At 42.1% G+C, this 144179-nt stretch overlaps 1 protein-coding gene and 3 long non-coding RNA genes across 5 annotated transcripts; all 4 read left to right on the top strand.

Moving 5' to 3' along the window:
- The first annotated feature begins 28181 nt into the window (after positions 1 to 28181).
- On the top strand, positions 28182 to 100575 carry erlin2 (ER lipid raft associated 2). 2 transcript variants are annotated; one of them, XM_034171228.1, is made up of 12 exons: positions 28182 to 28276; positions 34923 to 35041; positions 38805 to 38886; positions 57320 to 57366; positions 60416 to 60477; positions 65649 to 65774; positions 71276 to 71349; positions 86874 to 86932; positions 90637 to 90728; positions 90820 to 90909; positions 97541 to 97620; positions 100388 to 100575. In XM_034171228.1, the coding sequence occupies exons 2-12, from the start codon at positions 34923 to 34925 to the stop codon at positions 100565 to 100567; spliced, it is 1011 nt and encodes a 336-aa protein (XP_034027119.1). In that variant the 5' UTR covers positions 28182 to 28276; the 3' UTR covers positions 100568 to 100575. The 2 variants fall into 2 exon arrangements, with proteins under 2 accessions (XP_034027119.1, XP_034027120.1); XM_034171229.1 differs by having other exon boundaries at positions 28201 to 28275; positions 34934 to 35041.
- Positions 66348 to 67685, top strand: LOC117511227. Its single transcript, XR_004560914.1, has 3 exons — positions 66348 to 66527; positions 66815 to 66817; positions 67653 to 67685. It is a non-coding gene; the product is annotated as an uncharacterized LOC117511227 (long non-coding RNA).
- Positions 100576 to 103314: 2739 nt separating the features above from the next.
- On the top strand, positions 103315 to 109595 carry LOC117509891. Its single transcript, XR_004560585.1, has 3 exons — positions 103315 to 103457; positions 104945 to 104949; positions 109584 to 109595. It is a non-coding gene; the product is annotated as an uncharacterized LOC117509891 (long non-coding RNA).
- An 11206-nt stretch (positions 109596 to 120801) lies between these two features.
- LOC117509892 lies at positions 120802 to 123520 on the top strand. Its single transcript, XR_004560586.1, has 3 exons — positions 120802 to 120812; positions 121626 to 121630; positions 123299 to 123520. It is a non-coding gene; the product is annotated as an uncharacterized LOC117509892 (long non-coding RNA).
- Positions 123521 to 144179: the final 20659 nt, after the last annotated feature.

Raw genomic sequence — 144179 nt, forward strand, 5'->3', positions numbered from 1 at the left:
TGATGGCACCATCAATGCTGAAAGATACATCCAGGTTTTGGAGCAACACATGCTGCCATCCAAGCAACGTCTTTTTCAGGAACGTCCCTGTTTATTTCAGCAAGACAATGCCAAGTCACGTTCTGCACGTGTTACAACAGTGTGGCTTTGTAGTAAAAGAGTGCAGGTACTAGACTGGCCTGCCTGCAGTCCAGACCTGTCGCCCATTGAAAATATGTGGCACATTATGAAGCACAAAATACGACAACAGAGACCCCTGACTGTTGAACAACTGAAGTCGTACATCAAGCAAGAATGAGAAAGAATTCCACCTACAAAGCTTCAACACTTAGTGTCCTCAGTTCCCAAACGCTTATTGAGTGTTGTTAGAAGGAAAGGTGATGTAAGACAGTGGTAAACATACCACTGTCCCAGCTTTTTTGAAACGGGTTGCAGGCATCCATTTCAAAATGAGTGAATATTTGCACAAAGACAATAACGTTTATCAGTTTGAACATTAAATATCTTGTCTTTGTGGGGTATTCGATTGAATATAGGTTGAAGAGGATTTGCAAATCACTGTATTCTGTTTTTATTTACATTTTACTCAACGTCCCAACTTCATTAGAATTGGGGTTGTAGTTCTCATATATTTTGCACAAGTTACTGAGAAATAAACACTTCTAAATCTAAAAACACCATTTTTATAACCAGATAAAACTTCTGAAGTGATTTACAAGGCATCTTATGGATGTTACCGTGCACCCCTCGAGAACAGCCATCAAGCAAGTGGGTGAGGTCACAGGTAATCTCAAAACCTCACAAGCGCTTGTATATGGCGTTAGAAGGAAAAGACAATATTTGCCATTGAGCTCCCCTCAGATAAATACGTTCTCTTCATTAAAATGAGCTGTAATTTTGCATTATGTTACAATAATGCTTGGATTTCAGTAGAAACTAAATTTTGTCAGTTTTGTGAAATTTGAAAGGCCGTACAGCTTTAATGAGCACCGCTGGGGTTGATGAGGGTAGACCTTACCCATGTGAAGTACCTTGGGGCGGCTTATGCTGTGATCTGGCGCTATATAAATAAACTGGATTAAACTGAATTGACAGTAAACACAACCCTTTTGTGCACAGCGCCGGGCTTTGCGCCTGTACTTCCCACTGCTTAAATAGTAAAGTGCGCTTGGATACAGCCAAAATGGACTTGCGGCTGCTGTGTAAGTCCTTTTTGCATCGGATGTCAAACTCAGGCACAGTTATTTGAGTCTAAATTGTAACCATTTACAAACACTACCAGCAGGCATTTTCATATTGGGGTCAACAGGTCATGTTTTTAATGTCCTGGCAGCTTTTTATCAAGAAGGTCGTGTGGCTCACGTCACCCATCCAAGAGTTTTTGGTTTAATTTAGCAAAACTGTGAGATTGGGAGACTGTGCCCTCACATAAAAAAAGTTTATATTAGCAGAGGCCTTGTGGTTTGTTGAATCTAAATAAAAACTTTCCACAGGCAGCGTGATTATTTTTATTTTTCGTAGAACTCTTTTGGAAGCTGTGAGGCCCTTCCCTCACCTCTGCAGTCGCTCCCCATCCCAGTCAGTTACCCACATGCCTCTGCTGTTTGGGGTGGAAAAACTGGGAGGGAACAGGGGGGAGAGCCAGGGAGAGGGCGGGAAGGGAAACAGAGCTGATTATCCAAATACAGTCATTAAAGGGGAAATGTGTTTTTCAAGCTGTCAAGATGATTAATGAGCGAGAGCAAATCCTCACAAATGCTCTTGTTTAGTCTAACTGGCAGACACGATCCTGCCCATTGATTTATGGCAGGCCTGCTGTGTGAGCCATAGTGAGGCTACAGAGTGTGCATGTGAGCGTGCATGTGAGCGTGCATGCGCATGAATGCATGTGCACGCATGTGTGCGTGAGCGTGTACAAGGCGGGGCGGGTAGAGGGGAGTAAAGGGTTTAGGAGGCATCAAGAGAGCAGGAGTAAATTCGCCTCATCAGCTTTCACCCTCTGCTCTCAGAGCAGGAACACGGCGTGCAGCCCGTGTACGGCACCGCCACTGACCAGCAACACCGTGATTAATGCTGCAGCCAGAGCAGATCCAATAGCTGTCCAGACGTACTTAGACTTTAATCTGTCACTTCTTAATATCCCACATCATATTGCAACAGAATAAGCAATATTTCTGTCATTGCTCAACAATAAGTGAGATGAATCACAACCAGAACAGATTTTTTTTTTTTGAAGACATAATCTTTATTCAAGCTGTATGAGACATAACACCATAGCATTTAAATAAATAAATATGAAGGGATTAAAATGATTTTTCAAAGTAAAAAGTTCCAAGAAAAAAAAATCATCCTAAACACAGTGGTGCTTTTACAGCTAAAGAAACTCGAACACTAATGAAATTAAATTAGAATATTTGCTGAAAATATATTCATATTTTTTTTTTCTTTTAATAAAATATGACTCCCTGCTGTGGGTTCACCACCTGCAGAGGGGGCCATGGGGGTCAGGTGCAGAGAGGATTGGGTGGCGGTCGAGGGCGGGTGGCAGCAGGAGCTTGGTTCGCATTGCCGGTAGAAAGTCAAACCTGTTTCCAGTGCACGTTGGCCTCCGCCAGGGCTGCCCTCTGTCACCGGTTCTGTCATTATTTTTATGGACAGAATTTCTAGGCGCAGCCAGGGTGTAGAGGGGGTCTGGTTTGGGAACCACAGAAACTCTTCTCTGCTGTTTGCGGACGATGTGGTTCTGTTGGCTTCGTCAAATTAGGACCTTCAGCATGCACTGGGGTGGTTTGCAGCCGAGTGTGAAGCGTTCGGGATGAAAATCAGCACCTCCAAATCCGAGGCCATGGTTTTCGACCGGAAAAAGGTGCTTTGTCCTCTTCAGGTCGGTGGAGTGTCCTTGCCTCAAGTGGAGGAGTTTAAGTATCTCGGGGTCTTGTTCACGAGTGAGGGACGGATGGAGCGTGAGATCAATAGATGGATCAGTGCAGCATCTGCAGTGATGCGGTCGCTATATCAGACCGTCGTGGTGAAGAGAGAGCTGAGTGGGGGGGCAAAGCTCTCGATTTACCGATCGATCTACGTTCCGATCCTCACCTATGGTCATGAGATTTGGCTCCTGACCGAAAGACCGAGATTGCGAGTACAAGCAGCCGAGATGAGTTTCCTCCGCAGGGTGGCTGGGCGCTCCCTTAGAGATAGGGTGAGGAGCTCAGTCACTCGGGAGGAGCTCGGAGTCGAGCCGCTGCTCCTCCACGTCGAAAGGAGTCAGTTGAGGTGGCTCGGGCATCTTTTCCGGATGCCCCCTGGACGCCTCGCTGGAGAGGTGTTCCGGGCACGTCCCACTGGGAGGACGCCCCTGGGGAAGACCCAGGACACGCTGGAGGGACTACATCTCTCGGCTGGCTTGGGAACGCCTTGGGGTTCCCCCAGAGGAGCTGGGGGAGGTGTGTGTGGATCGGGAGGTCTGGGCGGCTTTGCTTGAGCTGCTGCCCCCGTGACCTGACTCCGGATAAAGCGGAAGAAAATGGATGGATGGATGGATGACTAAAAATTGATTTATTGAAAAATTTACATTACATTTTGATAAGAGGTTTCGACTTGAAAAACAACTTGAACCTGATCTGATCCATATTGTATGCTCCATTGGGTTGTCTCAACTCAACCATCAAGGGCTGCTAAAAGCAGTGCCCTTCAAACAACCAACAACCAAGACAGGGCAACAAATGTCCACATCAAATTTTACAGTATGAAATTTCAATATTTTGCGCTCATAAATTGGGAATGTGACCACTTTCAAAATACTGGTATAACTATAAGATATGTTTGTTTGTTTGTTTTAAATAAATCTGATAAAAACTGGGCCATCTTATACAACCCCAATTCCAATGAAGTTGGGACGCTGTGTAAAATGTAAATAAAATCAGAATACAATGATTTGCAAATCCTCTTCAACCTATATTCAATTGAATACACCACAAAGACAAGATATTTAAAATTCAAATTGTTTAACTTTATTGTTTTTTTGCAAATATTTGCTCATTTTCAAATGGATGTCTGCAACGCATTTCAAAAAAGTTGGGACAATGGCAACAAAGGACTGGGAAAGTTGATTAAAGGTGTTAGTTTTGGGGATGATTCCATAATTTTTTCCTCAGAATTGAGTGATTCCATATTTTTTTCCTCTGCTTGGTCTAAAAAAGTAACCGTTACTGACTGCCACAATCTTTTTTTCTTGATTTCTTATAGTGTTTCTTAAAGCCAGAAAGTTGCCATTTGAAATGACTTTAGTTTTGTGTCATGTCTGTGATCTGCTTTTTTCTACAAAATTAAACAACTGAATGAACATCCTCCGAGGCCGGTGATTCCATAATTTTTGCCAGGGGTTGTACAAAGGCTGCATTTGTCGACCACGTGTCATAGTGATGCATGACGAATGCAGCCTTATTTCCCCAGAAAATGAAAGACACAAAAAGTGTACTCTTGTGACCCAAACAACCCCAAGACTCACTGCACAGCATTTTTTCCAAGACAACATGACAGATAAAACTTAAAATAAAAAAGATTACTAAAGCATGGACCACGCCCACTTATTCTAGCTTGTGGCATGCAGTTGCCAAGGTTGCTTGGTGACCTGGGTTGGGGAGGGTTAAGCTAACAATGGCATCACAAAATGTCCTGTGGGCTAAACCCTCATGTCAGAATAGTAGATCTGGCCTGGTCTCAGGAGGCCAGACCTTCAAAGGATGGAGCCCGTGGATAAAGACACAGCTCAAGTGTCTTATTATTGGATTCAAGCATATTTGTGTCACTTCAGCAGACATCTATGCTATTTCAGGAATTATCATATGAAAACCTGAACGATTGGCCCCTAAATTTGCACGTTAATTGTCCATGTTGGCAACTGTGCCGCATCAGCATCCATCTGAAGGTCACACTGGTCAAGATAAAGTAAAGAATTTTTTGTTAACTCCATGCAGCTGTGCTGTCTTCTGATGAATTCTGCATCATTCTTTCTCCAGGTTCCTTATTGATCCTCTTGTTATTTTTCACAGCAAAACAATGCAGACATTTAAGACTATAAATGTGATTTAAATGAATTCCATCTGTAGCAATAACTGATAATGTGCTAATAAATTGGACTTAATTTATGAATTCAGACATTCATCACTTCAGGCTTATCTTCAGTACAAAATAAATTTAATATAACTAGCCAACATACTGATTCGACTCTGGTGGAAAGTCCCAGTGAGCTCGTCTCCACAGTGGTCTGGTCCACTCGAGCCCTCCAGGCTGGTCCAGATGGATGGCCAGCAGCTGTTGGCCCTCTAACCCCCTCCCTCGGTGCAACCATTAAGCCTATCTGCCTGCAATTTCCTCTTTCTTCCAACGTTCCCTCTGAAGTCCACACTGATGGTTTTCCCACACCCCCACAGCTCAGCACTGTACGTACACTGCAGCTTCATTCGGCCCCTTCACAGGACCAATTACCCTGTCCGCCCACATGTGCACACACATGCAAGCACACACACAATCGCATAACAACACACAGCAAACACAGGCAGACACCCACGAGGAAGATGCTGAAGAGAAAATTCTGCAACCGTGGTGAGATTAATGCAGTGCCACAGAGAGACATCCAGTGGGACTCTGCAGTGCTGAGAACATCTGAAAACCTCAAACATTAATGCTAACAGATCATACCAAGAGCCATCAGATAAGAGCGAAAATCTAAAGCTCTCAAGCTCCATTATGACTTGTTGGTGTCATGTTAATTTCTGTAACTGGAAGCAACATGACACAATGTGCTTGAAGAATTTTTATTTAGTCTCTTTGGAGAATCTTTGGGTGCCGTTGGAAAGGTTTTGTGTTACTGAGGGAGACCCAAGTGAGGTCCAGTAGTTGTACTGTAAGGGGAACATCGGCTCGGACCCCGTGTCTCCCTGAGCACCATCCAACAGATGCCCCAAAGTCAAGGCTCCCAGCAACTGGATGAGACAAAGGATCACCCACCTATCAGCTGGCTGTGGCAGATACTCTCAGGAAGTAGGTCGGACTGTCGTCTGCCTGGATGCTTCCATCAAGACCCAAGATGTGCCCAGAGCCAGTGTTATCAATTTAGTGACTTTATTGTTAGATTTAGCTACTTTTTGACCTTCTTTGACCTAAAAATCCTATTTAGCAACTAGCGACAAATCTGATGACTTTTATTTCAAATAATGTAGTGAGTTTGCAAATAGTCAGTTGAATGTAATAAAATTACAAAAACAGAAATATAAAATAAAATGTAATTTAAATTTAAAAACATTAAAATATACAGTATATACAGTATTCCCCACCACGACTCCACCGAAAACAAAGCAACCAACATGTCCAACCTTCAACAGAACAGAATGCTCCTCACATTCCCACCATAGGCAAATTAGATGTGATTACATAATTTACATAATTACATAATTTAGTGACATTTTAGAGAACCAATAGCAACTTTGTGGCCCCACTGTCCACCAACATACAGCACATTCAAAGTACAAAACATTCAAAGCAAATCTGCATTTGTTTTCTTGGTTTGTTGATAGCAATATGAATGCAGGACCAAAAAAACATGTTTGGATTACTGAACAAAATTCAGTTCAATTAATTTTATTTATACAGCACCAAATCACAACACAAGTCACCCCAAGGCGCTTCACAAGGTGTAATCTTACTCACCCCCTGAACAAGCACACTGGCAACAGTGGGAAGGAAGAACTGTCTCTGGCATTCTGAAGAAGAAAAAGGTTATTCCGTGTCATTGTGCATGGATTGTGGATGGAGTAGCTGTGTCACTCAGCTGAACAGTTTTACCAGGAGTGGGGTTCGAACCCACACGGACATAACATCCACTGGCTCTTACATCCAACACCTTAAACACTCGGCCATCCTGGCTGGAATGGAAAAAACCTCAAGCAGACCAAACTGAGTCAGGTGCATAGCTGCTTTGGCCATACTAACAATCTACAAATAATGAATGTTTATGAGTGCAGTGACAATGGTAAGAATACAAGAGTTCAACTCAAGGTGAAGCTGAGGTGAATGTTATGATCCATCTTTCAACAAAAGAAAATATTCTTTCCATTGCAGAATGGAAAATTCTCATTATTTGTTTTATATTACACCTAAATACATCCGCATCATTTGATATTTTACATAGGCGTTTGTTCTTGGAGTCGGACGTGTAGAGCTCAGTGACACAGAGCTGTCTTTAACCACCCAGCAGTTCAGTCCGTCCTGTAGGTGACTCACCAACACACCGCTGAGTTTGACAAGAGCAATGACAATGAAATGGCACCATCTACAAGGATATGTATTTACTGTAGGTGTCATATAGTAACAAATTAGCAAGTAAACAAAGCAAATAAGGATAAGGAGTTGGCCTGCCAATATTTCATCAATGACAAAAAAAAAAAAAGTCAAATGGCTCACAGCAATAATAAATACACAAATAAATTAATAAATATTTAAATACAGAAAAAGCCTAAATAATAATTGTGGAAATGTAAAAAATAAATTAAAGACATCAGTTTAATTTGGCACCTTTTCATGATGAAAATGTATTTATTTATACTTATGGTGTAATTTTTTTCCTCCATTGAGTTTTACTTTGTGTTTCTGGTGTTTGGATTTCTGTTTTATCAGGTTAAAGTAAAAGTAAGTCCTTTCAGCTGCTCCCTGGTTTTCACTCAGGGTCACCACAGAAAATCCAAGGTGGATCTGCATATCGAATTGGCACAAGTTCTACACCAGATGCCCTTCCTGACACAACTCCACATTACATGGTGAAATGTGGCAGGGGTGGGATTTGAACCTAGAAGCTTCCACACTGAAGCCAAGTGCATTAACCACTTGGCCACCACCTCCTGCTGGGTCTGTAATCAGGAATTAGGAGTTAGTTTTTGTTTTTTAGTCTGTTAATTTTCTTCCCATCTGAAAGATATGAGTTGGGCTCACGACCCGACCTGTGACAGGTGGTCATCTCATGTGGCGCCATTGTACTACAACTTGAGTAAAGTTTGTCTTTGTTTGTTCCTGTACGCCTCCCAGGCCCTCTGGCGGATTCTCACCAAATTTGACATGTGGTTGAAGAGCAACCCTCAAATTCTCTATGAAAGGTTTGTTTTAGCAAAAGAACAAGTAAATAAAAAAGTTAATTTGCCAAAGGTCAAACTTTGGAGTTAAGGTAATTGGGTCAAATGACAAAACTAATATTCTTCACAGTGATGGAGGCTTGTTCTGGAATTGTCCTGGTGATGTCAAATTTGCCAAAGGTCAATCTTTGGAGTCAAGGTCATTTGGGTTTTGCACTCAGATTTGCACAAAACCTGGCACATACATATGGAGATGGTTTCCTCAATTCCACAAGGTCAAATTTGCCAAAGGTCGATCACTGGGGTGAAGGTCAAGGTCATACCTGACTGCTTGTTTGCTGGCCAGGTCTGTTTGCTGATTTCTTCCAAACTCGATATGTCAATGAAAGTTGGGACCCAAATCTGCTGGAGTATCTTAGATAGATTCCAGAATTGCACTGGGTCAGCCAGATGTCAATCATTTGGGTGAAAGTCAAGGTCACTGGGGACAAATATCCGATTGCCATAGCCCGTCCTGCCGCCATGTCCACAGGGACCATGACCCAGTGAAATGAAGTGAAACTGGGAACAAACTGACTGTTTATTATGGAAATGCTTCCAGTGTAAACTCACCTGAAGCTTCACTTGTGTGTTTGTCAGTGAGTCATGACTCTCAGTTTGGTTTTCAGCAGGTTCCGTCCGCAAGTCGTGAAGCCACTGCATACTGTCATTACACTGAAATAAAAAAATAAAGGAAAATAAAACACACGTTTACATTTAAAGTCACAAAGAATACATTTTGACTCAGTCGGTGGATTGTACTGCTGCCCAGTGTATGCTTTAAAAGACTTATAAATCAAGTTAAGACACATCACTTCTTGCAGACATATTAATGTTTTTGTTAACTGACAGTCCTTGATTTTAAGTTGTTTCAGTTATTTCTGTATTTATGCTGAATCATAAGCATACTGTTATTTATGAATGTTATTTAGAACTGTAAAAGCACTTTGAAATATATAATCTGCACCACAAATTGATATAGAAATAAATTATTATTAGTGATGTGCATTTGTGCATGTGACCCTGAACCATCCCTTAGTTATGCTGCTATAGACGTAGACTGCTGGGGGGTTCCCATGATGCACTGTTTCTTTCTCTTTTTGCTCTGTATGCACCAATCTGCATTTAATCATTAGTGATCGATCTCTGCTCCCCTCCACAGCATGTCTTTTTCCTGGTTCTCTCCCTCAGCCCCAACCAGTCCCAGCAGAAGACTGCCCCTCCCTGAGCCTGGTTCTGCTGGAGGTTTCTTCCTGTTAAAAGGGAGTTTTTCCTTCCCACTGTAGCCAAGTGCTTGCTCACAGGGGGTCGTTTTGACCGTTGGGGTTTTACATAATTATTGTATGGCCTTGCCTTACAATATAAAGCGCCTTGGGGCAACTGTTTGTTGTGATTTGGCGCTATATAAAAAAATTGATTGATTGATTGATTGATTTGCATGTCCATTCTTTCCTTCCTGAAAGCCTTAGTTTTGTTCAGTCATCATTAACAGTTTCATCTGTGTTGTGTGGGCCGCTGAAGAGGAGGTACTGCTGGCCCACCACCACCAGAGGGCACCCTGCCTGGAGTGCGGGCTCCAGGCACCAGAGGGCGCTGCCACCTCACAGGAGCAGCCGGGGTGACAGCTGTCACCTACGACAGCTGTTACCAATCATCTCCACCAGTCATCTCCACTTCTTTGCAGAGATATCGCTCTACCGAGGAGGTAACGTATCCAGCCAATCATATTGTCTTTTGACCAAAAATACTTTTTTGCCTTCACGCAGAGAGTGAGTAGAACAGCAGGAGACTGTATTGGACCCCTTTTGGATAAGTACTCACATTCCTGCACTAACAGTGTTTTCTTGACGAGAGGTGGAGGTGGTTTTTCCACCATACGTGTTGCTGGGTGCAGGCGCACCCACATCTGACTGTTTCTGTTCCTCGCCAGCAGTACCAGATCCGACAAGCGGAGGTAGTGGCCACCTGGGAGTTCGGGACTTGGCGGCTCCAGTATTCCCGGGGTTCGGTGGCGGAGGAAATCGTGTGGTTCCGGTTCTGCTTGGGACAGACATCTCCTATCTTCGAGCCTGCCCACATGACACCTTTGTGATTCGACTTTATTGTCTATTGTTGTAATCGGTTGTGTTTGTTGTGCTTATTTCACAACAGTAAAAGTGCTATTTGACTTCCTCCATTGTCCGTTCATTTGCGCCCCCTGTTGTGGGTCCGTGTACCTACACTTTCCCAACAGGATATCTCGGCCACGTCATGGATCCCGAGGGGCGTCAACCGGCTGTTGAACGGCCAATGGAAGAACAGGGCGCACAGGCGTCCGCAGGAGGAATGATCGGTGAGTTGCAGCGAATCCTCACCGCTTTCACGGCTCGGTTGGATCTAATGACCGAGCAGAACGTCCTCCTTAACCGCAGGGTGGAGGCTCTCGCCGCGCAGGTGGAAGCGCGCCCTCTTATGCAGTGTTCGCTCGTCTTCGCACAACGTCCCGTCATGTACGCGACTGATGCCAGCAAAATAGCTTATGTGATAAATCTGCTTCGCGGTGAGGCACGCGCTTGGGCTACAGCGCTCTGGGAGCAAAATTCACGGCTCCTTCAGACATATGATGGGTTTGTGAGGGAGTTCAGAACAGTGTTCGATCACCCAAATAGAGGAGAGACCGCTTCAGCCGTGCTGCTGTCAATGAGACAGGGGCGCCGGAGCGCAGCTGCTTATGCAGTCGACTTCCGCATCGCGGCTGCGAGGTCCGGCTGGAATAGCACTGCCCTCCGCGCCGCCTTCGTAAACGGACTGTTGTTGGTCCTAAAGGAGCACCTGGTGGCTAAGGACGAACCGCGGGATTTAGATGGGCTTATTGATCTCGTTATACGATTAGACAATCGGTTAGAAGAACGCCGTCGGGAACGAGACGAAGGGCGTGGCCGGGCACGCGCCGTCCCTCTCCCTTCCAGCTCCGACCGAGCTCCGCCCTCCCCACGCTCCACGGCCCCTACGCTCCGTGTGGTTACAGCTCCCCCTGCTGATGAAGCTATGGACACGAGCAGGGCCACATTTAGACCCCCGGATAGACAGAGGAGGCTGGTCCACGGAGCGTGCTTTGTTTGTGGCTCGATAGAGCATCAGGTGAGGGACTGCCCCAAGCGGTTAAACACCAACGCCCGCCCCTAGAAACTGGGCTAGGGGTGGGCCAAGACATTCACGTGGGACACACCCATATTGCCACACGACTCCCGGTTACAATCCTTTATGAGGATTTAACCCTTCAGGCCCCAGCACTGGTGGACACGGGCTCTGAAGGGAATTTGCTAGACAGCAAATGGGCCAGGGAGGCAGGGCTCCCTCTGGTGGCACTTACTTCTCCTGTGCAAGTACGGGCACTAGATGGCTCCCTACTCCCTTTAATCACACATAAGACACCTCCAGTAACTCTGGTGGTGTCAGGGAACCACCGGGAGGAGATCGAGTTTTTTGTGACTCCTGCCACCTCCCGCGTGATTCTCGGGTTCCCCTGGATGTTAAAACACAATCCCCGGATCGATTGGCCGTCCGGGGTAGTGGTTCAGTGGAGCGAGACCTGCCATCGGGTATGTTTAGGTTCCTCGGTTCCTCCCGGTTCCCAGGCTAAGGAGGAGGTCAGAGTCCCGCCCAATCTCGGGACAGTGCCGGTGGAGTACCATGACCTTGTGGACGTGTTCAGCAAGGATCTGGCGCTCACCCTTCCCCCGCACCGCCCGTACGATTGTGCCATTGATTTGGTTCCAGGCGTTGAGTTTCCGTCCAGCAGGCTGTACAACCTCTCACGACCTGAGCGCGAATCAATGGAGACCTACATCCGGGACTCATTAGCTGCCGGGTTGATCCGGAATTCCACCTCCCCGATGGGTGCAGGTTTCTTTTTTGTGGGGAAAAAGGATGGCGGACTACGTCCATGCATTGATTACAGGGGGCTGAACGAAATCACGGTTCGTAACCGATACCCATTGCCCTTGTTGGATTCAGTGTTCACGCCCCTGCATGGAGCCCAAATGTTCACTAAGCTAGATCTTAGAAATGCGTATCACCTGGTTCGGATCCGGAAGGGAGACGAGTGGAAGACGGCATTTAACACCCCCTTAGGTCACTTTGAGTACCTGGTCATGCCGTTCGGTCTTACAAACGCCCCCACGACGTTCCAAGCATTGGTTAATGATGTCTTGCGGGATTTCCTGCACCGATTCATCTTCGTATATCTGGACGATATACTCATCTTTTCTCCGGATCCTGAGACCCATGTCCGGCATGTACGTCAGGTCCTGCAGCGGTTGTTGGAGAACCGGCTGTTTGTGAAGGGCGAGAAGTGCGAGTTCCACCGCACTTCTTTGTCCTTCCTGGGGTTTATCATCTCCCCTAACTCTGTCGCTCCTGATCCGGCCAAGGTCGCGGCGGTGAGAGACTGGCCCCAACCCACCAGCCGTAGGAAGCTGCAACAGTTCCTCGGCTTTGCTAATTTCTACAGGAGGTTCATTAAGGGCTACAGTCAGGTAGTTAGCCCCCTGACAGCCCTGACCTCACCAAACGTCCCCTTCACCTGGTCGGATCATTGCGATGCCGCGTTCAAGGAGTTGAAACGGCGCTTCTCGTCTGCACCCGTTCTGGTGCAGCCCGATCCTAGTCGCCAGTTAGTGGTTGAAGTGGACGCCTCGGACTCAGGGATAGGAGCTGTGCTTTCCCAGAGCGGGAAGACCGATAAGGTCCTTCACCCGTGTGCCTATTTTTCCCGCAGGTTGACCCCGGCCGAACGGAACTATGACGTCGGCAATCGAGAACTCCTTGCGGTGAAAGAGGCTCTTGAAGAGTGGAGACATCTGTTGGAAGGAACGTCCGTGCCATTCACGGTTTTCACTGACCACCGGAACCTGGAGTATATCAGGACCGCCAAGCGGCTGAACCCCAGGCAAGCCCGCTGGTCACTGTTCTTCGGCCGTTTTGACTTCCGGATCACCTACCGTCCCGGGACCAAAAACCAGAGATCGGATGCCTTGTCCCGGGTACATGAAGATGAAGTCAAAGCGGAGTTGTCGGATCCACCGGAACCCATCATCCCGGAGTCCACTATCGTGGCCACCCTCACCTGGGACGTAGAGAGAACCGTCCGGGAGGCCCTGGCACGAAGCCCGGACCCCGGAACTGGGCCGAAGAACAGACTCTACGTCCCACCAGAGGCTAGGGCTGCAGTCCTGGACTTCTGTCACGGCTCCAAGCTCTCCTGTCATCCAGGGGTGCGAAGAACCGTGGCAGTTGTCCGGCAGCGCTTCTGGTGGGCGTCCCTAGAGGCCGACGTCCAGGATTATATCCAGGCCTGCACCACCTGCGCCATGGGCAAGGCTGATCATCGCAGGGCTTCGGGACTGCTCCAGCCGCTGCCCGTGCCTCATCGCCCCTGGTCCCACATCAGCCTGGATTTTGTCACGGGCCTCCCACCGTCCCAGGGCAACACCACCATCCTCACGATAGTGGACCGATTCTCCAAGGCGGCCCACTTCGTGGCCCTCCCGAAGCTCCCGACGGCCCAGGAGACAGCAGACCTCCTGGTCCACCACGTCGTCCGGCTGCATGGGATTCCAACAGACATCGTCTCCGATCGCGGTCCCCAGTTCTCCTCGCAAGTCTGGAGGAGCTTCTGCTGGGAACTGGGGCCACGGTGAGTCTCTCATCCGGGTATCATCCCCAGACCAACGGGCAAGCAGAACGGGCCAATCAGGAGGTGGAACAGGCCCTGCGTTGCGTGACGGCCGCGCACCCGGCGGCCTGGAGTACCCATTTGGCCTGGATCGAGTATGCCCATAACAGCCAGGTGTCGTCAGCCACCGGCCTCTCCCCTTTTGAGGTGTGTCTGGGGTACCAGCCTCCTTTGTTTCCGGTGGTTGAGGGAGAGGTCGGTGTGCCCTCGGTCCAGGCCCACCTGCGGAAGTGCCGTTGGGTGTGGCGTGCCGCCCGTTCTGCTTTGCTGAGGGCCCGGATGAGGACGAAAGCCCATGCAGACCGTCGGCGGACCCCGGCTCCTACGTATCGGCCAGGGCAGGAGGTGTGGTTGTCAACAAAGGACATTCCCCTCCAAGTGGTCTCACCTAAACTGCAGCATCGGTACATCGGTCCATTTAAAATCCTCAAGGTCATCAGTCCAGCCGCGGTGAGGCTTCAGCTTCCGGCCTCACTGTGGATCCATCCCGTTTTCCATGTGTCCCGGATTAAGCCACATCACACCTCACCCCTCTGTACTCCGGGTCCGGCACCACCTCCTGCCCGGATCATCGATGGCGAGCCGGCTTGGACTGTGCGCCGGCTCTTGGATGTCCGTAGGATGGGCCGGGGCTTCCAGTATTTGGTGGACTGGGAGGGGTACGGCCCCGAAGAACGCTCCTGGGTGAAGAGGAGCTTCATCCTGGACCCGGCCCTCCTGGCCGATTTCTACCGCCGCCACCCGGACAAGCCTGGTCGGGCACCAGGAGGCGCCCGTTGAGGGGGGGGGTCCTGTTGTGTGGGCCGCTGAAGAGGAGGTACTGCTGGCACACCACCACCAGAGGGCACCCTGCCTGGAGTGCGGGCTCCAGGCACCAGAGGGCGCAGCCACCTCACAGGAGCAGCCGGGGTGACAGCTGTCACCTACGACAGCTGTTACCAATCATCCGATCCGCAGCGGTATATCTGCAAGACGTCATCTCCACTTCTTTGCCGAGATATCGCTCTACCGAGGAGGTAACGTATCCAGCCAATCATATTGTCTTTTGACCATAAATACTTTTTTGCCTTCACGTGGAGAGTGAGTAGAACAGCAGGAGACTGTATTGGACCCCTTTTGGATAAGTACTCACATTCCTGCACTAACAGTGTTTTCTTGACGAGAGGTGGAGGTGGTTTTTCCACCATACGTGTTGCTGGGTGCAGGCGCACCCACATCTGACTGTTTCTGTTCCTCGCCAGCAGTACCAGATCCGACAAGCGGAGGCAGTGGCCACCTGGGAGTTCGGGACTTGGCGGCTCCAGTATTCCCGGGGTTCGGTGGCGGAGGAAATCGTGTGGTTCCGGTTCTGCTTGGGACAGACGTCTCCTATCTTCGAGCCTGCCCACATGACACCTTTGTGATACGACTTTATTGTCTATTGTTGTAATCGGTTGTGTTTGTTGTGCTTATTTCACAACAGTAAAAGTGCTATTTGACTTCCTCCATTGTCCGTTCATTTGCGCCCCCTGTTGTGTGTCTGTGTACCTACACTTTCCCAACAATCTGGTTTGGATAACTTGCTGAACTGTAATACATTTCCACTGTATAAATCTGAGCACAGATTAAAAAACAACAAATAACCTGTGATCCATGTTGTATTTTCTTGCTTTAATTATTCAACTGTCAAAACCATTTTAAAATTTTAAATGACTTTGATTTTAAACACCTGAATCCTGCAGGTCGTACTTCACTCATATCTGTAAATCTTAATTTGTCAGTTTGTTTTTTTGTTTGTTTATTTTGCCTTTATTTTGTTTTGTTTTTTAGCATTACTCTTTTTCTGCTCTGCATTTTCCAAGTTTGTGTTATTTTTCATCTTCTAACTTGCTTAAAGATGAAGTTTGACATTTTTCAACCTATACTCTACATTTCACTCAGGGCAAATATGATTTTAATCACACATTGTTTATTTAGATTGCAAACACTGCCACAGGCTAACCAGCTAATTAAAGTTATTGGATGGGCAAAAAGACCTCAGAGTAAACCACTTCCTGTTGCCACTGATTAGGCAAAAACATCACTAAAATTGTCTGATTGCATGAACCTTTTCCCTGAGAAGGAAACAAATCAATAATTATAGAGTTAGTCGCTTACCTTAGTCTAGCCATCATCCCCCAGTGCTACTGATTGTTCAGCAATATCACATCCTTAAGTAACAAGTCAGCCTGACAGCTGGCAGCCATTTCTTAGTATCTTCAGTTGAAATAAATTTGGGCAGCCATCAGCTCATCTGTACATTCAGCCATGAATTTAAAGCTAGACTCTGCTTCTTCTTTGCTGGTTTAAAACACAAACGTGCTGTCACTGCTGCTGTGGACATTGTGGACTCTAACATGCTGCAACAGAGGTAAGGGACTGCTTCCAATTCATTTATTTACATTTATTGAGGTAAATATCCACATGTGCACCTTGGTACCTAAACACTACATGCTTCCCAGCATATCTAATGATGTTTTAGCGTATTCTATGGAGAAGAATTTTACAACAGTTAACACCTCCTCCATTTTAATGCTCTTAATGCACTGATTAAAATATTTTAATTCCCAGTCCTGAAATGTTTAACTCAAAACAGTCTAAAAGAAAAATAATAATAATAGTAATTAAAAAAATTGCCAAGGTTCAGAAAAGGTGAAATTCTGCTTTAACTGTGTTTTTCAGTCCCCTCTCATTTTGAACCTTCTGGCTCAAAGGTTGCACCTATCAGCATGGAAAACAGAACAATATTTCTTTCTATGTGTTTCCGTCAGATCAAGAAAGGTGAGCTAAATGATTAGCAGCCACATAGCAAGAGTCAGGAACCGCTGTTTTAGAATATTTTTCAAACAGCTCCATAATGATAAGTTGTTCTGAAGGTGTCCCAGGCTTCTGTGGCTATAAAACTTCACTTTGTTACAAGAAAACTATTTAATCTAGGCTCAGACCTTTGCATGTGCCTTTTGGCAAACTGTAGATGAAATTTCATGTCCTCTGTTTTTGAAGAAAATCTTCTATGTTCCATTGGTTCTACAATCACAGCCACAGAAGTCTATAATTCCTTCAAAGCTGTCATGGTGTCTTGGTGGCTTCCCTCACTAGTTCACTAGTGTCTTTCTTGCATGCTTACTCCAGACAGAATTGCCAGACTGTCCACAACAAGTCCACAACATATTCAGTGACTTGGGAATGTTCATGTATCCATCCCCTGACTCGTCGAAGGAAAGCTGGTTGTAAAAGTGATGATTTACTGGAAATTCATTAACTATCTGCCAGTGTCTGTATTTTTTTTTTTTTTATTTCACCATAAAGACATTTTCTTGTTATTCAAAAAATTTGGATTTATATTCCATCTTTCTTCTTCTCATGGCTGCTCCTGTTAGGGGTCATCACAGCAGATCATTTGTCTCCATCTCACCCTGTCCTCTGTGTCTTCCGCTGCCAGACCTGCATGTGCTCCATCACCCCATCCATAATCAATCAATTCAATTTTTTTTATATATAGCGCCAAATCACAACAAACAGTTGCCCCAAGGCGCTTTATATTGTAAGGCAAGGCCATACAATAATTATGTAAAACCCCAACGGTCAAAACGACCCCCTGTGAGCAAGCACTTGGCTACAGTGGGAAGGAAAAACTCCCTTTTAACAGGAAGAAACCTCCAGCAGAACCAGGCTCAGGGAGGGGCAGTCTTCTGCTGGGACTGGTTGGGGCTGAGGGAGAGAACCAGGAAAAAGACATGCTGTGGAGGGGAGCAGAGATCGATCACTAATGATTAAATGCAGAGTGGTGCATACAGAGCAAAAAGAGAAAGAAACAGTGCATCATGGGAACCCCCCAGCAGTCTACATCTATAGCAGCATAACTAAGGGATGGTTCAGGGTCACCTGATCCAGCCCTAACTATAAGCTTTAGCAAAAAGGAAAGTTTTAAGCCTAATCTTAAAAGTAGAGAGGGTGTCTGTCTCCCTGATCTGAATTGGGAGCTGGTTCCACAGGAGAGGAGCCTGAAAGCTGAAGGCTCTGCCTCCCATTCTGCTCTTACAAACCCTAGGAACTACAAGTAAGCCTGCAGTCTGAGAGCGAAGCGCTCTATTGGGGTGATATGGTACTACGAGGTCCCTAAGATAAGATGGGACCTGATTATTCAAAACCTTATAAGTAAGAAGAAGAATTTTAAATTCTATTCTAGAATTAACAGGAAGCCAATGAAGAGAGGCCAATATGGGTGAGCTATGCTCTCTCCTTCTAGTCCCCGTCAGTACTCTAGCTGCAGCATTTTGAATTAACTGAAGGCTTTTTAGGGAACTTTTAGGACAACCTGATAATAATGAATTACAATAGTCCAGCCTAGAGGAAATAAATGCATGAATTAGTTTTTCAGCATCACTCTGAGACAAGACCTTTCTAATTTTAGAGATATTGCGTAAATGCAAAAAAGCAGTCCTACATATTTGTTTAATATGCGCTTTGAATGACATATCCTGATCAAAAATGACTCCAAGATTTCTCACAGTATTACTAGAGGTCAGGGTAATGCCATCCAGAGTAAGGATCTGGTTAGACACCATGTTTCTAAGATTTGTGGGGCCAAGTACAATAACTTCAGTTTTATCTGAGTTTAAAAGCAGGAAATTAGAGGTCATCCATGTCTTTATGTCTGTAAGACAATCCTGCAGTTTAGCTAATTGGTGTGTGTCCTCTGGCTTCATGGATAGATAAAGCTGGGTATCATCTGCGTAACAATGAAAATTTAAGCAATACCGTCTAATAATACTGCCTAAGGGAGCATATATAAAGTGAATAAAATTGGTCCTAGCACAGAACCTTGTGGAACTCCATAATTAACTTTAGTCTGTGAAGAAGATTCCCCATTTACATGAACAAATTGTAATCTATTAGACAAATATGATTCAAACCACCGCAGCGCAGTGCCTTTAATACCTATGGCATGCTCTAATCTCTGTAATAAAATTTTATGGTCAACAGTATCAAAAGCAGCACTGAGGTCTAACAGAACAAGCACAGAGATAAGTCCACTGTCCGAGGCCATAAGAAGATCATTTGTAACCTTCACTAATGCTGTTTCTGTACTATGATGAATTCTAAAACCTGACTGAAACTCTTCAAATAGACCATTCCTCTGCAGATGATCATAAACCTCCTCTCCTCCTGCCTGGTGGCTCCATCCTCAGCATCCTTCTCCCTATATATCCTGCAACCCTCCTCTGCACATGTCCAAACCATCTCAGTATTGCCTGTCTGACTCTGTCTCTAAACAGTGGTACCTGTCTGCGCTGTCCCTCATCATGTCCATCCTTGTCACTCCCAAAGAAAACGGCAGCATCTTCAGCCCCGCCTCCTGTCTTTTTGTTAGCACCACTGCCTCTAATCCATAAACCAGAGCATGGTCTTACTACTGTCTTGAAAGCGTTTACTTTATAAATATTCTGATGATACAAAACTGATTTGTTTGTATTTATTTCTGAACATTTAGTATTATTTTCTTGCTGCATAAAGTTGTTGGAATAACACAAAGTCTAACTTACTAATGATACTTTCAGACATCAAAATTGAGATCACCAATTTGGAAAGATTTCAGTGAAATAAAATTGGCATTTACATTTCCACATCAAACTTGCTTTCGTGGTTGAATGTCCACATACTGAGTTGCTGACAAATTTCCAAACATCGTACCAGTGATTTGCTTCTCCTTACCCCCTGACCATCCACCGACTCAGTCTCCCCTCGAGTCTGAGGGAGGATTTCGCCCTCAGACTGGATGATGAAGATGGAAGGAAGGAGCGAGTGAGAAAGTGAACAGCGACTCTTGCATGTGTGCTGGTTCCCAGCCCTGTCAGCGTCCTGTCAGCCTGTGATTTATGGCACCAGGACTACGAGCAGTCCTCTCTGCCAGCTCACTATTGTTACAACTGACAGCTAATGAGGCCAGACGGGCTTTCAAGCACAGCACTTAACAGAGGCCTCCATCTTCACGAGTCACAGGATCTCTTCTGTCGTCCCCCCCCTTCTCTCTCTCTCTCTCTCTCTCTCTCTCTCTCTCTCTCCCATTTATTTCTTCTTCCAGGGTGGTGGCTGTGTGGTGAAAGTGAACCACCACCACATTTCTTGGGGTGCGAAGAAAATAAGGCAGGCTGACAGAGACATATGGCTGATGCTGTGTTCCTGCCGTACTTTACTCTCTTACTCCTGCATGTGATCAAGCCAGAGACTCTTAGACGGTGCATTCAGAAAGTATTCACAGCACTTAACTTTTTTCATATTTTATGTTAGCCTTATTCAAAAATAGAGTAAATTAATTTTTCCCCTCAAAATTCTACTCACAACACTCCATAATGACAACATGGAAAACGTTTTTTCAAATTTTTGCAAAGTTATTAAAAATTTAAAAACCCTAAGAAATCAGATGTACATAAATATTCACAACCTTTGCCATGAAGCTCAAAATTGAGCTATATGATGCTACAGGCTTGGTGCACCTATCTTTGGACAGTTTTGTCCATTCCTCTTTGCAGCACCTCTCAAGCTCCATCAGGTTTGATGGGGAGCGTCGGTACACAACCATTTTCAGATCTCTCCAGAGATGTTCAATCAGATTCAGGTCAGTCCTCTGGGACACTCAAGGACATTCACAGAGTTGTCCTGAAGCTACTCCTTTGATATCTTAGCTGTGTGCTTAGGGTCATTGTCCTGCTGAAAGATGAACCATCACCTGAGTCTGAGGTCAAGAGTGCTCTGGAGCAGGTTTTCATCCAGGATGTCTCTGTACATTGCTGCATTCATCTTTCCCTCAATCCTGACTAGTCTCCCAGTTCCTGCTGCTGAAAAACATCCCCACAGCATGATGCTGCCACACCATGCTTCACTGTAGGGATGATGCCTGGTTTCCTCCAAACATGACGCCTGGCATTCACACCAAAGAGTTCAATCTTTGTCTCATCAGACCAGAGAATTTTGTTTCTCATGGTCTGAGAGTCCTTCAGGTGCCTTTTTGCAAACTCAAGACGGGCTGCCATGTGTCTTTTACTAAGGAGTGGCTTCTGTCTGGCCACTCTACCATACAGGCCTGATTGGTGGATTGCTGCAGAGATGGTTGTCCTTCTGGAAGGTTCTCCTCTCTCCACAGAGGAATGCTGGAGCTCTGACAGAGTGACCATCAGGTTGATGGTCCTTTTTTATAAACACTACACAATCTAGAGCCCGTGGATCCTCACAGGCAACATGTTAGTTACACTTATTTTGTTATATTCTCAAAGCTGAGCTGCTGAGTCACATTAAAGTGTGGTGACATAGTGTTGCTATTGTGCTATCATTGTGGAGACACTCCTCAAACACAACTGACATCACGAGGTTCAGTTTTTTGGCAAAATTACAAAGGATCATACTGGCAGTGTGGTGACCAAATGGTTAATGCACTTGCTTTTGAAACAGCAGGTTTCTAGTTCAAGACCACATGTGCAACATAATGTGTTCTAACATTGCTACTCTGTCCCGATTATAAGATGACCCCCCTTTTTCAAAAGATGATTTTAGGAATGAGACTTTCTGAAGACCATGTATTCTTTGAATACAATATTTTTAATCTTAAAATATTGTTAATATAAACTCATTTCATGTACAGCCCTTCATATTATTTTTTTGTTTGTTTTTACTCACCTGTCAATCTCTTGGAAACAACCCTTTTTCAGATCACTGCAAACCTTTCTGACTTATCGATTTTAAGATGATCTTTTTTGTCAAGCCATCTTGTGACATTATGCTCTCACAACACATTCTTGGCTGCTTGAGTGTTGCTTGGTGACTGGTACATTTATTACCATGACTTTAAAGTTTGCATCATAACAGCTTATGTAATGTTCTTTTCGGGATGATCACTGTATCTCCCTGTCATTTAACACTGTTTGTTAGAAGAGTGGGCTGTGTCAGTCCTGAAAGGCAAGCTCATTTTACAGGTATTTGGCACCACCTCTTGTTGCTACTGTAGCTTCTTCTTTCGGCTGCTGCCGTTAGGGGTCGCCACATTAGATCAATCATTTCCATCTCACCCTGTCCTCTGTATCTTCCTCTGTCTCACTAACCACCTACATGTCCTGCCTCAGCACATCCATAATCCTCCTCTTTGGCCTCCCTGCACTGTAAGGTACTGTACATCTGTACTCCAATCACCTGTTTGGCACCCTCTCACTTCCACACTTCTAGTTTTCCTCTTATCCCACTGTCTCTGGACAAGTTTTCCTCCTCTTCTTATTCTTCGTCCAGCAGTAGCCCAGTTTCTGCTGGCACCCTGTTGGGCAACAGCACCGGTGGCGGTTGTTGTTAACTTGGGCCTCGACCAGTACGGTATAGAAATTCAATTGAGGGCAGCTGTGAAGAGGACGAAGAGTGGAAAGGCAGTTAGTGCAGATGACTTTCCAGCAGAGGCATGGAAATGTCTAGGAGAGATAGCAGTGGAGTTTCTAACCAGATTGTGTATTAAAATCTTGGAAAGTGAGAGAATGCCTGAGGAGTGGAGATGAAGTGTGCTGGTTACTATTTTTAAGTACAAGGGTGATGTGCAGAGCTGCAGAAACTACAGAGGTATCAGCCACAGCATGAAGTTATGGGAAAGAGTAGTAGAAGCTAGGCTTAGAAAACAGGTGAAGATCTGTGAGCAGCAATATGGTTTCATGCCAACAAAAAACACTATAGATGCTATGTTTGCTCTGAGAATACTGACAGAGAAGTAAAGAGAAGGTCAGAAGGAATTACATTTTGTGTTTGTGGATTTAGAGTACATTTGTGACAGGGTGCCAAGAGAAGAGCTGTGGTATTGTATGAGGAAATCTAGAGGGGTAGAGAACTATGTAAGGGTAGTGCAGGACATGTACAAGGATAGTGTGGCAGTGGTGAGATGCACATTAGGGATGTGAATCTTACAACAACTCACGATTCAATTCGATTCTGATTCTTTGGGTGATGATTCGATTCAGAATTGATTTTCGATTGAAAGAGCTCTGAGAAATAGTTATATTACTTTAAAAACGTTTATGTTTAAGAAAATGCAGAGTTACAAGGTTAATCAAGTGATTCTAAAGATGCAAATTTACTTATCTGCTTTGCTCGTTCAGAGTTGGCTGGCAGTTTAATGAAGTGATGGAGTGTGCGCTGGTCAGTAGTCGGCAGAGACCGCTGCTCCGCTTCTTTTAGCTCCGGGTGATGGTGTCGCATGTGGGCTTGCGGATTTGAAGTGTGTGAAGTGTCCGAAGTACTTGACTTTCATTTTGCAGATTTTGCACACTGCATAAGTCATGTCAAGGTCCTTCTTACGCAGCAAATAATAAACAAACATTTGCCTTCAGCAAAGACGGTGCTGGCTGAATTAGCTCTTCGTCCGCCATGCTAAGCTGCAGCTCATGAATGTTTGAAGCACGCCGGACCCTCCCCTAGCGGGGACATTGCAGTACGGAGGCCATTGCCTGACAAACAGTACACGCAGTGAGTAAGTAACAAAATGTTTAAAAAATGCTTTTAAAAAATCGATTCTTGGACATTTTGGATCGATTCAGAATCTTAATAAATAAGAATCGTGATTGGGACGTGAATCGTTTTTTTTTTTCCGGCACCCCAATGCACAGTAGGAATGACAGACTCATTGTGGGGGTGGGATTACTCCAAGGATCAGTGCTGAGTTGCTTCTTGTTTGCAATGGTGATGGACAGGTTGACAGATGAGATCAGACAGGAGTCTCCATGGACATTGATATTTGCAGATGACATTTTGATCTGTAGTGAGAGTAGAGAGCAAGTTGAGTCTAGTCTGGAAAATGAAGATATGCTCTGGAGAGCAGGAGAATGAAAGTCAGTAGGAGCAAGACTGAGTACTGAGTGTGTGAATTAGAAGGAGCACAGTGGAATAATGTGGTTACAAGGTGTAGAAATGGTGAAAGTAGATGAAAATAATGGAGAGTGTGTTAGAGAGGTGAAGAGGAGAGTGCAGGCAGGGTGGAGTGGGTGGAGAAAGGTGACAGGAGTGATTTGTCACAGAACAATATCTACAAGAGTGAAGGGAAAAGTCTACAAGACAGTAGTGAGGCCAGCTATGTTGCTAAGAGATGGTGGCACTAACAAAAAGACAGGAGGCATAGCTGAAGATGTTGTGATTCTCTTTGGGAGTGATGAGGATGGACAGGATTAGGAATGAACATATCAGAGGGACAGCTCAGGTGGAACGGTTTGGAGTTAAAGTCAGAGAGGCGAGATTGAGATGGTTTGGACATGTGCAGAGGATGGAATCAGGGTATATAGGGAGAAGGATGCTGAGGATGGAGCCACCTGGCAGGAGGAGAAGAGGGAGGACAAAGAGGAGGTTTATGGATGTGGTGAGGGAGGACATGCAGGTGGTTGGTGTGACAGAGGAAGATACAGAGGACAGGGAGAGATGGAAACAATTGATCTGCTGTGGCGCCCCCTAATGGAAGCAGCCAAAAGAAGAAGAATAAGAAAGAAGAAAAAAGCATTTCTTATATTCAGAACATTATTTTGAAAGTAGGTGCAGGAGTGGTTGCCAAGCAATTCGTGCACTTGTTTCCGGTGTCGCAGGTTGGTGGTGTAAGGCCACCCCTGACCATTCTCCACGTAATGTGGAGTTGCATCAGGACTTGCACCAAATCTCATCGTGGATCCTTACTGGATTTTCTGTGGTGACCCTGAGAAATTGGGAGCAGCCAAAAAGTACAACAAATTACAATTCAGTTCATTGGAAGTGGTAATGTAATACCGGCTGTACTGCCAAGAAGATTGTCCATGTTCTCGTGAGAAAATGCCAGAGAATTCTGCAGAACTCTAGGTTCTGTAGAAGTGACCATACTCTTGTGGTCTGATGATTTATTAAGTCAGTGAGGTCAAAAAGGACTGCATTATCTAAGTTTTATAAAGGTTGTCTTTGTTGTAGATTTAGACGGGGACATAATGAGTTCCTGAAGGAATCGACACAAATATTTGTCATCATTTTCAGTAATGCTGGCACACAGTTTCATGTTTACTCTCAGTCCCAAGTGCTGCTACACTTTGAGGCAAAAAAAGGTAAATGTGTCCAATGTGAAGGTTGTTTTGGTCATTAGTTAAGTCATGTGTGGGACCATGGACTGGTGCCACACGTCATCGCATCCTCAACACCATGGAACTGTCTTGAGTCCTGCATGGCAACTACCCAGAGAGACAACCAGTCCATCCCCACTTGTGGAAAGTAACCAATTATTTTCTGAATCTGGGTGAAACATGGGCATGTCCTTTGTGTTCTCCATACAGTGGATCTTGCAGAGAGAAATGCACCACAATACCAAGATGTCACCATCAACGTTCCCTCGCAATGCAAAGTGATACTGCACATGTGAGCCTCCATAAGTAAATGTTCCTTGTCAAGGATCCTCCAAAGAGACCTAGCACCAAAGGCACCTAGTTGTCACCTTAGTTCACTGGTTAGCATCCAAGTCTCACAACAACAGAGTAAAGGTACCTTGACACTTGCACCAATTTCATCCGCACACTGGTACACAATCTGCCGTGCAGGACAGTAAACTCATTGTAAACTCATTGTAAACTGTTGTAAACTGTGTGCAGCTTCATGCAAGTGCGCAAAGAAAATTTTTAAATGTTCAAAATCTCTGTCATGCATTAATTATGTGAACTTCACCTGAACATTGCGTAGACAATTAAAAACACTGAGTGTCAGTGTGAGTCATTGCATCCACGCAGCGCATCACAGCGCAGCTCATCTGAATGATTATGACGAGATGTTAAATCTATCATAAACATAATTTTACAGATACTCATGAAAATGCAACTAGTATTTTACCAAGCATTACTATTTTATATAAGCATTACAAAAGTTACTTTTTAGACTATTCCAAATGCGTTCTCCACCTCATGAAGCGCACGAGAGAGAAAGAGAGAACGAGAGAGAAAAGCTGCAGCTGAAATGGTCCTCTGTGATTCCAGAAGCGATTAGAGGTGTTTTCAACAGACAAACTCTGAGAGAAATGATTAATCTGCTACAAAGTAATTATTTTATATATGCAGCATCCAGACGAACAAAGTGCAGCATCAATCTGGGAACACAGCAGGTGGCATTGTCATAACGAGTTGCGTGGCAGTGTGGGGGTTAAATGAGTGCAAGTGTCAAGGCAACTTAAGACAGAAAGCACCAGGACCCTAAAGATTTGGATGATCGTTCTCTGGCATTGGTATATCAAACAAAAAAGACCCAGAGACATGAACGTTACTGCCAAGATAAGTGAAACATCAACACTTTCACCGGTACACTACTGCTGGTCAAACCCAGGAAGTCATTGAAAGCCCGGATCTTAGTCTTGGTCGAGAACTTAACCTAGTTACTAAACTCTGGATGAAACACTTTCACTTCATCTAGATACACTTCTGATGGTTGAGTCCAGGAAGCAAACCCAGACACTCAGATTCCTCATTCAGCTTCTGAAGTACGGCGAACAGGGTATCCATTCACTCCACCATTTGGTGAGGTGATGGTCTAGTGGTTAAAGTGTTGGGCTTGAGACTAGAGGATCCTCGGTTCAGATCCCAGCCTGACTGGAAACTCACTAAGGGCCCATGGGCAAGGTCCTTAATCCCCTAGTTGCTCCCGGTGTGTAGTGAGCACCTTGCATGGCAGCAGCCTGACATTGGGGTGAATGTGAGGCATTATTGTAAAGCGGTCCATTTGCTTAGCAAAGATCACAGCATCATCCGTGAAGTCAAGGTCAAAAAACCCTTTTTCCTGCAAGCATTGAACAGAGTAGGAGCCAGAACAGATCCCTGGAATACACCAGAATTCAGAGTTAGCAGGGTAGACCATGTTGGAGACAACAAAGTGCACTGCATAAATCACTCTAAACTTTTCCTCTTGGCTCTCCAGTTAAGATATTTTTGTTGGCAACTTGGTTCTTCTTCTTCTTCTTCACCCTCAGATGTTTGTGTTCTTACACTTTCACACTAGTGGACTCGACTGATAGAAAGTCACGAACATGTCCGCTCACTCCAGACAACAACCTGCGTGGACTTGTACGGACATTATAGGGACAAACGTCCAGTGGATTCACACATAGAACTGCTGTGGGGAGTATCTAGTCAGCTTCAGGGGTTGGAAGCAGTTCCGTTGTGTGTTTTGTGCTGCTTTGACATGAAGGTTCCTGTGTGACAGTTTTGGGGAAAATACCTGAACTCTGCAGCAGTGGTGCGTTCTACCTTCAGTGCTCCTGGACCCGGCTGCTTGGACCTCATTCTATAATCACTACCAGAGTCTTTGGCTGAGCAGCTCTGCCTCCCTGCACCTCCTCCTCCTCCCTCAGCCCCTGGTTTCTTGTCAGTCGTGATTAATGGCACTAGGGCCCCAGTGCGGCTTACGCTGCCAGTTCCAGCGATGTTCCCTTGATACTTAATGAACTCTGACAAACTTCTTTTCCCTTGCTCTGTTGTTCCCTTTCCCCGCCCCTCCCTCTTTAAAATGCACGGCACAGAGCTGCCACTGCAGCACCTAAGGGTGATGAGCTCCAAGAGGCCTTTTCCTAAAAATAAAACACCACAGCCACTTCTGCGTCAAGATTCTTAACTGTGCATTGTGTCACTCACACGGCCTTATATGTCATTTAATTTTTTTTCTTCATGTATTTTGCAATATTTCCACCTCTACAATGATATACTGCAGTTTCTGAAGAATTTTCTTTTGGCTGCTTTAATCAACAACAAACCCTATCCTCTGCAAACTGATGTGTGCTTGTGATTGACATTTTCCACAAAAGCAGTGACATGAAATTGATTCTGGCATGTTGAAATTTTTGCAAACCTGCAGCTTTCTGTAAACTTGGAAGGATTCACCCTCGACTTTCTGCAGGACATCTCGCCTGGTCTTTGTCGCCATCTAGTGTCTACATCTGAGAAATGAATGACGTGAAAGATAAAACATCCATCTAGCTATCTATGTGTAGTGGCGCAACTCACAATTATTTTCATAATTGATTAGTCGATCGATTATTTTTTCTTGATTAGTCAATTACTTGTTTTGATGCATAAAATGCCCCCCCTCCAAAAAAAATATGGTGAAAATGTTAATCATTGTCATCCAGAGCCCAAGATGATGCCCTCAAATGTCTTGTTTTTTCCACAAACCAAATATATTTAGTACTTTGTAAAATAAACCAGAATATATTCACTTAAAAAATATATATTGTTTTACTCCAAACGATGAATTTATTCATGTACCCTGGAGGTGGCAGTAATGAGTTTATAGTGTGTCTTTCCTGCCGTATGCTCTACAGTAGAAGAAGGTAGGCAGTGCACAATTTTGGTGTCATTCAGGACGAAATCACAGGTGAGTTTAAATATAATATTTTAAAATCACTGTACTATATGTTAATAATGACTTTATTGATATGGTCTGTAATATACCCGGATAGTTTTGCTAACCTGGATCCTGTTTTTGTTTGGCGCTAACGAAAGCGTTGTTTTGACAGTAAGCTAAAGCTAGCTATCGGCGCGGTTACACATGTAGAACATTAATGCGGAGAGCTTGAAATTAAATAAATAATGATTGTTGTGACTCTTACCATTAATCTGTAACTGCTGAAACAACAGACATTAGTTTGTAGCTCGTCCATAGTTATTGGTGTCTTCGAATCTTCACTCACTCGTCTGATTGATTACTGTCTCTTTGTGGTGTGTCTGCTTCAAACTTTTTATATTTGTTAGTGACTGATTTTACATCATGATAGATAGTCAGGTCTTGGCAATGTTCTGGTGTCCATTCCCTGACTTTTAAAACAAAATTGTGGCTGTAAAAGTGATGCTTTGTGGGATGATGTGTTATGTTTCTCCTTGTACATCTGGAGTTGTCAGAAAGGACACCAGGTGTTAAACGTGTACAAAATAAACATATGGATACTGTTTAATACTGAGGACCCCCAGTAGCCGAAGAAGGTGAAGGGAATCTATCCATCTACCACCTTGCTGTGGTTGATAGATGGTTACTTTAGAGATGTGGGAATGGACCAGTTGTCTGGCTGGGTGGTTACCATCCAGGACCCAAGTTTCTGTGGTGTGGATGGATGCGGCAAAGTGCAGTACCAGTGCATGCTGCCAGACTTGACGTGGCATTTTCTGAGTGGACACAGGAGTCTGTCAGGTCAGAGTCAACATTGATCCTGCTACTGTTATTGTAACCCAGTGCAGTCGGCTAAATGAATGCGTGGGTGTCATCCGAACTGCTAAATTTTTGTCTACATCATTCCAACCTGGAACAGGTTTAAAATTATACAGTTTTTTGGGGCTGACAAAATATCTGAAGATTCTTTCATGTCAGAAATTATCTGGCAGGTGAGCAGATTGATAGCATTTTTGTGTGAGCAGATTGATAGCATTTTTGTGCAAGGAATCCAGACAGTTTGGGTGTCTGCAAAGAAGTGCATCCACAAGCAAATCAATATTTGATAGATGTTGTTTCAGCATATAGTAATATGTATCTAAATGGTCATGTTTAGCTTTGGACCAGTCAGAGATTCTCTCAGATATGTCAGGAATATGCAAGGTTTGAATCATGGGCATGTCAACACTGAGGGTAACACTTAAGGGATAACATTGGTAATCCGATGTAACAGTCATGTACCACATGAATATCAGTGATATTTTGTTGAACCATGTCGCTGGCCGAGCAGTGATCAAGTCAAGATATGGTGCCGTGCACATCAGTATGATAAGTGTATGGAACCACTCAGGAGCTGCTCGTTTTGACACAAAGTCAATCCAGAGCTATCCTCATAAGAGAGCTACTGCCAAAGACATTGGTCATTACATGGGTAAACTGAAGGCGACAACTGGATGTCCTTGTTATTGAGAAGTGATCAATTTTGAGTCACTTGACATTTAATAAGTGATTTTGTAAAGGTCAAATTCACTTTTGTTGCATAGTATATGATTTAGGAAAAATGATTGATTGTTTGTTTGTTTTAAACACCATGTACTGCTGTCTTTTTTTTTTTTTTTTTTACTTGACAAATTGTAGGCAGTGGTTAGTATGGGTGGGGGGGATTTGATGCATTATGAAGTAGACGAACGATTTTGAATGGATTCACAAATTTCAAATCAGTTTTATAAATGTTAATTGTACGGGTATAAACATGGCTGTTGCCCACCGTTAATGAGCACTTAATTTCATAATTTCTTAATTTCCTCAGTTCCCAAACGCTTATTGAGTGTTGTTAGAAAGAAAGGTGATGTAACAATGGTAAGCATACCACTATCCCAGCTTTTTTGAAACATGTTGCAGGCATCCATTTCAAAATGAGCAAATATTTGCACAAAAACAATAAAGTTTATCAGTTTGAACATTAAATATCTTGTCTTTGTGGTGTATTCAATTGAATATAGTTGTAGAGGATTAGCGCCAAATCACAACAAAGTTGCCTCAAGGCGCTTCACGCAAATAAGGTCTAACGACCTAGAGCAAGAACACAGGCGACAGTGGTAAGGGAAAACTCCCTCTGATGATTTGAGGAAGAAACCTCAAGCAGACTAGACTCAAAGGTGTGACCCTGTGCTTGGGCCATGCTACCGACACAATTGACGATATGAAAATACAGGAAATTTTGGGAGTCCATGCTGGTGCACAGAACAGGAGGCCTGCAGAAGAAGACATCCACTCCCATCTCTGGATGGAGCCACACCTCAAACAGAGAAAAAAACAGAATCAGGCGGCCGGCCACTAGCCCATAGCTTCACTAAAAGACCCAGACTTTAGATAAAGTTGAGGCTGCAGCCTGGTCTGTTTAATAATAAAATTAATTTCAAAGGGTGAAAAGCATAGAAACATACTGTGCCACTATGCTAGCCATACGAAATGGAAAATAAGTACGTCTTAAGTCTGGACTTGAAAGTCTCTACAGAATCTGACTGTTTTTTTTTTTTTGATGCAGGGAGATCATTCCACAGAACAGGGGCACTAAGAAAGCTCTATGACATGCAAACTTTTTATTCACCCTAGGCACACAAAGTATGAGTAGTCCTGCCAGTCCGTGAACAGTTTTTTATAGATTAGTAGCAGAACCTTAAAATCTGATCTCACAGGCACAGGAAGCAATTGAAGAGATGCCAAAATGGGTGTAATATGGTTAAACTTTTCATGTTGCTTATGTAAATCTGTACTTTGACTTACTCAAGTCTTTTTTTTTTAAGCAGTAGTTTCCTTTTTACTTAAATGCATTAGCGATATGGCTTTGTTACAGTTACTCTTCTAAAATTCGGGGTAAACAGACAGCATTCGGTGCCACTGCAGGTGTTGAATTGCAAGCATGATTAAGGAGAAAAAACATCTATTTCTGGACTTTATGTGGCACAACAGATCACCACATTCTGGCTACATCTGAACACAGTTTTTACTTAAAAAGCAAAATCGCACTATCACAGCCTGCTGACTCATAATCAAATTGTGAGGTGCCTGGAGATTCCCCACACCTAGTGGAGCACTGTTAACCTCTCAGTGAGAAGGCGCCAGGTTTACTTCCAACCTGGTCCTTTATGTGTGGAGTTTGCATGTTCTCCCAATGTTTGTGTGTGTTCTCTCCAGCTGCTCCAGCTTCCTCCCACTTCCAAAAACATGCAGGTTACGTGAATTAATGACTCTAAATTGACCATAGTTGTGAGTTAGAGTGTGAATGGTTTTGTCTGTGTGTCAGCTCTGTGATAGACTGGTTGGTTTCCAGGGTGTACGCTGCCTCTTGCTAATTGACCACTGGGATAGCCCCTCCAATAACCCTTAATGGGAATAAGTGGGTCATGGGAAATTAAAGGGGTTAAAGAATACTCAAAGCCTAGAATCACTCAGTTTTAGTATCACTAACCTCCACACTACCAACTGCATGGGTGCAAATATCTATGTTTGGGTATAAGCAAAATTTGATTTACATATTTATTGTCAGAATCATGTCCACACAAAATGATGCTGGTCCAAACATGGCCCAAGGGTTGCAAGTTATCAGCTCTCATTCATGTTAACAAACTGTTGTCTGATGATCAATCATGCACATCACAAAATCGTGTGTGTTTTATGACACTTTGCCTTTAGCAATACAGATGTCTGGTGTGAAACAGGAGTTAATGAGAAGTTTTAAAAGCACCGATGGATCGTGCCAACAATGAGAGAGCATTCCATAAAGAAAATGTGTACAGTGCAAAAATATATTTGGAGGTGGAAGGTCATGTCCAACGTTTATTATGTTGATAAGAGTCACCACAATCAATGCAATGTAAATGTGCTGAAATGATTGACATCCAAATTAATGGATATTTGCCATTATATTTTTTATTAGTATTATTAACAGTATTTCTGTAAAAGTATTTCTGGCCTGGAGAGACCTCTCACTAGCCTGGAGAGAAACACTGTTAAGAATGTTACTGACATTTTAGCTGCACAGTGCCAGAATAAACAGCATGGTTTTTACTACCATTAAAAGATTTGGGTGCAGCATCAAAACTGAGCAAAGTGGCAGCGGTGGGAACTCAAACAGTGGGTGGTTATTCTGTTCAGGGCCAAATTGGATATCTGGATGAGACAACACATGCACCAGCCTATGCTCCCAAACCTGCCCTAACATGTTAGTTTTTTGTTTTTTTTTCCTCCAAGAACAAGAACATCAGCAATGCTTGTGCTCTTTGCAAAGTCTCTTCAAGTGTGGAAAAAGTCCCTCAGTCACTCAAGTGCCTTTGTAAGCCTGCTCTGAGTACAGATAAACCGTTCAACAAGAGTCTGTTGTTACATGAGCTTATATTTACTACACTGTTTCAGCAGTTTCACTGGATGGACAGTCGGGGTCGAACAGTGCGTCATGTGCTGTGAATCTTAATTATGGTGTAATGGACCCTGTACTGAATTATATTTTTTTTTGTTGAAATGAGTATCATAGTACCATGAAAGTCACAGACCGTATGGCAGGAATGATGACCAGAACAATCTTTAATAAGCTCTAATATCAGAAAGAGATAACATCACAGACTGTAATGTATACTTCACCAATGATTTGTTTCGTCATTGATGGGCATTTGCCATTTTCTACAGACTTGGTAGCAATGTAAATACAGTATACGAGGTCTGTTAGAAAAGTATCTGACCTTTTTATTTTTTTCAAAAACCATATGGATTTGAATCACGTGTGATTGCATCAGACAAGCTTGAACCTTCGTGCGCATGCGTGAGTTTTTTCACGCCTGTCGGTTGCGTCATTCGCCTGTGAGCAGGCTTTGTGTGAGCACTGGTCCACCTTCTCGTCATTTTTTTATTGCGAATAAATGTCTGAACGATTTGGAGCTTTGCTGCATCAATTTTTTTCCAGAAACTGTGAAAGACCTCCAGGTGGACACCGTTTGGAAAATTAATATGGCTTTCAGGGACAATTTTATAGGGATTATACAGATTAAGGAGCGTTACTGCCGCTTTAAGGACGGCCACAACTGCTGAGAGCGCGGCGCGCTCCCAGCGTCGATCGACATGCTCAGACCCCACTGAAACAACCACATCATTTCCAACGTGAAGGCTTTGTTGATCTGGGACCTCGTCTGACTTTCACAAAAAGGCAGAAGGCGTGGACATCAGCACTTTTTCTGCACATTCCACTGTTACAGGAGTTTTTTTCATGGAGAGAAAAGCGGAGGGACGTGCCACGGAGCCATTCATTACGCAGGACAAAACCACCTCTGTGTTGGTCTCACAGGACGGCTTTGAGATGGCTTTCAGATGGATTCTGGTTGCTTTTCAGTCATGTGATTATCTGATTGTGATTGTGCATGAGCTGGACATGCCCCAACATGTCCTGGAAGGCTTCATCACGGCGTTGCTTTGCGCCATGCGGTGGAGCCGCTCCTCTTTCCATGACAAAAACTCCTGTAACAGTGGAATGTGCCGTTCATTTCTAAACTGGACGCTGTCTTGATCCGGTATGTCGTCTGACTAGCACAGGAATTGTAAAAAGACGTGGACATCGGCACTTTTTCAGCACATTAAGACAGACGTGCGGAGGAGTTCCACGCGTCGCGGTGGAGCCGCATGGCGCAAAGCAACGCTGTGATGAAGCCTTCCAGGACATGTTGGGGCATGTCCAGCTCATGCACAATCACAGTTGGATAATCACACGACTGAAAAGCAACCGGAATCCATCTGAAAGCCGTCCTGTGAGACCAACACCGAGGTGGTTTTGTCCCACGTAATGAACGGCTCCGTGGCGCGTCCCTCCGCTTTTCTTTCCATGAAAAAAACTCCTGTAACAGTGGAATGTGCCGAAAAAGTGCTGATGTCCACGCCTTCTGCCTTTTTGTGAAAGTCAGACAGGTCCCGGATCAACAAAGCCTTCACATTGGAAATGATCTGGTTGTTTGAGCATGTCGATTGGTGCTCGGAGCGCGGCGCGCTCTCAGCAGTTGTGGGCTGTCCTTAAAGCGGCAGTAACACTCCTTAATCTGTATAATCCCCATAAAATCGTCCCTGAAAGCCATATTAATTTTCTGAACGGTGTCCACCTGGAGGTCTCTCACAGTTTCTGGAAAAAAATTGATGCAGCAAAGCTCCAAATCGTTCAGACATTTATTCGCAATAAAAATCCAACGAGAGGGGTGGACCAGTGCTCACACAAAGCCTGCTCACAGGCGAATGACGCAACCGACAGGCGTGAAAAAACTCACGCATGTGCACGAAGGTTCAAGCTTGGCTGATGCAATCACACGTGATTCAAATCCATATGGTTTTTGAAATAAATAAAAAGGTCCAATACTTTTCTAACAGACCTTGTATATAGTGATGTGTATCAAATCACGATAGGTGTATTGTGACAAGTCCTCTATTGCAGGGCTAGCACACTGCTCCACCCACAACAGACACATGGAAAAATGCTGCTGTGTCCTTCGTGGTTTCAATGTCACTTGCTGTTGAGTCAAAACATGTGATTGTTTTGTGTGAGCGCGCGCTCATTTGCCATTTTCATGTCCATCAGGATGGCACAGTGGGGCTCCATAATCTCCATAATTATGGCTCTTGGAGGAGCAGCTCTGTTGGTCTCTGTGCACAAGATCGATGAGGGGCACATTGGCGTTTACTACAGGTGAGAGTTAAACTGTGCACTGTTGTTTTTAATGTTCTGAACTAGAAAACGGTCATCAATTAACCATTTATTTACCATAATACAGTTGGCACTTTTTTGTCTTGTTTCTACTTCTCAAATGCTAAGATTTGTTGTCTCAGATTTAAACCAATTTTAAACTGTTCTACACTGTGTAGGCAGGTTTAAACTGATTTTGTATGTCAACTCCTTGAACCTGTCGTACTGGTTTTCAACAGTTGTGTAATTGTTTTTTTTTTTTTGATGATTTTACTTAATTAGAGATCATTTTATTTCGTTCTTTGCCTAAGGTCACATTTGTATTATGGACTTTTAAACCAGTGTGTGTGTGTGTGTGTGTGTGTGTGTGTGTGTGTGTGTGTGTGTGTGTGTGTGTGTGTGTGTGTGTGTGTGTGTGTGTGTGTGTTTAATGGTACCTTTCTTTAACCCTCTGGGGTCCGAGGGCATTTTTTGGACAGTTCACTCGCCTGGCATAAATTTTTATTATTGCTGTTAACAGCTCTCCCTGCATCCCACAATCAAGTTTTATGTCTCTTTTTTTTCAGGACAGCCTGTTCTTTCATAATGTATATGTGTTTGTGTAATAAAGGTTTACAATCAGAAATAACAGGAAAAAGTAAAGCGGAAAATAATTTTCCACATACATTTATTCAAAACACACAGCAGACTATAATAAACAACTGTTTTGACACTTTATAAAGGTAATTTGAGGTCTTGTGTGAAAGACTGTACAACACAAAGGTTCAAACAATAAACACAAATGCACATTTTGAACAATCTATACAAAATGGTCTATGCGTTTTGTTGTCCATTGATATGGTAAACACTGCTTTACGATGAGAAAGCAACAGAGTTATCCAGTAACATTCACATGCAAACTAGTGAAGCAATCCTGATAGTTACACACTCTTTGTTTGAGCACGTGAAATTGTCATAAGAGGCTCTCCGACTGCTCCGTCTGCTTTCACTGATCGCTTTGCGTAATGGCGCAGGGCACACTGAGTATGTACTAAAAGTATGTACTCATTGGAGCACCCAGGGGGCTATTCAAACGGGCCAATTAGTAACACATCACTCCTGAAAATGATCTTTGGCTTTTCACGTGAGGTGAATCTGCCCTACGATTGGATTTTGGAAAACCATGTGACGGTGCACCAACTCCGATTGGTTACTCACATTGCGCACATCATCACACAGCTTCTATGAGGAGTACAAAGATGGCCGATGGCTGGCTCGAACGTCCACAGAGTTAACTTTTCAGCAAAAAAAAAGTACGTTTCTATCTCATATCATTAAAAAGTTATTTATAATTTAGTAAAGCTTGGTCTTAGCCGTCGTATACAACGGCGTCGGCCCCAGAGGTTTAAACTCGTTGTCAGCAATCAAATGAATAGCTTTGGAATTTGGACAGTGATTTGAACAAGTAATTTTTGAAGGCTGTTTGGGTGTTGAAAATGTGAAGGTAATTTTAATTTGCTATTATGCTTTTTACATTGTAACAGTGAATCATAAGTGGTCATGATAAAGAGTGTTAAATCATTACCCACCTATTTGACACTAGGGACCTAGTGTCAAATAGTGACCAGAGTGCATGTTCGGCAAAAATTCCAACTAAAGTTTTGTGACCAACATACCCAATCTTTCTTGGTGTGAGGTGGCTTGATAAATCAAATGTCGCAATCAGAACTATTTCATACCATGATGGTTATCAGCTGATTCGTTAAACCTGCCTTTTCACTTGAGGCTTTGTGATCATTTCCACAAAAGAGGGCAGTTAATGTAATTTAACCCTGTTTATGCAAAAATGGACCACTTAAAGGACATGTTGCACATTTATTCACTCCCCACCTAGCAAGACGACATGAAAGTACTCATGATTGTAAGTCTCTCTGCACACATGTACTAATAATTAGTGATTGCTGATATATTTTATTCCTCTAACTCTGAGCGATAGCAGGTGCATTTCCGGAAAACATCTCACTCGACAATTCTCAGCATTTTTCGGCATGTGACGCACATTGTAGAATGAGCAGAAACATCCTGATGATTGACAGACAGGGAAATGAACCTGTTCTGTCCGAAAACTAAGCTTTTGAGCTGCCGTTCGAAACTGATGGCTCGGATTTACAGACAGGACATGACACACTTCACCTTGAAACTCTTAACTTTTTCAGAGTGTCAGATTTTGGAACCTAAAATGTGGTGACGTGCTGTTTGTGTGTATGCTGGTTTGCTGAAGCTGTGGACATGGACGTGGGGACATCTCCATGACACTTTTTAGCAGACTGCCTGGACGCAGAGATGGATTTGTTACATTGGAAAAAGTCAGAATACATTATTTCCAGGAGTTAATGGACGTTACGTGCCACAATCGTGACAGAACTAAAGGCGGAGCAGCAGCCGAAGATCGTGTGCGTGCGTGGGGGCTTTGATCAAGTGGAGTTTCCATTTGCAAATAAATCTACCTCTGGGTGAGTCTGGCGTGTTCGGGATTTTGCCCCTTTTGTGTTTTGTGGCAAGCTTTTCTTTTTTTTCTTTTTTTTACTTTGAGTGTGAATTTGGATCTGGAATGTGTGTGTCTGTGCACTGTGCAGCTGATGAAAGGCTGCTGTGAACATCAATGTCTCCATGATGTTTTTTTCCCCCGGCAGCAGATTTTATTTATTTATTTTTTTTAAAGATTTTATTGCTAACAACACTCATAATTAAATGTGCTCAAAGTTGATCCTCCAGCAGAGATTATTGGCAGGCTGCGTTTGTGACTCATGGCCGCAGACGCACTGAATCTTCTCAGGGTTGCTGCTTTTTCCGTGACTGCATCAAAATGAACAGTTTTTACTTAAAAACAAGTTGTCATAACACGACATCACACTTATGTAAACTTTGGAATTAATCTGTGCCTCAGTTCTTAATGTTAGCAGCTACATTCCATTGAATTGCACGCAGGGACACTTCTAGTAGCTACGTCGTTTGTCAGAAACACCGGAGTATTCACGAGTACTTTGTTTTCAGAAGTCTCTGTAGCTGTTTGCTGCGAATGCTGTATACTTTGAATCCGGTCACGCAAGTGCACAAGGTAACCCCGGTGGATCATCGGATGGACACTAACAGCCTAAATGTAAATTGTTATGATTTCGGTGTGACATGTCCTTTAAGTCCCACAGATTTTTTTTTTTAAATTATGAATTATTTGTTGGTGATCATATAAAAGTGTGCAAAGCAAAATCACTGGTAGTGTGCAGATGCACTGGTATCAGTGATTCCACGTGAGTACAACAAAGATGTTTTAGCACAAGATGCAGTAAGACATATGAGCAAGTAACAAATTGTTTCGGGCTAAAGGTGTTTAGTTCAGGCACTCGCAGTGTCAGATGCATTAACACAGAAACCTCAGATACCCAACATATGACCCCTGCAGTGGGTATGAACCATATTCCCTTGCCTGCATATTTGTACCACTCATAGAGAATATTGCGTCAGAATGTTCTGTCTCTTTGGAGATTCTTGAAGAGTTTGGCGACTTGGCACTTCATATAGCCAATTAAAGGTGAAATTGTGAACATAACCTTCTCGGGACCAGGTTAATTTTGCATCTTATGTTGCCACAGTGATCAAGCCAGGATCAAAACTAATTTTAGTGGAAATATACACTGTGGGGTTCATTCTGGTTTTAAACTGATGCTCTACCTGGAGAGAATTCTACTATGTTCTAATCTCTGTCCTCGTGTCCTCTGTGTGCTTGTAGGGGAGGAGCTCTGTTGACCACCACTAGTGGTCCAGGATTCCATCTCATGCTTCCATTTATCACCACCTATAAGTCTGTTCAGGTGAGACACATGATCTTCAAGAGACTTACATTTGAATGGGTCGGGGGGAACACCTCCGATATGCAGTACACATTTGACACTCTGAGTGTGCTGACATGAAAAAGAACCCAAAACGAGAGAAACACTTTCAGACTGGAAAAAATATGGGCGACCAGCAGAGCCCTGCTGCTTTTTGTTTGCTAAATGCTGCCTGCAGCAGTAAGTGAAGTGTGAAAAGCCACTGTTGATAACATAGTTGTCTCAGTTCTTCTCAATTAAAACATCAACAGTTTTGTTTTTTTGTGCTCACATAAGAGCTTTATTGTGAAATAGTAGCAGTTATTGTGACACTTTATCTAACTTAGACTAAAGACTGTTTCACACACCAGGTGAGCTGTACATACGTCATGCCTGTGAAGCATGTTTTCATTTTAGCATGCATGCTAACAGGTTACAGCTTGTAAAAGATGTGCAGCTTAACTCTGTGGTCACATTAGCTGCAAATGACAGCAACAAGCAGTTGGCTTTGTCGCTTGATGGCCATTCTCGTGGTGTGCACGCTAACATCTCCATAAGATGTCTTGTAAATCGTTCAGAGGTGTTATCTGGTTCCAAAAACAGCGTTGTTAGATTTTGAAGTGTTTATTTCTAAGCTAACATTTACACAATATATGATAAACGTATGAGATTTATACAGAAATACAGCTGTTTTGAAGCGTTTCTGCCATCTTGGATTATTTTGTTCATGCAAACAACCAGCTGAGGTCATGCTGACTATTCACTCGGATTGGCAGTGGATGTGTTGTGTTGCCCAGCATTTAAATAAAATAGACTTGTGGTCTGGTGACCGTTGTCTGTTGTCGCTGCAGTATACCTGCTCTGATTGAAAATAAATGGCAAGGTGTTGGTTGCTGCCTCTGTCTCTTGCTGTAGCTAATGTGCCAGTAAGGTAAGTGTTGCTGTCACAATGAATATAGACATTCAGTGGTGCTTTTTCTTTTTTTCTTTAAATCTATAGGGAGTCATGTTTCCGTCATATCAGCAACATTAATGAAAAACGCTGTAGATTCAGTATCTGCTCGCCAAGTGCAGCGGGTCAACTTTCTGGTCTACACTTTTTACAAACACTCATCAGTGAAACTCAAAAAGAGCTCAGTGACCTCAGGCTGTGTACAAACATAATCTAAAAGGGGAAAAATAACCTTAGTTATATTTGTTCAGGTGGTAAGTCTAGTATATATTTATATATTAGGGTTAGGTTTTATAACACACTAAACTTGGCATGTATTTTCAGGTTAAGTTTACATTTACACCACTGATCTGTATGTAACACTGGATAGGTCATTGGTCAATATTTTTTAAGTAAATCGGTCACCATATTACCACTCGCATGTACTGCTCCTGAACGCTCTTTTCTACCGATCTTTAACCAGGCGTATGCAATTTTATTCTTTGTGATTTTGCCAAAAAATGCCTTCATGTACAGCTATAAACTGCACAAATCGCCAGTTCAAAGGCTGCAGGCGAACATTTCAACTGTGAGTATCATTGAAATGGAAAGAAATGAAGAGTTCTATCCCTTGTTCCAGCATATAGTCATAGATAATAATAATAAGTGGGTTGTGTATAGCCACATGTGAGTGTCAGTACTGGTGAGTCCACGTGCGTTGGACAAGCTATTTTAAGACATTTATTAGGTCTACTTGTGCATAGTTTTGGAGCTTTAGGTGTTGTTGCTACGAGCTTTATTACTAATATTAGGCTGAAGCTCATAGAGCTGTGTGTAATAAATATGGTCATTGCAAAGGGAAAACCACCTGTCCTGTAGCTAGTGGTGTTTTATTAGAGAGTAAGCTGACCCACCTTTTGTCAAAAACTGATTTATGGCCCTGTCAGCCAATCAGAATCGACTACGTCATTAAGCCCCGCCCCCTTATGATGTCACATCCAATCACAATCGATGACGTCGCTATGTCCCGCCCCCTAATCCCCGCCCGGCTCCTCCCCTAATCCCGCCCCTTATGACGTCACAGCCAATCAGAATTGATGACGTCACTGTCCTCCCCTAAGCACCGCCCCTAACCCCTCCCCTAATCCTGCCTCCAAGCCCCGCCCCTAATGACGTCACAGCCAATCAGAATCGATTACGTCACTATGTCCCGCCCCTAAGCCCCGCCCCAGCTCCTCCCCTAGTCCCGCCCCTGGCTCCTCCCCTAGCCCCACCCCTAACCCCACCCCCAAGCTCCTCCCCTAACCCCGCCCCAAGCACCGCCTCCAAGCCCTACCTCCCCTCCCACCCGGGTCTAATATTTTAATGTCATTTTATTTCATGAATTAAAGAACGATTAAAAATACCTAGATCTTTTTAATGTATTAAAGAATTAACTAATTCTGAAATAATTAAACATAAATCAGTGTCTATTATTTAATACCCCTTTAATATTTTTAATTCTTAAATTAAAGCGCCTGCTTTTATGGTTTTTAATGCCTCAATTAAAGAAGGAATAAAAAATACCGTATCTTATGCATAATTATGGGAGGTTTTCTTCAATTTAGTGATTAAACACGAATATTTTAATACGCCTTTAATATGTCTTAATTCTTAAATTATTGCGTTTCCTTTTCTGTTTTTTAATTCGTAAATTAAAGAAGGGAAAAAAATAGTCGTCTCTCTCGGCTGTAAGTCTTTGCAGCAAGACGGTCAAATACCCACGCATAGAGCTGCTCGTGGAAACATGACCCCACGGCTGTAATACCTGTTGCAGACGCTAACTGTGTCTGTGTGTGTGTGTGTGTGGGTGCATGCGTGTGTGCGTGTGTGTGTGTGTGTGTGTGTGTGACCTGCGGAGCGGGGGGTGTCAGGCCGGATGGTCTTTTATAACATAGTAGAGAAGCTTGAATCTTTTGGTTGAAGCTTGAATGTTTTATTACATCCGATTTCCTGAAGATGGGGGGCATTCGTTGCGCTTGTTTGAAGGCAGAAAAAACAAAGCACCTTCTCACTCACGCCAGATGGTGTTTCTTTTAAGATATTAGCCGATCGATCATGGGGCGCGGGACACCCGCTGATCGGAGATGCTGCCCCGAGGTGATGAAGCCGGAAAAAAACAAAGTTTGGTCTCACTCACGCCAAATGGTGTTTTTAGAGCAAAAGGTGATGAATTACGCCCCGCGGACGAAGACGGGTTTAAAAATCCCTTTTCGACGACAGAGTGACATACAGCATTCACCATGGCGAGACGAACTCCAATCCTCCGCTACATCTGCGAGACCCCGGTCAACATCACCATGACGACAGAGGGCTCGCTCGCTCCAAAAAAAGCGAGGATGTACGTCAGCCGCCTGAGCCAGCCGATACCGGAGGAAGATCTGACGTACACCCTGGAGGGGCCCGAACGTTTAACTTACACGTTCGACCCGTATTATGCCCAAGTAAGTTTCTTCACTCTGGCTGAGGGTGAGACCGCCAGTCGAGGAACCCCACGGGTGGCGCTTACTTCCGCCGATTGGGGTGTGTTCTCCGCGGCTGCGGGATCGATGATTCGCGACACGGTCAACCCTGAGCCTCCAGGAGATCGGACGCCGGAAAAGAAGAAAACACGCTTCCAACTCACCTGGCTCAGCACCCAGGGGCCGCGCTATAGGGTGATATTTCAGCGGGGACCTCCTGAAACTGACTCTGAGGGTGAAATTAAGTTGGAGCGACTTAGTGCCAGCGGCCACGTCAGAAGCGTCACAGCTGCGGCTGAGAGCTGGCATGAGTTGTTCAACACCTGCAACGACAGGATTACGGGCCTCTTTACAAGGTGCCTGGTCTGGAGGGACGTTATCGAAGTCCGAAAAAACTTGGCCCCTCTTTTTACTTAAAAAAAAAAAAAAAAAAAAAAAAAAAAAAAAAAAAACTCTGACGTAGCTCCTCCCCCGCATGCACGGGGATTTCTATAAAAAACCAGGGGACCACATCTCATTTAAGCATCGGACGACGAACCAGCATGAGCTCCTCAACCTCTCCCATTGCAGCGGCCGACGACATCGCTTGTGACTGCGCGCTCGACTGTGGAAGAGACCTGGCATCCCTGGGGCAGGCTTCACGGACCCGCGGCGGGTACGAGACCCTGTGGGGAGTTCAGCTCGAGCCGGTCTGGGACGAGTTCCATCCTTCTCACGCGCTTTCCAGCCCGGGAGGCGTGGGGTCTCTTCCCGCTGCCACGGAGGCCGCGAGTCCGCGGGAGGTACAAGACCTCGAGGGGGCTGAGAAATACGCCACATCTTTCGCATCTGACCGGCCTGACGGGTTCCTGTCAGAGGAATTCCTGAAAACGGTGAAAGTTGGCGTGGCACACTTACTTTTGGCTGTGATCAAAAGTTACAGACAAAAACTCTGTTACGGGTGTGAGATCGATCACCCCAGCCAGCGCCAGCACGAGTGCCTGGACCCGTTAAATGAATATTTCTTTACCGGACATTTTGAGAGATTAATGGTGAGACTCTGGAGACCGACCTTCATCCCGGCTGTGGTAAAGCTCCTAGCCCAGCGCTTCCTCAACCCATCGGCTGCGAGGGTCCAGGGGGGTGGTAGAAAACATCCTCACTGAGCTGAAATACACTGATAATTTTGAAGCAAAGATCAACGAACTGTACACATGTTTCGGTGAAGACGCAGATCTCGACCTGGAGGGGATGGTAGCCGTCTATAACCCAGACGACTGAAGAAAAAAACCTGCCTTTTTTTTTTTTTTTAAATATCATTATATTGTTTACAGTCATGGGTAATTGTGTGATGAGTCTCTTTCAAAGCTTGCGGGAAGTTTATATTATACGTGGACTCTCGTATAAGCTGGAGCGGGCAGTCATTCGCAGGCTGGAGACCCCAGACGCCCTGCCTTCATTCGCTTTGGAGAGGGTCTTCGACGTTATCAGACGTCACCCCGGGCCCGGAGTCTGGACAGATCATATCTACAACGCAGCTCTCCATTCATCTGAAAAATCTCTGTACAACGTATTACTGAAAATCTCTGTTTTGACCACTGACGATTTTACACGGTGTAATCCGCTGCTCCTGCTTACATTATACACTCTGTTTGTGGATGTGATAGCGTACCGGGTGAAACAGTTGGAACTGGGCCGAGGGGAGATTGTTCCTACACTTTTACAGCTGAATACTGAAATAAACCGTAAATGCGGGGGAGATGTATTACTGAGAGTTTTCCAGTTTTGTACGTGAACGTATACTTTTTCCTTCCTGTATGCTGTGTTTAATAAACATGAACAATTGTTTTTTCTCTGTGTGTGACTTTAATGAATGTAATAAAGCATACATTCTAAAACTCAGACGGTCAGTGTTCTTTCCAATAAAATTGTTGAAAAAGGGTGAAATGTTTTACAAATCAAATTTATATAGCGCCAAAACCACAACAAAACAGTTGCCCCAAGACGCTTCATATTGCAAGACAGAGTCATACAAACGAGGTTTTGGTGGAAAAAAGGTGCTCGTATGAATTAATGCGGGGTTTTAACACGGTCTTATTAAAAGCTCGAGGCTGCTCTGTGAGCGCTCTCCGCGGTGCTGAATCAGAGTTCAGTTTAACGTCTCCAATAGCGCCTATTTAAAACAAAAGACTAATATTTATGGTCGCTAAAACATAAAAATGCAAAAAGGACTATCCGGTTCATCATTCTGAAGAGATCCGTCTTAAAAGATGGGTGATGAGGGTTTAATGAAGGATATAGGATAAATTCGCATGAAGCATATCAGAGATTTCCTGTCGGGGGAAGATGCATACACATTACACAAACCTGCCAGGACGCATTTTCCAAGAAATAGAGTATTTGTCACAAACCCGCTTAACCAATTTCAGGCGGATTTATGCGACATGCAGGGGTTATCAGATTTTAACGACGGGTACAAGTACCTGCTGACCGTTATCGATATCTTCTCAAAAAAAGCGTATGCCAGACCTCTGAAGTCAAAGCAAGGGCGCGAAGTCTCACAGGCCTTTGCCTCGCTCTTAAAGCACAGCGGGGTGCCTCTGAAGCTACAGACTGATGCCGGGAAAGAGTTTTTTAACAAACCGTTCAAGGATTTAATGAAAAAACACCGGATTCTACATTTTGCCACGGCCAGTGATCTGAAAGCCTCGGTTGTCGAGAGGTTTAATCGCACGCTAAAGACGAGAATGTGGAGATATTTTACTGCTAAAAACACGAGAAGATACATCGACGTCCTACCGTCTTTACTCACGGCTTATAACGAGAGTTGTTATAAAAGCATTAAGATGAGGCCGAATGAGGTTAATGCTCGAAATGTCGATCAAGTGTTTCAAAATTTGTACGGGGCATCCACCCTACGCAGGAGGCCTGCGAAGTTTAAATATAAGGTCGGAGATATAGTCAGGGTCTCCAAGCTCAGGGGAGTTTTTGATAAAAAAATATGAACAAAGTTTTACGGATGAAATGTTCACGGTGTCAGAATGTATACAACGTACGCCGCCCGTTTATAAATTGAAAGATTATGATGGCGAGATCATTGAATTGCAGAAGGTTAAAATAGCAAAAGACAGACCGTATCAGGTTCAAGAAATTATTAGTGAACGTTTTACCAAGGGGAAGAAATTTGTATTTGTCAGATGTGTTATGTGTCGGACGCAGCCCGGAGAACCGACCAGCGTTTGAAGGACCCAGTATAAAATAAGCAGAGCACGGTACAAAGGATAACAGAGTTTAATAAACATAACAGTGATGTGAAAAAATACAAACAAATTAGTGCGCGGTCTGGCGTGGCGGATTTGCGGTGCGCTCCCAGCAGCGCCAACGGTCCGGAGCCAGAACCAATTCGGACCCAAGGACCCCGCCGACACCCCCCAGGTGGCCGCGACAAACCGAGTCTGTGAAAGAAGGAATCATTATGTGAGTCCACACTCAACGCACAGAGAGAACGCTCAAAGGTGCACAAACAGCAAACACTTCCTGGCTTAATTACTAATCAGCTTCCCACCCTGCAGGCATGGAACATCCAGTTCACAAAACTCCACTGCAGTGGAAGCTGATTACACGACCAACATACAGCTCAATATAATAAGGTGTGAGGGACACCACATTTACTGTCTGTATAAATGTTAGTCACAAAATCTAACGTACCTCAGGAAGTGTGCTGACGAGCGTGAGACCTCACCCCCTCCTCTTTCACAGACCATGCATCAAACCTGGACGTTCTCTGCATCCACTGATGATGAGATGGCTCCCGAGACGACGATCTCACCCGTCTGGTCACAAGGTCGAGTCTCTGGCAAATACACACTGTGTACTCCAGTCTTAAATGCCACCATATTCCAATCCATTGTAGATGCACCACAGCTGTGAGTCCTGACGAGCCACAGGTGATCAGCCTCAGGTGATCAGGGTGAGGTCCTGATAAACTCAGCTACACAGCCACTCAGTCCCAAATGCAAGCCACCTGGAAGGAAAAACAAAAGACAGCACAGAAAACAGAAACAAAAGGCAGCCAGGCCCCCCCAGCCACACAACAAGATGGAAAAATTGGCCCGAGAAATTTAACTCCTGGGTTCCCGCGGACCAGCTGATGGCCGTATAAATATGAGAACATCTATCTTCAACCGACATATGAGAAATGGATCGGGATCTGAAACACGGATTTTATATGACTCTGCCTTCAAACGCCAGCCTAAAAGTATTCCCGGACAACACAATTTCATGCTACCAGGTGGACTTGGCTCGACACCTGGATCTAGAGGGTGACTGGGATGTGGCGCTGACGGAAATTTCTTATCCGCACACCTGGTTAAATATCCCGGAAAAGCCTTCCTGTACGTTCCAGGTGATGAAAATTACGGGCAAGAACAAACTCGCCGTTCACTCGTGATATTTTGACATGGGATATTATGATAACTTTGAGGTTATTGCAGCGCTGATAAACCCTCGTTTGAAGACTATAGATCCGAATCTGACTTTAAAATATGACGATATCCAGAAAAAGTTTCTGTGGGAAGGAGACGGTACCAGCCAGGTATATTTTGAAGCCCCGACGGCGTACATGCTCGGGATGCAGCCTAATCAATGGCTGAGATGCGGACCCGGGGTCACGAGCTGTCCCCGCTACCCCGATATAAAAGCGGGCATGTATCACCTGTTCTGTTATACAGACGTTGTACAGCCTCAGGCGGTGGGCGACGCTTTTGCTCCTCTCCTCCGAGCGTTCAAAATTGGAGGTCGTTTCGGGGAAATAATTACAAAGAAATTCAACCCCGCTTATTACATCCCGGTCTCCAAAAGACATATTGAGACAATACGCATCGAAATCAAAAGCGATCAAGATCGATCGATGGATTTCAGATACGGTAAAGTGGTTGTGACATTACATTTTAAACCGGCGGGATAAAAAAATGGCCGGGGCAGCGCACAAAGCCGACATTTATAGATTTGTGCCTTACTATGAAAATCAAGTCGGGAACGGCCTTCACGGCTTCCACGGCGCTCCTGTGATGTACGGGCGCAGGCTCGGGAACATATTTTCAAAGCTGTTCAAATTTGTGTCGCCGCTGATTAAACAAGGATACACGATCGCCAAACCTCACCTGAAAAACGCTGCCCGAAGCATCGCTTCCGACGTAGTGAGCCGCGTTGTTGAGAGGGCCGGACGGAGTCAGGAACCCGAGCAGCAGCGGGGGTCCGGCATCATGGTGCTCTCAAGAAGGCCCCGGAAACGCCGCCCGGGGAAACGGGTCAAAACGGTTAAAAAGCGAAAGACCCCCGGAAAAAGCAGAACAGTTCGAAGGAAGCATAAGAAGAGGAGGTTGTACGGGGATATTTTCTCTTAAACAATGTCTCTTTTGCAAAATAATTCCCCCGAATGCACCATGAGCGAATTGGATTTATTCGCCGTCCCCGGGACCCAGCTGTCCATCGAGCAAAGCCAATATGTTGAAGTCAGCCCGTTATCAGCCCTGACAGACATGGGCCCTATCGAGTTTTTTTATCCCCGGAGACGGTGAGAGGTATTTAGACCTCAATAATACGCTGCTTTATCTGCGAATGAAAATTACAAACGCTGACGGGACTGACCTGGCTAATGACGTCCGCGTGGGCGTCATAAATTATCCTCTCGATACGATTTTCTCGCAAGTCGACGTGACTCTGGGTGACCGGCTGATTTCCCAGTCCAGCGTGACGCACATAAGCCCCTCATAACAGCGTCCAATTCCAGGGTGTTCATCAGTAAAAATCCACAAGGACCTGTCGCTTAGAATTAATCTCCAGGAGAGAATCGTAACACACGTACACTATCAGCGAGGTGGTATGCGGAGTCGCGACTCTGAATCTCATCTCAAGTCGCAGGGTCCCTGTGGAGACGGGGCTCAGAGCGCCGCTGTCCTCCTCCGGGTTTAAATTGAAGACGTACAGCGCGTAGCCGTGCGCAAAATCCTCCCGGTCTATACAGAGAGGCAGGTCCTTCAGGTGTCGTCCGGTCGCGGTGTAGAGATTGTAAAACTCCCTGACAGAGAGTTCGTTGTTAAATTCAGGCTGAAAAGCTTTAGCCGGCAGTTGTCTCCCGTTTTGACTGAGTGCGAGGCACTCCAGGTCATAGTGTGCAAATTCAAACGGGGACAGATCTCTTCTCCCGCTGAATGCATTGTGATTCACCATACCCAGAACCACATATTTGGGCATGGTTCCTAAAAACATGTTCTCCTGGTTGCATATCCTGGAATGGCTGGGAATCACGTAAGTCTTAACGTTGATTCGTGATAACGGGTACACGGCGTTCCCTTTCATGAGAGCTGTGGAGTGACCCAGTCTCACTGCAGGGGATACGGTGACTTTCTTAACGAATAGGGACGCGCCCAGAATTTTCAGCTTGAAAGTGGAGGCCGCCAGCCCCATCAGGCAGAAAGCATCGCTGGCTCGAATTAATTTAACTCTTAGATCAACGTTATTCAGAAGAAGCCTCTCGCAGAAAAATATGTCCGCGTGCAGCGGACCCTGAACTTGAAATTCACGCGATTCGGCGCTAAAGCGCGCTCTGCTCACGAGGCCTTTATTCGGGCCTGCGTCATCCACAGCGGTCGAATTGTGCTGACCCGGGGTGTCCTTGTAAAACAAACCGCCCGTGAACTGCGATTTCAATGAAGCGGGGGAAAAGTTCAGCAGCGTCTCAATCATCGCCCTGTACGGGTGCGTCGCGCTGGACTGGGAAATCAGCCGGTCACCCAGAGTCACGTCGACTTGCGAGAAAATCGTATTGAGAGGATAATTTATGACGCCCACGCGGGCGTCATTAGCCAGGTCAGTCCCGTCGGCGTTTGTAATTTTCATTCGCAGATAAAGCAGCGTATTATTGAGGTCTAAATACCTCTCACAGTCTCCGGGGATAAAAAACTCGATAGGGCCCATGTCCGTCAGGGCTGATAACGGGCTGACTTCAACGTATTGGCTTTGCTCGATGGACAGCTGGGTCCCGGGGACGGCGAATAAATCCAATTCGCTCATGGTGCATTCGGGGGAATTATTTCGCAAAAGAGACATTGTTTAAGAGAAAATATCCCCGTACAACCTCCTCTTCTTATGCTTCCTTCAAACTGTTCTGCTTTTTCCGGGGGTCTTTCGCTTTTTAACCGTTTTGACCCGTTTCCCCGGGGGGCATTTCCGGGGCCTTCTTGAGAGCACCATGATCCTGGACCCCCGCTGCTGCTCGGGTTCCTGACTCCGTCCGGCCCTCTCAACAACGCGGCTCACTACGTTGGAAGCGATGCTTCGGGCAGCGTTTTTCAGGTGAGGTTTGGCGATCGTGTATCCTTGTTTAATCAGCGGCGACACAAATTTGAACAGTTTCGAAAATATGTTCCCGAGCCCGCGCCCGTACATCACAGGAGCGCCGTGGAAGCCGTGAAGGCCGTTCCCGACTTGATTTTCATAGTAAGGCACAAATCTATAAATGTCGGCTTTGTGCGCTGCCCCGGCCATTTTTTTATCCCGCCGGTTTAAAATGTAATGTCACAACCACTTTACCGTATCTGAAATCCACCAATCGATCTTGATCGCTTTTGATTTCGATGCGTATTGTCTCAATATGTCTTTTGGAGACCGGGATGTAATAAGCGGGGTTGAATTTCTTTGTAATTATTTCCCCGAAACGACCTCCAATTTCGAACGCTCGGAGGAGAGGAGCAAAAGCGTCGCGGGAACCCAGGAGTTAAATTTCTCAGGCCAATTTTTCCATCTGACAAATACAAATTTCTTCCCCTTGATAAAACGTTCACGAATAATTTCTTGAACCTGATACGGTCTGTCTTTTGCTATTTTAACCTTCTGCAATTCTGGTTCATAGAATGAACCTTCAATGATCTCGCCGTCATAATCTTTCAATTTATAAACGGGCGGCGTACGTTGTATACATTCTGACACCGTGAACATTTCATCCGTAAAACTTTGTTCATATTTTTTATCAAAAACTCCCCTGAGCTTGGAGACCCTGACTATATCTCCGACCTTATATTTAAACTTCGCAGGCCTCCTGCGTAGGGTGGATGCCCCGTACAAATTTTGAAACACTTGATCGACATTTCGCTCTCAGACTGCAGGCTTACTTGTAGTTCCTAGGGTTTGTAAGAGTAGAATGGGAGGCAGAGCCTTCAGCTTTCAGGCTCCTCTCCTGTGGAACCAGCTCCCAATTCAGATCAGGGAGACAGACACCCTCTCTACTTTTAAGATTAGGCTTAAAACTTTCCTTTTTGCTAAAGCTTATAGTTAGGGCTGGATCAGGTGACCCTGAACCATCCCTTAGTTATGCTGCTATAGACGTAGACTGCTGGGGGGTTCCCATGATGCACTGTTTCTTTCTCTTTTTGCTCTGTATGCACCACTCTGCATTTAATCATTAGTGATCGATCTCTGCTCCCCTCCACAGCATATCTTTTTCCTGGTTCTCTCCCTCAGCCCCAACCAGTCCCAGCAGAAGACTGCCCCTCCCTGAGCCTGGTTCTGCTGGAGGTTTCTTCCTGTTAAAAGGGAGTTTTTCCTTCCCACTGTAGCCAAGTGCTTGCTCACAGGGGGTCGTTTTGACCGTTGGGGTTTTACATAATTATTGTATGGCCTTGCCTTACAATATAAAGCGCCTTGGGGCAACTGTTTGTTGTGATTTGGCGCTATATAAAAAAATTGATTGATTGACATTTCGAGCATTAACCTCATTCGGCCTCATCTTAATGCTTTTATGATAACTCTCGTTATAAGCCGTGAGTAAAGACGGTAGGACGTCGATGTATCTTCTCGTGTTTTTAGCAGTAAAATATCTCCACATTCTCGTCTTTAGCGTGCGATTAAACCTCTCGACAACCGAGGCTTTCAGATCACTGGCCGTGGCAAAATGTAGAATCCGGTGTTTTTTCATTAAATCCTTGAACGGTTTGTTAAAAAACTCTTTCCCGGCATCAGTCTGTAGCTTCAGAGGCACCCCGCTGTGCTTTAAGAGCGAGGCAAAGGCCTGTGAGACTTCGCGCCCTTGCTTTGACTTCAGAGGTCTGGCATACGCTTTTTTTGAGAAGATATCGATAACGGTCAGCAGGTACTTGTACCCGTCGTTAAAATCTGATAACCCCTGCATGTCGCATAAATCCACCTGAAACTGGTTAAGCGGGTTTGTGACAAATACTCTATTTCTTGGAAAATGCGTCCTGGCAGGTTTGTGTAATGTGTATGCATCTTCCCCCGACAGGAAATCTCTGATATGCTTCATGCGAATTTTAGATCCGTGTTGATCGGTCATAGCCCTGCGTAAACGCTCCGGCCCTCCAAAACTCCCCAGATTTACCGGACTATAATATATATCCTTCATTAAACCCTCATCACCCATCTTTTAAGACGGATCTCTTCAGAATGATGAACCGAATAGTCCTTTTTGCATTTTTATATGTTTTAGCGACCATAAATATTAGTCTTTTGTTTTAAATAGGCGCTATTGGAGACGTTAAATTGAACTCTGATTCAGCACCGCGGAGAGCGCTCACAGAGCAGCCTCGAGCTTTTAATAAGACCGTGTTAAAACCCCGCATTAATTCATACGAGCACCTTTTTTCCACCAAAACCTCGTTTGTATGACTCTGTCTTGCAATATGAAGCGCCTTGGGGCAACTGTTTTGTTGTGGTTTTGGCGCTATATAAATTTGATTTGTAAAACATTTCACCCTTTTTCAACAATATTATTGGAAAGAACACTGACCGTCTGAGTTTTAGAATGTATGCTTTATTACATTCATTAAAGTCACACACAGAGAAAAAAACAATTGTTCATGTTTATTAAACACAGCATACAGGAAGGAAAAAGTATACGTTCACGTACAAAACTGGAAAACTCTCAGTAATACATCTCCCCCGCATTTACGGTTTATTTCAGTATTCAGCTATAAAAGTGTAGGAACAATCTCCCCTCGGCCCAGTTCCAACTGTTTCACCCGGTACGCTATCACATCCACAAACAGAGTGTATAATGTAAGCAGGAGCAGCGGATTACACCGTGTAAAATCGTCAGTGGTCAAAACAGAGATTTACAGTAATACGTTGTACAGAGATTTTTCAGATGAATGGAGAGCTGCGTTGTAGATATGATCTGTCCAGACTCCGGGCCCGGGGTGACGTCTGATAACGTCGAAGACCCTCTCCAAAGCGCATGAAGGCGGGGCGTCTGGGGTCTCCAGCCTGCGAATGACTGCCCGCTCCAGCTTATACGAGAGTCCACGTATAATATAAACTTCCCGCAAGCTTTGAAAGAGACTCATCATACAATTACCCATGACTGTAAACAATATAATGATATTTAAAAAAAAAAAAAGGCAGGTTTTTTTTCTTCAGTCGTCTGGGTTATAGACGGCTACCATCCCCTCCAGGTCGAGATCTGCGTCTTCACTGAAACATGTGTACAGTTCCTTGATCTTTGCTTCAAAATTATCAGTGTATTTCAGCTCAGTGAGAATGTTTTCTACCGCCCCCTGGACCCTCGCAGCCGATGGGTTGAGGAAGCGCTGGGCTAGGAGCTTTACCACAGCCGGGATGAAGGTCGGTCTCCAGAGTCTCACCATTAATCTCTCAAAATGTCCGGTAAAGAAATATTCATTTAACGGGTCCAGGCACTCGTGCTGGCGCTGGCTGGGGTGATCGATCTCACACCCGTAACAGAGTTTTTGTCTGTAACTTTTGATCACAGCCAAAAGTAAGTGTGCCACGCCGACTTTCACCGTTTTCAGGAATTCCTCTGACAGGAACCCGTCAGGCCGGTCAGATGCGAAAGATGTGGCGTATTTCTCAGCCCGCTCGAGGTCTTGTACCTCCCGCGGACTCGCGGCCTCCGTGGCAGCGGGAAGAGACCCCACGCCTCCCGGGCTGGAAAGCGCGTGAGAAGGATGGAACTCGTCCCAGACCGGCTCGAGCTGAACTCCCCACAGGGTCTCGTACCCGCCGCGGGTCCGTGAAGCCTGCCCCAGGGATGCCAGGTCTCTTCCACAGTCGAGCGCGCAGTCACAAGCGATGTCGTCGGCCGCTGCAATGGGAGAGGTTGAGGAGCTCATGCTGGTTCGTCGTCCGATGCTTAAATGAGATGTGGTCCCCTGGTTTTTTATAGAAATCCCCGTGCATGCGGGGGAGGAGCTACGTCAGTTTTTTTTTTTTTTAAGTAAAAAGAGGGGCCAAGTTTTTTCAGACTTCGATAACGTCCCTCCAGGCCAGGCACCTTGTAAAGAGGCCCGTAATCCTGTCATTGCAGGTGTTGAACAACTCATGCCAGCTCTCAGCCGCAGCTGTGACGCTTCTGACGTGGCCGCTGGCACTAAGTCGCTCCAACTTAATTTCACCCTCAGAGTCAGTTTCAGGAGGTCCCCGCTGAAATATCACCCTATAGCGCGGCCCCTGGGTGCTGAGCCAGGTGAGTTGGAAGCATGTTTTCTTCTTTTCCGGCGTCCGATCTCCTGGAGGCTCAGGGTTGACCGTGTCGCGAATCATCGATCCCGCAGCCGCGGAGAACACACCCCAATCGGCGGAAGTAAGCGCCACCCGTGGGGTTCCTCGACTGGCGGTCTCACCCTCAGCCAGAGTGAAGAAACTTACTTGGGCATAATACGGGTCGAATGTGTAAGTTAAACGTTCAGGCCCCTCCAGGGTGTACGTCAGATCTTCCTCCGGTATTGGCTGGCTCAGGCGGCTGACGTACATCCTCGCTTTTTTTGGAGCGAGCGAGCCCTCTGTCGTCATGGTGATGTTGACCGGGGTCTCGCAGATGTAGCGGAGGATTGGAGTTCGTCTCGCCATGGTGAATGCTGTATGTCACTCTGTCGTCGAAAAGGGATTTTTAAACCCGTCTTCGTCCGCGGGGCGTAATTCATCACCTTTTGCTCTAAAAACACCATTTGGCGTGAGTGAGACCAAACTTTGTTTTTTTCCGGCTTCATCACCTCGGGGCAGCATCTCCGATCAGCGGGTGTCCCACGCCCCATGATCGATCGGCTAATATCTTAAAAGAAACACCATCTGGCGTGAGTGAGAAGGTGCTTTGTTTTTTCCGCCTTCAAACAAGCGCAACGAACGCCCCCCATCTTCAGGAAATCGGATGTAATAAAACATTCAAGCTTCAACCAAAAGATTCAAGCTTCTCTACTATGTTATAAAAGACCATCCGGCCTGACACCCCCCGCTCCGCAGGTCACACACACACACGCACGCACCCACACACACACACACACACACAGACACAGTTAGCGTCTGCAACAGGTATTACAGCCATGGGGTCATGTTTCCACGAGCAGCTCTATGCGTGGGTATTTGACCGTCTTGCTGCAAAGACTTACAGCCGAGAGAGACAACTATTTTTTTCCCTTCTTTAATTTACGAATTAAAAAACAGAAAAGGAAACGCAATAATTTAAGAATTAAGACATATTAAAGGCGTATTAAAATATTCGTGTTTAATCACTAAATTGAAGAAAACCTCCCATAATTATGCATAAGATACAGTATTTTTTATTCCTTCTTTAATTGAGGCATTAAAAACCATAAAAGGAGGCGCTTTAATTTAAGAATTAAAAATATTAAAGGGGTATTAAATAATAGACACTGATTTATGTTTAATTATTTCAGAATTAGTTAATTCTTTAATACATTAAAAAGATCTAGGTATTTTTAATCGTTCTTTAATTCATGAAATAAAATGACATTAAAATATTAGACCCGGGTGGGAGGGGAGGTAGGGCTTGGAGGCGGTGCTTGGGGCGGGGTTAGGGGAGGAGCTTGGGGGTGGGGGTAGGGGTGGGGCTAGGGGAGGAGCCAGGGGCGGGACTAGGGGAGGAGCTGGGGCGGGGCTTAGGGGCGGGACATAGTGACATAATCGATTCTGATTGGCTGTGACGTCTTTAGGGGCGGGGCTGTGACGTCTTTAGGGGCGGGGCTTGGAGAGGGGTTGGGGCGGGGCTTGGGGGGACAGTGACGTCATCGATTCTGATTGGCTGTGGCGTCATAAGGGGCGGGGTTAGGGGAGGAGCCGGGGCGGGGCTTAGGGGGCGGGATATAGTGACGTCATCGATTCTGATTGGCTGTGATGTCATAAGGGGGCGGGGCTTAGTGACGTAGTCGATTCTGATTGGCTGACAGGGCCATAAATCAGTTTTTGACAAAAGGTGGGTCAGCTTACTCTCTTTAATTCTTTTAGTGCAGCTATTAAAAAAAATCCGCTATTGCTGTATTATCCATCATGACTTTTGTTATCCATCCACTTTGGTTCTTGTTCACTTTTGTTCATGATATGGTACCTGTGTATATATATCTATATCTAAGCTTGATGATGATTACACAAAACATATATGAACTTTGATTAAAGAACCATAGTATTTAGAATTGAGTATTTGTCCCAGTGAGATCTGAGTAATTGAGAATAGAAGGGGAGAAAGTGTCAAAGTAGTAAAAGAAAGAAAGGAAATAAATAACTAATCATGGCAGATATAGAATGGAGGGATGAAGGTTACATTAACTGGAGAACAACAAGGAAATGAGAGAATCATTTGGGTTATTACTCAGATTTGTTGACATTGTAATAAGCCACATAACTTGCGAGTGGAAAGATGTCCGCCACTTTGCTTCAGCGGTTTGGACAGAGTGTGTGGGCCATTGAGCTATCTATCCAGTGTTACATACAGATCAGTGATGTACACAGGGATTTTTGACAATGGGGATTTTCTATCTTTAGTTTTCCAAAAATACTGACAACAAGCACTGTTTTTTTTTTTTTTTTTTTTATATATCCTCGTCCACATAAAAACACATAACATGTTGTAAAGCACTGCCAAAGTAGTAGGTGTCAGTATAACCCCAACTGTTCAGACACGTTGGTTCATCACAAACCAGGAAAAAAAAAAAAACACTGAAATGGCGTTTCACCTGGGAAGGAATTTTGCGAAAACTCCATTTTCCATGACCTAAAATACATGTGGGCGAAAGGCCAAAATGCATAGAAAAGGCTGTGTTTTCCAAAATGCACGTGGGCAAGGCCTCTGCTGACCAGCAGTCAGATGCACATCCTGCACTGCAGCAGGAACATCGTCAGTAGTAAATAGACATACTTATACATACGTCAGCACAGTTCAGCGACGCGGCTGTGATGCAGTGAAGCTGGTGTGAAAGAGGCATAAGATGAGTTTGTTTTCTTCAGCGCTTATCATCACATTCTTTTTTTTTTTTTTTTGTGTGAAGTTGTTTAGATGATCACATTTGACAAAGCATGATAAAGCAGTGCAGCTGAAATTGACAAGGGCCAACAGGAGCAGGTCAGGTGACACATGAATAAGACACGCAAAAGTGAAGTGGTGAAATGAACACAATGCTTTGTTGTGGTGGGGAGCTCAGTGTTTCAGTCACCAACAAAACTTTTGTACATATAGATTGTAAATGTTGCTGTAAGACAAAATGTGTTGAATATTAAACAAAGTTGACGTTCTGAACCATTTATATTTAATCACAACATTAAAAAATGATGGACTTCAGCACTAGAAAAGCTATGTTTGAAGTGGGGTATTGGTTCCTGAACTCCATAGAAGATTTTATTTCTGGGAAATGTTGTGTAATGTTGGCAAGTTATAACAAGTGTCACTCTTACTGTAATGCTTGCATTATTGAGGTTTCAGCTCGATTCCGCTCTGAGATCATCTTTAAAGCTGCAGGTGATGTTTTATTTCATCATACTGAGCAGCACCTCTTTTTATTGTGAACATAAACTGCATGCACAGCTGAAAACCACATTACTGCAGACGAGCATATTGATCTGTTTAGATATTAATGGGTTTGTTTCCAGGTTTTGCTTTCTGTGTGCCTGGAATATTTTTTTGTAAAAACCCAAGAACATATTCCAACCCTTAACATCAAGAAAGTCAAAAGCAGATTAAGTCTGAAACTCAGTGTTTCTCTTGCAGACCACTCTGCAGACTGATGAAGTCAAGAATGTACCATGTGGCACCAGGTAGGTTTGCTGTTTTTGTTGAATTTCGTAGTGTTTTACGCCCAGTCCAGCTGGTGCTGATGTATCTAACTGAGAATACATTTTTGACTTTGGTCAACATTTTCAGCCGTACAGCTGAAAATGTTGAACACTCTCCAGCACCCACAGACTGTTTAAATGTGTAGCAAAGACTGGGCATGGGTAGTATTCTTGTACTAAAGTCAGGCACCATGTAATCATTGTGCAGTACCATTAATATCCTTTAAACATGCTTTAGCATGTGAATTGCTGTGAATACTTTCCGGATGCACTGTACAGCTGGGTGGACTGAGACATGCAGATTAAGTGTCTTTTCCAAAGAAACGTGCAGGTAGCACAAGGGGATACAAACCCAGGTCTACATTTTGGCAGGCCAGCCTCTTATTCACTCAGCTACCTGCTCTGCAACATGTATTGAGACGGCGGGGTAAATTCTGTAACATTTGACACTAACAGAGTAACTTAACAGAAACTGGTACTATATTTAGAACAAGTATTTTCCTTTGTGAGAAATTAAAACAGTGTTCTGTACACATAAGTGTGGCAGTGGCAGTGTTCTGTACACGCAAGATAAACCACAGCACAAAGAATGGCGAGTGGACCAATCAAACATCTGTCTTTCCTTCTCTTAGGGGGCTTTTATGCAGAACTCTGTACTGGATTAGAGTACATTTGACCCCAAATTCCTACAGGTGCATCTCAAAAAATTTGAATATTGTGCAAAAGTGCAAAATTTTATTGTATTTTATTTATTTTTTGCAGGTATTTCAGAGAGTGGAAATTTTACATATTCTAGTTTCAGTGCATAGAAACTAAAATGTTTCATTCTTTTTTTAGTTGTATTTTGATCATTAGGACCAACATCTCCAAAAACTGCATATCTCAAAATATTAGAATATTTCAGAAGATCTGTTTAAAAACCGATTTATAAGACAGAAATATCTTACTTTTGAAAAATATGTTCATTTATATTCTCAGTATTTGTTGTGACCTCTTTTGAATGAATTCCTGTATCAGTGCAGCTTGGAGGCGATCAGCCTCTGGCACTACTAAAGTGTTCTGGAAGTCCAGGTTGCTTTGATATCATACTTAAGCTCAGTTGTGTTCAGAGACAACCAAAAAGGGCCTAGGTAGGTTTTCTAGGGTGCAGGTATTCTTTGCAACAGGTGATTTCGCTGATTAGCATCACTTTTGTGCAGATTGGATGAGGTTGCAAAGAAAACCTGCACCCTCTTGGCCCTTTCTGAAATACTTTGGACACCACTGCTTTAGCTCATCTGAATTGTTGGTTCTGATGTCCCTTATGTTTGTCTTGACAATACCCCTGAAATAATCTATGAAGGATTGTCTGTGGGATCAGTCAAGTACAGTAACACCATGCTCAGCAAACCAGATACTAGTAGTTTTGGTATTGTAGAAAGATGGCCAAGTCCTGCTGGAAGAGAAAATCAGCATCTCCATAAAGCTTATCAGCAGGTGGAAGCATGAAGTGTTCTACAGTCTCCTGGTTGAGCTCTGGTTTGACTTTGCACTTGATAAAACCTAGTTTACCAACACCAGCAGATGACATGGTGCCAAACCACCAGACTCTGGGACCTTGATTTCCAAATGAAATGTAAAATTTACTTTTGTATGAAAAAGAGGACTTTGGACTACTGAGCAGCACTCCAGTTCTTTTTTTCTTAGTCCAGATAAGATGCTTCTGACAGTCTGTGGTTCAGGAGTGTCTTGGCACCACAAATACAACACTTGTAGCCCATTTCCTGGACACAAGGGGTCTACGATATGGCTTTTTAAGGGCTGTTACAGATTGTTGACCAGGTTGGGAGGCCGATATTTGCCTGCAGTAAAAAGTAGGGGTTGACCGATTGGCCTGGACGATTATCTGCGCCGATATTCAGCATTTTTGCGGATATTGGTCTTCTGTCTCCCTCCCCACTCCCCTTTTACCTCGCTCAGCTCCAAAGAAACACAGACTTTCTGCAAAAATATGTAACTTTATGTGAGCACAAAGCCTTTAACCTATAAAATAAACTGTTAATTTCTAAATGTAAACATAAACTAGCATATCGGCTGTTAGAAATGGCTGATAGCTACAACTGCAAAAATGCTGAATGTCGGCATCGATAATCAGTCGACCCCTAGTGAACATTGTGTACCATACTCAAGCACAGATCAGCCAGCAGTGTTTGACACAACTTGTTAAAGACGTATCGAGTATGGTTCATGTGTACTGGGTTACAGCCTAGCCCTACTACTATCATCACCTGTATTGAAAATGTAAATCTAGTGTGACCAATTGGACACTAATATTGATTTTATTATACCTGCTGACTACAATATATTGGAGGATGAGCTCGAAGTGAAGAATTCCACCTAAAAATATCATTATTTTCACCCAGGTCAGGTGATCAGTGTCTGAATTACATCTTGTGGTAAACATGCCTGTATCCAGTAAAGTCTTTTGTCGATTGTCTGCTTTGACAGTGATGTGTGTATTCTTGATTTGGCTGAATGTTGTGAGGCTTTTTGCTCTCCTTGAACTCATTATTGTTTTTTTATAAGAATGGACATAAGTAGACATGCCTGTTTTTTTGCTGTCATGTTTTGGTTTGGCAGCCCAGTGATGTCTTTCTTCACTGGCAGTAACAGGTCCCTGTTGCTATAGTTAGTTAGAATTGTTTCCAAATGTAATGGCAACATTATGAAATTAACTCAACTCACACTATTATTTGGCTGCTTGTGTAATGGTGGACTACACACTATGACATAAACTGCTAAATGGAATGTTTCCCAAATGGCTGTTAATGCTTTAAAATGTTTTGGGATCACTGTAATTGCTACAGTGTTGTTACAAGTCACATGTAAATACCATCCGAATTCTGTGCCTTAAGCTAAAAGTTTGCATTTTGGACTTATTTATATGATTCTTTCAAAATCAGTAGTTTTTGATTTATGGTAAAACTAACAACATAGTCAGTGGAGCAGCTATTGAAGATCCTGATGGGGAAAAACAATGTTCTTCTTGCAGTGGAGGTGTGATGATCTACTTTGACCGCATAGAAGTGGTGAACTACCTTATTCCTTCAGCAGGTAACCTCATTAGTGCATTAATAACCCTGTGTAGGTTCTCAGTCATCCAGGCGAAGATGAGAAGCTTCCTGAAGTTTAGTCGAGCCAACTGGACTCCTTGTATGGAGGGTATGTACATGACATGGCCAACTGAACGGTCCCCTCTAAAAATTGGTCCGCCCTGCCTTCACTGCGCATGCATCATTTTGGACCACAGCAGCATGTCTGAGTCTGACTCTCTACACCCAAAGGGATCAAAGGGAATAATGTGACCATCAGATGACAGTAAAACCTCTGGAACCATTCTAAAGTCACTTTTAAGCAGAAATGAGGCTGTAAATGGTGCAGGGCTGTGAAAACTCCGCAAATCCGTGGGATTCCACGGATTTCATCATGGGGAGGGGGGCGGGGGTGTTAGTGTTGTACTCTTTAATCATGATCGTTACTGAGTTTTTAAAATGCTTAGCGCAAAGCGTTCTTTTTCTTTTTTTTTTAACGACATCATGCAAGTTTTATAAGTCCGCAGACACTGATCTGTGTGTTACAGATAGAAGCCAGTTTCCTCGGACCTGCAGAATTTCGAGGAGAATAAACGCCACTCAAAGCCTGGCTGTTGCGACAGTTGTCGTAAAGCGGGACTGGTTGGTTGCTGCGGTGACACTGTGTAGCTCCTGTGCGAAGCTTAGCTAAATGTAGCATGTGGACATCGCAAACCTTTAGAACTTTCAAGTTTTTAAAAGAAGAATTTTGCAGCATGTCTGTGTCATGGAGCGACATCAGACAGAGTGAAGATGGCGAGAAAGACAGTTTGAAAAAGTGTGATGAGGACAAGAATCCGTGGAATTGTTGCTGGCTTCATCAACACACCTGAAAGATAAACCGGAAAAGCGAACTGTAAGAATTTTTTTTTTCTCTCTCTGGAAAATAAACATTGTGCTGTTCAAACAGAATTTCAGAAAAGATTATGTGCCTATCAGTAGAAGATAATTTTATTTGGTTTCTGGGGCCCCACAAGGTCCTAGACCCCGGCTCCCTGGGGGGTGGGGGTTAGACCCCCTGTGAATTTTCTTCGGATTTCACAATTTTCATTTCACAGCCCTGGTGGTGAGTCGCTACTGACGCTCTGAAATGACGTAGGCGGAGCAGCAGCACATCATACTCAGACGTGCTGTGGTGCTCTGATCACTTCCTCTGTCTTTTATGATGAAATAATGCTGAATTTATGTGGAAATGATTATTGTACAAAAGCTTCAGATATCTGTCACTGAGATAGATGATAACTGGAGTGCAGTTTGAAACAGAATCGGGGAATCACTGAATCACTGTCAGCAGCTCTGAAAACATCCACAAAAAAATACGGGTCCTGAAGGCCAGTCCACATAATGTTCGTCATAAACCTATCCTTCGCTGACTTCACCACCAAAAAGGATTTTGCTCTTAGGTTGCTGAATTTTGGAACATTCGGCTGCTCTAAACAATTGATTTCTTTCCACCATTTCTCATCCAATATGGAGATATACCATCTGAGGGCATGGTTTGATGATGTCACTGCATATTTTCCATAGCTGGGATAACTGGAGCTTTTGGTGCAATTCTGTTATACCTGAGTTAATGGTAAATGCCCACCAGGTGGAGATATTGCTCCATTTCAGGAATCTTGGGACATGACGATGATCAACCTCTTTGCTTATAGTAGTGGATACCAGTATTGTCCCAGATTGATGAAGCCATTTAATGAGTGGCAAAATATTTACAGCTAAACAAGAAGTCCAGTTGCCTCAACTAAACTTCAGGAAGGTTCTAGTGCATTAATAACTCTTAATAACACAAAATCTTAATGAGACAAAATGTCAAAGTGTGTGTGTGTGTGTGTGTGTGTGTGTGTGTGTGTGTGTGTGTGTGTGTGTGTGTGTGTGTGTGTGTGTGTGTGTGTGTGTGTGTGTGTGTGTGTGTGTGTGTGTGTGTGTGTGTGTGTGTGTGTGTGTGTGTGTGTGACGTGGAGATTAATGGATATGAATCGGTATCTCGATACAAACGTGCGCGATGCGAGTGTATCAATTCATTCAGTGTGCATTGATTCAGTTGACGGGTGAAATCGTGACTGCATCGCTCGCTGTGTGCTTGAATGCACACAGCACATTGAATGCACCATCCCTGCTTTGCTTTTTATTTTGAACACAGGCGGAAGCCAGAAAGCACATTTCTACCACAACAAACATGGAGTTCTGCAAGCGGTTGGAGATTTTTGCCGCACCTAAAACATTTAAATCGGGCATTTGGAGATACTTTGCTGTTTTAAAAAAGATGGGAAACTTCACAAGACGCAGGTCGTTAGTAAAGAATGCTGTGCTGCTAAACCATACAGCCACTGTTGCGCTACTCAGATATTCCTCAGATTGTAAACCTCCAGCAAAACTCGGGTGAGAAAAGTATCTCAAATTACTTTTGCGAAGGCAGCACTCGGTATCAAAGAGTGACTCACTTTAAGTCACTCATTGAGAGTGATGTTGTCTTACTGTTTAAGTTCTGATAGTGTGATGAAGCAGTTTCCACATATGAGGGAACCAATTCCTGTTCCATAATGTTGAATCTGTTAAATTTGCTGCTTATAAGGAGTAAAGCAAATCCTCTGCCTCTAGTAGAATCAGAAGAAGAATACCATAGTACCATACTGAATTGCAGCTTCTTATTTTCTATTTAAATTTTTGATATCATTTCTTTGCATCATGTTGAATCGCATCATATCGCACCAAATCGCATTGTGAGGAATTGACTCGCCATCAAATACATATCAAATCGCATCGAATCTGGAACAGAGGTGAATCGTATCGCATGGTATTGTCAGTATGTATCGTATCGCTGGTAGTGTGTCGAGATGCATATCGAATCGTTGTCAGTGATGATTCACATGCCTAAAATATATACAGTGGTCCCTCGTTTATCGCGGGAGTTACATTCTAAAAATAACCCGCAATAGGCGAAATCCGCAAAGTAGTCAGCGTTATTTTTTTTACAATTATTATAGATGTTTTAAGGCTGTAAAACCCCTTACTGCACACTTTATACACTTTTCTCAAACAGGCATTAACATTTTCTCACTTTTCTCTCCTGTGTAAACACACTCTTTTTTCTTCTGGGCGAGAAGATTATAAACGGACACACGCAGAACTCACTCACTGCCTCCGGGGGGTACGGATGCGGGACCCGCAAAGAATCCAAGTCATGGCCACGGAGCTCTGCGGCTGCGGTTACTGAGACCCTACGGTGCTGTGGATTTTTCCGCAAGGAGCGCTCTGCATCAAAACATTGAGCGTAGTCTCTGGACCTGTTGCCAGAGTTGTCCGCAGCGGCGCACAGCAGACCGGGGCGTTGTGAGTGGCCCCCTGCGGTGTTTACCGAGCCCGCAGACTCAGTAAGCACATCAGAGGCAGTGAGAGCAAATGCGGTGATGCCGACCAGTGCCGCGACTGGCCTGCCTGATAAGGATGCAGAACACAATGCGCTGTTAAAAAAAGAGAGAAGAAGCATGCAAAATTGCACAAAAAAAAAAAAAAAAATCTGCGAGGCTGCGAAAGGTGAACCGCGTTATAGCGAGGGACCAGTGTGTGTGTGTGTGTGTGTGTGTGTGTGTGTGTGTGTGTGTGTGTGTGTGTGTGTGTGTGTGTGTGTGTGTGTGTGTGTGTGTGTGTGTGTATATATATACGAGGTCTATTAGAAAAGTATCCGACCTTATTATTTTTTTCAAAAACCATATGGATTTGAATCACGTGTGATTACATCAGACATGCTTGAACCCTCGTGGGCATGCGAGAGTTTTTTCACGCCTGTCGGTTACGTCATTCGCCTGTGGGCAGTCTTTGAGGAGTGAGGAGTCGTCCACCCGCTCGTCGATTTTTTCATTGTTTAGGAATGGCTCAGAGACTGTTGCTTTGTTTGATAAAAATTTTTTCAAAACTGTAAGGCACAACTGAGTGGACACCATTCAATAAATTCAGCTGGTTTTCGGTAAAAGTTTTAACGGCTGATGAGAGATTTTGGTCTGGTAGTGTCGCTTTAAGGACGGTCCACGGCGCCTGACGGCGATCTGCGCTTCGAGGCGGCAGCGTCTCGCCGTTTCAAGTTGAAAACTTCCACATTTCAGGCTGTGTTGACGCAGTAAGTCGTCAGAGAACAGAGAACTTTCAGAAGAAGTCGGCATGAGGAGTTTATTCGGACATTCCATTGTTAATGGTCATTTTGTAATGAAAGAATGTGCGGGCAGAGTCGCATGTCGGGCCGGACCCGACCGCGGGGGGTCGCGGCAGGAAAAACACCTCCGTTGGAAATCTTAACGGGCAAGTTGGAACATGCCCAAGCTGTTAAACAATTTCTCAGTTACTCACTTGTTGAAAGCCATTAAAAGCCGCCTGAATTCTACAAATGGTTTTCAACATGGAGGTGTTTTTCCTGTCGCGGCGCACACAGATTTGCCGAGTCGTCACGGAAACGACTCGGCGAATTTGCGCGTACGTCTTTCATTAAAAAAATGTCCTTAAACAGTGGAATGTCCGCATAAATTCCTCATGCCGCCCTCTTCTGAATCTTCTCTGTTCTCTCACGATGTCCTGGGTGAATTAAGCCTTAAATTAGGATGTTTTCAGCTCGAAACAGGCCGACGACAGCGCCTGGAAGCGCTGCAGGACGTCCCGCTCCGTGGGAAGTCCTTACACCGACAGAAACACCCCATAATCTCTCATCAGCCGTTAAACTTTTCACAGAAAACCAGCTTAATTTCTCAAATAGTGTCCACTCGGATATTCCTCACAGGTCCAGAAAAAATTTTGATAAAGCAACGCGCGCCGTCTCGAGCAGCGTGTGAAACAAAGGAATTCAGCCGAGAGGGCGGGACCACATCTCACTCAAGGCCTGCCCACAGGGAAATGACGTCACCGACACGCGTGAAAAAACTCACGCATGCGCACGAGGGTTCAAGCATGATTGGTGTAATCGCATGTCATTCAAATCCATATAGTTAAAAAAAAAATAAAAGGGTCGGTTTATTATCTAAGAGACCTCGTATATATATAAAATTTCTGCTTAATCCACACAGTACCAATTCACATTTGGTTCTGTTGAAACTGCTGATTGCAGTGAAACCAAATCTGATTTCCATGTGTCCTAACAGTCCTGATTTTGCTCGTTTTACTCTGCAGTGTACGACATAGTGAGGAACTTCACAGCAGACTACGATAAGGCTTTAATATTCAACAAGGTTCACCATGAGCTTAACCAGTTCTGCAGCGTGCACTCACTACAGGAGGTCTACATTGGTTTGTTTGGTAAGTGTGCAAATGGCTTGGGAAAAATAACTCTGAATTTGTTGTGCAGGAAAACCTTTGCTGACAGAAATGCTTCAGTGAATGTCACTAAAACTATACCTACTCATCCTAGCTCTAAAACCAACTGTACACTACATGGTGATGTGATAGAATTGCATGTTATGCTGGGATTGTAGAAAAAACACACACCATATTGCAGCATGTATGTAGTAATTGTGTTAGAATCATATAGTTTGGGGAGATGCTCCTCGGCAAATGAAGTGGCGTTATAGATTCACCGGACTTCCATATTGACTTTATGTGAGGTGAAGATGTTGAAACACTGAAGAAGAGCATCCATATAACAAAAAATAAATAATAAAGCTGGCAACATTGGTAGGAGCTAACTTTCAAGGTGTACATATGAAGGTGCCCACACCCAGGAATCCCTAGAATGGTCATAGAGTGGAAAAAAAACTGGAAAAAAATTCTTCCTATGGTTTGGCTAATTTGTGAGCACAACATAAAAAATAAATCATTTTGGTTGTGCATATGAGCAAGACATTTATTCCTAGATCTGCATGCATATTTGTCTTTGAGCAAAGTATGCACAACGTTTTCAAATCTGGGAACTAATTAATTGTGTGAACAATTTTTTTGTGTGCACACACAGTAGCATTTCAAGTGATTAATGCCTTGTTATAGGGTGCCACAAAAAATGTGCCACAAAAATAAAGCCATAGAAAATCTGTACACTTTTGGATACTGACACCTGTCATATGTCATGTTAACCCTCTGGGGCCGACGCCGTCGTATACGACGGCTAAGACCAAGCTTTACTAAATTATAAATAACTTTTTAATGATATGAGATAGAACTTACTTTTTGCTGAAAAGTTAACTCCACAGACTTTCCAGCCAGCCATCGGCCATCTTTATACTCCTCATAGAAGCTGTGTGATGACGTGGGCAATGTGAGTGTCCAATCAGATTTGGTTCACCGTCACATGGTTTTTCAAAATCCAATCGTAGGGCAGATTTACCTCACGTGAAAAGCCAAAGATCGTTTTCAGGAGTGATATGTTACTAGTTGGCCCGTTTGAATAGCCCCCTGGGTGCTCCAATGAGTACATACTATTGGGCTCCAGTGCGCCCTGTGCCATTACGCACAGCGATCACTGAAAGCAGACGGAAAGCCTATGATGACAATCTCACATGCTCAAACAAAGAGTGTGTAACTATCAGGATTGTTCCACTAGTTTGCATGTGAATGTTACTGGATAACTCTGTTGCTTTCTCTGCATAAAGCACTTGTTTACCATATCAATGGAGCAAGGGTGGGGGAAGGGCACTCCTAAAACTGTAAGGAGCCAAAGTGGGCCAAAGTGTGAATGAAAGCTGCTTTAGAAGCAGCACAGAACACTCCAGAACACAGTAGAAATAGAAGTTTGTGATGTAACCTTTGTGTAATAGCAGACAGAAATTGCTTTGAGATGAAGACAAACAAAACGCATAGACCATTTTGTATATATTGTTCAAAATGTGCATTTGTGTTTATTGTTTGAACCTTTTTGTTGTACAGTCTTTCACACAAGACCTCAAATTACCTTTATAAAGTGTCAAAACAGTTGTTTATTATAGTTTGCTGTGTGTTTTGAATAAATGTGTGTAGAAAATTATTTTCTGCTTTACTTTTTCCTTTCTTATTTCTGATTGTAAACCTTTATTAAACTTATAAAACACAACAAAAGTATATTATGAAAGCACAGGTTGTCCTGAAAAAAAGAGACATAAAACTTGATTGTGGGATGAAGGGAGAGCTGTTAACAGCAATAATAAAACATTTATGCCAGGCGAGTGAACTGTCCAAAAAATGCTCTCGGACCCCGGAGGGTTAAAGCATATCTCAGGGAATTTGATCTCTGGTGTTCATATCTAATTTCCCCTTAGTTTGTAAGAGTTTTGTCATTGACAAAATGTGCTCAATATGTGCACTGCTCCTCTGGTTCGACCAGATCTCCCTTTGTTGGCATTGTGAACAGTTCTATCAGTTTTAAAACTTTGTGTCCCTAGGGTGAATAAAAAGTCTGTGGGTCACAGAGCTTTCTCTTATCATGCCCCTGCTCTGTGGAATGATCTCCCTGCATCAATAAAACAGTCAGATTCTGTAGAGACTTTCAAGTTCAGATTTAAGACACACTTATTTTCCCTTTCGTATGGCTAGCATACTGGCATAGTATGTTACTGTGCTTTCTATCCTTTTAAATTCATTTTATTAGTATACAGAGCGGGCCACGGCCTCAACTTTATCTAAAGTCTGGGTCTTTTAGTGAAACTTAGGGCTAGTGGACGGCGATCACCTTAGTATTTCTTCTGTTTTTGTTGTTTAATGCTGACAAATTATACTGTATTTGATGTCTTTCTGATGCATGATTCTGTTTTTTCCTCTCTGTTTGAGGTGCAGCTCCATCTAGAGATGGGAGATGGTGTCTTCTTCTGCAGGCCTCCCGTCCTGTGCACCAGCACGGACTCTCAAAATTTCCTGTGTATTTGTATTGTCGTGTCTCTGTATCATGGCCCAAGCAGAGGGTTACCCCCTTTGAGTCAGGTCTGCTTGAGGTTTCTTCCTCAAATCATCAGAGGGAGTTTTTCCTTACCACTGTCACCTGTGTTCTTGCTCTGGGGGTTGGTAAGGTTAGACCTTAGTTGTGTGAAGCACTTTGAGGCAGCTTTGTTGTGATTTGGTGCTATATAAATGAAATAAATTGAAATTGGAACTTCTTTACAATCCACCATATTGTCTTTCTGCCTGGAGCTTTTCTAACTGCAAAATGACATTGATATTGTCGTTGGGTTTGCACAATCTATTTGGTCTCAAAGTAGAATTCTACCAGTTTCCCTTTTTATTGATTGTAAGTGGCATCCTCCTTGGATCAGCTTCAAACTACATCAGAAGAAATTCCTCATATATCTTGATGTCTGAAAAAGAAAAAAATCAGATTAGCCATTGCAGAATTAGAGTCACGTGATTTTGTGGTGCTTTTTTTTGCTGGGGGGGCACCAAGTACTGTATATATCTATCTCTCAGAATTCCACGTTATTCAAAGAATGGACAACCTGCTGGTTTGAAATTAGCTGTACGCTGTTATTCTGCAATGCCTGTCTGCATCATGCAACAGTATCATGTCATATCGTGTAGTATATGGCTGCATTAAGTTCCAAAAGTTTTTGCCCCATTGTTGGAATGAGAAGGTGTTGGTTTGACCCACCAGTAATTTATTTAGAAATGGAGCCTTTCTGTAATGACTTGCTGCCTCAGTTTTTCCTCAGTACTTATTAAAATTTTGCTTTTAGTAAAACCGTGCTCACCTTTGATAGCTTTTACTCTTTTAATAAATACCTAATAATTTAATCAGCTAAACTGCCAGTTTGCAATGTCCGTTCACTTCTTATGAACAATTCACCACAGTGACTTGTAAAATTTGGTTTTAGCATTTATTTTACGTGACGAGCATTTAGCTTGTAGATTCTCCAGAGAAAGTATTTAGCTTTTTCATCACAATATTCACACATTAATCTATTATAGTGGGGATTATAGTGATCCTCCTCTGCTGTGGTTTGAGGGTTGTGAAATACCAGCGTGCACTGTGTTTATGAAGGCGTGTGTCACAGATGCTGGTCACTTTGACTCGTACTTTTCTATGTAAATGATTTAAGTTCAAAGTTAAAAGCCTGTCGAGTCTGACATACAATACGGGCAGGGAGCGAGCTTCCTGTTGAACTACAGAAGGAAAGAGAAATACAAAGCTGGTTGAAATCAGAAAATAAAGGAAAAAATAATATTTTATGGGGGCAAGACATCAGTCTACAGATGAGTTTCTGTCACCTTACGATCAGCCATCATAAAATCCATTTTGTGAAGTAATTAATGCATCCCTTGTCGTATCCCACACGACTCGTGCCGTTTTGTTTTGTACAGGCAAGCCATAGCTGCGTTCTCATTGGTCGCAAGTGCAAGTGGGACTTAACACGACACAGTCACTTTGATCTGCGTAGATCATTTGAGACGCTGGGTGGTACAAACTTAGATCTTTCCCAGTTCAGTGTTTTAGATTAAGAAATTCACCACATGTATTATTCTGTCTGTAAATCACTTTTAAACAACCAAAAGGTGGTTAAATATGAAAATAATGGGGACATGGTGGTGAGGATGTGAAACGTCTATGTGAAGACAAAGGAAAACACATCTCTTGTAATTTGTGAGACTATTTTCTTGAATGTGTTGTATGAGCTTTAGACTCATGTTGATACTTTATGGTGTAAATGAGCACATCAGTGGAGGTCTGCAGTATATCCGCCTTAAGGCTTATCGGCTGGCTGGCTGGCTGGCTGGCAAGGGAGATAAAAAGAAAGCTAACTAGCACCATGCTAAAAAGTGCAGGGAAAAACATGCAGGAAATTGGTCTGTGAACCAAGTCTGTGGAGCTTTATGATTTACACCACCAAAGAATGCAAATGACGTGACGCCAAAAAGAGTGTCTCGAGAAATGAGCATCAGTTCACATTCAGGTTAAGATTTGTACAGAAGTGCTCTGTGTTTTTATTTGTAATTCTTAGTAATCTGATGTTGTTTCGGTCAAGTCCTTCATGAAAAGGAGATTGCTCATCACTTCCTGGGTTTTTTCCTCAGCCTTGCTTATTTGCAGTATTTGTCATTCTATGCCGTGTCCTATTTTTGTATTTGCTGAGGATCAGTGATGTTATCAACTGAAGACAGAAACTTGGAAGTTTTTAAACCTCTTCATTGAGTGATGTCTTGACTCTTATGTGAAGGAGAGCTCTTCTGCTACACGTGCAGTTATCTGCGTGAAGTTTGTTCATGCTGTATATGACAGGCCACTTTGTTCTTTAAAATATTAATTTTACTGTAGAGCCCCAAATTTGATGTAAGGGTAGGTTGGAGCCTTTGCCATCTGGATTTGAGATGACAGATTTCTTGATACTTCTCACAAGGTCATAGAATAAAGTAAACAAAATAATTCCTGTTGGGGAGGTGATGAGCTACATGTTGAAGTGGTGGGCTTGAGACCAGAGGAGCCTCTGTTCAAATCCCCAACAGAATTTGGAATTACTAAGGGCACTCGGGTGAGGTCCTTAATTAACCCCAAAGTTGCTCCCGGCGGGTAGTTGTGTGTGCAGTCATGAATAATTTGTGTAGTATTATTAGCTACAGCATTTCTGTCTTTGCATATGTGGCAATTCTTTGTGTTTTATTTATTTTGTTAATGGCTTTGCTGACCTAACCATAGCACCAAGCAAATGGTCACCTCTCAGAGTCTGGTCTGCTTGAGCTTTCTTCCTGTAAACAGAAACTGCCTGAGGGAGTTTTTCCTCTGACCACTGTTGCCAATGTGCTTGCTCAAGGGGTGTGGTGACTTTGGTTGAACCATTGGTTTAACCCATGTAGATGTTTGATGTGAGACCTAGTTTACTTTTTGTCACTCCTCTCCCTTTTACCACCAGACCAAATTGATGAAAACCTGAAGTTAACACTACAGAAGGACCTAACAAGCATGGCACCTGGACTGATAATACAGGTACCGTTCCCACCCCAACCCTAAAAATTTTTTGTCTGCCACCATGTTGAGATTCAAATCTACGTGTATATTAATGTTCAGTCGACTAATTAAAGAGGCGTTACCGCAAATCCTCATCTCTGTTCAAAATACTGATGCTTATTCTCATTGTCAGTAATGACCTCATTTTGACCTTTTCTTTTTTGCCACCTAGGTGGCTTAATGTGACTGATGAGAACCATTTATTGTCAAGTTTGTGTTTTGGCATTATGCAAATATTATTTTACTCAAACATTTGTTGGCAAAATGAGAGAGAGACTGAAAGAAAAGAAGAAGAAGATGGTTACAGTCTGGATGGTGGTTCTGATCAGTGAGTGATCAGGGTCCCTGTTGAACACAGCCGCTGACTGTGGCTCCGGTGAATCAACAGGGAGTCTGGCAGACTGCATCGTGTGTGTGTGTGTGTGTGTGTGTGTGTGTGTGTGTGTGTGTGTGTGTGTGTGTGTGTGTGTGTGTGTGTGTGTGTGTGTGTGTGTGTGTGTGTGTGTGTGTGTGTCACCGGTGAAGCTGTGAAGATTCTTTTATATTTTTACTGTGAAACAAAGTCCGCTGCACAAAAATGTGAAGGCAGCCTGGACTCAGTGCTGCGGCTCCAGTTCACACAGGTTCTGTAATCTGCTGCAACATACTGTGGGTTGTTGTCAGTATAAATTAGTGACAGTTGAGTGATTGTGCTCGTAGCACAAAAGACCTTTTATTGACTGTAACTGTAAACTTCATAACTTCTGCTAAGCCCTCTGCTCAGCAGCGGGACACGTTTTAAAGGATGTGCACCGCTTCCCTCACATGAGCAAGTACTTCTCAAAGAAGATGTAATGTTTATGTCTCACGCACACTTCAGACCAGGTTTGCACCTGGTCTCCATGCAGGAGCCAGGTGTGGGAGAGTAAACTGGAAGCATTAAGTCTTGTTACCTCTGCCAAAGACTTGTTTTCACCGGCAAATGGCTTGAAATTGGGTTTTTAGTTTCTCATCTTTCATATTATAGCCCCCCCCCCTCCCCCTCCCTTTAGGTGTGTTTTAAACTGACTCAGTTTGTTTCTTACTAAACGTGCAAGTTTTCGAATCTGAGTGTTTCCCAGCTAACGTTATCATAACGTTACCCTATGGTGCTCACAAGGTCATAAATGTCACTGGTTTTGTAATTTAAATCGATCCTTAAAAGAATTTTGTCTGAAGTAAATCAAATGGGAAAAGGAACTTAATGATTTAAAAGAACTGTCTGTAATTAGTGCTTCTTTTTATTTTGTAAAATCCAGATAACACTATAAAATTTTGCATTACAAATAAATAAAACATTGCACGGATGTTTTAAATAGTGTGTGTGTATGTATGTATGTGTATATATATATATATATATATATATATATATATATATATATATATATATATATATATATACATACATACATACACTCAACAAAAATATAAACGCAACACTTTTGGTTTTGCTCCCATTTTGTATGAGATGAACTCAAAGATCTAAAACTTTTTCCACATACACAATATCACCATTTCCCTCAAATATTGTTCACAAACCAGTCTAAATCTGTGATAGTGATCACTTCTCCTTTGTTGAGATAATCCATCCCACCTCACAGGTGTGCCATATCATGATGCTGATTAGACACCATGATTAGTGCACAGGTGTGCCTTAGACTGCCCACAATAAAAGGCCACTCTGAAAGGTGCAGTTTTATCACACAGCACAATGCCACAGATGTTGCAAGATTTGAAGGAGCGTGCAATTGGCATGCTGACAGCAGGAATGTCAACCAGAGCTGTATGTATATTAATTTCTCTACCATAAGCCGTCTCCAAAGGCGTTTCAGAGAATTTGGCAGTACATCCAACCAGCCTCACAACCGCAGACCACGTGTAACCACACCAGCCCAGGACCTCCACATCCAGCATGTTCACCTCCAAGATCGTCTGAGACCAACCACTCGGACAGCTGCTGAAACAATCGGTTTGCATAACCAAAGAATTTCTGCACAAACTGTCAGAAACCGTCTCAGGGAAGCTCATCTGCATGCTCGTCGTCCTCATCGGGGTCTCGACCTGACTCCAGTTCATCGTCGTAACCGACTTGAGTGGGCAAATGCTCACATTCACTGGCATTTGGCACGCTGGAGAGGTGTTCTCTTCACGGATGAATCCCGGTTCACACTGTTCAGGGCAGATGGCAGACAGCGTGTGTGGCGTCGTGTGGGTGAGCGGTTTTCTGATGTCAGTGTTGTGGATCGAGTGGCCCATGGTGGCGGTGGGGTTATGGTATGGGCAGGCGTCTGTTATGGACGAAGAACACAGGTGCATTTTATTGATGGCATTTTGAATGCACAGAGATACCGTGACGAGATCCTGAGGCCCATTGTTGTGCCATACATCCAAGAACATCACCTCATGTTGCAGCAGGATAATGCACGGCCCCATGTTGCAAGGATCTGTACACAATTCTTGGAAGCTGAAAATGTCCTAGTTCTTGCATAGCCGGCATACTCACCGGACATGTCACCCATTGAGCATGTTTGGGATGCTCTGGACCGGTGTATACGACAGCGTGTACCAGTTCCTGCCAATATCCAGCAACTTTGCACAGCCATTGAAGAGAAGTGGACCAACATTCCACAGGCCACAATTGACAACCTGATCAACGCTATAAAAGGAGATGTGTTGCACTGCATGAGGCAAATGGTGGTCACACCAGATACTGACTGGTATCCTCCCCAATAAAACAAAACTGCACCTTTCAGAGTGGCCTTTTATTGGGACAGTCTAAGGCACACCTGTGCACTAATCATGGTGTCTAATCAGCATCTTGATATGGCACACCTGTGAGGTGGGATGGATTATCTCAGCAAAGGAAAAGTGCTCACTATCACAGATTTAGACTGGTTTGTGAACAATATTTGAGGGAAATGGTGATATTGTGTATGTGGAAAAAGTTTTAGATCTTTGGGTTCATCTCATACAAAATGGGAGCAAAACTAAAAGTGTTGCGTTTATATTTTTGTTGAGTGTATATGTATATGTGTGTGTATATATTCTAAAAGGAAATAGATTGGCTCTTATTTAAGCATGGAATCCATTATATTGAAAATAGAAGATATGCAGGAACTTATATATATATATATATATATATATATATATATATATATATATATATGTGTGTGTGTGTGTGTCTGTGTTTTCTTTATTCCTTGCTATCTAAATTGCTTGGTTGGTTATGATTTTAAATAAATTCGTAAATTCGTGTTGTTTTATGCATTTCTTAGTAACGTCACAGGAACGTTGTTGGAATGTTTCAGCTCTCTTTACCGTGAAATTATATCTATGTGGGCCTGTGAATTGTTCAAGATTACCCAGTCCTAGAGCAAATCGCTATATACATTTGATTTTATATTCAATATTTTTGTGTTCTCTTGTAATGCACTGGAGTTTTTTTTTTTTTGGGGGGGGGGGGCTTTTAATAAAGGCCTGTAGCAAGTGCACCGCAGCGACACCGTGCGAGCAACGGGAGAACTTTAGCCATTGAAATCAGCATGTGTTAGAGCCATTTTTTCTATGTTTTAAGGAATATGTACGTTTATGTAGTTAGTTTATATTTAGAATTAATACTTTACGGAATTTAAGTTAATTTAGGAACATAAGAATTATTGCATGCATATTTAGGAATATAAGAATTGATTTAGTATGTAAAGTTTTACCTAGATACTAGATACTGTGGTGCAATTTGATTGGCTGCTGATTTTATATAAAACCGTCAGGACGCATGAAGAATGTCAGAACAGAAGTCGCAAGCTATAGAAGCATTACAGTTTTTTGACCGTCACATCGTATAGAGATAATTATGTAGTTCCAGTAAAGAAAGACATCAAACTTAAGTTTCGGATTCAAGACTTTTATTTCTGTTGTTGTGTCGCGTGTGAAAGTACTTCGAGGCTCAAGGCTAGTGAGTCACCTGCACTCACATAAAAGTCAAAAGACTCGCCCAAAACCACGAGGGTTGCCGAGCCACTACGGAGCTAAGCTAACGAGCTTGGAGGAAGAAATAAGAAGCTGGATGCTGCTAGCTCAGTAAGAAGACAGAATGAATTGAAATAGCCTTCAAGGTTTGAGAGGAACTGAAGCATTAGCATTAAAAGAAACACCTCGACTGCACTGCTTGCTGAAGCAAGCTTTCCCAGGGTCAGGTCTGATATTCTCTCATTTCCGTTAGCCTGCTATGCTAGTTAGCCCGCTAGCTACCCTGCTAAACCGACTTTGGAAAACTTCAGTAAATGCCCAAAGCAGGATTTCCAGCGCAGAAAGTCATTCATGTTTATGCCAAACGATCTCACCCAAGCAGTAACTCTTTTCACAAGTGTCTGTGAATGTATTGGAAAAGTTTAGAAGCTGTGAGGAATTTGGATAATTGTCACAGTTAATGGGTGAAGATTTATGAATGAAACATGATGGCCAAAACAAATGCAGATGCGCTTAATGACCAGAAGAGGGCTCCAAAGCTCACGGAAAGGACCGTGGAGGAGAAAATAAGGAGATTAAAAGATGAGTGAAGGGGAAAGTTGGCACAGCTAACAGCTATGAAATGAAACATTGAAACAAGATGAAAGCAATGTTGAAAGCTTACAATGGGACATTCTGCCCAAGCTGGAAAGATGTTTTAGAGAGTATAAATGTCTTAATGAAGAATTATGTGAGCTTGTGAGTGAAGATGAACAAAATACTGATCAGGAGACATTTCAAAGCAGATGTGAAGAATTAAAGGCATTCATAAACGAACTATACGAGTGGATTGAAAATGTGAAAACACATTATCATGAGGAGGAAGGTGATGTTAGGCCACAGGATAGCGTTTCCATGGCTCACTCAGGAGTCGTGCATCTCACCTAACAAACATCAGCTCAGCGCATTTGAAACTCAAAGCAGAGCATGAAGCACTGCTAGCAAAAGCAGCAGCCCTTGAAAAGAAAAAAGAGCTTGAGCAAGAAGAAGCGCGCTTGAGAACAAGAAAGGAAGAGTTGCGGATTGAAACTGACCTTGCCGCTTCACATGCCAAATTAAAAATTTATGAGGAACATGAAGACGCTCAGGAGTCTATGAATTACTACTGAACCCAGTAACAAGGCTTAAAGCTGAACCTAAGTATGTGACTGAAAGCAAAGAGAACTTTACTAGCCATGACTATGGACATATTGGAGCTGTAAAGCTACTGCATTATGTCAAGCCTAAATTAGCTGTGCCAGTTGTTTCTTCACAGAGAGGACAAGCATCATACAGGCAAATGACCGACAACACTCAGAATGCTAATTTCGCTGATGACCTGTATCGAGTGCTACAGCATCAAAATCAAGTGACTGAAATGCTCATCAGAGTCTGACTCAGCTGCCTCACAGAGACTTACCAGTATTCACAGGAGATCCTCTGATGTACAGGTCTTAAGAGCTTTTGAGCACGCTATCGACAGCAAGACAGACAGTCAGCAAGATCGCTTATACTACCTTGAACAGTTTACGAGTGGGGAACCCCTTGAACTCATTCGCAGTTGTGAGCATATGAGACCAGACAAAGCTTACAGAGAAGCCAGAGCATTACTCGACCGTCATTATGGCGACGAACTGACAATTGCCAATGCTTATATCAAGAAAGCAATGGACTGGCCGCAGATAAAGCCAGATGACAGGAAAGGACTAAAAAAAACTTCGCCTTGTTCCTGATTGGATGTAGTAACGCAGTGTGTGACGTGGACTACATGGACGAGATGAATAATCCAACCAATATGAAGAACATCTTGTCCAAGCTTCCATTTAAGCTGAAAGAGAAATGGAGAGGTCATGCCTATGACATTTATGAGAGAACGAGGAAACGAGCCAGATTCCCCAACTTGGTGGACTTTGTGTATCACCAAGCCAAAGTTGTCAATGACTCACTGTTTGGTGATATCCTGGATGCCACCTCAGGTAAACAGGTAGACACAAAGAAGTCCAACTCAGGAAAAAGAGTCAAAACGAAGCAGCTTCACTGTAAACGTGACTGCTACTGAGAAGAGCGCCACCAAAGGCCAAGCAGAGAAGAAAGCAGTTAAGTCAGCCAATGCTTTCCAAAGTCCCTGTTTGCTCTGCAAGAAGAACCATGCACTCAACGTGTGCAACAAGATCAAAGATAAGCCTCTGAATGAGAGAATTGACTTCTTGAAGTCACAGGGGCTTTGTTTTAGCTGTCTCACAGCAGGCCACCTGTCTAAGGACTGTAAGAAAAAGAGCTCATGCCCTGATTGTTCCTTTAAGCATCCTGCTATCCTGCACGTTGTGAAGGAAGATCCCACACCAGAAAAGAACAGTGCAGATGACAGCTCACCGAGTACGGCTGAAGTAACGAATGCTTTCGTGTCAGCAGGATGTGGAAGAGGTGACCAAACTGGGGCCGGGAACAACGCGTGTATTCTTCCAATCGTACCTGTGCAGATAAGACACAAGAAGGGCTCACGTGTAACCAAAACGTATGCGTTCCTGGATCAAGGAAGCGACGCGACTTTCTGTACTGAGGACTTGGCAAAGAAACTGAACATCCGGGGAAGAAAGACGGAGTACATTCTTAACACCATGTCACAGAAAAAGAAAGTGAGCAGCTATGTCTTAACAGATCTGGAGGTGTGTGGATTAGATGGACAAGACTACATCAGGCTGCCCAATGTGTATACGCACCCAGACATACCTGCAAAGAGAACCAACATACCACAGAAGAAAGATTTGGAGAAGTGGTCTTACCTGAGCCGAGTCCACCTTCCAAAACTGGAATCAGAGATTGGCCTTCTCATCAGTTCCAACGCTCACAAGGCTATGGAGCCATGGGAGATTATTAACAGCCGAAACGACGGACCGTACGCCGTGAAAACTGCTTTAGGGTGGGTAGTCGATGGACCCATCAGCAGATGCCAAGAGAAAGAACCTGATGATGCTGAGAGACAGTTTCTTAGTAAATCGCATCTCTGTTTTGAGCATAGAAGACATGTTGATGAGGCACTATGAAGCTGATTTCCCAGAACGCCGGTGTGAGGACAAGCAAGAGCCATCACAACATGACAAGCAGTTTATGCACACTGTGACAACATCAGCACATCTGACCGATGGCCATTACAGCTTCATGAACAACATTCTGGAGAAAGGCTACGCCACCAGAGTTCCAGATGAGCAGCTGAGTCGCAGTGATGGAAGAGTGTGGTTCATCCCGCACCATGGGGTGTACCACCCGAAAAAGAAAAAGTTGAGGGTTGTGTTCGACTGCACGGCAACATACCAAGGAGTGTCGCTGAATGACAGACTGCTACAAGGGCCGGACCTTACAAACACACTAATCGGAGTGCTGCTGAGGTTCAGGCAGGAGCCTGTCACACTGATGGCAGACATCGAATCCATGTTCTACCAAGTACAGGTTCCAGTTGAAGACGCAGATCTGTTGCGCTTCCTTTGGTGGCCAGGCGGCAATCTGAATGAACCAGTGGAAGAGTACAGGATGTGCGTGCACCTGTTCTGAGCCACGTCATCCCCCAGTTGCGCTTCGTATGCGCTCAGGAGAACGGCACAAGATGCAGCTGCAACTACTTCACCAGAAGCCACAGAGACAGTCCTTAACATCTTCTGTGTGGACGGCTGTTTGAAATCAATTGCCACTGAAGAGGAAGCTGTGCATCTTGTGAAGGAACTGACGGAGTTGTGTGCCAGTGGAGGGTTCCACTTGACCAAGTGGGTAAGCAACAGTAGGGCCTTGCTGTGCTCCATCCCTGGCGACGAAGGAGCAGCTGAAGTTAAAGATCTGGACTTGCAGCCGGACGAACTACCAGTCGAACGAGCGTTAGGCGTGCAGTGGTGCACAAGTTCGGATAGCTTCAAGTTCAAGATTTATCTGCCTGACAAGCCATGCACAAGACGAGGCATTCTTTCAGTTGTTAGCTCTGTGTATGACCCAATGGGTTTTTTGGCGCCACTACTCCTACCCGTCAAGCTCATTCTGAGAAACCTTTGCAAAGAGAAAACAGGCTGGGATGAAGAAATCTCAGAGAAGCCACAACGAACATGGAAGAAGTGGCTAGCAGACCTTGACAAGCTGTCAGAACTCAGCGTGAGCAGATGTTTCAAGTCCAGCTCATTGGGACTCACCAAGGTTGCACAAATCCACCATTTTTCAGACGCAAGTCAAGATGGATACGGGGTTGTGTCATACCTCCTGTTGACGAATGAGCAAGAAGAGAAATGCGTTCGCTTCTTGATGGGAAAGTCCCGAGTTGCTCCGCTCAAGCAGGTTACGATCCCAAGAATGGAGTTGACAGCTGCAATGGTCTCAGTCAAGGTTGACCGGATGCTGAAAGAACTTCAAGTTCCCTTGACAGATTCCATTTTCTGGACAGATAGTACAACTGTACTAAGGTACATTGAAAATGACGTTCTTCGTTTCAAGATGTTTGTGGCTAATCGCGTCTCTTTAATTACAGAAGCTACCACAAGAGCTCAGTGGAAGTATGTCAACACCTCTCAAAACCCAGCTGATCAAGCTTCAAGAGGCTTAAAGATTGAGAGCTTCATGTCAAGCGACAACTGGTTTCAAGGGCCTTGCTTCCTGAGCGAGCCAAACAACTGGCCAGAGCAACCTGAACAGTCTACTTACCTGTCAGAATGGGATGAAGAGGCGAAGACATCAGCTGCTGTATCGTGCACAAATCCATTAGTCGACAACACAGATCCAGTAAACCAGCTTGTGGAGCATTACTCCAGCTGGTACAGACTAAAGAAGGCAACCGCTTGGATTCTGCACCTAAAAGAGATACTACAATACCTGAGTGAGAAAAGAAAAGAATTAGAGAAAGCTGTGAAAGAGTCGGAACATGACACAGTGAAACACAAACCAATAGTTGAAGAACAAATGAACACCTGTAAGAAGAACCTGGAAAAGAGATTGCTCAGTTGAGGAGTTATCCAGAGCAGAAATGGAGCTGATCAAATACAGCCAGAGACAAGCCTATGCTGAAGAAATAAAAGTTCTACAGCAAGGAAACAAGAATGTGAAAAGAACCAGCCCAATTTTCAAATTGGATCCATACTTGCAAGATGGTGTTTTGAGAGTAGGGGGCCGTCTGAACAGATCAGCAATGCCTGAGGAGGCCAAGCATCCTGTCCTTCTGTCTAAACAACACAGAATAGCCTACCTTATTCTCCACCATATCCACCTACAAACCGGATGCGGCGGCAGAAATCTTGTCCTGGCAAGACTAAGACAATGGTATTGGATACCTAGAGCCAATGCAGCAGTGAGAACCGTGATCACAGAGTGCAACCTCTGCAAAAGACTGCATGCAAAGGCTGGGGAACAGAAAATGGCAGACTTGCCACAAGACAGAAAGCTACCCTACAAACCGCCTTTTACCAACACAGGCATGGATTACTTTGGTCCTTTTGAGATAAAAAAAGAGGACGGGCCAAGGTCAAACGCTACGGAGTGCTCTTCACATGCTTGACAGTCAGAGCAGTGCATATAGAAGTTGCATACTCCCTCGACACGGACTCATGTATTAACGCTCTACGTCGTTTCCAAGCCAGACGAGGCCAAGTGTCAATCATCCGTTCCGACAACGGCACTAATCTGGTCGGCGCAGAGAGAGAGTTAAGACAATCCTTGAAAGAATTGGGCCAGTCTCGCATCAATGAAGCTATGATGCAGAAGGGAGTGCAGTGGATGTTCAACCCGCCCGCTGCATCTCATCACGGCGGCATTTGGGAATGTCAAATTCGTACCGTGAGAAAAGTTCTGCGTTCTGTCGTGAGACAACAATCGCTAGACGATGGAGGACTACAGACTTTTCTGTGCGAAGTTGAGAGCATCATCAATGGGAGACCAATTACCACCAACACAGATGACCCCAACGACCTTGAGCCGTTGACCCCAAATCATCTACTCCTGATGAAGACGCAGCCCAGCATGCCACCTGGTGTGTTTGTTGCCGCTGGAGACAGATTCAGTATATGACGGATTTATTCTGGAGGAGGTGGACCCAGGAATATCTGCCACTTCTGCAAGCGCGGCAAAAATGGCTTAGATTGAAAAGAAGCTTCAAGGTTGGAGACGTCGTCCTTGTTGCTGATCCATCCCTGGCCAGGAATTGCTGGATGCTGGGTAGAATCACCAAGGTCATGCCAGACTCCAGAGGGGTAGTCAGAAGTGCTGAAGTCCGGACGAAGACCAGCACCATCCAAAGACCAATAACCAAACTTTGTTTATTGCAGGGAGAAGAATGAAGAAAGAAGAGAGACTTACCTGATTAGACATACTTACCTGTGTAGAACTTATCTGTAGACTACGACGATTACACTAACCTGAAAAGAGAAAAGAAATTTAATGATAATTGTGTAAGATATGCAGTAAAGAAGGGTAATGGCTCTGCGTTTAAGTATAAGTTGATAATTGATATGCTAAGGCCTAGTCAATTAGGGGCCGGGATATGTTAGAGCCATTTTTTCTATGTTTTAAGGAATATGTACATTTATGTAGTTAGTTTATATTTAGAATTAATACTTTATGGAATTTAAGTTAATTTAGGAACATAAGAATTATTGCATGCATATTTAGGAATATAAGAATTTATTTAGTATGTAAAGTTTTACCTAGATACTGTGATGCAATTTGATTGGCTGCTGATTTTATATAAAACTGTCAGGACGCATGAAGAATGTCAGAACAGAAGCCGCGAGCCATAGAAGCATCACAGTCATTTGACTGTCACATCGCATAGAGATAATTATGTAGATAGGAGTTCAGAATTCACCTTTTGTTTTGTATGAGTTTAAGTTCCAGTAAAGAAAGACCATCAAACTTAAGTTTCGTATTCAAGACTTTTATTTCTGTTGTGTCGCGTCTGTAAGTACTTCGAGGCTCAAGTCTAGTAAGTCACCTGCACTCACAGCATGCTACCAGTAAGCTTTGCACATGCACAAGAAATCAAACAGCGGCTGCAAGGATAAATGCTGTCGTAGCCTGTCATGATCGCCGTCTTTTTACCTATATTATTGAAACCAACAAAGCTAGGTATGTACTATGTATACGTGAGTTTATGTATCTATGGATATTTAATATGTAGACGTACGATTTAGCATCAATGTACAGATCACAGAAGAAAGAAGGAAGAAAAGACAACAGACGGACATACAGATCATATTATAGATATTAGTTCCTGCATTTCTTTTCAATATAAGAACGTTCTCACAATGTTACAAAACCAGTGACATTCATGACCTTTTGAGAACATAGGGTAACGTTATGATAATGTTAGCTGATAGCTAGGCAGTAACATGATTGTCTTACATTTAAACAGTACATTAATTGTTCTTATAATGTTCTATGCTCTCTCATTATTTTGTCCTTACACGTTTTCGTCGATTTTTGTACATGCGATTGCTTCCGCTGCTGTGAGCGTGTTATTCGTACGCATGCTCACGAGCATGCACATAACCGTTGCTGTGGGATCATTCATCCCTGTTCAACCGTTTGTCCCTCCCGGCTGGAAATTTTCATGATTTGCCAATTCGGGGGGTTCTGCCGGTTTCTGCTTTTTTCGCCCAACTTTGTGTTATGTGTGAAGGGGCCATAAGGGATTATATAACCCATTCAGAAACACTTCCATTATAATTTTTACACTTAAGTTTATATTGCAATATATACCGTGAAGGGGTTTAACATAGCACTGGCTAAATCATCATGGTGTGACAGCTGCATAACTTATTAGACGTAGCCAGCGTGTTCACCAGATTTTTCATACACTGGCTAAATCGTCAAGGTGTGACGGGCTCATAAGAGTGAAAGTGTACCGATCCACATTTGTTTTGAATCACTGTCCCCAGATGAGATCAGCCTGAACATTTGAGTTGAGACAGACAGCTACACCAACGTATGACAGAAGCTGACATTTTATATGAATTAATGTAAAATTTCACGGATGACGTGGCTGCTAAATAGCAGCACTGTGGACAATGAGTTTTGTGCAAAATTCAAACGGACTTAAAATGGCCAAAATAATGAAGGCATACAGCTCGCTTGGCATAAAAAAACAAAATACTTAACATGCTGCACAGTAAATATATTCCAATGTGAATGACAATCCAACTAATCAATTCATAAAGGTTTAATGAAAAAAGTTAACATCTACACTTTGCCTCACTGTGCTAAAGTGTCTGGTGGCAGCTCTCTGCTGCTCACAGAAGTTGCTGTATAAAGATTTGAAGAATTTTCAAAAACTGAACTTGTACCAAACCATGCTGTGTGAACTAAACTGTGACACCCATAATGTACATTAACAAATGAGAAGAACTTGACCACACAAAACATAAAATATCTTTGGTTCATTCTGTCTGAAATTGGGTCAGCCACAATCAAATGACATTTACGTCTAAGACGTTGTTACACTTCTGATGTCATGAGTTTTTCATTACCTGTTTTTACTTGGCTGTAACGCCATCAATTGCCTATTTGATCTATGCATTAAATTATTACCTTCAAAGAATAAAAGTTTTCATTTAAACAGAATGTAAAATAATTTTTTTTCAGTGTTATGAATTTGCAAATAACTGTTGAAGACTCCATATAAATAATTTTATTTGCTTTGAAACAGCATGGTACTTTGAAATCCTCAGACGGTTCAAAGTTTGAACCGTCTGAGGATTTCTGTACTGTAAAAGAGCCGTCAAATATCCATTGTATCTGTTGATTTATGTAGAGTCCATAACTGTCTCATAATGAGGACTTAACCTGGGTTAATTTCAGTATTAATAATAACATGAATATTCTGGTACTCTTAGTATGTTTATGTTTATAATAAAAATTTGTATTGATACCATAAGCTAATAACATAATGACAAAAATGACAGTAAATGGTACGGTACTTCCGGAAAGTATTCATAGAGCGTTACTTTTTCCAGATTTTGTTATGTAACAGCCTTATTCCAGAGTGGAGTAAATTCATTTTCCCTCAAAATCCTGCTCACAGAACCCCATAATGACAACAGACAATGACAGTTATGTGCTCTGATATGCACTGTCAACTTTGGGAGCTTATATATAGACAGGTGTGTGCCTTTCAAAATCGCTTCCAATCAACTGAATTTACCACAAATCAGAATCTAATTTATTGCCAAGTTAATTCTCACATACAGGGAATTTGATCTGGTGTTATTGGTACATAAACAATAAAAAAGAAAAAAAAATACTTCTGTAAGAAGTGAAAGAGTCAAATAGCAAGACTATGTTCACTGTTAAATGAATATAACATAGTGAGATGGGACTGTGATTGGTGTGCAGGTGTACACTACCTTTCAGTGCAGGGATGACCAATCTGTACTTTGTGGAAGTAGGGGGGCAGGGTAATTGGGGGTCTCTGGCATTATTTATTAGTCTAGCTGCGGATAGAAATAAGCTATTTTTGTGTCTTGAGGTTTTAATCCTGATGGACCTCAGCCATCTGCCAGATGGGAGGGTGACAAAACGTTTCTGTCCTGGGTGAGAGGGATCAGCCATTATCTTCCTTGCTCGCCTCAAGGCCCTGGACGTGTACAGGTCCTGTAGGGATGGCAGATTGCAGTCGATCACTTTCTGTGCTGCATGGATGATACGCTGCAGTCTGCTCCTGTCCTTAGCAGGGGCAGCAGCGTACCAGACAGTGATGGAAGAGGAGATGGTGGACTCAATGATACCAGTGTAGAAGTTCACCATCATTGTTTTTTTGCAGGTTGAACTTCCTCAGTTGCCACAGAAAGTACATCCTCTGTTGTGCTTTCTTCATGAGAGAGCTGACAATCATCTCCCACTTGAGGTCCTGGGTGATGGTGATCCCCAGGTAGCAGAAGGACTCCACAATGGCGACTGGGGAGTCACACAGGATGATGGGGTTGGACAGGACTGGGTTCTTTCTGATCTCAGCAACCATCTGCACTGTCTTCAGGGCGTTGAGCTCCAGGTTGTTCTGTCTGCATCAGGACACCAGGTGATCGATCTCCTGTCTGTAGGCAGACTTGTCCCCATCGGAGATGATGCCAATGAGGGTCATATCATCCACAAACTTCAGGAGCTTCACAGTCTGGTGATTGGAGGTGTAACTTAGTGTACAGGGAGAAGATTAGAGGAGAAAGAACACAGCCTGATGGACTGTGTGTTGGAGATGTGCCCTTCCAGCTTCACATGCTGCTTCCTGTTAGACAGGAAGTCAGTGATCCGCCAACAAGTGGAGTCGGGTACGCCAAGCTGAGAGAGCTTGTCCTTCAGCAGTTCCGGGATGATCGTATTGAAGGCAGAACTGAAGTCCACAAACAGAATCCTGGTGTAGGTTCCGTGTGAGTCCAGATGCTGGAGGATGAAGTGAAGGGCCATGTTGACAGCATCTACAGACCTGTTGGCTCTGTAGGTAAACTGCAGGGGATGCAAATAAGGGTCAGAGATGGCTTTGAGGTGTGTGGAGATAAGGCGCTCGAAGGTCTTCATCGCCGCAGAGGTCAGGGCGATGGGTCGGTAGTCATTAAGTCCTCAAGGTCTTTGTTATTTGGGGATAGGGATGATGGTGGAGGCCCTGAAGCATGCCAGCACCTGGCATGTCTCCAGTGAGGTGTTGAAGATGAGCTCCATTTAAGCTGTAGAAATATCTCCGGATGATCAGTGGAAACAGGATACACTTGAGCTCAGTTTTGAGCTTCATGGCAAAGGTTGTAAATACTTTATGTACATGTGAGTTCTTAGTTTTTTATTTTTAATAAATTTGCAAATGTCTAAAAAAAAAAAAATCAGTCATTATGGGGTATTGTGTGTAGAATTTTAAGTAAAAAAACAAAACAAAAAGAGTTTCATCCATTATGGAATAAGGCTGTAACATAACAAAATTTTGAAAAAGTGAAGCGCTGTGAATACTTTCTGGACGCACTGTATCATCGGCTTGTAGGGTCCATAAGAGAAAGTAACTGATCACAAGTATGTGCAAATATTCTCTGAAATCATAGCATTTGTGTAAATAGTATAACATCAAGTGTATTTAAAGTAATTGGCTATAGTTTACATTGGACATAAGTTAACATGGGATCAAAGTGGAAAAATTCCCTCTTTGCAAAATCCATGATCATTTGATTGTGGCTGGCCCAAATGAAATAAAAGTCAAAATAAATGTAAGAATGACTTTGGAGTGTTTTTAACATTTTTCATACCATCCCAACTTTTTCTGATTTGTGGTTGTAAACAGCAAATGGGATTTGTCCTTTTTTTTAAATACCCATACATGGGGATGCTCATATTTTTGCGCAGAACTGCTTTTGTTTGTATTGTCCTGACTTGATGGCTCCCCTGGTGGTGTAATCATCTTTTTTTTTAGTAGTATTTCTGATTAAACTGTCAAAGTAAGATGAGTTTTCTCTCTGCCTCACACTCATTTGTTTCTCTTTTGCTTTCTGTCTCTCACTGCTCCGTAGGCGGTCCGTGTCACAAAGCCCAACATTCCAGAGAGCATTCGTCGAAACTACGAACTCATGTGAGTCGTTATAGTGTCCGGTGTAAAAAGCTTCCTGACCTCTGGAGTCTGGATTATTCTGTGTGTTTATTTTCCTCCCCAAGTGCATGGACCTGAAAGTCATCCAAGTGCTCCTGCTAAATCCAGCAGGGGAGGATAGCTCTGAGAAGGATTTGATTTAAATTTTCCCACTGTAGTGCAGCAGATAAGAGAATATTTAGAGCGGAATCCTGCAAATGGTGATAAAAGAATCAAATTCGCAGAAATAGTCCTCAGACAATCCTCTTTTGAAAAAAATGATTGGCCACTTGAATTTTCAGTTGGCGTTCAGGTAGAGGTCAATTGAAGAATTACTCAGGAGTCAAAATTAAAAGATGCTCCAATCATATTGAAACCTATGCCACATTATTTGCCTGATCATAAAGATTCCAAAAAGGTATGGTTTGGACGGTCTGTAACTGAATTCGATGGAGTTATGGGATAAAAACAGCAAGAATGGTGACATAGGTCAGTGTCGGTTTGTCAAAAGTTCAAGTTGCTCCAATTTTGGTAAAAACTGATGCAAATTACTAGTTAACACAGTTTTAAAAATGAATAGTTTGGACCATGTGTCATCCTTACTTATCACGTTACGGGGTAACATACATTGAGGAAAATAAGTATTTGAACACCCTGCGGTTTTGCAATTTCTCCCACTTAGAAATCATGGAGGGGTCTGAAATTTTCATCTTAGGTGCATGTCCACTGTGAGAGACATAATCTAAAAAAAAAATCCGGAAATCACAATGTATGATTTTTTTTTTAATTATTTATTTGTATGTTACTGCTGCAAATAAGTATTTGAAAACCTACCAACCAGCAAGAATTGTGGCTCTCACAGACCTGTTAATTTTTCTTTAAGAAGCCCTCTTATTCTGCACTCTTTACCTGTATTAATTACACCTGTTTGAACTTGTTACCTGTATAAAAGACACCTGTTCACACACTCAATCAATCACACTCCAACCTGTCCACCATAGCCAAGACCAAAGAGCTGTCTAAGGACACCAGGGTCAAAACTGTAGACCTGCACAAGGCTGGGATGGACTACAGGACAACAGGCAAGCAGCTTGGTAGAAGACAACAACTGTTATGATTATTTATTAGAAAGTGGAAGAAACACAAGATGACAATCTCCCTCGGACTGGGATTCCATGCAAGATGTCACTTTGTGGGGTAAGGATGATTCTGAGAAAGCTCAGAACTACACAGGAGGACCTGGTCAATGACCTGAAGAGAGCTGGGACCACAGTCACAAAGATTACATTAGTAACACATGATGCTGTCATGGTTTAAAATCCTGCAGGGCAGCAAGGTCCCCCTGCTCAAGCCAGCACATGTCCAGGCCCATTTGAAGTTCACCAGTGACCATCTGGATGATCCAGAGGAGGCATGGGAGAAGGTCATGTGGTCAGATGAGACCAGAATAGAGCTTTTTGGAATCAACTCCACTTACCATGTTTAGAGGATGAGAACAACCCCAAGAAAACCATCCCAACCGTGAAGCATGGTGGTGGAAACATCATACTCTGGGGGTGCTCTTCTGCAAAGGGGACAGGGCGACTGTACCGTATTGAAGGGAGGATGGACAGGGTCATGTATTGCGAGATTTTGGTAAACAACCTCCTTCCCTCAGTAAGAGCATTGAAGATGGGTCATGGCTGGGTCTTCCAGCATGACAATGACCCCAAACACACAGCCAGGGCAACTAAGGAGGTGCTCCGTAAGAAGCATTTCAAGGTCCTGGAGTGGCCTGGCCAGTCTCCAGACCTGAACTCAATAGAAAATCTTTGGAGGGAGGTGAAACTCCAAACCTGAAAGATCTAGAGAAGATCTCTGTGGAGGAATGGACAGTGTGAAAACTTGGTCAAGAACTACAGGAAACGTTTGACCTCTGTAACTGCAAGCAAAGGCTACTGTACCAAATATTATCATTGATTTTCACAGGTGATCAAATACTTATTTGCAGAAGTAACATACAAATAAATTATTAAAAAATCATACATTGTGATTTCCGGATATTTTTTTTGTTTTTAGATTATGTCTCTCACAGTGGGCATGCACCGAAGATGAAAATTTCAGACCCCTCCATGATTTCTAAGTGGGAGAACTTGCAAAATCGCAGGGTGTTCAAATACTTATATTCCTCACTGTATGTCACATGTCATAGAATCCAATTGACGTAGACCTTGTTTGACCTTTACTTTGGAGACCAAACATTCAACACTATCAAAACAATTCCATTTATGAATTCTATTAGCTCAACCAATAATTTGCGTCACTTTTTTTACCAAAATTGGAGCAACTTTACTTTTGACCCCTGTACAAAATGAAACTTGAGCTTTGTCACCATTCTTGCTGTTTTTATCCCATAACGCCAAAGAATTCAGTCACAGATAGTCCAAACTATACGTTTTTAGAATCTTTATGATCAGGCAAATAATGTGGAATATTTTTCAGTATGATTGGAGCATCTTTTAATTTTGACCTCTGTGTAAACCTGACCACTGATTGAAAAGGCAAGTGGTCAATCGGTTTTTTCAAGAGTGTCTAAGGAGTATTTCTGACGAATCTGATGCTTTTATCACCATTTGCATGATTGTTTCAGTTATCTGCTACACTACTATAGCCGTGCTAGTAGCAATAAGTAGATGGTTTTTACTCAGATTCAGGGGTAGCATGGTGTATAACCAGGTTTGGCTTGTGGTAAGCCCTTTTGACTGACACCAGTAAACTCAACAGGTACAATGGGTCACAAAACTCACAGTTCAGGTCAGATCACTGCTTTTGTGTTTTGTTCTTTGTCACTGTTCAACTTACTTTTCTATTACGTGTGAAGACAAAAATAACTTTGCTTTTCAATTATGAAGGAGCTCAAAGAACAATGAAAACAAGCAACTTATGACTATGATCCTGAGTGAAAACCAGTTGTCCAATATTTAAATATTTGAAAATAACACATTCTCGCTCGATACTTAAGTTCCAGACACATCCCGACGCACCTTATCTGCTTCATGCAGCTTGGCCGCGTTGCGCCCTCCATGCTAGGGTTCGGGCAGCATGGTACCCACATTCCATCCCCAACTCCTGATATTTCAGCTTCATTCTTTCAGTGCTTGGACCTGGGCATGTGTCGAGCCTGCACCAGGCTGCTTCCTGCAGAGCGCAAGGTGGTGGAGACTGTATGCTTTTAACATCCTCCAGTCATGTAAACACACAACTGCTTTGATTTTGCTCTGACTTTGCATTGAAGCTTTAGCAATTACTACTTTACAAACAAATCACCAAGACAGTAAATCTGTATTTCACACCCATTATTTCAATTTTATAATTTGCAGTTCATACGTGTGCCGAACAGCGGTGGGTGGTCAGTATGGGTCAACTGTGGTACACCACGAAAAGTCAGATCCATTTTTAATCTGGGTGTTCATTTAGACATATGAGGCTCACCAAATCTGTGGTTGTCGGCAGAATATCTGCAGCCACATGGATGTTGGATTTGAGTTTGGAGACCTCAGCAGTAGGTCTTTAGAGAGGGAAACTGTCCTGGGCTTCTGAAGTGGTGGAGGAATTTTAAGCAGTGATTCTCTCACACTCCTGCTTTAGTGCTTGTCAGGCTGCCAAGAACCAGCAGAAAAATGTTAAATTCTTTGTGTGTGTGTGCGTGCGTGCGTGGGTGCTTGCAGGGAAAGTGAGAAGACCAAACTGCTAATTTCCCAACAGACACAGAAGGTTGTGGAGAAAGAAGCAGAAACAGAAAGAATAAAAGCGGTGATCGGTAAGAGAGTACAAAAGGGGTGTTGTTAAACCACCTCTTGTTTTCCCTCTTCTTTTTTAAGAATTTTAAACTCATTTATACTTCTTTGTAGAGGCTGAGAAAGTGGCACAAGTGGCAGAGATAAAGTTTGGACAGAAGGTTATGGAGAAGGAAACGGAAAAAAAGATCTCTGAAATTGAAGGTTTGTGTTGTCGTAAATTGGTCATGTGTCAAGGGGAAATTAACAATTTTTCAGTTATGTACTCAGTGACTGAAAAGACTTCTTTCTTCTTCTTTCGGCTGCTCCCATTAGGGGGCACCACAGCAGATCTTTCGTTTCCATCTCATCCTGTCCTCTGTATCTTCCTCTGTCTCACCAACCACCTGCATGTCCTCCATCAGTACATCCATAAACCTCCTCTTTGGCCTCCCTCTTCTCCTCCAGCCTGGTGGCTCCATGCTCAGCATCCTTCACCCTGTGTACCCTGGATCCCTCCTCTGCACGTGTCCAAACCATCTCACTTTCTCTGACTGTCTCCAAACCATTCTACCTGTGCTGTCCCTCTGAAATGTTCAAGTGATTGAAAAGACTATTATCACTAAATGGTAGGGCTGGGACACAGTACACTTATCTCCTGATAGAATACAGTATGTATCACGATACTTGGGTGCCAATTCTATATAGATATATATATGTCTATATATATATATATATATAGATATATAGATATATATATATCTATATATATATGTCTATATATATATATATATAGATATATATATATATATATACACACACACACACAGTGGGGCCAAAAAGTATTTAGTCAATCCCTGATTGTGCAGGTTCTCCTACTTAGAAAGATGAGAGAGGTCTGTAATTTTCAACATTGATACACTTCAACTGTGAGAGACAAAAAGAGAAAAAAAAAATCCAGGAAATCACATTGTAGGATTTTAAAAGAATTTATTTGTAAATTATGGAGGAAAATAAGTATTTGGTCAATAACGAAAATTCAACTCATTACTTTGTAGCATAATCTTTGTTGGTAATGACAGAGGTCAAACGTTTCCTGTAAGTCTTCACCAGGTTTGCACACACTAGCTGGTATTTTGGCCTATTCCTCCATGCACATATCCTCGAGAGCAGTGATGTTTTGGGGCTGTTGCTGGGCAACATGGACTTTGAACTCCCTCCACAAATTTTCTATGGGGTTGAGGTCTGGAAAATGGCTTGGCCACTCCAGGACCTTGAAATGCTTTTTACAGAGCCACTCCTTTGTTGTCTGAGTGGTGTGTTTGGGATCATTGTCATGCTGGAAGACCCAGCCATGTTTCATCTGCAGTGCTCTCACTGATGGAAGGAGGTTGTGGCTTAAAGTCTCACGATACATGGCCACGTTCATTCTTCCCTAATCACAGATCAGTCGCCCTGTCCCCTTTGCAGAAAAACAGCCCCAAAGCATGATGTTTCCACCCCCATGCTTCACACTAGGTGTGGTGTTCTTGGAATTCACCTCAGCAGTCTTCTTCCTCCAAACACGATGAGTTGAGTTTTTACCAAAAAGTTATATTTTGGTTTCATCTGACCACATGATATTCTCCCAATCCTCTTCTGGATCATCCATATGCTCTCTGGCAAACTTCAGACGGGCCTGGACATGTACTGGCTTAAGCAGGGGGACACGCCTGGCACTGCAGGATTTGAGTCCCTCTCTGCGTAGTGTGTAGCCTTTGTTACTTTGGTCCCAGCTCTCTGAAAGGTCATTCATCAGGTCCCTCCATGTTGTTATGGGATTTTTGTTCACCGTTCTCATGATCATTTTTACCCCACAGGATGACATCTTGCGTGGAGCCCCAGATCGAGGGAGATTATCAGTGGTCTTGTATGTCTTCCATTTTCTTACAAATGCTCCCACAGTTGATTTATTCACACCAACCTGCTTGACTGTTGTAGATTCACTGTTCCCAGCCTGGTGCACATCTACAATTGTCTGCCTGGTGTCCTTCGACAGCTCTATGGTCTTGGCCATGGTTGAGTTTGGAGTCTGACTGTTTGAGGCTCTAGACAGGTGTCTTTTATAGCGATGAGTTCCTACAGGTACCATTAATACAGGTAACAGGTTGAGGACAGAAGAGCTTCTTAAAGAAGTTGTTACAGGTGTGTGAGAAGCAGAAATCTTGCTTGTTTGTGGGTGACCAAATACTTATTTTCAACCATACTTTGCAAATAAATTCTTTAAAAATCCTACAATTTGATTTCCTGTATATTTTTCTCATTTTATCTCTTAGTTGAAGTGTACCTATATTGAAAATTACAGACCTCTCTCATCTTTCTAAGTAGGAGAACTTGGCACAATCAGGGACTAACTAAATACTTTTTGTCCCCAATATATATATATATATTTCAAGCTGAAAACCTCCACATTTCAGGCTCTATTGATCCAGGACGTCGTGAGAGAAGTTTCAGAAGAAGTCGGTTTCAGCATTTTATCCAGATATTCCACTGTTAAAGGAGATTTTTTTAATGAAAGACGTGCGGACGGGTCCGCGCGTCGGGACGCAGCCGGCGCGGTGCGTCGGTACAGGTTACTACATTACTAGTTAAAGTTAATGGAATACTCAGCTCAATAGAGCTCTGACTCTTTGTCAGCCTGGCTACAGTGCTGAAAAGAAACCTGGGGTTGTTCTTATTTTCTTCAATTAGTGATGAGTAGAAAGATGTCCTAGCTTTATGGAGGGCTTTTTTATAGAGCAACAGACTCTTTTTCCAGGCTAAGTGAAGATCTTCTAAATCAGTGAGACGCCATTTCCTCTCCAACTTACGGGTTATCTGCTTTAAGCTACGAGTTTGTGAGTTATACCACGGAGTCAGGCACTTCTGATGTAAAGCTCTCTTTTTCAGAGGAGCTACAGCATCCAAAGTTGTCTTCAATGAGGATGTAAAACTGACGAGATACTCTATCTCACTTACAGAGTTTAGGTAGCTACTCTGCACTGTGTTGGTATATGGCGTTAGAGAACATAAAGAAGAAATCATATCCTTAAACCTAGTTACAGCGCTTTCTGAAAGACTTCTAGTGTAATGAAACTTATTCCCCAGTGCTGGGTAGTCCATCAGAGTAAATGTAAATGTTATTAAGAAATGATCAGACAGAAGGGAATTTTCAGGGAATACTGTTAAGTCTTCTATTTCCATACCATAAGTCAGAACAAGATCTAAGATATGATTAAAGTGGTGGGTGGACTCATTTACATTTTGAGCAAAGCCAATTGAGTCTAATAATAGATTAAATGCAGTGTTGAGGCTGTCATTCTCAGCATCTGTGTGGATATTAAAATCGCCCACTATAATTATCTTATCTGAGCTAAGCACTAAGTCAGACAAAAGGTCTGAAAATTCACAGAGAAACTCACAGTAACGACCAGGTGGACGATAGATAATAACAAATAAAACTGGTTTTTGGGACTTCCAATTTGGATGGACAAGACTAAGAGTCAAGCTTTCAAATGAATTAAAGCTCTGTCTGGATTTTGATTAATTAATAAGCTGGAATGGAAGATTGCTGCTAATCCTCCGCCTCGGCCCGTTCTACGAGCATTCTGACAGTTAGTGTGACTCGGGGGTGTTGACTCATTTAAACTAACATATTCATCCTGCTGTAACCAGGTTTCTGTAAGGCAGAATAAATCAATATGTTGATCAATTATTATATCATTTACCAACAGGGACTTAGACGAGAGAGACCTAATGTTTAATAGACCACATTTAACTGTTTTAGTCTGTGGTGCAGTTGAAGGTGCTATATTATTTTTTCTTTTTGAATTTTTATGCTTAAATAGAAAGCAAAGTGAACAGGGCCCAACTCAAACCACTGTGATCTAAACAAAATGACAAAACCCAAGTTCAAATAAATTAAAGACCTAACATGAAAAAAACAAAGAATTAACCAGAAAACAAATGTAATTACAGAAAAGAAATCAACAGAAATAAAAGCTCAGATTAAACTAGAATGGACCTCACAAGAGGCAACAGTAAAATAAATTCATAATTCAACATATGATGAAAACCAAAACAAACAGGTGATTCCACTCATGAATAAAGAATGAACAAAAATACATGATAAACAGAAAACAAAACCAGTGACCTAATTTAGCAAACAGAAAATTAAAGACAGCAGATCGAAGATGGATACAAACATGAGTCCAGATCAATCAATCAATCAATTTTTTTATATAGCGCCAAATCACAACAAACAGTTGCCCCAAGGCGCTTTATATTGTAAGGCAAGGCCATACAATCCAGATCACAAGAGCCCACAACAGGCTCAATCATGACACAATATGTCTTAAATCATATTTAGAAAAACCATGCACATCGCATTTCTTGCCACTGCAACTAAATGGACGTGCAGTCTGTGCTGTGTATGATCAGGAGGCTATGTATAGTGGTTTTCAACATAATGTTTTAAAAAGTGAGTAAAGCTCAAAACCCTAATAGTGTTTATTTCTATCAAATGCATTGGGAACACTGGACATTCTGTTCCAAATCAAAACATGAAGAAAAATGATCAAATTTGTTATTACTTTACAGAAAGTGAAGAAAAGGTAATATTAAGCTGTTCAAAAAAATAGCAGTGTCTGTATTTTTTTTTATTCCTTGACTTTCATTACACCCTTACAGGTGGAACTTATTTAAGGATGAAGGCAGCAAATGTTCATGCTGGTTGTCATGCGTTAATCTCTGAAAATCTGAGTAAAATGGGTCGTTCCAGAAGAATAGCGTACTTTGATTAAAACATTGATTGGAGAGGAGAAAATGTATAAATATGTGCAGAAAATGATAGACTGCTCAGCTAAAATGATCTGAAATACTTTAAAATGGCAACAAAATCAGAAAAATGTGGAAGAAAACAGAAACCGTTATTCAAATGGATCGAAGAATAGATAGAATGGCAAAGACTCAGCCAATGATCAGCTCCAGGGTGATCAAAGAAGGTCTAAAGTTACAGTACTGTAACAATTCGGAGACCTATGTGAAGCCAAGCTGTGGGCAAGAAGCGCCTGAAAAGTCCTATTGTTGAAAAAAACATTGTGGTGAAGAGGTTACAATTTGCCAAAGAACACATTCACTGGATTAAAGAGAAATGGAGCAACATTTTGTCGACCAATGAAAGCAAAGTTGTTCTTTTTGGGTTGAGGGCCACAGACAGTTTGTCAGGTGACCCCCAAAACCTAAACTGAAGCCTCAGTACGCTGTGAAGACAGTGAAGCGTGATGGAGCAAACATCTTGCTGTGAGGATGTTTGTCATACTGTGGTGTCAGGCCTATTGATCACATACCAGAATCATGCATGTTAGAATACATCAGAATACTTGATGAGGTCATGTTGCCTTATGCTGAAGAAGAAACATGCTTGAAATGGGTGTTTCAACAAGACAACAACCCCAAACAGACGAGCAAGTGAGCAGTATCATGGTTCCAAACCAACATGATTAACATTGAGTAACCAGTCTAATGCCGGAACATATAGCACAGCAGATATGTGGATGAATCGTGACTTTGACAGTAAAAGCATGAAAATTGGCACAGTGTTCGAGTATACCCTAAAGATAATTTTTGGCTATAGGGGCAGTGCAGAGGTGGCCATTTTTTAAGATGGCCGCCATGTGGTGGTGTTTTATTAGTAGCTCAGGCTCTAGACCACCAAGGGTCTTGATCGTGGTGTCTAATCCTACATTTTTATGGATGAGGAATGCAGTGGTACAATTTATATCCCCAAACGAGGAGTCGAGGATATTATGGTTCTTCGTGGACTGGCACCACGTCGGCCACTGCAGAGTTTTCACTTTAGCGCGTTAACTCCAAGAGCTATCAAACGATTCTTTTCACATTATCTGGAAACATTCATGGCCACGTGAGGATGAAGCCTGTTGATTTTGGTGATCCTAGGACCTTCCCTCTAGCGCCCCCATTAGGTCAAACATTTGAATTAGGATTACTGTATCTTTGAAAACTTACATCTAAATCAGTGAAATGTAATAATGTAATAATTGAGGAAAAACTGCTCATACGTTTCTTGCAGCAATCAAATCTGCGCCAAAAAGTTGCTGCAGAGAGTAGTGGATGACAAAAACCTGCTGCAGTCACACTATTTTTAAAGCTCCCTCTAATGGATAATTCTTGTAAATAGCAATTAATGAAGCATTGAGAAATAGGGTACTGTATTGTACGCTCATTAACCACAGTTCAAAAACATGTATAATATCACCAGTATTACATACCGTATTTTAATGGTTTTACCTTACTCACTTTTTTTAGACACACTATTATTTTGAACACAACTCTATTTCAGACTTTTATTATCTTATTTTTTATTTATTTTTAAATATTTGGCATTACCCGATCTTGGATAAGTGGTTGAAGATGTGTGTGTGTGTGTGTGTGTGTATATTTGGTACTACAGTATTTACGATTTAAGTCGGAGAACCAACTGTTTTGGTCTTACTTAAGCTTTTGCTTCTGGAGTTTACATCTTAGAGCCCTAATGCTGCATCCTGGTCAACCTTTCCTCATTTCTATTGGTAGAGTATATCTTTAAAGTGTTCTAGACAAATATTTCTCTCACTTATAAGGCTGAGATTCTTCTGAACATTTTGATATGCACATGGGCATAATACAAAAAGAAAGTACCTTAAAAGGGGAATTCCTTAAGGCATTGTGAGAAAATACCCTTAGGGCTCTAAGCTACCTGCCTCCTTCATTGTTCAGCAGAGTGGAATTTTTTTTTACTGCCTTGCTGCGACTCTAATTGTGTGTTTGTAATAAATAGACAGTGCTTACATGGCGAGGCAGAAAGCCAAAGCAGATGCAGAGTTCTACACGGCACAGAAAGCTGCAGAGGCAAATAAGGTGAGTTACATGATCAAAAAGGTTCTTCTGAAGTCAGACTGCTCACCTGTTACAGTAAGATGCCCAGACAAAAGAACTGATTCACTTTTTATTTTTAATTGAACAAAATGATTGTCAGAACCCATAAGCTCCACATTATGTGTTCTCTCTAAATATTTTTAATAAATGCAATTTGGTATTAAATATGGCAGCAGTAGTAACCCTAAAAAGTAGCACCTACAGGATAAATACAAGTGTCCTGTTTCATGTCCAAAAAATATATATATATTACATGAGGTGAAATATTGTGCCATTATCGGTGCATGGAACCATTTGGTGAAACGTCCCAGAAAATGTGCAGACAAAAATAAGCAAAAAGAAAATGCTTGAAGTTGTCACCAAGGAAAAGCTCCCCTCTAATTTCTGTCACATTTATATCAATATAGAAACAATGGACTCAAACATGATGAAATCATTATAAAATGAATACATACTCAGGCCCATAATTTAGCCTCTGTGCACCACCACAATGGAACTGAAATGAAACAAGATGTACTTGTCGTGTCATCCTTTAGTATTAATTCAGTGGGTTTTTCAAAAATATATTCATGTCGGAATTCCATATTATATAGTCCTTCCATTTTCAGAGATGATAAATATTTGGATGAATTACTTATTAGGATTATTATTATTGTTGACATAATTCACTTTTACAGCCAGTTTGTTTTTTTGGCCAATCAGGAATGGACATGTGAACATTTTCAAGTCACTAGATACCACCATTTAATTCTCATTATTATTATTATTAATTTTTTCATAAGAAATGTATCCAACAAAAGATCAGTGCAACACTTGTTTTCGCACACAGTTTTCATGAGTTGAAGTAAAATATTTAAGATTTCTTCTGTGCACACAAAAGGCTTATTTCTCTCAAATTTTGTTCGTAAGCTAAAATACATGTTTTTGAGTATTTCACCTTTGCCAATATAATCCATACACCTGGCAGGTGTGACATATCAAAATGCTGATTATACAGGATGATTACTACACAGATGTGCCTTTGACTGGTCACAATAAAATTCTACTCTCAAATATGCAGTTTTATCACAACACAATGCCACAGAAATCACAAGTATAGAGGGAACATGAATTTGGCATTCTGACTGCAAGAATGTACAACAGCATTGTTTAAACACGCAAAAAAAAAACAAAATACAATCAGGATTTTCCCCCCAAAAAAATCGCAAGATGATGGCTGCCAAAATGAACTTTTTCTTTTGTTTTGTTGTTTTTTAATGCATTAAAACGACATGTAAAGGACTTAATTTCAAACATATTCCATAAGAAGAAATTTTTAGTTCTTAATAAATCAGTTAAGCTAATTTAGCTAAGATAAATAATTAAATTCATCTGGATCATGTTCAACCGCTTATCCAGGATTGGGTCTCAGTTGTAGTGACTGGGGGATACTGAGGCATTCTTGGGCCAGGTAACTAAATTCAGGAATTTTTAAAAATACCCTTAAAATACAACATAGTAGCACACAAAAACAGTAGTTGTCATTTTGGGCGCCATCTTGAATATCTGGTTTACAACCAGTTTTTATCCTCACACTCAAAGTTGGGGCTGGGGGAGGCACACAGTATAACTAAAGAACACCTCATGTGATTGAAACCATTTCTTGATGGTATGTTGGGAGAACCTAGAGGAAGTATCCTTTTGAAAATGGAGGTCAATACACCATTACTGGAGGACCCAGCTGAGACATGTATGCACATCGTTTAGGAGAGGATACCCAACTGTTCTTGACTAATATCACCCCAATGAACAACTTGGGAAATGTTGCCAAAATCTCTGTCTGGGACAAACAGCCCAAAAATGACCACATCCTTTTTTGTCCTGAGTACTACTCCAAATACAGATGTATTTTCTAAACTGCAGCAGCTGTAGATTTTCCAAGGTGTTCAAAATGTGCAGAATGACAAAATGTACATGTTTGGGTGGGTCATAGAAAAGTGTAAAATTTCTATTTTGATATTTTAAGAGAAAATGGCTAAAATAAATGTATTTTCAATCATATTGTTATCAATGGAATATTGATTTAAAGTGGAAAAATAAAAACTAAAACTTATTTCTTTAATAGTATCTAGAGATCTTAAATGTTTTAAAGATTATCAGTGAAATTTCCCAACAGCCAATAATGCAACGTATAACACCATATTAATGTTTCTTCTTCAAACATGTAAGCACAACAAAATCTAGATATGAAGATTATGCTCATTCAGTGTTACGGTTTCTGGAGCAATCACCTCCGTTGCATTTGCAGTACTTGCAGCACTGGAGTCCAGCTGCCCCAAAAATACAGCTGTATTTGAAGTAACACTAGGCATGAAAAAAGGTGTGGTCATTTTTGGGCTGTTTGTCCAAGATATTTTGCAGTTGTTATCCTTTCTTAAATGATGTGCACACATGTCTAAAATAAATCCTAGGCTACATGTGCTAATTGTAATGTGGGAATCTTTCACTATATGAATACACCATACACACATATCTTTAAAGCACCCGTCTTCAGTGATAGAAGGAATTTCCAGATTTGGTTATCACCTCTACTGTAAAACCATAACACCAACTTAACATACAAATGGGGCATACGCCCCAATTTGCATTATTTTGGGGTACATGTTGGTGTTCTTTTGGGGGTTGTCTAAGAGACCTAAAAAACCTGGTTTGATTTAGTTATTGGGGGAAGCTTCTTTACTAAATAACTCATCTCCTGTCACTCTTGCAGTTGAAGTTAACTCCGGAGTATCTACAGCTGATGAAGTACAAGGCCATTGCAGCCAACAGCAAAATCTACTTTGGAAATGACATCCCTCAGATGTTTCTGGACTCTGGATCTGCAGGCAGCTCCATTAAGACCTCAGCAGCCATGGACATTGTGGCTGAGCAGATGCTGGATATGGACTAGTAAGGAAGGTATTTGGGTCCACAATACCATCCTAAAATGGAGGACTAGCTGCTGGAGGTTGGGAAGCTGGCCCGGGCCTGAGGTAACATCCACAGGGCGGCTCGCAGATTCTCCCTCTGGCTCTAAGTAGTGGTGCAGCCCAGAACCCGAATTTATCAACCACCACATCATCACTGTGACATTTTTGAACAGGACTTAAGGTCCCCTACCTCACTGTACGGATTCAGTTATTCATCAAACTACCTTCACTACACTGAAGAAAATGATCGTGCAGATCCACATCAGGATCATCAACAACAAAAACAAACGGAGTCTTCCTCTTACAGCAACCAGTAGTTCTAGAATGTGCTCACTTTTGGGTATTCGATGAGGCACCCACACTGAAGTCAACCAACTTCCTTAGTGAACAAAAGGTAAAATAAAGGGGTTAAAACTGTGAATTCAACAGACTGATGTCTGCAACGGTCTGATGGAAAGAGTAAGAAAAAGTAAAGAGCACTAATTGTGGTTGCATGAGAAGGTTTTTGTGCATGGGTACATTTTTGGCAGAGCTGACAATAATTACTCACATTAATGCATTTCCAGCAGTTTTGCCTCGTGCACGGTATTGCAGAATATTTAACAAGAAAAATAATTTTCTTGGTAGATGACAGATGACTTACCAAGGAAATGATAATTTTCTTGGTAAGTCATCTGTTGTTACACAGGTGAAGAATGGAATCAGCTTGTCGCCAAAAATTGCATATGGCGTTTCTCAAGCTTTTCCTTTAGTCTTTTCAAATCTCTGCACAAGGGCAAAAAAACTTAGTGGCAAACTGTAGCATGTTATTTATTAAACCTGGAAACTGTGTTGTGTCGTCGCTCTTGAGTCGGTCTTTGAATGTGTTCTGTCCAGTACTTTTATTGCTGTTCATAGTCTCAAAGATTTTTCACAACAAATATGTATATATATGTTTTTTTGTACATCATTTCATCATTACATTTTCCCAACGTCCAAGCTGGTGCATTCAGATGTGTTGAGTCCAAAGTAGTGCAACAGTTAACTGAAATACAGTGAGGAAAATAAGTATTTGAACACCCTGTGATTTTGCAACTTCTCCCACTTAGAAATCAAGGAGGGGTCTGAAATTTTCATCTTAGGTGCATGTCCACAAAAAAAAAAATCCGGAAATCACAATGTATGATTTTTTTTAATAATTTATTTGTATGTTACTGCTGCAAATAAGTATTTGAAAACCTACCAACCAGCAAGGATTCTGTCTCTCACAGACCTGTTAATTTTTCTTTAAGAAGCCCTCTTATTCTGCACTCTTTACCTGTATTAATTGCACCTGTTTGAACTTGTTACCTGTATAAAAGACACCTGTTCACACACTCAATCAATCACACTTCAATCTGTCCACCATAGCCAAGACCAAAGAGCTGTCTAAGGACACCAGGGACAAAACTGTAGACCTGCACAAGGCTGGGATGGACTACAGGACAACAGGCAAGCAGCTTGGTAGAAGACAACTGTTATGATTATTTATTAGAAAGTGGAAGAAACACAAGATGACTGTCAGTCTCCCTCGGACTGGGATTCCATGCAAGATGTCACTTTGTGGAGTAAGGATGATTCTGAGAAAGCTCAGAACTACACAGGAGGACCTGGTCAATGACCTGAAGAGAGCTGGGACCACAGTCACAAAGATTACATTAGTAACACATGATGCTGTCATGGTTTCAAATCCTGCAGGGCAGCAAGGTCCCCCTGCTCAAGCCAGCACATGTCCAGGCCCGTTTGAAGTTCACCAGTGACCATCTGGATGATCCAGGGGAGGCATGGGAGAAGGTCATGTGGTCAGATGAGACCAGAATAGAGCTTTTTGGAATCAATGCCACTTACCATGTTTAGAGGATGAGAACAACCCCAAGAAACCATCACAACCGTGAAGCATGGGGGTGGAACATCATACTCTGGGGGTGCTTTTCTGCAAAGGGGGACAGGACGACTGCACCGTATTGAAGGGAGGATGGATGGGGTCATGTATTGCAAGATTTTAGCAAACAACCTCTTTCCCTCAGTAAGAGCATTGAAGATGGGTCATGGCTGGGTCTTCCAGAATGACAATGACCCAAACACACAGCCAGGGCAACTAAGGCTCTGTAGAAACATTTCAAGGTCCTGGAGTGGCCTGGCCAGTCTCCAGACCTGAACTCAACAGAAAATCTTTGGAGGGAGCTGAAACTCCAAACCGGAAAGATTGGGAGAAGATCTGTATGGAGGAGTGGATCAAAATCCCTGCTGCAGTGTGTGAAAACCTGGTGAAAAAATACAGGAAATGTTTGACCTCTGTAATTTGCAAACAAAGGCTACTGTACCAAATATTACATTGATTTTCACAGGTGTTCAAATACTTTTTGCAGCAGTAACATACAAATAAATTATTAAAAATCATACATTGTGATTTCCAGATTTTTTTTTTTTTTTTAGATTATCTCTCACAGTGGACATGCACCTAAGATGAAAATTTCAGACCCCTCCATGATTTCCTAAGTGGGGAGAAACTTGCAAAATCGCAGGGTGTTCAAATACTTATTTTCCTCACTGTACTTTTTCAAATGGTGGTAAATCACCATGGTTGTTTAAAAATATGCTTGAGATGTTACTCTTTTAGAATAACAATCTACTAAAATGTTCGGCGGGGGGGATGAAGAATGTCTGCCATTCTGACATAGTGAATTGCACAGAATGGTGACCATGGGACCAGTTTGGATGGTGTTTGTAGGTTTTTGACAATGAAGAAGTCATGTATAGAAGAGACTCTACAACTCCCCATGAATGGGTCTCCAGTCCGTCACAGGTTACTTCCCCAGCCCAGTCTGGTACCCATTTCCAGCGTGTTAGACTGTGGTGATGCATTTTAAAGGCTTGATTTACTAAAGGTGTATGTTGAAAACCTGCAAAACATTTAACACCTCAACACACAGTCGTGCTTGTCCAGGACACAAACCCAGGATTAAACCCAGGTCTACATATTGGTAGGTAGTACACTTGGTGTGCTGAAGTAACACAGCTTGAGCTGAGGAACAGCGTGTGGAGTTTCAAATGTGGATTCCACATGGTTAAAAATGTATGATTTGGTGTTCGGATCGTCTGTGAACATAAATTTTTCCATTCGAAGCACAACAACCGTGTAAGAACATTGGCTGCCATTTGAATTGTTTTTGAATGACCTGTGGGCATTTCTCAAAAGACCTAATGACCACAGAGCATTTCTGTACTGGCTTTTTGAAAGATGCCCCTGAATATTCTGTTCTTGGCTACACTAAAGCAGTTTGAGAAAGTGCTGCAAGAGATTCAGCATTTAGATTTTTTTTCCACTTGAACTCTTTATCAGTTGTGAAAATATTTCAGAACTTTCATTGATGGAGCCGTTACAAAAAAAGACACCAGACTCTTTGAAATGTTCTCTGTTTATCTGCTGATGTCTCTCACACAGAAACTAGAATAACTTTCCCAGATTGATACGCTTGCTGAAGTGGTTTTTCCTCGGTGGTTTCCATGAGGTGGCAGCAGCTCCTGCTCCCAAACCTGACCTGACTTAATACAAGCCAAACGTGTTGTCCGTCTTACACTTCCTATGTTGAAGTGCTTGATAAATATGGGACCTGATGAGACAGAACGCAGCGATGAATAAAGCGTCTGGTAGCGTTTGGCTGTCAGATAAGATGTCTCTGTTTTTGTTCTTTTTTTATGCTACGTTTTAAGTGTTGTAAAATTCTGTATTTGGCACCTGATTGAATGTTTCCAGCTGTTCCATGTTGCACGGCATATTTTGCTCGTGTGTGTGTATGTATGTATGTGTATATATATATGTGTGTGTTTGTAGCACTTTGTTTCCCTCCAAAGACCTTATTTCAAATCAGTTTTATTCATATAGCGCCAAATCACAACAAACAGTTGCCCCAAGGCACTTTATATTGTAACGCAAAGCCATACAATAATTACGGAAAAACCCCAACGGTCAAAACGACCCCCTGTGAGCAAGCACTGGCGACAGTGGGAAGGAAAAACTCCCTTTTAACAGGAAGAAACCTCCAGCAGAACCAGGCCTCAGGGAAGGGAGGGCAGTCTTCTGCTGGGACTGGTTGGGGCTGAGGGAGAGAACCAGGAAAAAGACATACTGTGGAAGAGAGCAGAGATCAATCACTATTGATTAAATGCAGAGTGGTGCATACAGAGCAAAAAGAGAAAGAAACAATGCATCATGGGAACCCCCCAGCAGTCTACGTCTATAGCAGCATAACTAAGGGATGGTTCAGGGTCACCTGATCCAGCCCTAACTATAAGCTTTAGCAAAAAGGAAAGTTTTAAGCCTAATCTTAAATGTAGAGAGGGTGTCTGTCTCCCTGATCTGAATTGGGAGCTGGTTCCACAGGAGAGGAGCCTGAAAGCTGAAGGCTCTGCCTCCCATTCTACTCTTACAACCCTAGGAACTACAAGTAAGCCTTGCAGTCTGAAAGCGAAGCACTCTGTTGGGGTGATATGGTAGTATGAGGTCCCTAAGATAAGATGGGACCTGATTATTCAAAACCTTATAAGTAGAGAGAATTTTAAATTATATTCTAGAATTACAGGAAGCCAATGAAGAGAGGACAATATGGGTGCTCTCTCCTTCCAGTCCCTGTTAGCACTCTAGCTGCAGCATTTTGAATTAACCTGAAGGCTTTTCAGGGAACTTTTAGACAACCTGATAATAATGAATTACAGTAGTCCAGCTAGAGGAAATAAATGCATTAATTAGTTTTTCAGCATCACTCTGAGACAAGACCTTTCTAATTTTAGAGATATTGCGCAAATGCAAAAAAGCAGTCCTACATATTTGTTTAATGATGCGCTTGAATGACATATCCTGATCAAAATGACTCAAGATTTTCTCACAGTATTACTAGAGGTCAGGGTAATGCCATCCAGAGTAGGGATCTGGTTAGACACCATGTTTCTAAGATTTGTGGGGCCAAGTACAATACTTCAGTTCTATCTGAGTTTAAAAGCAGGAAATTAGAGGTCATCCATGTCTTTATGTCTGTAAGACAATCCTGCAGTTTAGCTAATTGGGGTGTGTCCTCTCTGGCTTCATGGATAGATAAAGGCTTTATCCATCCATGTCTTTATGTCTGTAAGACAATCCTGCAGTTTAGCTAATTGGTGTGTGTCCTCTGGCTTCATGGATAGATAAAGCTGGGTATCATCTGCGTAACAATGAAATTTAAGCAATGCTGTCTAATAATACTGCCTAAGAGAAACGTATAAAGTGAATAAAATTGGTCCTAGCACAGAACCTTGTGAACTCCATAATTAACCTTAGTCTGTGAAAGGATTACCCATTTACATGAACAAATTGTAATCTATTAGATAAATATGATTCAAACCACTGCAGCACAGTGCCTTTAATACCTATAGCATGCTCTAATCTCTGTAATAAAATTTTCTGGTCAACAGTATCAAAAGCAGCACTAAGGTCTAACAGAACAAGTACAGAGATGAGTCCACTGTCTGAGGCCATAAGAAGATCATTTGTAACCTTCCACTAATGCTGTTTCTGTACTATGATGAATTCTAAACCCTGACTGAAACTCTTCAAATAGACCATTCCTCTGCAGATGATCAGTTAGCTGTTTTCCAACTACCTTTCAAGAATTTTTGAGAGAAAAGGAAGGTTGGAGATTGGCCTATAGTTAGCTAAGATAGCTGGGTCAAGTGATGGCTTTTTAAGTAATGGTTTAATTACTGCCACCTTAAAAGCCTGTGGTACATAGCCAACTAATAAAGATAGACTGATCATATTTAAGACCGAAGCATTAATTAATGGTAGGGCTTCCTTGAGCAGCCTGGTAGGAATGGGGTCTAATAGACATGTTGATGGTTTGGAGGAAGTAAACTAATGAAAATAACTCCGACAGAACAATCGGAGAGAGAGTCTAACCAAATACCGGCATCACTGAAAGCAGCCAAAGAGAACGATAACGTCTTTGGGATGGTTATGAGTAATTTTTTCTCTAATAGTTAACATTTATTAGCAAAGAAGTCAAAGTCATTACTAGTTAAAGGAAATACTCGGCTCATAGAGCTGAATACTCGGCTCTATTGAGCCAAAATGGCTACAGTGCTCAAAAGAAACCTGGGTTTCTTATTTTCTTCAATTAGTGATGAGTAGTAAGATGTCCTAGCTTTACGGAGGACTTTTTTATAGAGCACAGACTCTTTTTCCAGGCCAAGTGAGGATCTTCTAATTATTGAGAGATGCCATTTCTTCTCCAACTTACGGGTAATCTGCTTTAAAGATGCAGTTTGAGAGTTATACCACGAGTCAGGCACTTCTGATTTAAGGTTTCTTTTTTCAGAGGAGCTACAGCATCCAAAGTTGTCCTCAAAGAGGCTATAAAACTATTGACAGATAATCTATCTCACTCACCAGAGTTTAGGTAGCTACTCTGCCCTGTGTTGGTATATGGCATTGAGAACATGAAGGAATCATATACTTAAACTTAGTTACAGCGCTTTCTGAAAGACCTCTACTGTAATGAAACTTATTCCCCACTGCTGGTAGTCCATCAGAGTAAATGTTAAGAAATGATCAGAGAGAAGGGAGTTTCAGGGAATACTGTTAAGTATTCAGTTTTCCATACCATAAGTCAGAACAAGATCTAAGGTATGATTAAAGTGGTGGGTGGACTCATTTACATTTTGAGCAAAGCCAATCGAGTCTAACAATGATTAAATGCAGTGTTGAGGCTGTCATTCTCCAGCATCTGTGTGGATGTTAAAATCGCCCACTATAATTATCTGAGCTAAGCACTAAGTCAGACAAAAGGTCCGAAAATTCACAGAGAAAACTCATAGTAATGACCAGGTGGACGATAGATAACAACAAATAAAACTGGTTTTGGGACTTCCAATTTGGATGGACAGACTAAGAGTCCAAGCTTTCAAAGGAATTAAAGCTCTGTCTGGGTTTTTGATTATTAATAAGCTGGAGTGGAAGATTGCTGCTATATCCTCCGCCTCGGCCCGTGCTACAAGCGTTCTGACAGTTAGTGTGACTCGGGGGGTGTTGACTCATTTAAACTAACATATTCATCCTGCTGTCACCAGGTTTCTGTAAGGTAGAATAAATCAATATGTTGATCAATTATTATATCATTTACTAACAGGGACTTAGAAGAGAGAGACCTATGTTTAATAGACCACATTTAACTGTTTTAGTCTGTGGTGCAGTTGAAGGGTGCTATATTATTTTTTCTTTTTGAATTTTTATGCTTAAATAGATTTTGATGGCTTATTGGTGGTCTGGGAGCAGGCACCGTCTCTACGGAGATGGGGTATGAGGGGATGGCAGGGGGAGAGAAGCTACAGAGAGGTGTGTTAAGACTACAACTATTTTCAAGGGGACATCTGAAGCTTGTTTGTGTCTGTTGTGCATTAAGGCCATTATTCCAAACAGTTCCCAACTTCCCAGCTTGAATGCACTTCGAAGGCCTGAATTCCAGGGAAATCTCACCCTGCTGATTAGTTACACTTTCACAGTACCACACTTTTTTTTTTTTTTTTTTTGCATCTTCATGGTGTGAAAGCGAGGTAAGAGGAAGTCCTGCTCATTCTGCATCACTGGCAGCAGTTAAAAGCATCAAGCAACATGAGGAAATCTGTTGTGCAGCCGCCAGCAGAAAGCATTCAGTCATGTCTGCACTTACAGCTGCAGCAGGTCATGAATCAGACACAAAGTCACTAATCATCATCAAAATTTTCTCATAATCGTCTTAATCATGTCACACCTTTTTAAATCTGCTGTGTTTGTGCCCCAAATGGACAGAAGCTCTGGAGTGACTCCACAAACCTGCAGCAAAGGGAAATTTTATTTACAGCTGAAATTATTCATTGTGTAATTATGCTGCATGTCTGCACTAATCCGCAGCTCCTGGGTAATCAGTGATCAGCTTACTGTTGAGGAGTGATTGCTATTCTGCAGAAGGTTTTTTACAAAGTAGCGCGCCCCGCTAGCTCAACCAGGGGAGCGAAAGGGGCGGTGACATCTCTGCTGGTTTCGGTAGCACTTAGTTGATTGACTCCAGAACAGACTGACCATGTTTTCTGAAGTATCAGTTGCACCTTTTTTTTTTATGCCTCTTGAAGGAGAAAAAAACCCATATACAAGTCACACCTTTTTTCCTGTATTATCAGCTCTTTAATTTGAGTATTTGTGCATTGTTGTACTGTACTTTTTATTATTGCCATTTCTTCTTTTATTATTAGTTTATTTTGTTTTTTATTGTTATTAATAGTGAATGTTGCAGGGTCTCAAAATTCTGAACACTGTTGTACAACATTAAAAAACAAACAAGCTCTGGAAAAAAGTAATACAATAAAAGGTCTCTTTTCCTTGAGTTGAATTTAACTCCAACACTCCTTTTAATTAGTGAACTTGAGATCTAAAAGTTCAGTTTTCTGTTCCTTTTTGTTGAGTGCACTGTGTAGTACTGCTACTACTATACTCAACAAAAATATAAACGCAACACTTTTGGTTTTGCTCCCATTTTGTATGAGATGAACTCAACGATCTAAAACTTTTTCCACATACACAATATCACCATTTCCCTCAAATACTGTGCACAAACCAGTCTAAATCTGTGATATTGAGCACTTCTCCTTTGCTGAGATAATCCATCCCACCTCACAGGTGTGCCATATCAAGATGCTGATTAGACACCATGATTAGTGCACAGGTGTGCCTTAGACTGCCCACAATAAAGGCCACTCTGAAAGGTGCAGTTTTGTTTTATTGGGGGGGGATACCAGTCAGTATCTGGTGTGACCACCATTTGCCTCATGCAGTGCAACACATCTCCTTCGCATCATCCGTGAAGAGAACACCTCTCCAACGTGCCAAACGGCAGCAAATGTGAGCATTTGCCCACTCAAATCGGTTACAACGACGAACTGGAGTCAGGTCGAGACCCCGATGAGGACGACGAGCATGAAGATGAACTTCCCTGAGACAGTTTCTGACAGTTTGTGCAGAAATTCTTTGGTTATGCAAACCGATTGTTTCAGCAGCTGTCCGAGTGGCTGGTCTCAGACGATCTTGGAGGTGAACATGCTGGATGTGGAGGTCCTGGGCTGGTGTGGTTACACGTGGTCTGCGGTTGTGAGGCTGGTTGGATGTACTGCCAAATTCTCTGAAACGCCTTTGGAGACGGCTTATGGTAGAGAAATGAACATTCAATACACGAGCAATAGTTCTGGTTGACATTCCTGCTGTCAGCATGCCAATTGCACGCTCCCTCAAATCTTGCGACATCTGTGGCATTGTGCTGTGTGATAAAACTGCACCTTTCAGAGTGGCCTTTTATTGTGGGCAGTCTAAGGCACACCTGTGCACTAATCATGGTGTCTAATCAGCATCTTGGTATGGCACACCTGTGAGGTGGGATGGATTATCTCAACAAAGGAGAAGTGCTCACTATCACAGATTCAGACTGGTTTGTGAACAATATTTGAGAGAAATGGTAATATTGTATATGTGGAAAAAGTTTTAGATCTTTGAGTTCATCTCATACAAAATGGGAGCAAAACCAAAAGTGTTGCGTTTATATTTTTGTTGAGTCTATGTTACCCTGTAACATGATAACTAAGCATGACAGATGGTGTAAACTATTCCTTTTTAGAACCCTATTAACCCAAACAATAATTTGCATTTTTTTTTTTAACTGAAATTGGAGCAACTTTAATATTTGACCCCTGTACAAACTGAAATTGACCTTTGTCACCATTTTTGCTGTTTTTACCCCATAAGAACATTTCATCATCGATAGTCCAAACTATACCTTTTTTGGAATTATTATGATCAGACAAGTAATATGATATAGCTTTCAATATGATTGGAGCATTTTTAAAGTTTGACCTCTGTGTAATTCTTCACTGACTCCTACCTGGCTACAGCTACCACCCTGGGATGGCTATCATACAGTTTTGTGTAGGCCATGATACACTGAGGCTGGATTCTAAGTGTTTTTTTTTTAACCCTTAAGTGGTACCGAAAACCTGCTTGGCCCATGGACTACAAATATAACCCACCACATTCAGCTACTGTTTGACCTCTACACAGCATACGCATTCTCATGAACATGACTCATGCATTCACTGTAAATACTGAAGCATCACTCTCACCCACGAACAATTCTAAAGAACAAGTCTTTCCGGCATCATGGCCAGGTCAAGCTCAGGTCTTTCTCTGGAAAGATCCCCTGTCAATACTTGGGAGTATGATTATGATAACATGGTGCAACACTGCTGAGTTCCACCTCACAGATGTTATAGTATCTGATAACCTCACGCTCTTTTTCTTCTTGAAGAAAAAGAGCATTTTAAGACATTCGTTTCCCCCTACACATGACCTCCTGATCAACCAGACCTACCAGCTGATGCCGTTAAAGTTTTGTCACCCCACCTTGACAATTTAGCCAGCGTATTCCGACGTATCAAAATTTCTCTAAAACTGTTAGCATATGCTGAACTATCAGTTTTTTTTTTCAATTTTGAGTGTATACATAGTGTATTCATAACGAGTTAGATGTACAGTACACATAATGTATTAGTAACATATAATACATTTTAATAACTCATACCAACACATGCTTAGCCTGTGCCGGTGTTCACAATGTATGCTCAACAATAGTCTAACTTATGTATAGCTTGTGGTTGCAGCGTATTGCCGATGATCATGTGTAGTAGCCCATAGAAAGGCCGCCACTTGACAATTCAATTAATGCAAACACTATTTTTATATACCAATTCCCCTAAACACTGCCATTACTGTATTATACAGTAACTGTTAGAAGCACAGTCAGTAAGTTCTGTGGTTGTCTGGAATACATCGATATGCGCTGGAGATAAGTTCAATTTAAGTTAAGCATAGGTTCAAAGCACATTACATGTAGGTTAGAAATATGTTTTGGATACGCTAGACATTATCTCAATGTATTTCAACTTATGAGTAACTTACAAGTACGTATAAAATGTCAACAACTGCACAACTTACTTACAACTTATGGCTCGCAGGACGTATGAGCCATACGTGGAACATTTTAAAGCCTGCACAAAATGTCGCCGTACTATGCAGTATACAAGTGTTCTTCATCGTAAACGTAAAATGTACCCATAACTTATTCAATATATGGCAGCATATCTGCCAAATGTTTCATATGTCGGTGTAAGCTGGCTAAATCTTCAAGGTTTTGGATTAGGGTTATCTTTTATCTCCTTGGTAAAATCCCTTGTTTGTCATTGTGATGCTGTATCAGACCTCTAAGGAGAAGCGGAGGCACTAGGTTGTTCAACCATACCCGTCTACAGTGATGCAGAAATATATCATCAGAGATCTGACCTCGACATTCAACATGTCAATTTGCTGGACGGCAGAGACTGCGTAAATCCCAACCCCAGTTCTGACTCTCTGGATTTTAAAGTGTTGTGACACAATATATATGTATTTTTTTGAGTCTTTAAGACTAAAATTAAACAACAGTTTGAAATTCATCCTTTCCTGAGTGTGCAGAACTGAAGAGACAAATATTTGGATTTTGAACTGCATGCCACTAAAAACCAGGAACTTCCTGGTGAGTCCCGACATTGGCAGAGGAGGAGGAAGTGATAGTGCCGGAACCATTATCTCAATAGCCCCATTAATTTATGGATTATTACAGGTTACCGACAGACCCGTTTCCACCGAGCAGTTCAGGTCGGTGCTGCACATTTTTTATACGTGTCAGAAAGATTAATTCTCACCGCCAGAATCCTTTTTATTGGCAGGCAGAACATTTATATTGACGAGCGCGCACGCATGGTGTCTGTGGCTTCTCCACTTGACACGGAGGCAAAACTGAGTATTTTCACATTATTTTATTTTTTTGTGGATCATGGGATAATTTCATCGCGTGCAGACTGAGACGTTATGAGCAGATGAGGGACTGCAAGTCTTTCAACTTGCAGTGCAAAGCGGCCAGCGGTGGAAGAAGAGGTTTCGCCCACAGCAGAAACTTGATCCATCAGCCGCAATAACAGATTACAGCCGACGCTGTAAACCTGGCACCAAATTTGTGACAAATGGACTTTTCTTCAACCAGGACATAAGGAATTAAATTATTTTCAGATGTCATTTTGTAAAGGTGTTTAAGTTTTCAGATGATCTCACTGAAATGGACAGGTAAGACTATATTATTTACTCCTTGTGTGAATGGTTTTAATATTTAATAACATGTTACGTTGCTAAAGTACAGAACACTAACTTTATTGATGAATGAAACAATAATTATTTTAAAAATAGCTGATATTTTCAGTCCTGTGTCATTTTTCAGATTTCAAATGTGTGTACCTTTTTCTAAGAAAAAAAACCCATAAAAAATCCACACTTCATCACTTTTCTTATGTCACAGATGGTAAAATTATTTTTTTTTATTAAGTTGATTACGACCAAAGAGCTCACAAAAAACAAAAGTTTATCACCTCCACCTGCATGCCGAAATCGCCTGCATTATTTATTAGTAATTTTTTTTATAATCACCATTCTGTGTTCTGAACTCCGCCAATATTTTCACTGTTGTCAGACTGAAGGTTTTCCTCCAAGGTTTCTTCTCCCTCATTGTGGTCTAAATAAGGCCCAAACCATAAGTTTGTTTCCCCCACAGCTTCTACAGAATCACCTTCAGACTGGACTTAAAAAAGCTCCACACTAAAAAAAAAAAAAAAAATCTGAAAACAGATCGACCTCTGCCGTGTTTACAACTGATTTGGGCTTGAATCAGCAGGTCCTGTTCCGGTGATGACGTAGCAACAATATGGCCACGGCTGAGGAATGAAATAGAGCACAGGCTCCAGACAGTTGTTTATCCTTCACCTGCACACTTATCAACTTTTATTGTTCAGGATCTTTTTAAATATCAACATTTCATCATTTTTAGTGATTATTTGTGCACATTTTTTGGTGTCACCTACACTTTAAGACAATGCTTAAAGAATGGAAATGACTGGAACTGAAATGGTCTTCTCTACAGAACTCAATCACAAGGTGATATCACCAGTTTGTTGTACTCAAGCCACTTAGGTCTACTCTTCTCACATGCCTCTACAAACATATGGGGCATATGGGTCTGGAAAGAAATCCTGACCTGGTCAGGTCCAGATTTTGTTGGTCTAAAACAACTGTCGATGTACAGAAAAAGATCACATCATGCAGGCATTGCATTAGAAGAAAAACACACCCTCTTGTCAATATTTAAGCAAGTCATCCCACGGAACTGGTATGTTTGGATTATTTAACCTTTGCGGCCAACAGTCACAGCACTAAGTGTCTGGGTGATAACTGACGCACTATATCTAATGTACAATAGGATACTATGTGCAGCATGTTACTGCCTCTGAGATTTCCTTATTTATTTTGTAAATGAGTCGTTGAACGCACCGCTCTATGCTCTGCTGCTACGAAACCCGACTGTGAATGTGAAGACGGCAGTTTCTGTCAAATAACTGTGTATTCTGAGAGCCAGAAGAAACCTTCAGGATTGTCATGGTGAGCCCAGCACAATTTCAATTTCAATTTATTTTCATTATATAGCGCCAAATCACAACAAAGTTGCCTCAAGGCACTTCACACAACTAAGGTCTAACCTTACTAACCCCTAGAGCAAGAACACAGGCGATAGTGGTAAGGAAAAACTCCCTCTGAGGAAGAAACCTCAAGCAGACCAGACTCAAAGGGGTGACCCTCTGCTTGGGTCATGCTACAGACAAACAATGAGACTGTGGACAGTGGTGAGACGCAGGACACCTGATTAGCTCCATCCAGTTGGATTCCAGATAAGAATACAAACACAACATTAACTCTACCTGGGTAGTGGTGGTGGTAGTAGTACACTCAACAAAAATATAAACGCAACACTTTTGGTTTGGCTCCCATTTTGTATGAGATGAACTCAAGATCTAAACTTTTTCCACATACACAATATCACCATTTCCCTCAAATATTGTTCACAAACCAGTCTAAATCTGTGATAGTGAGCACTTCTCCTTTGCTGAGATAATCCATCCCACCTCACAGGTGTGCCATATCAAGATGCTGATTAGACACCATGATTAGTGCACAGGTGTGCCTTAGACTGCCCACAATAAAAGGCCACTCTGAAAGGTGCAGTTTTATCACACAGCACAATGCCACAGATGTCGCAAGATTTGAGGGAGCGTGCAATTGGCATGCTGACAGCAGGAATGTCAACCAGAGCTGTTGCTCGTGTATTGAATGTTCATTTCTCTACCATAAGCCGTCTCCAAAGGCGTTTCAGAGAATTTGGCAGTACATCCAACCAGCCTCACAACCGCAGACCACGTGTAACCACACAGCCCAGGACCTCCACATCCAGCATGTTCACCTCCAAGATCGTCTGAGACCAGCCACTCGGACAGCTGCTGAAACAATCGGTTTGCATAACCAAAGAATTTCTGCACAAACTGTCAGAAACCGTCTCAGGGAAGCTCATCTGCATGCTCGTCGTCCTCATTGGGGTCTCGACCTGACTCCAGTTCGTCGTCGTAACCGACTTGAGTGGGCAAATGCTCACATTTGCTGGTGTTTGGCACGATGGAGAGTTGTTCTCTTCACGGATGATGCGAAGGAGATGTGTTGCACTGCATGAGGCAAATGGTGGTCACACCAGATACTGACTGGTATCCCCCCCCAATAAAACAAAACTGCACCTTTCAGAGTGGCCTTTTATTGTGGGCAGTCTAAGGCACACCTGTGCACTAATCATGGTGTCTAATCAGCATCTTGGTATGGCACACCTGTGAGTGGGATGGTTCTCAGCAAGGAGAAGTGCTCACTATCACAGATTTAGACTGGTTTGTGAACAATATTTGAGGGAAATGGTGATATTGTGTATGTGGAAAAAGTTTTAGATCTTTGAGTTCATCTCATACAAAATGGGAGCAAAACCAAAAGTGTTGCGTTTATATTTTTGTTGAGTATAATTTAAATTCTTCTTCTTACTTTAAGGTTTTGAATGATCAGGTCCCATCTTATCTTAGGGACCTCATAGTACCATATCACCCAATAGAGCGCTTCGCTCTCAGACTGCAGGCTTACTTGTAGTTCCTAGGGTTTGTAAGAGTAGAATGGGAGGCAGAGCCTTCAGCTTTCAGGCTCCTCTCCTCTGGAACCAGCTCCCAATTCGGATCAGGGAGACAGACACCCTCTCTACTTTTAAGATTAGGCTTAAAACTTTCCTTTTGCTAAAGCTTATAGTTAGGGCTGGATCAGTTGACCCTGAACCATCCCTTAGTTATGCTGCTATAGACTTAGACTGCTGGGGGGTTCCCATGATGCACTGAGTGGTTTCTTTCTCTTGTAAAACTGACGAGATACTCTATCTCACTTACAGAGTTTAGGTAGCTACTCTGCACTGTGTTGGTATATGGCGTTAGAGAACATAAAGAAGAAATCATATCCTTAAACCTAGTTACAGCGCTTTCTGAAGACTTCTAGTGTAATGAAACTTATTCCCCAGTGGGTAGTCCATCAGAGTAAATGTAAATGTATTAAAATGATCAGACAGAAGGGATTTCAGGGAATACTGTTAAGTCTTCTATTTCCATACCATAAGTCAGAACAAGATCTAAGATATGATTAAAGTGGTGGGTGGACTCATTACATTTTGAGCAAAGCCAATTGAGTCTAATAATAGATTAAATGCAGTGTTGAGGCTGTCATTCTCAGCATCTGTGTGGATATTAAAATCCCACTATAATTATCTTATCTGAGCTAAGCACTAAGTCAGACAAAAGGTCTGAAAATTCACAGAGAAACTCACAGTAACGACCAGGTGGACGATAGATAATAACAAATAAAACTGGTTTTTGGGACTTCCAATTTGGATGGACAAGACTAAGAGTCAAGCTTTCAAATGAATTAAAGCTCTGTCTGGATTTTGATTAATTAATAAGCTGGAATGGAAGATTGCTGCTAATCCTCCGCCTCGGCCCGTTCTACGAGCATTCTGACAGTTAGTGTGACTCGGGGGTGTTGACTCATTTAAACTAACATATTCATCCTGCTGTAACCAGGTTTCTGTAAGGCAGAATAAATCAATATGTTGATCAATTATTATATCATTTACCAACAGGGACTTAGACGAGAGAGACCTAATGTTTAATAGACCACATTTAACTGTTTTAGTCTGTGGTGCAGTTGAAGGTGCTATATTATTTTTTCTTTTTGAATTTTTATGCTTAAATAGAAAGCAAAGTGAACAGGGCCCAACTCAAACCACTGTGATCTAAACAAAATGACAAAACCCAAGTTCAAATAAATTAAAGACCTAACATGAAAAAACAAAGAATTAACCAGAAAACAAATGTAATTACAGAAAAGAAATCAACAGAAATAAAAGCTCAGATTAAACTAGAATGGACCTCACAAGAGGCAACAGTAAAATAAATTCATAATTCAACATATGATGAAAACCAAAACAAACAGGTGATTCCACTCATGAATAAAGAATGAACAAAAATACATGATAAACAGAAAACAAACCAGTGACCTAATTTAGCAAACAGAAAATTAAAGACAGCAGATCGAAGATGGATACAAACATGAGTCCAGATCAATCAATCAATCAATTTTTTTATAGCGCCAAATCACAACAAACAGTTGCCCCAAGGCGCTTTATATTGTAAGGCAAGGCCATACAATCCAGATCACAAGAGCCCACAACAGGCTCAATCATGACACAATATGTCTTAAATCATATTTAGAAAAACCATGCACATCGCATTTCTTGCCACTGCAACTAAATGGACGTGCAGTCTGTGCTGTGTATGATCAGGAGGCTATGTATAGTGGTTTTCAACATAATGTTTTAAAAAGTGAGTAAAGCTCAAAACCCTAATAGTGTTTATTTCTATCAAATGCATTGGGAACACTGGACATTCTGTTCCAAATCAAAACATGAAGAAAAATGATCAAATTTGTTATTACTTTACAGAAAGTGAAGAAAAGGTAATATTAAGCTGTTCAAAAAAATAGCAGTGTCTGTATTTTTTTTTATTCCTTGACTTTCATTACACCCTTACAGGTGGAACTTATTTAAGGATGAAGGCAGCAAATGTTCATGCTGGTTGTCATGCGTTAATCTGAAAATCTGAGTAAAATGGGTCGTTCCAGAAGAATAGCGTACTTTGATTAAAACATTGATTGGAGAGGAGAAAATGTATAAATATGTGCAGAAAATGATAGACTGCTCAGCTAAAATGATCTGAAATACTTTAAAATGGCAACAAAATCAGAAAAATGTGGAAGAAAACAGAAACCGTTATTCAAATGGATCGAAGAATAGATAGAATGGCAAAGACTCAGCCAATGATCAGCTCCAGGGTGATCAAAGAAGGTCTAAAGTTACAGTACTGTAACAATTCGGAGACCTATGTGAAGCCAAGCTGTGGGCAAGAAGCGCCTGAAAAGTCCTATTGTTGAAAAAAACATTGTGGTGAAGAGGTTACAATTTGCCAAAGAACACATTCACTGGATTAAAGAGAAATGGAGCAACATTTTGTCGACCAATGAAAGCAAAGTTGTTCTTTTTGGGTTGAGGGCCACAGACAGTTTGTCAGGTGACCCCCAAAACCTAAACTGAAGCCTCAGTACGCTGTGAAGACAGTGAAGCGTGATGGAGCAAACATCTTGCTGTGAGGATGTTTGTCATACTGTGGTGTCAGGCCTATTGATCACATACCAGAATCATGCATGTTAGAATACATCAGAATACTTGATGAGGTCATGTTGCCTTATGCTGAAGAAGAAACATGCTTGAAATGGGTGTTTCAACAAGACAACAACCCCAAACAGACGAGCAAGTGAGCAGTATCATGGTTCCAAACCAACATGATTAACATTGAGTAACCAGTCTAATGCCCGGAACATATAGCACAGCAGATATGTGGATGAATCGTGACTTTGACAGTAAAAGCATGAAAATTGGCACAGTGTTCGAGTATACCCTAAAGATAATTTTGGCTATAGGGGCAGTGCAGAGGTGGCCATTTTTTAAGATGGCCGCCATGTGGTGGTGTTTTATTAGTAGCTCAGGCTCTAGACCACCAAGGGTCTTGATCGTGGTGTCTAATCCTACATTTTTATGGATGAGGAATGCAGTGGTACAATTTATATCCCCAAACGAGGAGTCGAGGATATTATGGTTCTTCGTGGACTGGCACCACGTCGGCCACTGCAGAGTTTTCACTTTAGCGCGTTAACTCCAAGAGCTATCAACGATTCTTTTCACATTATCTGGAAACATTCATGGCCACGTGAGGATGAAGCCTGTTGATTTTGGTGATCCTAGGACCTTCCCTCTAGCGCCCCCATTAGGTCAAACATTTGAATTAGGATTACTGTATCTTTGAAAACTTACATCTAAATCAGTGAAATGTAATAATGTAATAATTGAGGAAAAACTGCTCATACGTTTCTTGCAGCAATCAAATCTGCGCCAAAAAGTTGCTGCAGAGAGTAGTGGATGACAAAAACCTGCTGCAGTCACACTATTTTTAAAGCTCCTCTAATGGATAATTCTTGTAAATAGCAATTAATGAAGCATTGAGAAATAGGGTACTGTATTGTACGCTCATTAACCACAGTTCAAAAACATGTATAATATCACCAGTATTACATACCGTATTTTAATGGTTTTACCTTACTCACTTTTTTTAGACACACTATTATTTTGAACACAACTCTATTTCAGACTTTTATTATCTTATTTTTTTTATTTTTAAATATTTGGCATTACCCGATCTTGGATAAGTGGTTGAAGATGTGTGTGTGTGTGTGTGTGTGTATATTTGGTACTACAGTATTTACGATTTAAGTCGGAGAACCAACTGTTTTGGTCTTACTTAAGCTTTTGCTTCTGGAGTTTACATCTTAGAGCCCTAATGCTGCATCCTGGTCAACCTTTCCTCATTTCTATTGGTAGAGTATATCTTTAAAGTGTTCTAGACAAATATTTCTCTCACTTATAAGGCTGAGATTCTTCTGAACATTTTGATATGCACATGGGCATAATACAAAAGAAAGTACCTTAAAAGGGGAATTCCTTAAGGCATTGTGAGAAAATACCCTTAGGGCTCTAAGCTACCTGCCTCCTTCATTGTTCAGCAGAGTGGAATTTTTTTTTTACTGCCTTGCTGCGACTCTAATTGTGTGTTTGTAATAAATAGACAGTGCTTACATGGCGAGGCAGAAAAGCCAAAGCAGATGCAGAGTTCTACACGGCACGAGAAAGCTGCAGAGGCAATAAGGTGAGTTACATGATCAAAAAGTTCTTCTGAAGTCAGACTGCTCACCTGTTACAGTAAGATGCCCAGACAAAGAACTGATTCACTTTTATTTTTAATTGACAAAATGATTGTCAGAACCCATAAGCTCCACATTATGTGTTCCTCTAAATAGTTTAATAAATGCAATTTGGTATTAACTATGGCAGCATAGTAACCCTAAAAAGTAGCACCTACAGATAAATACAAGTGTCCTGGTTTCATGTCCAAAAAATATATATATATTACATGAGGTGAAATATTGTGCCATTTCGGTGCATGGAACCATTTGGGTGAAAACGTCCCAGAAAATGTGCAGACAAAATAGCAAAAAGAAAATGCTTGAAGTTGTCACCAAGGAAAAGCTCCCCTCTAATTTCTGTCACATTTATATCAATAAGAAACAATGGACTCAACATGATGAAAATCATTATAAATGAATACATACTCAGGCCCATAATTTAGCCTCTGTGCACCACCACAATGGAACTGAAATGAACAAGATGTACTTGTCGTGTCATCCTTTAGTATTAATTCAGTGGGTTTTTCAAAAATATATTCATGTCGGAATTCCATATTATATAGTCCTTCCATTTTCAGAGATGATAAATATTTGGATGAATTACTTATTAGGATATTATTATTGTTGACATAATTCACTTTTACAGCCAGTTTGTTTTTTTGGCCAATCAGGAATGGACATGTGAACATTTTCAAGTCACTAGATACCCACCATTTAATTCTCATTATTATTATTAGTAATTTTTTCATAAGAAATGTATCCAACAAAGATCAGTGCAACACTTGTTTTCGCACACAGTTTTCATGAGTTGAAGTAAAATAGTTAAGATTTCTTCTGTGCACACAAAAGGCTTATTTCTCTCAAATTTTGTTCGTAAGCTAAATACATGTTTTTGAGTATTTCACCTTTGCCAATATAATCCATACACCTGGCAGGTGTGACATATCAAAATGCTGAGTATCAGGATGATTACTACACAGATGTGCCTTTGACTGGTCACAATAAAATTCTACTCTCAAATATGCAGTTTTATCACCAACACAATGCCACAGAAATCACAAGTATAGAGGGAACATGAATTTGGCATTCTGACTGCAAGAAATGTACAACAGCATTGTTTAAACACGCAAAAAAAAAAACAAAATACAATCAGGATTTTCCCCCCAAAAAAATCGCAAGATGATGGCTGCCAAAATGAACTTTTTTCTTTGTTTTGTTGTTTTTAATGCATTAAAACGACATGTAAAGGACTTAATTTCAAACATATTCCATAAGAAGAAATTTTAGTTCTTAATAATCAGTTAAGCTAATTTAGCTAAGATAAATAATTAAATTCATCTGGATCATGTTCAACCGCTTATTCCAGGATTGGTCTCAGTTGTAGTGACTGGGGGATACTGAGGCATTCTTGGGCCAGGTAACTAAATTCAGGAATTTTTAAAAATACCCTTAAAATACAACATAGTAGCACACAAAAACAGTAGTTGTCATTTTGGGCGCCATCTTGAATATCTGGTTTACAACCAGTTTTTATCCTCACACTCAAAGTTGGGGCTGGGGGAGGCACACAGTATAACTAAAGAACACCTCATGTGATTGAAACCATTTCTTGATGGTATGTTGGGAGAACCTAGAGGAAGTATCCTTTTGAAAATGGAGGTCAATACACCATTACTGGAGGACCCAGCTGAGACATGTATGCACCATCGTTTAGGAGAGGATACCCAACTGTTCTTGACTAATATCACCCCAATGAACAACTTGGGAAATGTTGCCAAAATCTCTGTCTGGGACAAACAGCCCAAAAATGACCACATCCTTTTTGTCCTGAGTACTACTCCAAATACAGATGTATTTTCTAAACTGCAGCAGCTGTAGATTTTCCAAGGTGTTCAAATGTGCAGAATGACAAAATGTACATGTTTGGGTGGGTCATAGAAAAGTGTAAATTTCTATTTTGATATTTTAAGAGAAATGGCTAAAATAAATGTATTTTCAATCATATTGTTATCAATGGAATATTGATTTAAAGTGGAAAAATAAAAACTAAAACTTATTTCTTTAATAGTATCTAGAGATCTTAAATGTTTTAAAGATTATCAGTGAAATTTCCCAACAGCCAATAATGCAACGTATAACACCATATTAATGTTTCTTCTTCAAACATGTAAGCACAACAAAATCTAGATATGAAGATTATGCTCATTCAGTGTTACGGTTTCTGGAGCAATCACCTCCGTTGCATTTGCAGTACTTGCAGCACTGGAGTCCAGCTGCCCCAAAAATACAGCTGTATTTGAAGTAACACTAGGCATGAAAAAAGGTGTGGTCATTTTTGGGCTGTTTGTCCAAGATATTTTGCAGTTGTTTATCCTTTCTTAAATGAGGTGCACACCATGTCTAAAATAAATCCTAGGCTACATGTGCTAATTGTAATGTGGGAATCTTTCACTATATGAATACACCATACACACATATCTTTAAGCACCCGTCTTCAGTGATAGAAGGAATTTCCAGATTTGGTTATCACCTCTACTGTAAAACCATAACACCAACTTAACATACAAATGGGGCATACGCCCCAATTTGCATTATTTTTGGGGTACATGTTGGTGTTCTTTTGGGGGTTGTCTAAGAGACCTAAAAACCTGGTTGATTTAGTTATTGGGGGAAGCTTCTTTACTAAATAACTCATCTCCTGTCACTCTTGCAGTTTGAAGTTAACTCGGAGTATCTACAGCTGATGAAGTACAAGGCCATTGCAGCCAACAGCAAAATCTACTTTGGAAATGACATCCCTCAGATGTTTCTGGACTCTGGATCTGCAGGCAGCTCCATTAAGACCTCAGCAGCCATGGACATTGTGGCTGAGCAGATGCTGGATATGGACTAGTAAGGAAGGTATTTGGGTCCACAATACCATCCTAAAATGGAGGACTAGCTGCTGGAGGTTGGGAAGCTGGCCGGGCCTGAGGTAACATCCACAGGGCGGCTCGCAGATTCTCCCTCTGGCTCTAAGTAGTGGTGCAGCCCAGAACCCGAATTTATCAACCACCACATCATCACTGTGACATTTTTGAACAGGACTTAAGGTCCCTACCTCACTGTACGGATTCAGTTATTCATCAAACTACCTTCACTAACACTGAAGAAAATGATCGTGCAGATCCACATCAGGATCATCAACAACAAAAACAAACGGAGTCTTCCTCTTACAGCAACCAGTAGTTCTAGAATGTGCTCACTTTTGGGTATTCGAGAGGCAACCCACACTGAAGTCAAACCAACTTCCTTAGTGAACAAAAAGGTAAAATAAAGGGTTAAAACTGTGAATTCAACAGACTGATGTCTGCAAACGGTCTGATGGAAAGAGTAAGAAAAAGTAAAGAGCACTAATTGTGGTTGCATGAGAAGGTTTTTGTGCATGGGTACATTTTTGGCAGAGCTGACAATAATTACTCACATTAATGCATTTCCAGCAGTTTTGCTCGTGCACGGTATTGCAGAATATTTAACAAGAAAAATAATTTTTCTTGGTAGATGACAGATGACTTACCAAGGAAAATGATAATTTTTCTTGGTAAGTCATCTGTTGTTACACAGGTGAAGAATGGAATCAGCTTGTCGCCAAAAATTGCATTTGGCGTTTCTCAAGCTTTTCCTTTAGTCTTTTCAAATCTCTGCACAAAGGGCAAAAAAACTTAGTGGCAAACTGTAGCATGTTTATTTATTTAAACCTGGAAACTGTGTTGTGTCGTCGCTCTTGAGTCGGTCTTTGAATGTGTTCTGTCCAGTACTTTTATTGCTGTTCATAGTCTCAAAGATTTTTCACAACAAATATGTATATATATGTTTTTTTGTACATCATTTCATCATTACATTTCCCAACGTCTCCAAGCTGGTGCATTCAGATGTGTTGAGTCCCAAAGTAGTGCAACAGTTAACTGAATACAGTGAGGAAAATAAGTATTTGAACACCCTGTGATTTGCAACTTCTCCCACTTAGAAATCAAGGAGGGGTCTGAAATTTTCATCTTAGGTGCATGTCCACAAAAAAAAATCCGGAAATCACAATGTATGATTTTTTTTAATAATTTATTTGTATGTTACTGCTGCAATAAGTATTTGAAAACCCTACCAACCAGCAAGGATTCTGTCTCTCACAGACCTGTTAATTTTTCTTTAAGAAGCCCTCTTATTCTGCACTCTTTACCTGTATTAATTGCACTGTTTGAACTTGTTACCTGTTAAAAGACACCTGTTCACACACTCAATCAAGCACACTTCAATCTGTCCACCATAGCCAAGACCAAAGAGCTGTCTAAGGACACCAGGGACAAAACTGTAGACCGCACAAGGCTGGGATGGACTACAGGACAACAGGCAAGCAGCTTGGTAGAAGACAACTGTTATGATTATTTATTAGAAAGTGGAAGAAACACAAGATGACTGTCAGTCTCCCTCGGACTGGGATTCCATGCAAGATGTCACTTTGTGGAGTAAGGATGATTCTGAGAAAGCTCAGAACTACACAGGAGGACCTGGTCAATGACCTGAAGAGAGCTGGGACCACAGTCACAAAGATTACATTAGTAACACATGATGCTGTCATGGTTTCAAATCCTGCAGGGCAGCAAGGTCCCCTGCTCAAGCCAGCACATGTCCAGGCCCGTTTGAAGTTCACCAGTGACCATCTGGATGATCCAGGGAGGCATGGGAGAAGGTCATGTGGTCAGTGAGACCAGAATAGAGCTTTTTGGAATCAATGCCACTTACCATGTTTAGAGGATGAGAACAACCCCAAGAAAACCATCACAACCGTGAAGCATGGGGGTGGAAACATCATACTCTGGGGGTGCTTTTCTGCAAAGGGGACAGGACGACTGCACCGTATTGAAGGGAGGATGGATGGGGTCATGTATTGCAAGATTTTAGCAAACAACCTCTTTCCCTCAGTAAGAGAATTGAAGATGGGTCATGGCTGGGTCTTCCAGAATGACAATGACCCCAAACACACAGCCAGGGCAACTAAGGCTCTGTAAGAAACATTTCAAGGTCCTGGAGTGGCCTGGCCAGTCTCCAGACCTGAACTCAACAGAAAATCTTTGGAGGGAGCTGAAACTCCAAACCTGAAAGATTTGGAGAAGATCTGTATGGAGGAGTGGATCAAAATCCCTGCTGCAGTGTGTGAAAACCTGGTGAAAAACTACAGGAAATGTTTGACCTCTGTAATTGCAAACAAAGGCTACTGTACCAAATATAACATTGATTTTCACAGGTGTTCAAATACTTTTTTTGCAGCAGTAACATACAAATAAATTATTAAAAATCATACATTGTGATTTCCAGATTTTTTTTTTTTTTTAGATTATCTCTCACAGTGGACATGCACCTAAGATGAAAATTTCAGACCCCTCCATGATTTCTAAGTGGGAGAACTTGCAAAATCGCAGGGTGTTCAAATACTTATTTTCCTCACTGTACTTTTTCAAATGGTGGTAAATCACCATGGTTGTTTAAAAATATGCTTGAGATGTTACTCTTTTAGAAAAATCTACTAAAATGTTCGGCGGGGGGGATTGAAGAATGTCTGCCATTCTGACATATTGAATTGCACAGAATGTGACCATGGGACCAGTTTGGATGGTGTTTGTAGGTTTTTGACAATGAAGAAGTCATGTATAGAAGAGACTCTACAACTCCCCATGAATGGGTCTCCAGTCCGTCACAGGTTACTTCCCCAGCCCAGTCTGGTACCATTTCCAGCGTGTTAGACTGTGGTGATGCAGTTTAAAGGCTTGATTTACTAAAGGTGTATGTTGAAACCTGCAAAACATTTAACACCTCAACACACAGTCGTGCTTGTCCAAGGACACAAACCCAGGATTTAAACCCAGGTCTACATATTGGTAGGTAGTACACTTGGTGTGCTGAAGTAACACAGCTTGAGCTGAGGAACAGCGTGTGGAGTTTCAAATGTGGATTCCACATGGTTAAAATGTATGATTGGTGTTCGGATCGTCTGTGAACATAAATTTTTCCATTCGAAGCACAACAAACCGTGTAAGAACATGGCTGCCATTTGAATGTTTTTGAATGACCTGTGGGCATTCTCAAAAGACCTAATGACCACAGAGCATTTCTGTACTGCTTTTTGAAAGATGCCCCTGAAATATTCTGTTCTTGGCTACACTAAAGCAGTTTGAGAAAGTGCTGCAAGAAGATTCAGCATTTAGATTTTTTTCCACTTGAACTCTTTATCAGTTGTGAAAATAATTTCAGAACTTTCATTGATGGAGCCGTTACAAAAAAAGACACCAGACTCTTTGAAATGTTCTCTGGTTTATCTGCTGATGTCTCCTCACACAGAAACTAGAATAACTTTCCCAGATTGATACGCTTGCTGAAGTGGTTTTTCCTCGGTGGTTCATGAGGTGGCAGCAGCTCCTGCTCCCAAACCTGACCTGACTTAATACAAAGCCAAACGTTTGTCCGTCTTACACTTCCTATGTTGAAGTGCTTGATAAATATGGGACCTGATGAGACAGAACGCAGCGATGAATAAAGCGTCTGGTAGCGTTTGGCTGTCAGATAAGATGTCTCTGTTTTTGTTCTTTTTTTATGCTACGTTTTAAGTGTTGTAAAATTCTGTATTTGGCACCTGATGAATGTTTCCAGCTGTTCCATGTTGCACGGCATATTTTGCTCGTGTGTGTGTATGTATGTATGTGTATATATATATGTGTGTGTTTGTAGCACTTTGTTTCCCTCCAAAGACCTTATTTCAAATCAGTTTTATTCATATAGCGCCAAATCACAACAAACAGTTGCCCCAAGGCACTTTATATTGTAACGCAAAGCCATACAATAATTACGGAAAACCCCAACGGTCAAAACGACCCCCTGTGAGCAAGCACTTGGCGACAGTGGGAAGGAAAAACTCCCTTTTAACAGGAAGAAACCTCCAGCAGAACCAGGCTCAGGGAGGGGCAGTCTTCTGCTGGGACTGGTTGGGGCTGAGGGAGAGAACCAGGAAAAAGACATACTGTGGAAGAGAGCAGAGATCAATCACTATTGATTAAATGCAGAGTGGTGCATACAGAGCAAAAAGAGAAAGAAACAGTGCATCTGGGAACCCCCCCAGCAGTCTACGTCTATAGCAGCATAACTAAGGGATGGTTCAGGGTCACCTGATCCAGCCCTAACTATAAGCTTTAGCAAAAGGAAAGTTTAAGCCTAATCTTAAATGTAGAGAGGGTGTCTGTCTCCCTGATCTGAATTGGGAGCTGGTTCCACAGGAGAGGAGCCTGAAAGCTGAAGGCTCTGCCTCCCATTCTACTCTTACAAACCCTAGGAACTACAAGTAAGCCTGCAGTCTGAAAGCGAAGCACTCTGTTGGGGTGATATGGTAGTATGAGGTCCCTAAGATAAGATGGGACCTGATTATTCAAAACCTTATAAGTAAGAAGAAGAATTTTAAATTATATTCTAGAATTAACAGGAAGCCAATGAAGAGAGGACAATATGGGTGCTCTCTCCTTCCAGTCCCTGTTAGCACTCTAGCTGCAGCATTTTGAATTAACTGAAGGCTTTTCAGGGAACTTTTAGGACAACCTGATAATAATGAATTACAGTAGTCCAGCCTAGAGGAAATAAATGCATGAATTAGTTTTTCAGCATCACTCTGAGACAAGACCTTTCTAATTTTAGAGATATTGCGCAAATGCAAAAAAGCAGTCCTACATATTTGTTTAATATGCGCATTGAATGACATATCCTGATCAAAAATGACTCAAGATTTCTCACAGTATTACTAGAGGTCAGGGTAATGCCATCCAGAGTAGGGATCTGGTTAGACACCATGTTTCTAAGATTTGTGGGGCCAAGTACAATAACTTCAGTTCTATCTGAGTTTAAAAGCAGGAAATTAGAGGTCATCCATGTCTTTATGTCTGTAAGACAATCCTGCAGTTTAGCTAATTGTGTGTGTCCTCTGGCTTCATGGATAGATAAAGCTGGGTATCTTTATGTCTGTAAGACAATCCTGCAGTTTAGCTAATTGGTGTGTGTCCTCTGGCTTCATGGATAGATAAAGCTGGGTATCATCTGCGTAACAATGAAAATTTAAGCAATGCTGTCTAATAATACTGCCTAAGAGAAACGTATAAAGTGAATAAAATTGGTCCTAGCACAGAACCTTGTGGAACTCCATAATTAACCTTAGTCTGTGAAGAGGATTACCCATTTACATGAACAAATTGTAATCTATTAGATAAATATGATTCAAACCACTGCAGCACAGTGCCTTTAATACCTATAGCATGCTCTAATCTCTGTAATAAAATTTTATGGTCAACAGTATCAAAAGCAGCACTAAGGTCTAACAGAACAAGTACAGAGATGAGTCCACTGTCTGAGGCCATAAGAAGATCATTTGTAACCTTCACTAATGCTGTTTCTGTACTATGATGAATTCTAAACCCTGACTGAAACTCTTCAAATAGACCATTCCTCTGCAGATGATCAGTTAGCTGTTTTCCAACTACCCTTTCAAGAATTTTTGAGAGAAAAGGAAGGTTGGAGATTGGCCTATAGTTAGCTAAGATAGCTGGGTCAAGTGATGGCTTTTTAAGTAATGGTTTAATTACTGCCACCTTAAAAGCCTGTGGTACATAGCCAACTAATAAAGATAGACTGATCATATTTAAGACCGAAGCATTAATTAATGGTAGGGCTTCCTTGAGCAGCCTGGTAGGAATGGGGTCTAATAGACATGTTGATGGTTTGGAGGAAGTAACTAATGAAAATAACTCCGACAGAACAATCGGAGAGAGAGTCTAACCAAATACCGGCATCACTGAAAGCAGCCAAAGAGAACGATACGTCTTTGGGATGGTTATGAGTAATTTTTTCTCTAATAGTTAAAATTTTATTAGCAAAGAAAGTCAAAGTCATTACTAGTTAAAGGAATACTCGGCTCAATAGAGCTGAATACTCGGCTCTATTGAGCCAAATGGCTACAGTGCTCAAAAGAAACCTGGGTTTCTTATTTTCTTCAATTAGTGATGAGTAGTAAGATGTCCTAGCTTTACGGAGGACTTTTTTATAGAGCAACAGACTCTTTTTCCAGGCCAAGTGAGGATCTTCTAAATTAGTGAGATGCCATTTCTTCTCCAACTTACGGGTAATCTGCTTTAAGATGCAAGTTTGAGAGTTATACCACGGAGTCAGGCACTTCTGATTTAAGGTTCTCTTTTTCAGAGGAGCTACAGCATCCAAAGTTGTCCTCAAAGAGGATATAAAACTATTGACGAGATAATCTATCTCACTCACAGAGTTTAGGTAGCTACTCTGCCCTGTGTTGGTATATGGCATTGGAGAACATGAAGGAATCATATACTTAAACTTAGTTACAGCGCTTTCTGAAAGACCTCTACTGTAATGAAACTTATTCCCCACTGCTGGGTAGTCCATCAGAGTAAATGTTAAGAAATGATCAGAGAGAAGGGAGTTTTCAGGGAATACTGTTAAGTATTCAGTTTCCATACCATAAGTCAGAACAAGATCTAAGGTATGATTAAAGTGGTGGGTGGACTCATTTACATTTTGAGCAAAGCCAATCGAGTCTAACAATAGATTAAATGCAGTGTTGAGGCTGTCATTCTCAGCATCTGTGTGGATGTTAAAATCGCCCACTAAATTATCTGAGCTAAGCACTAAGTCAGACAAAAGGTCCGAAAATTCACAGAGAAATCATAGTAATGACCAGGTGGACGATATAACAACAAATAAAACTGGTTTTTGGGACTTCCAATTTGGATGGACAAGACTAAGAGTCAAGCTTTCAATGAATTAAAGCTCTGTCTGGGTTTTTGATTAATTAATAAGCTGGAGTGGAAGATTGCTGCTAATCCTCCGCCTCGGCCCGTGCTACAAGCGTTCTGACAGTTAGTGTGACTCGGGGGGTGTTGACTCATTTAAACTAACATATTCATCCTGCTGTCACCAGGTTTCTGTAAGGTAGAATAAATCAATATGTTGATCAATTATTATATCATTTACTAACAGGGACTTAGAAGAGAGAGACCTAATGTTTAATAGACCACTTTAACTGTTTTAGTCTGTGGTGCAGTTGAAGGTGCTATATTATTTTTTCTTTTGAATTTTTATGCTTAAATAGATTTTGCTGGTTATTGGTGGTCTGGGAGCAGGCACCGTCTCTACGGAGATGGGGTAATGAGGGATGGCAGGGGAGAGAAGCTACAGAGAGGTGTGTAAGACTACAACTATTTCAAAGGGGACATCTGAAGCTGTTTGTGTCTGTTGTGCATTAAGGCCATTATTCCAAACAGTTCCCAACTTCCCAGCTTGAATGCACTTCGAAGGCCTGAATTCCAGGGAAATCTCACCCTGCTGATTAGTTACACTTCACAGTACACACACTTTTTTTTTTTTTTTTGCATCTTCATGGTGTGAAGCGGGTAAGAGGAGTTCCTGCTCATTCTGCATCACTGGCAGCAGTAAAAGCATCAAGCAACATGAGGAAATCTGTTGTGCAGCCGCCAGCAGAAAGCATTCAGTCATGTCTGCACTTACAGCTGCAGCAGGTCATGAATCAGACACAAAGTCACTAATCATCATCAAAATTTTCTCATAATCGTCTTAATCATGTCACACCTTTTTAAATCTGCTGTGTTTGTGCCCCAAATGGACAGAAGCTCTGGAGTGACTCCACAAACCTGCAGCAAAGGGAAATTTTATTTACAGCTGAAATTATTCATTGTGTATTATGCTGCATGTCTGCACTAATCCGCAGCTCCTGGGTAATCAGTGATCAGCTTACTGTTGAGGAGTGATGCTATTCTGCAGAAGGTTTTTACAAAGTAGCGCCCCGCTAGTCTCAACCAGGGGAGCGAAGGGGCGGGTGACATCTCTGCTGGTTTCGGTAGCACTTAGTTGATTGACTCCAGACAGACTGACCATGTTTTCTGAAGTATCAGTTGCACCTTTTTTTTTATGCCTCTGAAGGAGAAAAAAAACCCATATACAAGTCACACCTTTTTTCCTGTATTATCAGCTCTTTAATTTGAGTATTTGTGCATTGTTGTACTGTACTTTTTATTATTGCCATTTCTTCTTTTATTAATTAGTTTATTTGTTGTTTTATTGTTATTAATAGTGAATGTTGCAGGGTCTAAAATTCTGAACACTGTTGTACAACATTAAAAAAACAAACAAGCTCTGGAACAAAGTAATACAATAAAAGTCTCTTTTCCTTGAGTTGAATTTAACTCCACACTCCTTTTAATTAGTGAACTTGAGATCTAAAAGTTCCGTTTTCTGTTCCTTTTTTGTTGAGTGCACTGTGTAGTACTGCTACTACTATACTCAACAAAATATAAACGCAACACTTTTGGTTTTGCTCCCATTTGTATGAGATGAACTCAACGATCTAAACTTTTTCCACATACACAATATCACCATTTCCTCAAATACTGTGCACAAACCAGTCTAAATCTGTGATATTGAGGCACTTCTCCTTTTGCTGAGATAATCCATCCCACCTCACAGGTGTGCCATATCAAGATGTGATTAGACACCATGATAGTGCACAGGTGTGCCTTAGACTGCCCACAATAAAAGGCCCACTCTGAAAGAGTGCAGTTTTGTTTTATTGGGGGGGGATACCAGTCAGTATCTGGTGTGACCACCATTTGCCTCATGCAGTGCAACACATCTCCTTCGCATCATCCGTGAAGAGAACACCTCTCCAACGTGCCAAACGGCAGCAAATGTAGCATTGCCCACTCAATCGGTTACACGACGAACTGGAGTCAGGTCGAGACCCCGATGAGGACGACGCGCATGAATGATGAAACTCCTGAGACCGTTTCTGACAGTTTGTGCAGAAATTCTTTGGTTATGCAAAACGATTGTTCAGCAGCTGTCCGAGTGGCTGGTCTCCAGACGATCTTGGAGGTGAACATGCTGGATGTGGAGGTCCTGGGCTGGTGTGGTTACACGTGGTCTGCGGTTGTGAGGCTGGTTGGTTACTGCCAAATCTCTGAAACGCCTTTGGAGACGGCTTATGGTAGAGAAATGAACATTCAATACACGAGCAATAGTTCTGGTTGACATTCCTGCTGTCAGCATGCCAATTGCACGCTCCCTCAAATCTTGCGACATCTGTGGCATTGTGCTGTGTGATAAAACTGACCTTTCAGAGTGGCCTTTTATTGTGGGCAGTCTAAGGCACCCCTGTGCACTAATCATGGTGTTCTAATCAGCATCTTGGTATGGCACACCTGTGAGGTGGGATGTGATTATCTCAACAAAGGAGAAGTGCTCACTATCACAGATTCAGACTGGTTTGGTGAACAATATTTGAGAGAAATGGTAATATTGTATATGTGGAAAAAGTTTTAGATCTTTGAGTTCATCTCATACAAATGGGAGCAAAACCAAAGTGTTGCGTTTATATTTTTGTTGAGTCTATGTTACCCTGTAACATGATAACTAAGCATGACAGATGGTGTAAACTATTCCTTTTTAGAACCCTATTAACCCAAACAATAATTTGCATTTTTTTTTTTAACTGAAATTGGAGCAACTTTAATATTTGACCCCTGTACAAACTGAAATTGACCTTTGTCACCATTTTTGCTGTTTTTACCCCATAAGAACATTTCATCATCGATAGTCCAAACTATACCTTTTTTGGAATTATTATGATCAGACAAGTAATGATATAGCTTTCAATATGATTGGAGCATTATTAAAGTTTGACCTCTGTGTAATTCTTCACTGGACTCCTACCTGGCTACAGCTACCACCCTGGGATGGCTATCATACAGTTTTGTGTAGGCCATGATACACTGAGGCTGGATTCTAAGTGTTTTTTTTTTAACCTTAAGTGGTACCGAAACCTGCTGGGCCCATGGACTACAAATATAACCCACCACATTCAGCTACTGTTTGACCTCTACACAGCATACGCATTCTCATGAACATGACTCATGCATTCACTGTAAATACTGAAGCATCACTCTCACCACGAACAATTCTAAAGAACAAGTCTTTCCGGCATCATGGCCAGGTCAAGCTCAGGTCTTTCTCTGGAAAGATCCCTGTCAATACTTGGGAGTATGATTATGATAACATGGTGCAACACTGCTGAGTTCCACCTCACAGATGTTATAGTATTGATAACCTCACGCTCTTTTTCTTCTTGAAGAAAAAGAGCATTTTAAGACATTCGTTTCCCCCCTACACATGACCTCCTGATCAACCCAGATCCCTACCAGCTGATGCCGTTAAAGTTTTTGTCACCCCACCTTGACAATTTAGCCAGCGTATTCCGAGTATCAAAATTTCTCTAAAACTGTTAGCATATGCTGAACTATCAGTTTTTTTTTTCAATTTGAGTGTATACATAGTGTATTCATAACGAGTTAGATTGTACAGTACACATAATGTATTAGTAACATATAATACATTTTAATAACTCATACCAACACATGCTTAGCCTGTTGCCGGTGTTCACAATGTATGCTCAACAATAGTCTAACTTATGTATAGCTTGTGGTTGCAGCGTATTGCCGATGATCATGTGTAGTAGCCCATAGAAAGGCCGCCACTTGACAATTCAATTAATGCAACACTATTTTTATATACCAATTCCCCTCAAACACTGCCCATTACTGTATTATACAGTAACTGTAGAAGCACAGTCAGTAAGTTCTGTGGTTGTCTGGAATACATCGATATGCGCTGGAGATAAGTTCAATTTAAGTTAAGCATAGGTTCAAAGCACATTACATGTAGGTTAGAAATATGTTTTGGATACGCTAGACATTATCTCAATGTATTTCAACTTATGAGTAACTTACAAGTACGTATAAAATGTCAACAACTGCACAACTTACTTACAACTTATGGCTCGCAGACGTATGAGCCATACGTGGAACATTTTAAAGCCTGCACAAAATGTCGCCGTACTATGCAGTATACAAGTGTTCTTCATCGTAAACGTAAAATGTACCCATAACTTATTCAATATATGGCAGCATATCTGCCAAATGTTTCATATGTCGGTGTAAGCTGGCTAAATCTTCAAGGTTTTGGATTAGGGTTATCTTTTATCTCCTTGGTAAAATCCCTTGTTTGTCATTGTGATGCTGTATCAGACCTCTAAGGAGAAGCGGAGGCACTAGGTTGTTCAACCATACCCGTCTACAGTGATGCAGAAATATATCATCAGAGATCTGACCTCGACATTCAACATGTCAATTTGCTGGACGGCAGAGACTGCGTAAATCCCAACCCCAGTTCTGACTCTCTGGATTTTAAAGTGTTGTGACACAATATATATGTATTTTTTGAGTCTTTAAGACTAAAATTAAACAACAGTTTTGAAATTCATCCTTCCTGAGTGTGCAGAAACTGAAGAGACAAATATTTGATTTTTGAACTGCATGCCACTAAAACCAGGAACTTCCTGGTGAGTCCCGACATTGGCAGAGGAGGAGGAAGTGATAGTGCCGGAACCATTATCTCAATAGCCCCATTAATTTATGGATTATTACAGGTTACCGACAGACCCGTTTCCACCGAGCAGTTCAGGTCGTGGCTGCACATTTTTATACGTGTCAGAAAGATTAATTCTCACGCCAGAATCCTTTTTATTGGCAGGCAGAACATTTATATTGACGAGCGCGCACGCATGGTGTCTGTGGCTTCTCCACTTGACACGGAGGCAAAACTGAGTATTTTCACATTATTTTATTTTTTTGTGGATCATGGGATAATTTCATCGCGTGCAGACTGAGACGTTATGAGCAGATGAGGGACTGCAAGTCTTTCAACTTGCAGTGCAAAGCGGCCAGCGGTGGAAGAAGAGGTTTCGCCCACAGCAGAAACTTGATCCATCAGCCGCAATAACAGATTACAGCCGACGCTGTAAACCTGGCACCAAATTTGTGACAAATGGACTTTTCTTCAACCAGGACATAAGGAATTAAATTATTTTCAGATGTCATTTTGTAAAGGTGTTTAAGTTTTCAGATGATCTCACTGAAATGGACAGGTAAGACTATATTATTTACTCCTTGTGTGAATGGTTTTAATATTTAATAACATGTTACGTTGCTAAAGTACAGAACACTAACTTTATTGATGAATGAAACAATAATTATTTTAAAAATAGCTGATATTTTCAGTCCTGTGTCATTTTTCAGATTTCAAATGTGTGTACCTTTTTCTAAGAAAAAAAACCCATAAAAAATCCACACTTCATCACTTTTCTTATGTCACAGATGGTAAAATTATTTTTTTTTATTAAGTGATTACGACCAAAGAGCTCACAAAAAACAAAGTTTATCACCCTCACCTGCATGCCGAAATCGCCTGCATTATTTATTAGTAATTTTTTTTATAATCACCATTCTGTGTTCTGAACTCCGCCAATATTTTCACTGTTGTCAGACTGAAGGTTTTCCTCAAGGTTTCTTCTCCCTCATTGTGGTCTAAATAAGGCCCAAACCATAAGTTTGTTTCCCCCACAGCTTCTACAGAATCACCTTCAGACTGGACTTAAAAAAGCTCCACACTAAAAAAAAAAAAAAAAAAATCTGAAAACAGATCGACCTCTGCCGTGTTTACAACTGATTTGGGCTTGAATCAGCAGGTCCTGTTCCGGTGATGACGTAGCAACAATATGGCCACGGCTGAGGAATGAAATAGAGCACAGGCTCCAGACAGTTGTTATCCTTCACCTGCACACTTATCAACTTTTATTGTTCAGGATCTTTTTAAATATCAACATTTCATCATTTTTAGTGATTATTTGTGCACATTTTTTGGTGTCACCTACACTTTAAGACAATGCTTAAAGAATGGAAATGACTGGAACTGAAATGGTCTTCTCTACAGAACTCAATCACAAGGTGATATCACCAGTTTGTTGTACTCAAGCCACTTAGGTCTACTCTTCTCACATGCCTCTACAAACATATGGGGCATATGGGTCTGGAAAGAAATCCTGACCTGGTCAGGTCCAGATTTTGTTGGTCTAAAACAACTGTCGATGTACAGAAAAAGATCACATCATGCAGGCATTGCATTAGAAGAAAAACACACCCTCTTGTCAATATTTAAGCAAGTCATCCCACGGAACTGGTATGTTTGGATTATTTAACCTTTGCGGCCAACAGTCACAGCACTAAGTGTCTGGGTGATAACTGACGCACTATATCTAATGTACAATAGGATACTATGTGCAGCATGTTTACTGCCTCTGAGATTTCCTTATTTATTTTGTAAATGAGTCGTTGAACGCACCGCTCTATGCTCTGCTGCTACGAAACCCGACTGTGAATGTGAAGACGGCAGTTTCTGTCAAATAACTGTGTATTCTGAGAGCCAGAAGAAACCTTCAGGATTTGTCATGGTGAGCCCAGCACAATTTCAATTTCAATTTATTTTCATTTATATAGCGCCAAATCACAACAAAGTTGCCTCAAGGCACTTCACACAACTAAGGTCTAACCTTACTAACCCCTAGAGCAAGAACACAGGCGATAGTGGTAAGGAAAAACTCCCTCTGAGGAAGAAACCTCAAGCAGACCAGACTCAAAGGGGTGACCCTCTGCTTGGGTCATGCTACAGACAAACAATGAGACTGTGGACAGTGGTGAGACGCAGGACACCTGATTAGCTCCATCCAGTTGGATTCCAGATAAGAATACAAACACAACATTAACTCTACCTGGGTAGTGGTGGTGGTAGTAGTACACTCAACAAAAATATAAACGCAACACTTTTGGTTTGGCTCCCATTTTGTATGAGATGAACTCAAAGATCTAAAACTTTTTCCACATACACAATATCACCATTTCCCTCAAATATTGTTCACAAACCAGTCTAAATCTGTGATAGTGAGCACTTCTCCTTTGCTGAGATAATCCATCCCACCTCACAGGTGTGCCATATCAAGATGCTGATTAGACACCATGATTAGTGCACAGGTGTGCCTTAGACTGCCCACAATAAAAGGCCACTCTGAAAGGTGCAGTTTTATCACACAGCACAATGCCACAGATGTCGCAAGATTTGAGGGAGCGTGCAATTGGCATGCTGACAGCAGGAATGTCAACCAGAGCTGTTGCTCGTGTATTGAATGTTCATTTCTCTACCATAAGCCGTCTCCAAAGGCGTTTCAGAGAATTTGGCAGTACATCCAACCAGCCTCACAACCGCAGACCACGTGTAACCACACCAGCCCAGGACCTCCACATCCAGCATGTTCACACTCCAAGATCGTCTGAGACCAGCCACCTCGACAGCTGCTGAAACAATCGGTTTGCATAACCAAAGAATTTCGCACAAACTGTCAGAAACCGTCTCAGGGAAGCTCATCTGCATGCTCGTCGTCCTCATGGGGTCTCGACCTGACTCAGTTCGTCTTCGTAACCGACTTGAGTGGGCAAATGCTCACATTTGCTGGTGTTTGGCACGATGAGAGTTGTTCTCTTCACGGATGATGCGAAGGAGATGTGTTGCACTGCATGAGGCAAATGGTGGTGACCACCAGATACTGACTGGTATCCCCCCCCCAATAAAACAAAACTGCACCTTTCAGAGTGGCCTTTTATTGTGGGCAGTCTAAGGCACACCTGTGCACTAATCATGGTGTCTAATCAGCATCTTGGTATGGCACACCTGTGAGGTGGGATGGATTATCTCAGCAAAGGAGAAGTGCTCACTATCACAGATTTAGACTGGTTTGTGAACAATATTTGAGGGAAATGGTGATATTGTGTATGTGGAAAAAGTTTTAGATCTTTGAGTTCATCTCATACAAAATGGGAGCAAAACCAAAAGTGTTGCGTTTATATTTTTGTTGAGTATAATTTAAAATTCTTCTTCTTACTTTTAAGGTTTTGAATGATCAGGTCCCATCTTATCTTAGGGACCTCATAGTACCATATCACCCCAATAGAGCGCTTCGCTCTCAGACTGCAGGCTTACTTGTAGTTCCTAGGGTTTGTAAGAGTAGAATGGGAGGCAGAGCCTTCAGCTTTCAGGCTCCTCTCCTCTGGAACCAGCTCCCAATTCGGATCAGGGAGACAGACACCCTCTCTACTTTTAAGATTAGGCTTAAACTTTCCTTTTTGCTAAAGCTTATAGTTAGGGCTGGATCAGTTGACCCTGAACCATCCCTTAGTTATGCTGCTATAGACTTAGACTGCTGGGGGGTTCCCATGATGCACTGAGTGTTTCTTTCTCTTTTTGCTCTGTATGCACCACTCTGCATTTAATCAATAGTGATTGATCTCTGCTCCCCTCCACAGCATGTCTTTTTCCTGGTTCTCTCCCTCAGCCCCAACCAGTCCCAGCAGAAGACTGCCCCTCCCTGAGCCTGGTTCTGCTGGAGGTTTCTTCCTGTTAAAAGGGAGTTTTTCCTTCCCACTGTTGCCAAGTGCTTGCTCACAGGGGGTCGTTTTGACCGTTGGGGTTTTTCCGTAATTATTGTATGGCCTTGCTTTACAATATAAGGTGCCTTGGGGCAACTGTTTGTTGTGATTGAAAAAGCAGTCCTACATATTTGTTTAATATGTGCATTGAATGACATATCCTGATCAAAAATGACTCCAAGATTTCTCACAGTATTACTAGAGGTCAGGGTAATGCCATCCAGAGTAAGGATCTGGTTAGACACCATGTTTCTAAGATTTGTGGGGCCAAGTACAATAACTTCAGTTTTATGTGAGTTTAAAAGCAGGAAATTAGAGGTCATCCATGTCTTTATGTCTGTAAGACAATCCTGCAGTTTAGCTAATTGGTGTGTGTCCATGTGACATATGTATATTCTAGAATTAACAGGAAGCCAATGAAGAGAGGCCAATATGGGTGAGATATGCTCTCTCCTTCTAGTCCCTGTTAGTACTCTAGCTGCAGCATTTTGAATTAACTGAAGGCTTTTCAGGGATCTTTTAGGACAACCTGATAATAATGAATTACAATAGTCCAGCCTAGAGGAAATAAATGCATGAATTAGTTTTTCAGCATCACTCTGAGACAAGACCTTTCTGATTTTAGAGATATTGCGCAAATGCAAAAAAGCAGTCCTACATATTTGTTTAATATGCGCATTGAATGACATATCCTGATCAAAAATGACTCCAAGATTTCTCACAGTATTACTAGAGGTCAGGGTAATGCCATCCAGAGTAAGGATCTGGTTAGACACCATGTTTCTATGATTTGTGGGGCCAAGTACAATAACTTCAGTTTTATCTGGGTTTAAAAGAAGGAAATTAGAGGTCATCCATGTCTTTATGCCTGTAAGACAATCCTGCAGTTTAGCTAATTGGTGTGTGTCCTCTGGCTTCATGGATAGATAAAGCTGGGTATCATCTGCGTAACAATGAAAATTTAAGCAATGCCGTCTAATAATACTGCCTAAGGGAAACGTATAAAGTGAATAAAATTGGTCCTAGCACAGAACCTTGTGGAACTCCATAATTAACCTTAGTCTGTGAAGAAGATTCCCCATTTACATGAACAAATTGTAATCTATTAGATAAATATGATTCAAACCACCGCAGCGCAGTGCCTTTAATACCTATGGCATGCTCTAATCTCTGTAATAAAATTTTATGGTCAACAGTATCAAAAGCAGCACTGAGGTCTAACAGAACAAGCACAGAGATGAGTCCACTGTCTGAGGCCATAAGAAGATCATTTGTAACCTTCACTAATGCTGTTTCTGTGCTATGATGAATTCTAAAACCTGAATGAAACTCTTCAAATAGATCATTCCTCTGCAGATGATCAGTTAGCTGTTTTACAACTACCCTTTCAAGAATTTTTGAGAGAAAAGGAAGGTTGGAGATTGGCCTATAATTAGCTAAGATAGCTGGGTCAAGTGATGGCTTTTTAAGTAATGGTTTAATTACTGCCACCTTAAAAGCCTGTGGTACATAGCCAACTAATAAAGATAGATTGATCATATTTAAGATCGAAGCATTAATTAATGGTAGGGCTTCCTTGAGCAGCCTGGTAGGAATGGGGTCTAATAGACATGTTGATGGTTTGGATGAAGTAACTAATGAAAATAACTCAGACAGAACAATCGGCATCACTGAAAGCAGCCAAAGATAACGATATGTCTTTGGGATGGTTATGAGTAATTTTTTTCTCTAATAGTTAAAATTTTATTAGCAAAGAAAGTCATGAAGTCATTACTAGTTAAAGTTAAAGGAATACTCAGCTCAATAGAGCTCTGACTCTTTGTCAGCCTGGCTACAGTGCTGAAAAGAAACCTGGGGTTGTTCTTATTTTCTTCAATTAGTGATGAGTAGTAAGATGTTCTAGCTTTACGGAGGGCTTTTTTATAGAGCAACAGACTTTTTTTCCAGGCTAAGTGAAGATCTTCTAAATTAGTGAGACGCCATTTCCTCTCCAACTTACGGGTTATCTGCTTTAAGCTACGAGTTTGTGAGTTATACCACGGAGTCAGGCACTTCTGATTTAAAGCTCTCTTTTTCAGAGGAGCTACGGCATCCAAAGTTGTCTTCAATGAGGATGTAAAACTATTGATGAGATACTCTATCTCACTTACAGAGTTAGTATCATTTACTAACAGGGACTTAGAAGAGAGAGACCTAATGTTTAATAGACCACATTTAACTGTTTTAGTCTGTGGTGCAGTTGAAGGTGCTATATTATTTTTTCTTTTTGAATTTTTATGCTTAAATAGATTTTTACAGGTTATTGGTGGTCTGGGAGCAGGCACCGTCTCTACGGGGATGGGGTAATGAGGGGATGGCAGGGGGAGAGAAGCTGCAGAGAGGTGTGTAAGACTACAACTCTGCTTCCTGGTCCCAACCCTGGATAGTCACGGTTTGGAGGATTTAAGAAAATTGGCCAGATTTCTAGAGATGAGAGCTGCTCCATCCAAAGTGGGATGGATGCCGTCTCTCCTAACAAGACCAGGTTTTCCCCAGAAGCTTTGCCAATTATCTATGAAGCCCACCTCATTTTTTGGACACCACTCAGACAGCCAGCAATTCAAGGAGAACATGCGGCTAAACATGTCACTCCCGATTGGGGAGGGGCCCAGAGAAAACTACAGAGTCCAACATTGTTTTTGCAAAGTTACACACCGATTCAATGTTAATTTTAGTGACCTCCGATTGGCGTAACCGGGTGTCATTACTGCCGACATGAATTACAATCTTACCAAATTTACGCTTAGCCTTAGCCAGCAGTTTCAAATTTCCTTCAATGTCGCCTGCTCTGGCCCCCGGAAGACAATTGACTATGGTTGCTGGTGTCGCTAACTTCACATTTCTCAAAACAGAGTCGCCAATAACCAGAGTTTGATCCTTGGTGGTGTGTCACCGAGTGGGGAAAAAATGGTTAAAATGTGAACGGGTTGGCGGTGTACACGGGGCTTCTGTTTAGGGCTACGCTTCCTCCTCACAGTCACCCAGTCAGCCTGCTTTCCCGGCTGCTCGGGATCTGCCAGGGGGTAACTAACGGCAGCTAAGCTACCTTGGTCCGCACCGACTACAGGGGCCTGGCTAGCTGTAGAATTTTCCACGGTGCGGAGCCGAGTCTCCAATTCGCCCAGCCTGGCCTCCAAGCTACGAATAAGCTACACTTATTACAAGTACCATTACTGCTAAAGGAGGCCGAGGAATAACTAAACATTTCACACCCAGAGCAGAAAAGTGCGGGAGAGACAGGAGAAGCCGCCATACTAAATCAGCTAAGAGCTAGTAGCTGCACTAAGCTAGCGGATTCCTAAAAACACACAAAGTGAATAATGTCTAAATAATTTAGAGGTGATTCAGCAGAGGGAGTGCTTTAGTTGAGGCACGTGAAGATTACACTGTGAAACAAATCATTATCTAGTTAACTAGATCAATCTAACTGCGCAGATTAAACAGCTAACAGATACAGAAAAACACCGGAACAGGAAGTGATACAATACCGCAGTGAGAGCCAACCACCAGTAGAGGCAAGCCAAGGCAAGGTCCTTAATCCCAGAGTTGCTCCCGGTGTGTAGTGAGCGCCTTGCATGACAGCACCCTGGCAGCGGGGTGAATGTGAGGCATTATTGTAAAGCGATGGAGCGTCTGATGCAGATGGAAAAAAGCGCGATATAAATGCAGTCCATTTACCATTTGTTGATCTCTGCGTTTACCTTCTCAGTGTGATTGCGTGTCTGCAGTAGCTTCTAGAAAACAGCCAGTGCGAGTGTTGGTTCATCCATATGGATGAGCGCACTGCTTCACAAATACAAATGGCGCTAATGCTCTTTATCAGGTGAATGCTATGGCGCTCCATTCGCAGTTCTTGGGCTGTTGTGTTGCCTGACATAGGACTCCAGCCTCAACACTGTGACAGGTTTTGGAACTAATGTGGTCTGTAAAGGGCAGCGGACAGTTTTCAGCAGCAGTTGGGAGTTTTTGAACTACAATACCTGGAATATTGGGGGGTTGCAGAGAGGACTATGTTTGCAGCTAGTTCCACGTCAGCGTTACACCACGTTTTAAATAAGTCATTTCTGACGACTGTTTGGGTGTTGATGAAAACATGACGGTCATTTTAATTTGCTACTAGAGCACCAGAGTGCAAACCTCCACCGATGCTAGTTTCCCATTCCACAAAATTTTACCTTGGAAAAAAATGTCAAGGTCAAAGTCCTGTTAGAACTGAGTTTTCATAACCTAAATTACATGCACTTGAGTTTGTTTGTGGTGGTGTTAGTTTTTTTTTTAACTTTTTAAGTTTCTGAATTGTTTTTCCAGATCATTTTCACAAAACATTGGTTATCTCTGCTATGCACAATTTTGTATTGGTTTTTGGCACTTGGTTTCTGACTGATAACTGGAAGATAATCAGGCATAAAATTGGAACCTCCATCCAATTTTGGTGGTGTAGGTAAATCCATGAAGGAAAAATGAGAGTGACTGAGGCACTTTTGATGGAGATATAATGCAAAATATACACCAAAAATGGCCACAAAATCTGTAATCTGGATCAGATCCAGATCAAACTTTGTCAGTCGATAAAGGATACCATCATTCATAATGCTCTTGAATATGAAAGAAATGTGATTTTTTTTGACAGATGAAGTTTTGAAAATTCATTCAATCTAAAGATGGGGATTTCTTCTCACTTTGACCTATGACCTTGAAAATTGAATCAGTTCTTGCCTATCAGGATATGAATCTTCAGTAAAATTTTCATAACTATATATAAAAAGTTGTGGGTTCAAGGCTGTTCACAAAGAAATGGGCAAAAACATTTTAAAAAAATGGTCTATTTAGTCAATGTGACATCCATATTGTCAGCAGACATCGATAATTAATGTCTAAACTAAAAAAATAAATAAATACATCAAACAGCTCGACTTCAATAAACTTTGTTGTTCACAACGCTGAACGTTTTGGGATAAAAATGTTGACTGAATCAGGAGCAGATCCAAATTTTCAGTTTCATCCCGTGTTTGTCATGTGTGCATTTGGCTCTGCATTATGTCAACAGAATGTAAGGATTTCCAGTGAATGTTTTGCATGGACAGGCAGTGATTTGGGGAAGTGCCTCGTTTTCTCTTCACACTGTGGGGACATCTGTCATTATGTAACATTTTTGTTTAGGTTCATTGCAACTTTTTCCTTCAATAATTAAAAAAACATCAGCAATCAATGTGTTATATAAATAGTTATTCAATGATATTGGAACTGTGCACTCAAGATGGTCATATTAACCTTCAAAAGGAGTTCTTGCAGTCGTCGCGTTGACAAATGGTGCGAGCAATCAGAATTAATTTGTTTTTTGCACTGATTTAATTGGAATGTGCAGTTAACATTGCCATTTGGCATTCAAGTGCTGTTGTTCTTTTAAACATCCATGACAGATGTTTTGATTTTATATTTGCAAAATGTGTGTTGTATGTTTCATTATTCATTAAAAAAGGTTCAAACACAGTAAAATCCATATTGTGTCAGTGTCCTGCTGAAAGATGAACCGTCACCCCAGTCTGAGGTTAAGAGCGCTCTGGAGCAGGTTTTCATTCATTTTCCCTCAATCCTGACTAGTCTCCCAGTTCCTGCTGCTGAAAAACATTCCCACAGCATGATGCTGCCACCACCATGCTTCACTGTAGGGATGGT

This window comes from Thalassophryne amazonica, chromosome 5 (genome assembly GCF_902500255.1).
Source record: "Thalassophryne amazonica chromosome 5, fThaAma1.1, whole genome shotgun sequence".
Taxonomy (NCBI): domain Eukaryota; kingdom Metazoa; phylum Chordata; class Actinopteri; order Batrachoidiformes; family Batrachoididae; genus Thalassophryne; species Thalassophryne amazonica.

Coding starts and splice junctions, on each gene's coding strand:
- erlin2 (XM_034171228.1), top strand. CDS start 34,923: ATGTCCATCAGGATGGCACAGTGGGGCTCCATAATCTCCATAATTATG. Junction 57,367..60,415: donor AATGTACCATGTGGCACCAG/GTAGGTTTGCTG, acceptor TTCTTCTTGCAG/TGGAGGTGTGATGATCTACT. Junction 90,729..90,819: donor AAGAATAAAAGCGGTGATCG/GTAAGAGAGTAC, acceptor ACTTCTTTGTAG/AGGCTGAGAAAGTGGCACAA.